Below are 144179 nucleotides of genomic sequence, written 5' to 3' on the forward strand. Positions count from 1 at the left end.
AGATCATGCTAATACCTTTGACTCCTCATTTTTCTTTTATTTCATCTTCCTGAAAAATAAGAACACTTGGTCAACAACACAGGGTCTTGGAGTGATAACAAATATGCACAAGGAATACAAAACCTTGAGAGGGAAAAGAGACAGTTGAACAGCATTTTCTCATCTTACAGCAAATAGTTCTGTTTCTTGCTCCCCTATTCAAATATTTTACAGTCAAAATCTTTGAAGTGAAAGGATTTTGTTAATTTGTTTTATTTCATCAAAGAAGAATAAAGATACATCTGAAAAGCACTAAGACCACTGAGGAAAGGGATAGCCGTTGACATCCCAGTTAGGATGCTGCTGTTGTTTTTGTGCTCCTTGTAAGACAGGGCCATAGGCTGAATAGGCACCTCCTGGGTGTATTGGGCCACTCGATGACTGCATTGTACACACTCCTTTTGTAACTAGCCATGCTCTAAGCCAAAGTAGGTCAGCGTTCCACCTATTTCTCCTGACTACAAGACTGTTCGAGACCCTGTACTTCAGCTTCTTCTGAAAGCTTCATCTGTTCATGAATTGTTCAAGCTCATTTGTTCATGGGCCAAGAGTATTCTTTAGTTTAAGTAATTCTTTCCTTTCCCCTTAATCCCCATGACTGGCTCACATAGATCAGTCATCTTTCTCATTTTTCTGTGCTGAACAATGAAGGGTTTACCCTCCCTTCACAGGAGACACATGATTTGATTTAGTTAATCTTTGCAGAGCACAGATGAGCAGAACTGTGCAGTGCAGTTTTGATGCTGTCTCACCAGCACCCTTCACAATGGTCTTTTTCATTCTCTTATTGAAATCAAGTGAAGCAAGAAAGGTTGAAAGTTTCCCAAAGTAGTTTAAAAAAATATCAACCAGTTCCTGATCTTCTGTAATAAATGTGAAGTCTTACTTTATTGAAAACTATTTGTATAAAATGAAACAAACATTGTTCTAATCAGACCTATATTTAACCAACTAACTACTTCTATCCTAAGCAATTTGATACTTATTTTCGGTTTTACCCATCCTCTAGCTAGGGCCAGGATTTGGAGGGCAAATTTAGCTTACTGATTCTGCAATGCTCCAACAGCAGCATTGTTTGGAATAAGTTCAGGGATTCCTCTGGGTTAAGGTAGTTGCACAATACTAGTAAAAAATCCATTTTGCATCCAACTCTTTTCTTGAGTCAGTACTGAATCTAAGAAAAATAAAAGTTAAAAGGCAAACAGATTCTGAGGGAACATTAATATATTTCTTAAATTTGTTTAAATAAAAATAAAATTTAGAAAGATAATCCTAGTTCAACTGAGAACATTTTGTTCACACAAAAAGTAAGGTGCATTGCTTCATTCTTTGGCTAAGTTTTTAAGACATTATTTTCCTCCAAGAACTGAGGTAAATTTTGAAATGAAGCTTGATAATGAGTTAGTAATGAAAAGTGGCTAGCAACTTAAAAAGGAATGTAAAGATAATATGCACTTCAAAAGTGAAAGACAAACAAAGGCATTTCTGAAAGGAAACCCTAGATTTAAAAATTTTCAGAGTAAGGTAAGTACTTGAATGTCTTCTAAACCACTGCTCTCTTTGGGATTCTGGGATCAAAAGCATGTATAAAACAAAACAAATCCAAATGAAACAACAAAAAACCCAATTGTTCACCGATAACGAGGGCAGTGAAAAGCAACCAGACTTCAAGGTAATGGAATCCTGCACCTGACTTCAGGCACTTACTCCCCTTCTGTACCAAGATCTCTGCAGCTGGAGACGTTTGCAAACGTGGTTACAAAGCACCCGAGGCAGCTGCTTCTGCAAGCAGCATGCCCAGTGTGGGGATTACCCAGAGAGCGTGGGAAAAACAGTAATATTTTGATCAATGAACTGATTGCTCTGAGCCATGATATGGCTTTTCTTCAAAGACTGTAATTGTTAATGAGCCAACTCTATTCTGTGCTGAGAGAGCGAGTACAGTTTCTCTCAAGATTTGGTTAATTCTGGGTCTTTAACTACAAAAATATTTGAAGGGGTCTCATTAGAAATTAGCTAGAACATTATCTGGAAGATAATTTGTTCTGTTATTTCTTTTGAGGAAAAAAATTACATATTGTCTTAAATATATAGCCTCAAGTGCTGTAACAAATGCTTTTTTAACACTTTTCTAATGGTGTTAGGATAAAAAGTTCACTTGTGATTGCAGTTATTACTATTAAAAATAGATTTTTTTACATCTTTTTTGATCCTGGTTTATCTTCCTAATTTACTGCATCAAAGCTTGAGGAGTCATGGATTTCTACACTGCTGTTTAGACCTCCATTGTTTCCCTAGGGAGAGGCATTTCAACACAGGAAACTTCACTTTTAGTAAGCTTCAAAACACCACATCACCAATCACGACATTGAAGTACTTGTTAAAGATTCTTTTGTGACTTCCATTTGTCCTTGGAAAAGCACAAACTTTCCATCATAAACTTTAACACAAAACAGACTATCACAGACTGAAATGGAAGAGAAATGAAAGTCAAAATCAAACAAGTCTAAGCCCATGTCTGAACTTGCCCCTTGAGAAAATACGGAAGTAACAGGACACAGATGAAATTAAAGTAACCTTTTCTGTCCATTTTTAAAGTGCAAGCCTTAATCATCCCTGGAATGAGGGGAAACTAGTGAGATGTGCATTCAGTATGATGATCACCACCACCATATAATTTACAGTGATGCTTCTGTGGCTGTCAATGCTTTCTTTTAAATATATATGTTGCACTGTAACTTAATGATAGAAGCAAGTGTGACTACTTCACATGAAGATCCTGTTCTACAGACCTGACTGCTTTGAAGGTTTATCATAAGTGGATGAGTGTGTTTGGTTTTAAAATATTGTTCCCTGGTAAAACCGTTCAATAGGTCAAAATTAAAATTGGCTTTGGTCAAGCAATTAAGAAAACATCCAACTCTGAGAGTGATCCCACTAGTGCTGATAGTAATATATTTTAATATTGTAGATCTGTTGGTAATGTGGTGATTGCAATTAATTAGAATTAATTCTAATTACTTTTTGTTAGAGAAGCCCTACACTTAAGCCTTTCTAAGACTGATGACAAAGAGAACAAACAATTGCTTCATGCTGGCTCAAAGCTATAAAAGAGTGAGTTTCTGCAGGAAGCAAACAATGTAGCTAGAGAAAGCATACATAAATTTATGGTGCATTTATAGTGATTATTTTGTAAATAAACTAGAGGACTTTTTCTAAGGCTGTCAGTGCAATGCCTTCCTCTAAATGCCATATTAATTTTAATGCTTTCCCTCATTACACATTTTACTGTGCAAAATAAGCTTCATTTTTATGTCTTAATACATAAATAAAACCTGCAAACTAATGAATCCATTGCTATATATTACCTCACCCCATTTACTGATATGCACCAAAGAGCACTTTCACACCGCTGGGCTAACAGCTAGTGTTCCAGGGGCTGGCAGCACTTTGGAGGTTTCACTCTTTACTTGACAATCGGTTACTAAATATACAATACTCTTTCCCCCACCTCCCCTCCACCTCTTGCAAACTGAGAAAGCTAGCTGTCATCTGCAAGTGCCACATCTGCCACAGTATTCATAGGTGTTGCATGGCTTGACCTCTCACAGAATGCAGAATCAATCTTCATTGTTGCTCTTTGTCATTTCACCTCAAAGACCTCAAACACTGTGTAGCTCATTTTGGAAAATTGGGGCATTTATACTTTCTGCTTTTCTACCACCTTCAGAAAAACTGTAGTATGTCTGTGGTGACAGTTTCTAACTCTCTTATTAGAAATATTGTTTTGGTCAACTTATCCTTAAGATGCTACTTGGTAACTTGTATTTTTTACATGTCAATCTGTTTCAAAAAACTGACCCCTTAGCAATCCCATTATTTTTTTTGTACTGCCCTGTTGCAATTCATAATAATGCTGACAGTGCCATTAAGTGTCAGAAGAAGCTGACCATAGTTTAACAGCTGTGAGCTTATTATGCATTCATTTCCTGAAGCAATGAGAAAGCTAGAAACTACTTTTTTTCCTGCATCTTAGGTATCAAATAGTAATGGAAGATTTCCACTGTACCTTACCATACTAATTAATGTTTTTCAGGAAATGTGTGGGTTTGAAAGATAAACTTATTCAGGGCTTGGAAAGCAACGTGTGCAATCAGCTTGTTCCAAGGGCAACACGATCTTATTTAGTCTATAGGAAATATTTTTGATATTTCAGAAAAACAAAATTAAGGTGACTGATTTCTATTGTCAGCTGAGAGATCCACTCAGACTTGTTGAAATCCTGGGAGGTTCTGGTTCTCTTGGAGAAAGTAATGGAAGCTGCATCAAGCATACAAATAACTGTCTATTACATCCAGGCTTTTCAAGAAGAATTAAAATTAAGTCAAAGCTACCAAACATTAACCTAAGAAGTATTCAGAACAAATGACAGAGATTAAGGAGCTGATGGGCATGTCAGCATTCTCTGAAGTGTTACAGGATATCTAACCAGCCAGCAGAGGGAGGGCTAAGTTTATCAGTTAATTCTCCAAAGACCCACTTCTGGGGCTTGTTTTGTGGTTTCTTCTCTTGTTCTTTGCTCCCTATGGTCAAGTATGACTACTCAAGCTCAGATGCCATGGTTCCCCTTCACTGGCCTTTGTGGTAATTCATCTTAGATTTCTTATTTTTCTACACTATCAAAACTGAACTACTAATTTGTTCTTAACCTTCATACTGTAACTGAGGGCTCCACTGGCTACTCCATTATGCAGAATCTCAGCCCATGAGACCAGATTTTTTTTCTTTTTCTTTTTTTTCCTATGCAGTGCATCTACCTTTATTGTAATGAAATTTAAAATCTGTTCCTTTTCATCTTTAGATCATAAACTTTGACCCTCTTCTATCAAACTGACATTTGGCTTTTTGCTACCCCAGTTCATTCCTGTCTCAATGAATTGAATACCAATGCTTATTGGGAATAACTAGTGTAAGTATAAATAACTAACTGATATCCCAGTCTGGGTCATCAAAATGTGAGATGACAAAAAGATAAGTCTTGTCTGATGGAGACCAAGAGTTTGGCAAATGAAATAAGGTAGTAGAAATTGCAGAGTAGGTGGAAGCACAGAAGCTATTAGACTGTGATGCTTCATTAGAAGCAGTAATTTTAGAATCAACATTTCTGACATGCAAAGACAAATCTTGATCTTATAGTTCAAACCTATCCAGAGACCAATGAACTAGGAAACTTTCACAGGAAATTCTGTGGAAGAAGGTACTGAAGTGCCCCAGAGAAAGCTGGAAATGTCAGCATAGAAACTGCAATCATCAGTTTGCATCAGAAAAGGGAGATTATGACTCTAAACCTTATAAAATAAGGAACCCTAGGCACAGACCAACATTGTTCTTTTTGGTCCTGAATAAATACAACAATCATCAAAAAAACAGGGGGGTTGTTTTAAAGTATACTGCTGCTACATCAGCATGCCAAAAAGTAAATTACTTTAAAGCCACAAGGTCATGCTTTGGAGAGCATAAAGGCAATAAAAGAGAGAAAACTCTGCCACTCTGTCCCACTGGTGTCTTAAGCTGTCAACAGGTATGCTACAGATACACACAAATCATATGGATACCACATTTTATATATTGCCTTTTGCTGCCTAACGGAAAAGTGAAATCACAATGAGGCTCCTCATTATGAATGAAGAGTATTGAAGTAGCCTGCCTGCACATGCCCCGGCAGTGCCACATGACATCATAGGATAGCTCAAGATGGATTTCATGTTGATGTAAACCACTGTTTAATTTCAGGAGTCTAGGTATCAAACAGCTCTAAGACTTGCTTCATGGACGTTAAAAGAAATGTTTACTTTTTTCAAGCAATTACTTAACTTTCCCAATTATCCAGAAAAATTACCTCATTGTAGCACATATATGTGCATTGGAGAGGCTGTATGTAAGTTTTTTATATATATATATATATATGTATGTATGTATGTATGTATGTATGTATAAAACCTTTTAAAAATAGGTATATAAAAGGATTGAGATATTCAAGCCCTAGACCTATGCAGTATGTATGCAGTGAGAGTAAAGGGTTCTTTTCTACTGTCATTACCACCCAAAGTGCCATCTGATATTTACAAAAATATCTTCCAAAGTGTTTATAATGGTATTTACCTTATTTGCAGGTAACCAGCCAGATGGGATGATAAAAATCAAGATTTCATATTGTGTTAAAAAGAAACCTTCCAACCTCCTCCTACAACCCTTAGGGGTAGCTCTCACTATCTACTTTATGCTGGCTCTTTGCTCCATTGTTACCTTAACATGATACATATAAGGTATGGGACATTAGTAGATCAAAAAAATTTGAGCTATTGCATCTCTCAGCCTCTAAAATGAACATAAAGAAAGACTCTGGAGCTTCCATTAGTTCCATTTACCTTTAGAAAGTAATTTAGTTATTCCTTGCTGCAAGTTTAGTAGCAAGATGGCAGCTGTAATATTCTCTAGTAAAAAGGTATTCTGGTGTCTCATACATGGTTTGAAAGGTTTGACAGAACTTCTGCATTTACCATCAACACAAGCCTCATTTGGAAGTATCTTTCTTGGACAAGAGGCTTGTGATAGAAACTACTATAAAGCTAAGTAAATGCCTGCCTAAAATAAAAAGAACCTATTTTTGTGTGAATTGCTGTACGGGCAGGAAGGTGGCAGACATTTCCTAAAAAATTTGATGCAACCCTCTATCTTCCATTCAGCTGTGTTTTTCCTAGTAAATCCTGCAGGTTTAATCACTGCAAATTAGGAAGAGCAGGCAAAGGCTGGAAGATAACCAGTGATGCCAGCTACAAATTGCTTCTCACATTCTATGGCAGCCTAAAAGAGCCACGTAGGAACATGCATGTGCAACATGTGTGAAAAAAATGGATTATGTGTCAGCTTACTTAGTTTCTCTAGGATTCAGATCAGTCCTGTAGGTATTAATTCTTCCATGAGACATTGCATATATTTTCCCAAATAAAATAATGCAGTGGCAACCAAAGGAATAAACTCATGGGTGGCACTGAAACCTATAATGCAAACACAAGTTTTCCCTGCTCTCACCTTCTAATACTTCTCTGTAAAATACTTAAAGGAAAAATTATCATCAAAGGAAGTTTGCATCCAAGGTTTTGGGAGAGTTGGTTAATATGCACAGTTGTCTCAATAAATCGTTAAATGTGTTTGCAGTGAATTAATAAATAACTGTGTGAGGCATTGAAATAACTGGCACTACTGTTTTGGCTCCATTACCAGTTTTACATCAGGGACTTATTTTCCAGTTTTTTCTTCTAAGTTGCTGTAATCATGTGCTATAGTTGAATCTAAATTGAAGGCCACGCACAATAAATATGCTCCCTCACTGAGATCATGCAAGCACTATAAAATGTAAAAGAAAACAGTGGAAAGCATTGAAGTGGTTCACACTGTGACCTTTTATAAACCAAGAAGAGAAAAACAGGAGAAAAGCAAAATCTGTTAGATTTATCTGCTCCTTTTGGCTTAATAACAGAGACTATGTTTGCTTGTCTTGTGAGAACATCTATGGCACAGGAAGAAGCCTACCTGGACAGAAAAGAAATCTTAGCTCAGAGCCTTCTTTCATCCACTCACAGATGCAACATGTGTATTTTTTTTTTCAGACTCTTACATCTGAAGTGATGACCCTTCTGCAAAAGGAGTCACTGGAGTGAGCAGACATAGACTTGCAAAGTAAGAACCATGTTTGGAGTAAAAAACTCCTTCTTTACCTCAACAGCAATCCTGCCTGTCACAGCCTTGTTACTGCTTGATCTTTTGCCACCTAAAACCTACAAATCTTCAGAAAACAAAATAACTGCAAATGCATGAAGGGGCATTAGCACCTCTCAGTCTCTTCCAAATGTAAACAGCTACAAATCAAAAGCTGATCTTACAAAGTGCCCTTATTAGTGTTTAAAAACAATTGGGATGCTAAACACAAAGTTATCTGCTTTTGGTTGATTTTGGTTCTTGTATTATAAACAAATACCCTGAGCAGGACAGAGAAATGTGAGCTGGATTAGCCTAGACTACAGAAGACCTGGTTTCTGCTCCCAAATCTGTCTCCCGGCTTTCTGTACAACAGAGGTTCTACAATGAGCACCATGGAGCACAGATTACTGTAGCTCTGCTTGTTTATTCATCTGGTCACATTAAATTGTTTTACAGGGCAGGAGATCTTTCTGGTAAGTATTAAAGTAAAGCTAATGCAAAGTGACAAGACTTTAACTGCTATACAGGTGATATATTAGCAAAACGCCATTTCTTCACATTTTTTGCCTTCCACAATTGTGCTTCAGTTGAAGGAAACAAAAAAAAGTCAGTAATTGTCACGGGCCGACAATTGTTTAGTCTTATGTGGGGGGAAAGAAGATGGACCGTTCCCCACAGCAGTAAGTGTAATTGACCTCAGCTTTTCATAACACTATATAATCTTTTGAGTATGCTGTTTTCCAAAACATCCTATATGACAAGTCCATGCTCACAATTTTTAGAATGCAAAATTATGTACATTGAGTGACTGAAAACATATATATCTAAGTGACTGAAAACATATACATCAGAGTTTATATTTAGTATACACACACATGCACAAAGAAAGGGAGAATATGACTTTTATACTTTTCAATGCATATTAAGAAACATTGCAGTCGCTCTCTGCTTTGCAATGGAAAGATACTCTTTTTAAATGATGTTTTACCTTGGAAAAACAGGAGCTAAAAATATTAATCTCTTCAGATTGTAACCCGATTTCTCACTTTCAGACTCTAGACTATTCTTGATTTTGTTGGGGTTTGTTAGCATTTTACTGAAAGTAAATAGCTGGATATCTATTTCTCTGTTTGTATTATAGATATATACCTGTTTCTCGACTCCTCAATTCTACTACTTTTTTTATTTTACTTTTTTTTTTTCACTTTTTTTTTTCCCTTCATATTGACACTACCTGTGGTAAAACTAATTCAAATTAATAGAAAAAATTGGGTTTGAAGGGACTTCAAAAGGTTACATGCTCCAACTTCCTCAGAGTATTGCCAGCTTCAAAGTGTTCAAAGTGAGATCAGGTTCAGATGAGGTTCAAAAACCTAAAGGGAGGGACTTTTAATGGTGCTTTGCCACTGTCATGATGAAGAACACATTCCTCACATTCAAATAAAATTGTTACAACTTGTTACCATCACCTGCCTCTTTCCCGTGGTGTCCTCCAGAGTCTAACCCCATATGCTTCAAAAACGCCCTCTGGAGAGTGGAAAATGGCAAGAGGATCCCCTCAACCACCCACAGCCTTCTTTAGACTAAGCAAACTCCATTCTCTCAGCAAATTGTAGCACCCCTAATTCTTTAGCTTCCAACCATCATGGTGGCTCTCCTATGGACTTGCTCCAGTTTGTCACTTTCTTTAACGGGGGCTCAATGTTATACAGGGTTTTTTAGACACAGCTACTTTAATTCACTTACAAAGTCAACTGGAATAGCTCAGCTCCTCAGTCAAAGCTAAAGAACAAACTTTTTCTGCAGCAGGTTATGGGGCTCACATATACCTCAATTCAGTAATGAGCCACAGGTACTGCTAACTTCTGGCAGAGGACAGGTACAACCTTCAGACACATCTGGGTGTGTTTATCTCCTGTCTTAATCTAAAATCGTTTTAAAAAGGTCTATGTTCTGGAGATGCTTTGTGCTGAAATCTATTTATTTTGTAGTAGAGAAAAGAGGAAAATAGCAAAAGCAGAGTTGCCCAGTTTCTTAGTTGTTCAGTGTCATTACTGTAATTCCCTCACAAAAGCACAAGGTTTTCCAGTTGATTGGGAAACAAAAATTGGGTCTTTCACTACAATGGACTGCAGGTTTTGTTCCTACATCCTACAACAGGAACAGGCAAGTGCAAAAATAGTATGGACAGAGAGATAAAACCTTCAGAGGGAATGCTAATCCAACCTAGGGTAATTCACTATTTGTAAATTGTTCTTTGTTACCAAGGGGACACAGACTATTAGCTATGACCTTTAGGCTAATTTTCAGGCACCTGTCTACCATGTCTTGTGTTAGAATAATTCCCATTATGACCCCAAGAAATTTAGCTGCTGCCCATGGAGGACTCCAGAAACAGCCTGCACATCCACACAACACAGTCCCAGCTGCCTTGACAGCCTGGGGAGTTGTGACAGGGCTGAAGGCAAAACTGCCTGGACAAGGCACCTAAATTCTAACCAGTTAGCAATATGTCATAGCCCTCAATTGCTCATACCAGGAACTGCCACAGATCCATTGGGATACAATAAACACATGAATAATGAAAAAATTCATCTTTGATGAGGGACCTAAAATAGAAAAGCAAGAGTATGTTATTTGCTTAGTCCTGGTTTCACAATTTGTAGGAGGAATACCATGGGGGCCAAATGAGTGGTGTTACAACTCTTGCCCAAAGGACTGAAGTAACCAAACAGATCATTTGCACTGAAGTAATTTAGAAAATGACTATAAATAACCCACATGTTGATCTTTGGCTTCCTGCAACCTGTGCCAGTACAATAAATTACTCCAGGAATAATTCCAGAAAAAAGCCCTGTCCATTTGCTGACTTCCATTCTGACTTTTGCTTTCACATCCACTTTCAGATAAAATTGCTCCTGTTGGAATACCCTCTCATATTGAAAAATTGCATTGCTACTCTATTTCTCCTGCCTTGGGTAAGGAAAGCAGTCTTGATATTCTCTTCTGAGAGTGTCTTTGCTTCCACTTTATCAGTGGATTTGGATGAAGTCTTCAAGTACATTTCTATCCTTCAGAACATTGTGGGGACCATTATCATTTCACGTTTTGTGAGTCCCATAAAATTTGTTCCAGCCCCATTTGCTGTAAATTTCTTCCATAAATCTGCACTGTAACTTTCCTCAAGCCAGCATTACAGTTCTCAGCACCCTCTACCCCAGTAAACAACACTTGGAGTATCTCCACTGGTGAATCTACTGATTGAATGAAAAGAACTGCCTAATTGATGGGAAAAAGTCTAAAGGCAACATAGGAAGTCAGGAAACACTGGACAGATCCAGCTGAAAGTACTGGGGGGAAAATCAAATGCCTGTATGGAAAGTGTTGTAATTTGGTTTTATTCCAGGTCTAAAAGTGGAAAAACTTAAAGCTTCATACTGCTTTAGAGCAGTGCTGTTTAGGGTCCACCAATGTTTCCATTATGAACTGCAATTTTCAGGGGTTTATAACTCAGCCAAAAAAATCTGATTTGGGATGAAACTAGAAATAAAAGCTCCCCACCCAAAACCTAATTCTCCTCCCCCTCTTTTTTTTTTTCTTTTTTTTTTTTCCTTTTTTTTTTTTTAAAGGAGAGAGTTAAATTTAATTTTCTTATTTTTAAGACAGTTCAGTTAAAAACAAGGGAGATGTTTCTCCGTGTGTGTGTGTGTCAGTTTTTGTACTATTACAAAACACAGATTAACTCAGAAGGATCTCAGGCTATAGCAAATGACAAACAAAATACATGTCAACATCCTTACGCTGCAAGAAGGCAAAGGTCTTTTTGGTTTGCCTTAAAAATGTGAGCATCATTCCCAAAAGACAGGCAGGAGTCATTCTGTGAAATTTTGCAATTGCAAAGTTCCACCCAGAGCTGAGCATAACATGTAAAAGGAGTAAACCACAGAACAATAAAAATTACACAAACCTACAAAACATGAAATATATGGAAAGCCTGAAGAACTTAAGATTTAATTTAGGAACAGAATTTCAAGGAATAAGTGGCAATGGTTTCCCAATTAAAAAAAATAAATAAATTGTAAGGAGGATGGTGATCTGGTGCTTTCCAGGTTCACTCCATAAATAGTAAAACAGAAAAAAGTGTTTCTGCAAGAATGAAGTTCTAAGTTACATGCTTGCAAATTCACATGGCAGTGAAGCCATGTAGTAGAATCACCCTCATCTTGACCTGGTCGTATTACTTAGCAAATATTTCTCTTGAGGTTGGTTAATAATTCTGAAGTTGGTGGTGAAACATAGCACTCAAATACAGTTTACTCAAATATAGCACTCAGATATATACTCTGAAGTTGTATGACCAGCTTAAAAAATCCATATTATCTTTTTAAACAAAGATAACTTGGAGGGTTTCTTCCCTTTGCTTTGTATTTCTGGAGGTTTTGGAGCATGTTTTTATGTCCCTGCAAATCAGACTAAAAACTTCAGATGTTAAAAAAGCAAAAATACTCACATAATCATCACTCTATATGACTTACAGCTTTATGAAACACATCACAAAATAATGAAATTTCAACAAAATTACAAGAGTTTTTAATTCTGCATTTATTCTATCATACAGTTGGTTTACTTTCCTCCTTTTATTTGACAGAATGGTTTGGGTTGGAAGGGACCTTAAACATCAGCTATAGTTCGAATCCCCCTGTCACTGGCAGGGACACCTTCCACTAGACCAGGTTGCTCAAAACCCCATCCAACCTGGCCCTGAACACTTTAAAGCACTCCCCTTCATCCTATTGCTACTTGTTCTTGTAACAAGTCCCTTCCAGCTTTCCTATAGCCCCTTCATGTACTGGAAGGCTGCCTGGAGGTCCTTCCAGAGCTTTCTCTTCTGCAAGCTGAATAGCTCCAACTCTCTCAGCCTGTCTTCATAGGAGAGGTGCTCCAGCCCTCTGATCATCTTCATGGCCCTTCTCTGGACTTCCTCCAACAGCTCCTTCTTGTGTAGGGTGTTCCAGAAATTTGGAACAGAGTAATTAAACTAGCAGTTTCTCTTTTTTGTGTGACTTTTGTTTCACTTTGCTAAACTAATGTAATTTTGAGTGTCTTTTAACTAGTCATCTTCTAACCTTTACCTAAAGAGCTATTCCCTGCATAACCAAAATGCCAGAACTATCTGCATCAGTTGGTACAGAATTTGGGGAATCAATTTTTTCAGCCTTTTGGGAAAGAATCCGTTTCTTCTGAGATTATTATCAAGAAATGTTTGCTGGCATCTAGTCCTTCCTGTGGTAGCTTATCACAAAGGCTGGGACTTTATAGTAATTTTAATACAGTGTAAAAACACTGATTTATAATTTAAAAGATTACAAGCTTTGAAAGGCTTTTGACTCTGTTTTACATTTGGCTGAGGTATCAGCTGACAAAGCATTTTATTTTATCCACAACGCATAAATTTTAAATATCGCTGATTCTTTCCTAAAGAAAAGCTTATCTCCAAGTGGTGCCTGGGGAACCGATCATAAACTTCTGCCTCTCTCAAAGGCTTCTGACATTTTCTACTCCCTCTTTGGCCTCTGTAAGTATTACATCTTCTCTGAACTGTGGTCATGGCCCCCAGGGTCTTTCCTCTGAAGGTTATTCAGCATCTCTGCTGTCCTCCCTCATCCTCTCCAAACATGTCTCATTGGATTGCATCATGCTTAGACCTCTGATAGCTTCTTTCCAAGTATTGACTGTCAACTTGAAACACTATCCTGGCTCACCATATTATACACTGCCTTTGATCATTAAATAAATAAATAGAAATTCAACAAAACAGTAGTTTTTTCTTCCTAGAAGATCAAATCCTCCAGGACTGTGTTTCTCATCCATGCATACCTTACTCAGCACAGCTCAAGCTGCAACACCAAATCCAAGGACTTTTAAGATCTAGATGTTTCGTCTCTGCATCTGGCTTGTGCAAACCCAGCTTACTGCTGACTGAACAGGCAAGATCAAAACCTACTCAGAGCCAAGCAAGCTAACAGCACATTGACAGGCTGACGTTACTTTGATGCTGACAGGACACACAATACCCTTGTCATCCACCTGGCAAACATGTTCCTGCAGACAGAAAAAACTTCCTGAGAATTTGGCCCCTTCTATACTTCTGCTCTGAGACAAACCCACTGCTCTCATCAAGTGGACACACAGAGGAGCTGGGCTCAAATCTGAAAACACCTTGGGAAGGGACAAGGTATCTCTTCCCAGATAAGATCAGACAGAGCTCAGGGCAAGCACCTCAAAACCATTTCAGGTAAGCTGACAAATCAGCGCAAATTATCAATAATGGTACAGACTACACTACAAGTTTGGTTTTGACTTGAAGCAGTTCTGGAGTTGATTGCCACTAGAGATGGCCTGAGACACAAGCCACATTTTTCTTGTAGAAACATGGGCCTGAGTATAAAGTCACAGATGGACTTGGTGCACCCACCTAGTAATACAGTACACAAAGTCTGTGTGTCAGCAAATGTGATGACTGAGCTTGGATTAACATGGTGAAGTCATATAAGTGCAGGGATGGTCCCCCTGTTCTTGGTCCTGCTCTGGATGGCGTTCCACAAAGCACACTGCTACTGCACACACACACTGCTCCAAGCTGCACTGTAGGAAAACAACACAAAAGACTCAATCCCCACAAACTGCTTCCCTTCCTCTGCAGCAGATTGTATTAGTTGCATAAAACTCCCTTTTCAGTCTGGTACCTGAGCTTCCCTCAAACCCACCTCAGCTTCAGTCAAGACATTTTCAAGAGAAGTAACAAAATGAAGCAATACAATTATAAGCACTCCTTGGGTGGGTTGCAAGTCAAGCTGCTGCTGAGCGACTAAGTTTAATCACCTTCAAAACCCTGTAGCCTCCCTGAAATAGCTCAAAGTATTATGAAATGGAATTTGTATGCAGAAAGCAGGGAAAACAGACCTCTTCATTTACCAGACTGACAACTATGATTATGACAATAATGGTGGGTCAGAATGTTCCCATTGCATCAGCAGATCTATAATTAGCCCCTAACTTTGTTTTTGAGGGAGTAAGAACATCTTCCTGCTTGCCATCAGTTGCTGTATTAATTGCAACCCAAGTGCCCCTTTTCCAGCTGTTAGCATCATGTCACCACTTCACCTTCTCAAGGCTTTAAAAAACCAAAGCAAAACAAATTTGTACTGCTGAATTGCCTCTTCAATATCGTCTTCTACTTGATATACTATCCAGGAGAAGCAGCTCCTCAACTGGCACAGGGTCAAGCCCCCAGTAACTTCACTCATGTCAGGTCCTTGGCTGATGTATATTGGCACAGTTCGACTGGTCCCACCGGAGCTATACCAGTTTACAGAAGGAACTGGCACAGGCAACTCCACTCTACTCTGTATAGCATTAACAGGTCCTCCTAATTATTTACTGAAAGAACTTTTTATTTTCCTGCTGCTCTCTAAAGCCAAGTCCCTCCAAGGTGGTCTCAATCCAGTGCCTGGAGCTGGATGTGAAGATATTTTTGAATACCTGCAAGTTTTGTGTGCCACCATCAGGTAATCTTACCGGGTTTGGCTGGCCAGCAATAAGCTAAACATGTTCAAAGCTCTGAATATAACTCTGGGCACAAATCTGGGAACACAATTTGCACCATTTAATTGTCTCTGTAAGCCAAAATACAATTTCAGCTACAAAAGACATCACAGATGTTAACCATGTAAATCATTATACCACACTCGCTTGTGGTTACAACACTGGAGGGAATCTGACAAAACAAAATGAGGCTCATCCTTAGCAGCACTTCAGCGCTTGATTAAGTACAAAGGGAATATTTTAAGGAAATTGCAGAGAGCTGAATATGAATGACTTGAGATAATGACAGCACAATAATTTTTAAAGCCCACCTTAATGCAATTAAAGCTATGGAGGAACACAGTACTACACTTTGTCACACTTACGTATCTGTTTCAATAGAAAAAGAGAATTACACTGATTTCAAGTGCTACTACTCAGAGCAATCAATGTAAGCATATGCACAGAAGAATTTGGTAGGCAAGGATCTATGCTATTACTTCTGCTGCAAGTGTAAGGTAACCATTGTGTTAGCCCATTAAAGTTCTGTGGTTAAAAATGCGATGGCTGCTGCTTCCTGTTGAAGTACACAGACTGTGACAACTAAAGAGAGGAAAAAAAGGCAGTGTTTTCTAAATATATATTTTTTTCAGAAAGATATATTCCTATAGTAATAATGTTAATATCGTAAAATGGCAAGGAGAAAAACATTGACCATTATTTCCCTGTTTTCCATTTACCTCCTCTTACTCCCTTTTATCAATTTCCAATGGTAAAAAAGAAAGAAGTAGAAGAGAAATGGAGACAAAAATACCCTCAAAGGAATGAAGGAGCTTTATGGCCTTTGAAAAGAAAATAAAACTCTTTTGCAGGCTGAGGAATGAAAAGCTTTAGTCAAGCTATTTTATTTTTTTTTAATAACTAACAAAACAGACATTGTTGCACTGTATTTCGCCCTCCTCACCAATACTATTTGTTGCATTTCAAAACCTCTTACAATAAGGGCAGCCAGCCTGCAAGTCTGGAAGATAATTCAGCACGTTATTGGTGGATGATTTCAACATAGTCACAAGGGGAATGCATTTAAAGATCCATATGTTTGGTTGGCACCAAATCAAGTTCCATTAAATAACACTGTGTTCAGCTACACAACAAATTTACTTACCATACATTTCACATGCGAACTAATTTGTTTGATAGGAATATTGCTGATGTTTATATTGGTTTACTGTAATGAAAACAGTATTTTCCAAACTATGAACAAATGCATACCAGTAGTTCTACAGTGGCTTAACCAGAGTACTGTTAGTGCCTCAAGAAGGGAATTTATACAATACGTATGTTTCTCAGCAGCGCTACTGCCAAGCATAGTAAGGAGGTTCCGCTACGAAGACGGAACTTGTTTCTAACACTGGGAGAGCAGACCTAAGTCTCCACATGGGCCGTGGGGAGACCTGTTGAGGCCAGCACGACTACAGGCAATTCCAGGCTTGACAGCTTGCTGTGTTTGAAAACGCCTTCAGGAAAACCACACACATATGTTCAGTTGTGGTGGAGTAGAACACGACACGAGTCTCTCCTTTCTCATGACACTCTACAGAAATTATGAAGGTAATAATTTACATGCTGCTTTAGCTGAATGTCAAACACCTAAATTTTAGATCTGAAACCAAGAGCCTTTAGGTAGAATGCAAAATTCACATACCATTGCCTATCTGGTCAACAAAGCTGCCAAATACTTTCACATACAAAAAAACACTGGCAACTGAGTTGTGCTATAAAAACAACAGAACATCTTGAGGATTTCACTTAGTAATTCCATGTGGTCTGCCATTAATCAATTGGACATCTTTAGAAAAAAAATATATTTTCTTAGTGAGGATAAAAAGTTATTCCAAGAAAGTCACCTTCAGTGTTTCACTTGTTTATATTTTTGCTTAGAAAAGCACTGTTTTAAAAAAATAATTGAGAAGGAGCCAAGGATGATTTAATGATGCATTTACTGAAACCTCTGGAAATTGTCTTTTTTGTCAGCTTTTGATATACAAAATCTGCCTTGGCACTTGTAATCTTAATATCTATTCTTTTCACCAGGACAGTTCTGACTTCTGGTTATGAGTCATGCTAAATTATAAATACAAACAGAAGCATGGGCCATGTTTCCAAAAAATATGTCAACATATTATTGAAAGTACTGGCAACACCATCCTTCACTTTTTATCCAGTTCATTACTGAGAAAATTATTTTAAATTAGTCTATGGCATTCCACATCACCTTTGTGCATGCTGCAGGTGTCCATAGTACAAAAATCTCTTCCTGTAAAGAAAAATCTGCACATTTATGTAAATCTGACGTGATGCATCATGTAATCAAACACTTCTCCACAGGCTGACTGCCCAACTAGAGAGGGAATGTTACTTCTAAACAAGCTTTCTCTCCCTTCCCAAACCACTGGGGAAGGAAAGTTGGGAGTCAGACAGGCACCAATAAGTCCTAACTGCAAAATACTCTGATACATACCAAGGAAAGGGTTCATCTCATTTCCAAACCCTGAACTCCTCATTGGGTATTTATTTAGCAGATTTAGACTCTAATCTGAACAGTGGAAACACTGAAAAACATTCATTTCTCTGAAAGGTGCAGGATCAAGGCTTAAGCCAACATGGGTCTATGGATAAACCTGATTTAAATAATTGCATATTTGGAAAAAAAACTTTTGATGCTAACAGAACAGTTCTTGCCCAGAAGTCATCAGTCAGATATCACTATTTCTGCAGTGCAAAGAGAATGAAGGGAAGCTCCATTTTGTTTTAAGCATAAATGAAGTTTGCTGCCAGAATGACATCTCCTATTAACCTGCAAACTTACACTTCATAAAAAAAGTAAACCCAAAAGAGAGACCTTCCTCAGATACAGGCATACCTTAACTGGGCTAGAAATTAGCAATCAAAAATCACAGGCATGAAATGGAAGGATGGCTCAGCATTCAAACATTCTTATTACTCTGGAAGTATTAAATCACTGCCTTTACATTTTTGGCACATTGCTGTGACTAAGGTTCATAATTACTTTGGTTGCCTCCTATAAGACTTTATTTGTAAAGTTGTAAGTATACTCTCTGGTCTATTGTGACCATCTTCACTGTTTTAAGGCCCAGGTTACAAAGTCCCCTTGACTTTTTCTTAGGAGTCTAACTTCCTTGTCACTAGTGATTGAAAATCCAAGAATAATCATTAACACTTATTACACAACTGTTTTTGAGAGCTTAATTTAACAATTAGGAACCAACTTTTGCTTGCATTTTCAAAGGAGCCTATAGATTTACACAGGGAACCCACAAAAATTCACAGGTGCCTCCTCACCAAAGCAGCACCTACCACCCTCCCACGCTTAACCATCCTTCAAATCAAACTCACAAAGCCCACCTCAATGATCGCAGGTTAGCCAAGGTACGCAGGCTCACCACTGTGTCCTGGGGAATCAGAGGCATTACCAGATCCATGCCACTGGCTGTTCTAAAATTAATTTTTTTAATCTAGCTGTTCTGTAGACACAGAGAACAAGCTCATTTCCCATCTCTGCCTGAGAAGCTGCAGGTCTGTATCCCACACATGCAGGAAATGACTCAAAACAGTAATCAGCAGACTGATCCAGAATGCTCTGTCTTCTCTACTTCAACTGCAACAGTTAAACACACCTTAAGAGACAGATGGAGAACAAACATAACCCTTTTGCAAATACCCATCTAAGCAAAGGAAAATCTGAAACACTTTCTCATTCTAGTGAATGCTGATATTAAAATCTGTTAGGTAAATTGTCTATATAGGTAACATTTTAAGGCCTGGCACACAGGTGAACATGCTCAGACAGGGAGAGGAATTAAATTCAGGTGTCTCATATCTTTAGCTAACACTAGCCACTGAAGTACTGAATGGGGGTGGGGAAACCACTGCACTTTCCTTCTGGCTCTCATTTGTAAAGACAAATATTCTCACTCACAGCTCTGTACAGGAAAAGCATTTGTCTGCCACATTCTGGGTGAGTGCTACTGATCAGTCAGTAACTAAGACATGAACGAGATGCTGTTAAGATCCTTTGTAGTGTATTCAGAAACATTTGAGGTGACAATCTAATACTGAAAATAGAACTGCCAGCTGCTGTTTTTGAGTAGTGATATCAGGTTCCCACTACAGAGTGAGGTCTGGAAAACAACCAACAAAAGGTAGGAAACTATATTAACTGGTAATTGTGTTATTTTTTTTCTCTAGAGCACCTTTAATCAGCTGCATCAGAAATGAAGGTTGACTCAAGTTGAAAAACTCATGGAATTTGTTCTTCTAAGATGTCCCAACTTCGAAACTTCTTAGCTGTCCTAGAATGTGCATCAACTGGAAAGTCTGTTCTTGTGCTTTCCTCTATCTGTGCCTTAACAACTTTCATTCTAGCAGGTTGCCATTTCTATGTTTTGCCATCTGAATCCCATCTTCATAAATACAGGTTACATTCACCCACTTGGCCCACTTCAGCTGTAGAGAATTGTTAAATGGCTTTAAAGATGATTTAGTGAAAAAACCTAAAGATTTTACATGAGAATCATGGAATCATTAGGGTTGAAAAAGACCTTCAAGATCAACAAGTCCAACCGTCCACCCTACAACCATTAAACTATCTCCTGAAGTACCATGTCCACCCATTTTTTGAACACCTCTAGGGATGTTGCCTCCACCACCTCTCTAGGCAGCCTGTTCCAATGCCTCATGACTCCTTCTGTGAAGAATTTTTTTCTAATATCCAATCTGAACCCGTTTCCTCTTGTCCTATCACCAGTCACTAGGGAGAAGAGGCCAACACCCACCTCACCACAACCTCCTCTCAAGTAGTTGTAGAGAGCAAGCAAGTCCCCCCTCAGCCTCCTCTTCTCCAGGCTGAACAGCCCCAGCTCCCTCAGCCTCTCCTCATAAGACCTGTTCCCCAAAACACTAATAGCCTTGTTGCCCTTCTCTGTACCCTCTCAAGCACCTCTATGTCCTTCCTACACTGTGATGCCCAAAACTGCACACAGTGCTTGAGGTGCAGCCTCATCAAGGCCGAGTAGAGGGGGAGGATCACCTCCCTGATCCTGCTGGTCACACTATTCCTGATGCAGGCCAGGATGCTGTTGGCCTTCTTGGCCACCTGGGCACACTGCTGGCTCATGTTCAGCTGCCTGTCAATCAGCACCCCCAGGTCCCTCTCTGCTGGGCAGCTCTCCAGCCACTCCTTCCCAAGCCTGTAGCGCTGCTGGGGGTTGTTGTGGCCAAAGTGCAGGACTCGACATTTGGCCTCATTGAAACTCATGCCATTGGCCTTGGCCCATTGGTCAAGCCTGTCCAGATCCCTCTGCAGAACATCCCTGCCCTCAAGCAGATCGCCACTCCCACCCACCTTAGTGTCAACAGGAAACTTACTGAGGGTGCACTCTATCCCCTCATCCAAGTCATCAGTAACGATGTTAAAGACATTAATTTAATTTTTCATTTTAAAAAATGATTATTTTAAATAGAACTTCCTACTTTAATGTCAAAATTATGTTACCAATGACTTCTGGCTTCCCACATTGATCAGCTGATTTCAGCCTTATTCGCACTTGTTCTCCTGCTCTATATGTCTGCACTAGCACATTAATCACTCTGAAGACACCCAAGTTCACAGCAATGATCTAATCACAACTTTCAAACATCTGGATGTGTAATGTTAGAAAATTAGAAAGAAAAGAGAGGCCAATCATTAGTGCTTTGTTTCTGAAGCAGTACAGAACACACCAAGTGAGCCCAAGAGATTTAAAGTTTCATTTAAACTGTTTTTTTTTGTTTACTTAACTATGTTTTTCACCAAAACAATACCAAGCTCCAACAAAGTACCATCAATCTGAATGGATTTATTAATTCATTTCAGTTATATTTTTAAATGGTATTAGAAGTTTGGCCTTAAATGGCAAACTATCTTCTAAGTTTATAAAAAAATAAAAACTCTTCACAAGAATTATAGTAGCAAGATAAACTGTATGCCAACTAATTGGTCCTGCCTCGTCTGGGTAAGCACAGCACAGAGTCACCATCTTTCTAGTTTATGTTCTTGTATCTTCAGCAGCCTAAGTGATACAGATCCATGTTGGCACTGAAATGTTGTTATTAATGCCTCAAAATTATGTACAGGGCTGTATCTTTAAACATGTTTTTCTCCTTCAATCTGTAAGAAACAAACCAGAGAAAGCCTATGTACAAGAAAAAAAACAAACCCCAAAATTACACAGTCCCCAGTTTGCTCCTCCTAAGAGCATGTAACATCTCTCTCCCCAACATCTTCATATGGTTTGTAAACACCCTTAGAGATAGCAGGAGTGAAAGATTAGGGATGAATGAAAACAGTCGCATTCTTTTCCATTCTCTTAATCTAAATCTAGATAAAACTGACAAAACATAGACGTTCAGGGCTCTGTATGCCCCAGCACCTGCTACTGTAACTCTGTCCCAAACACACTGCAACCAGTTAGCCAACAGAGAGCTCATTTTGGTCCTTAAATGTTCTATGAAGTACTTCAGACTTCTCCCAGCTATCAACAGGTTGTTCATGGAGCTGTAGTGCCATAAGCACTGTTGAGTTGCCCTTTTGGCAAAGGAACCCTGCCCTGTGTTCCAGTATCGATTTGAAAATGTATTTTTTTAACTGTAGTAAAAAGGGGCAAAGTCAAAAAAGTCCTGTCAGGCAAGACCCTATCTGGATTACCTCTGAAACATGCTGTCAAGCAGCTGGGCTAATTTTGTCTATTAAAGTTTTCATTTGACTAGAGATCTAACAGCAGGATCACTCTCTTTAAGGACTAATATTGCTTCTGGCTGCTTCTCAATACCAACCAGCAGCCCAACTTCTCCTGGGCTAAACTTAATCTATTTGTCCAACCTGAGTTAGGTACCATCTGGGACACAGAGCCACATCACCCCATCAAATGCACTAGGCAAGTCCCACTGTCCTCACTGTAGGCACTCGCTGACTGAAAGAAAATGTTATTGAGTTCTCTAACATCCCAAAAGTGACCTCAGAACTCTTGAGATCTGGGAGCCCTTTAGAGTATATACCTAACTGGTTTCCAGTCTTATGTCACAATGCATTCCCTGATGAGTTAGCATTTCACTCGCAAGATGAGGAAGAGGAAAGAAAATAGATGCAAACTGGGGACTTAACTGTTTTTTAATAATGTCATGAAATGTAGACCTCTGTAATTGCTTCTCAGCCTACATCAAGGCAACAAAACCCAACTCCATACCCACTGTATTTGCAATTATTGAGACTGCAAAAACAATCAAAAGATCTGGGTTTGGATTGGTAATAATTTCTACTCCTCCATGATCTTATTTCAAATGTTTTGTGCTGTTCTCTGATCTTGTTAAAAGCCCCCTTGCCAGGAGCCCATCATTTTCCCATCTGAATGCATCTGTCACCAAAATTAATTACCACCTCGTGTTACTGGTTCAAATAGCCCCTAATAGAAACTGCAGGAAGAGCAGAAAATGGTGCAAAACTCAAAATGATGCATTATGGATAAAATGCTACAACTTCACTTGTCAAGGATTGTAATTAGAGTTGGGTCAAGGCAATGTTAGCTCAGCTGCCTCTGAGCACACCTGTTTCAATTTAATTTGTAGTAATTAGGAAGCCTAAGGCACCAGGAAAAAACACTTTCCAGTTACTGTTTCAAATAGCTGAGTTTTCATGTGCCATTTAAAATCCTGTTTTTCAGAACAGACTGCTGACTTGCTAATGCTAGCAAAATGAAATAAAGCAAAATATTTTTAGCAGCAGGAAGTTGTTACTTGCTACTGCCAATTACATGCCTTGTACTTGAACAGTGACATTTTTTCCCCTTTGCTTATTCTTCAAGATAGGTAAAAGCTGGCTTAGGTCTTGGTGCACAAGGATTCAAACAAAACTTCCAGTCCCGAGGAGTTGGCCGACACTTCTGGACTTCTGGAGTCATAGCCAATACTGGCAGCAATCTCCTGTGACAGAGCAAACAACAGTGTCCTAGATCCACTCTTCAGAAAACGGGGAAAGAGAAGATTAAGCAAGAGACTAGGGTCTATTGACTTTGGCAAAAGCCTGAATACTTTGTCACGCTAATAAAACTATTGAATTTGGGGAGAAGAAAATGGGGCAGGGGAGGGGGGGAAAGAAAAGAATTATTAAAATTACATGAGAATAGATATTTATACTCTGAGTTAATTTATCAAACTGACACAGAGATTAATCATCCACCATTAAAATAATGGGATATTAATTTTCCTTATATCACAATCATTATTTACAACTCCTAAATATTCACAGAGGAGTCAAGTATCCTCATCTTTTAATTTACAATGTGATCTTGCAGACCAAAAGAAAACTGTTGGCAAAAATAAATTTCTACAGGAACGCTGCTGAAAGAATGATTTCTTCAGAAACTGGACAGAACTTAACAATCATGAGGCACTTTTTTTTTTTTTTAAACCTACACAATACAGTTAGATCGGAGTAAAAAACCAATGAGAATGGCAATAATGAGAGCCTGTGTATAGCTAGACACTGCTACTTAAAACTTCTAAAAATATAAAACAAACCTCAGTCATTTTTCTGATGTGACATACAAGTCTGCTTTGATGAAGGTTCAATCCCACATGCTGAGAATCCAACTGAAGCCAATATGGTTCCTCTCAGAGAACCAACTTGAACATATGCATGTATTTCTACAGGTAAAACCCCAATATTTTTATAATCGGCCTTTTTCTGCTGTAATGCCATTAGAAAAAACAACCATACCACTGTAATTTTTTCTGTCTTAGAACACAAACCAGAGGAAAATTAAGGAAAAAAAAAAAAAAAAAAAAGGTATCTGGGAAATTCAGAGCAATGTTTTCTGAATACTGTTTTGATTATTTAGAAATTGTTTTAATATTATCAGTCATTACTTCCCATAGACTGATGTGGATGTGTATTTAAAAGCTGGACAAGAAAAGAGAAAAGAGAGACCCATAAGATAACATGAGTTCAACCATCATTTCACCACTGAATTGAACTTTTTGGGATGTGCCTACCTGAAGCTGTGCTTATGTAATGTAGATGGGATACCCTATATACATGCACTGTACGATCTTATAAGCAGAACAATCAGGCAGTATATGAAAGGCACACCTTCTTTTATTTAGTATTCTTTGCTGCTTCAACAGGCAATTTCTTAACAATCCAGGTTTTTAGTTTTTCTATTTCAGTTCTGTTTAACTCATGATGAAGGTTTGGAAAAGTATGAAGCGATGTTGCTACTCCCAGCGTCTTTAACATTGTGTTGGTCTCTTCACCCCATGAGTAGAGAACTAGTTCATCAGCAGTTCCATGACACTGAAATAATTCTGGAAGAACACTTTCATTTCCTTTCAAAGCCTAGATGAAGAAACAACACTGTCAGCCACATCACTAAAAATTTTAGAAGAATTCTTACAATTACATGGTGACAATTTACACAGCATTTAATTTATCAGCCTCCCTTTTAATGGTCATATTGTACTAGCTCTGCAAAAGCAAGCAAAGAAATATAATTGGGGAAAAAATTGCTCTTCAAATTCCAGTGTGCTAAATCTTGACAAACAATACACTTTATGTTAAGGTCTACATCCCTCTCCAAGTAAGAGAAACAGAAAAAAATTCATGACAGCAGATGGAGCCCATGAGTATTATAATTCACCACAAATTTTCAAAGACTATTTACACTTACATGGACTCTTAACAGGTACGGACAACTCGCAATGCATTTCATTTGTTAATCTGCCTTCTACACTGACTTACTTTAAATAAAGTAATTGTGCTGTCTGTGCAAAACAGCATCAAATCATCATGTAATGACAGCTTTAAAGCTTCACTTCTCTAATTCTCTGCTTATTTATTTCCAGGAAAAGTCATAAGTTTAGAATATTTATCAATTGCCTCAGATAAATAAACATGTTACATTGAATTACAATGTTTTTCTTCTAGCTAAGCATTTTTTCTGCCACACACTCACCTGATAAACAGCAGAGTCTTTATTGAGAAAACTAGACAAAGCAAAGACTCCTGCCACATCCTGATGAAACCTATATGCTAAATGCATTGCCATTCCACCTCCCATCGAAAAGCCTCCTAGGATGCAACAAAGAAACAAAGATTGGATTTTGCTATGTACCTTTGTAACCCAGTGCCCAATTTATATTTTCATACTTACTTTATACATTATACAATCAAAAAAGACCTTGAGCAACATACAGGTTACAGGGATCTTAAATGAAAGCATGATTCAATTAAGCAGTTAAATAGCTAAAGTACTGATGAAGAACCATTGCTGAGAAAGGAAGGGAAAAAAACCAAGTGAGCCAAAATGCCATTACTTTAAAAGCTATTTGTGCATGGTCCCTAGCTGGGAGCTGAGCACTGTGGCCATATATTCCAATGCAAAAAACTCTATGAACAGATACTCTTACTGCTTTTTTAAATTCAATTTATTTTTCCACTAGGTTAATAGCACTCACACGTAAAAGACAGGTATCACTATGGTACATAATCAATGAACATTCACCACATGAGGCTAGTACACAGAGGGCTTTGTTGTTGTTACACCTTAGGATATATAACAAATAGTGAAAAACTGTCATGTACCCCACCTGAGCTCTAAAAGGATCTCTGAATTAATGGCCTTCTGTGTTCCATGTCTGTTCAGCTGCACTTATTCCTTATGCAAAACAATTCCTCAGGGATTATTTTTGTATGACAATGCTTATTCATTAGGATAGAAAACCAGACTACTGCACCACTTCACAAAGACACAGTGCATAGGCTGTTATAGTGACTGAACCCAAATAATGACTAGAGTGAAAAATAGCTGCTGAAATATCTTCTAGCACAGAGACAGCAATCAGCAGAAAGGTTATGACTGCAGTCCTACTTAGAGCAGAATTAGCCTCTGCACTACTGGTAATTACTCTCTACAACTACCTGAAAGGAGGTTGTAGTGAGATGTGTGTTGACCTCTTCTCAAAAGTGAATAATGATAAAGACTAGAGGAAACGGCCTGAAATTGCACTGGGGGAGGTTTAGACTAGATATTAGGAATAATTTATTTACTGAAAGAGTAGAAGGCATTGGAACAGGCTGCCCAGGAATGTAGTGGAGTCACTACCCCTGAAGGCAATCAAGAAACATGTAGATGTGGAACTTGAGGGAATGCTCTACAGGGCTGTTTGGGGGTTGTGTGGTGTTGTCGGTTTTGAGGGGAGTGTGGTTGTGTTTTGTTTTTTTTGTTGTTGTTTTGTGGGTTTTTTTCTTTCCCCTGGGTGGATGGCTGGACCTGGTGATCTTAGGAGTCTTTTCCAACCATGACCGTTCTCTGCACTACTATTGGTTTGTGCCAGGTAGTTAACATGGAAATAAGGATTGAAGAAGAAATGCAAAAATACTAGGGAAAAAACAAAGCCATTTCAGCTTGATATCTTTTCAAAGCCATTAAAAAATGGGAATGGCTCTTCTGCAAGTGATACATGAGCCCTCCGTGTTGACTTCTGTGCAACACAGAAGTTTGACATGAGTGCTAAACAAAACCTAGCTGGGAAGCAATGCCCTTGCAGCGCTGGAACTGAGCCAAATGACACCCTGCAACTTTGGTAATGCACTGGATCCTGGGACCACACAGGAAATCCCTGGTCCACACAAGCTCAGAGGCAGAAAATGCTGCACTTCATAAAATTAGTTTTGTCAGGATGAGACTGTTCCTAGCGGGGAATCCTCTTCCAGGATGCTTATCTGCAAATCCCAGCAGGTCCAAGGCCCTTCTAGCTCACACTCTTTCCATGTTATCAAGGATTCGTTTGGATTTGTGTGGAAAATTTTCCTGAAAACACTAGACTAATCTAGACATTGTTTTCATTCTTTCCTTCTACACAACGTTTTTCTTTTCTTATTAATTTCTGATCAGAATTTCTACCGCATATTCTTTCTACTTTCTGTCACCTTATAGTCTTAAGAGACTACTATGGCCACAAGCTGTAACTGCAGGTTCCTGACGTGGAGAATTTGCATTTGTGAGAGAGAGCAAGACCACACAATGTGGAAGATTAGAATCTTGCTTTCAGTTTTCAAACACAATCCTTTATAAAATTAGGAGAGCTGAATCAAAAAAATTGAAGATATACCTAGGATCCCCTAGCTATGTACCCAGGGGGCTGATAATACTCTGATGTTTATCTTTGGTAAATAAAGCCAGGACCTGCTATCAATCAATCTTTAACCAGTTCAAAGTTAAACACAGTATGTCTAAGTGCTTACTGGCAGTTCAGAAACAAAGGTAGTCACAGAAAAGTAGGAATGAAAAACACACAGACCACATCACCTGAAATGTTGAATAAACTTGTATTCACAAAAAAAAAAAAAAAAATTGAAAATAGTATTGCAAGCCTTTAATCTGTATCACTAATCACTACTTCCTACCAGACCTCTTCTTCTCACATGTAATAGAATTCTAAAATGGAAAAAAAAATAAAATAGGTATTGCACAAGCATCACAGTAACCAAAAAAATTCAACAACATTGACCCCACACTCATAGGCAAGAGAAAAATACAGCCTTCTGAGAAAGTATATAAAATACAACAGTCACACAAAGTTATTATGTATACAACATCATCTTTTGTTGAAGCTTCCTTTACTCTCTTCTGTAGAATCTGATAATGGACTTCTTCATTTTCTTTTAGTCATTTTGAATGATGCTGTTATCACCCATCCCAAAAAGTAGCACTTGAAGAGATCATTTTGTACTTGTTTACCAATAAGTACAGATATACCTTGTCCACATATAAAGTCCATTTAAAGTATTTTAGAATACATGAAAAAAAAAAAAAAAGCTGCATTGAAAACTCATTACTAGTTTGTAAATGATTTAATCTGAAATTTTGTACCCACTTAGTCACAATCTGGCAACACTATCTGCAATTACTCACCAGCAGTCTTTGACAATGCAGTCACCTTCTGTTTAGATGAATATTAGGTAATGCTTCTTTCTTGTGGCTCATACTACTATGAGAAAATGTAATATAAAGGACAAGTTCTTTTAACTTGGTTTTCCAGGGGAAAACCTGAAGTTTATAACTTGATAGCAGAACAATCTCTGAGTCAATGCTGCACAGTAAATACTTCAGATACAAAAATTTGCATAACCATTTCTATTTGGAAAGAATTTTTTTTTTTTAATTACAATAAATACTTCAGTGTAAGTGTAAATTTGACATAACACATAAAAGACATCGTCAGACAAGAACTTTTATAGGAATACAAATTTCAGAAAAAGAGGCAGTTACAGATACTACACAGAAGAGATCCATGAAGTGACTGTCAAAATGTAAGCAAAACACAGAAGTATGCTTATGTATACCAATGATCTCAGCATAAAAATATGTAAACCTCACAGCATTGCTAAGCAGATATTATGAATGTTAATGAAGATCAAAAATGACATGGCAACAGTTCAGTCTTAGATGGGTAGAACATAACAAGCCCTTTGCAAGAAGTATAAAGGGTGTGCACAGCAATTCAGAATTTCCCAAGAAGTTTCATACTAGAAGTACATTAATTTTCAATTTTCCCCCTTCTATGTATTTTTAAAGAGATCTGTGATTAAGGCTCCACAACATTAAAAAGTGGTGGCTCAGGATATTCAGGAAGGCATCTAACTATTTGCATTAGCTTTCGTGCCTTACAAAGCAAGTTTCTGTACAGGCTAAAAGGTAAGCACACACAAAAGAACACTCAGTTAAGTAAAACTTTTTTTTTTTTTTCAGTTGCAAAGCAACTTAATTCAAGTACAGATTTATGACCTTAAATTTGCTTCTGTGTAGTGCTCGTTTCCAGGGAAGACCCCTCTACAGTAAGAAAAAAGCTGCTTGTAACTTGCTTTGCTGAAAGATGTGCTGAAATCACGATTGTCAAACTTCCAAATTACAGAATTTGAACCAGAAGGAAACTCCCATGCAATCCTTTACTAAATCCTTGCTGGAATATCATCTATAACTATACTAAGGTAACCGCAGGCATATGATGATGTATCACAGTGAATAGACTGAATTTCTCACATGTGATTTATTCCTGTTTGAATAAAATAGAAACTGGCAGTACAGCTGCCCTTTCCCAGTGATAAAACCTTGTTTCCAGAACTTGTAAATGGCCTTAGGAGCCTTTTAAGCATCAAAGTGTTTGTATAAAACCTTTTGCTCACTTCCACTAAAGATCTTGATTTATACTAATTTGCTCCTCATTTGCATCTGTCTGAAATGATAATCTGGTCCATGATGACACTTCCACAATATACTGAGTTCAGGAGATTAAATATTTACCTATTGTCATACTTCAGCTTTATTAATTTCCTTATATTTAGTCTAACAATGCTTGGGTTTGTATCTAAGAAAATAACTAACTTTATTATCTAGCATAGAGATTTCTTTACTCAGTCTCTCTTTGCTGTGTCCTGTACACATGAAAGGTGTTAAAAACTCTCTTCTCCCCCATGCTGCACTTTAGTGCCTGCAATGACCTATTTCTGAGTTCAGAAAGTTCTTTAGGTTTTCATTACACTTTATAGAAAAAAACCCACCTCTCTAACCACAGGTTCAACATTGCTGATTGCTTCCTGAGTCAGACAGAACTGACTGTAAAATGCCTTAGTCAATTTGTTATAATAGCAATGGACTTAAGAAGCAACAAACCAGCTCATATTTTTGGTCTTTCCAGTATAATTTTAAAAAGTGATCAAAGTAATTTTCCACACTTAAAATCACAGCCCCAAGTAACAAATTCTAGATCATATTTAGTGTATGAATTCTGCCATCTGTATTAAGTACAGATCTCCTTGCACAGACGTACCTTGAGCATTTCTCGCACAAGTTTGGGTGGCAAGGGTAAAAACTACTGCATTACAGCACAGAATCAAAAGAGGAAGAGGAAAAGCTAAGCCCCAGACTTTGATAAGGATTCAGATTTGTGTGTAGGGGTGGTTTTGCAGCATTTCTTTTAAGCGGTATTTCTCCACTAGTTTCTCTTTAGTAGTTGTTCTTCATCTTTCCAGTATTTCTCCATGTGTCAGTACAGCTTTGGTAACAAAGTCACAAGAGATGAATGCTACAGACTGCATTCCAGTGCCAGCACAGTGCAAGCAGAGAAAAATACTCTTCTGCTGTATAAGGTTACATCAGCACAGTTAGAAATTGTCTTTGCCTGTTCTGTTATCACCACAAAACATTACATACTCTTGCCTCATTTTCTTTCCATTCTCCTGGCATTTTTGATTTTCTATTTCTCCTCTCTTTAGCTATTTCAACCTGTTATCACGAATTTTTCCCTAAAGTTACATTTCAGTTTACTTTTCACTTCTCCCTACAGACCTTCTGTGATTTACCTTCTATTAACTAAAACAGCAAAACTTTGTTCTACACATCATCTGCAGAGAAGCTGACTTTTTCTTTTGACCTTCCTTTTTTGTACATGAATGGAAGCATTATATACATTTAACAGAGCTCATATATGAATATCAGCAGAGTTACAAATACCTATGGAACAGCAAATTCCCTTCTCCACAGAACTCCCATAATGCTGCTGCTGTGTAAGTGCTCAAACAAGTACTTTGTCTCAAGGAAATTTCCTCACAACAGCAATTTTCTCCTTTTAAACTATTAATGAAACTTCACTACATGCTAACCTTATACATGAGCAGAGATGCTAGGAATGGTTTCTATCCCTGATAGCCTTTTTATTTTATTTGTTACTCAGTAGCTAAGAGTTTTTACAAAAACAAAGGCAACTTCTCCTGAATGGCTTAGCCACTTTCTCTTGTTAGGAATATGAATCAATTTGCTGTAAAACTTTCTCACCAGCCAAAACACATTCTGAAATGCATATTTAAATAATACAAGTTTTACTGCTTTCTTGCAAGTACAAATATGCAATAGTTTCTAATGTATCAACTCGCAGTAAAACCAGAACCAGTTACAGTTTTATTTTCATTTGGGTAGTAGATGGGAATCCAACTTGTGTACCTAAGGAATCATAATTTTTAACACTGGAATGAAATAAAATCCATAAGCCACCAAAAATAATTTACTAAGGTGCTACTCTATCAAATCCATGGGCTGCTTTATTTACTTGCTGTTTTCTTGGTTGTTTCTGAGGATGACATCCCAGCCCTGCTGTAACACTTACCCGTCATTTTTACAGTCAGCATAACATGGAAGAGAATGAACTATTCTTAATGCTAACTGAATCATAGAAAAGAAACTAGAAAATAGGCTTTTGAATGCAAATAATAGTGAAGTACTGAAGTACAGGAACACATTCCTTGGGAAAGCTGTGAACCTTTCATTAATGGAGATCTTTTAGAACAAGTCAGAAATGCAGTGTTAAGTATTTGGCCAAATAGAGCTGAACCTGCACTGATACATGAAGATGGTTTAGAGAAGAATGCTGTTAAGTCTCACTCCTCTACAATCCTGTAGGCATGACTATGAAGAAAACACAAGTTAATGTGCACCCTGCGGCATGTCTACACCACTCTCAAGCATTCTAAAAGCTCATCTACCTGTTTCATTTTGCACTAAATTCAGGCATCTCTTAAAGACAAATAAGTGTATGTTTCCAGTAGAATTTCTACTAAGGCTGAAAAGATCAAAATTATATTTACTTTGTCTTCTTCCCAAACCCATTCTCTGATGATATGAGATGTCAATATCGTGATTGAATTATTTTTGGTTTTACTTTGATTTGAGATAGAGGTGCTGGAGCAAGCACAGAGGAGGGCAATGAAGCTGGTGAAGGGCCTAGAGAACAAATCTTATGAAGAATGCCTGAAGGAGCTGGGAATGTTTAGTTTGAGGAAAAGGAGGCTGAGAGGAGACCTCATCAGTCTCTACAACTACCTGAAAGTACATTATAGAGAGGTTGGTGCTGGTGTCTTTTCACAGCTAATTAGCAATAGAACAAGAGGGAATGGTTTCATGATGCAACAGAGTAGGTTTAGACTGGACATTAGGAAAAAATTTTTCACAGAAAGAGTGGTTAGACACTGGAATAGGCTGCCCAGGGAGGTGGTTGAGTCACCATCCCTATATGTGTTTAAAGGTCGTTTGGATGTGGTGTTGGCGGATATGGTTTAGGGGAGAAGTTTGTAGAGTAGGGATGATGGTTGGATGTGGTGATCCCAAGGGTCTTTTCCAACCTGAATGGTTCTATGATTCTATGATACTGCTGTCAGCCTGATTTACCCCTAATCTTCACTATCATTTGCTAATCTTGTCATTCACCATGCAGACTGCAACTGAGAATATGCCACCTTTCTAAGACCCTCATTTCTACATAAATCAGTATAGGGTTAGGAAACAAAGAGACAAGACATGGATCCTACTCTCTGGCCAAAATTATTAGCATTGTACCTCCTATTGAATGATTTATGAAGAAAACAGCAACTTTAATTTGTTAATGTCTCTTGCTTGCGCATCAGGAATCAAAAAGAGTAGTAGAAATCCAAAAGAAAAAAAATGGCCAGTGCAAACAAAGGTGCAAACAAACAAGAGAAGAAAATGTATTCCCTGAAGTACAGATACAATGCAAATTTACATTGAAGCATTTAAAATTAATGAGAGGTCTGCTGGTATTATGGGGAAGATGGAGTAACAGTACTGCTTTTCCCAGCATCTCATAGGCCTAATTTAGATAAACCACAAAGCCAGATAATGGATCGTACAGAAAGATAATTTCCATTTCAACTGCAGTGACAAATGGCAATATAAAACCATGAAATTACTCTGATAGTAAGATAGTAAGTGCCTCTAAATGAAAGGCAACGTACTCCTAATGACAGAAGATGCAAGATAGGATGAGTGACAGCAAAAGGCTCCAGAAGCTAGAGACATAAAATACCAAGATTGCAGGTAAAGTAGTTTGCTCAATGTTTTAATGATTTATTGTTGATTTTTTCCTCTTCCCATATATACAGAATCCTCTTTCTCTGGGATGTCAAAGACAAGGTATTTCCTCCCCATTCTATTCTCAAACATACTGAGAGAAATGGAAATGCTAATATTTACAAGAAGCACAGAGCTTTCATGTTATTTCCACCATGGTTCAGTAGCTATGTAAGAAGTCTAGCAATAAACAAAAAGTGGTTGTGTGTCTTGTGTTATTGTTACAGTGCAAGGGGTCAGGAATCATGCATGTGTTTTTTGGCATACAGTCAAATCTACAGGACTGTTATGGAAAGTTTATTTTCACTGGCCGCTTACACAAGTGACTACAGGTGGCAGAGACTAACACGTTTGGATCAGCATTTCTGCACTACACAAAAAGTGACCTGTAAAAGTAGGCAAGTAGCACTAAATTAAGAACAAAAATAGATATAAAAGACTGCCTTTCACTGAAGCCTAGCTGACTAAAGCGAGCACTATCAGAATCCTCTATATGTGAGATGGCCATTTCTTTCAAGAGCTTCTAACATATTCCTGAATAAGGTTGTTGAAATCTTTGACAATTTCCAGTTATTTTACAGTGCACTATCACTATGGAAGCAGTTAAATAAAAGAAATAATAAAAAACCAAACCAAACAAAAAACCAAACCAAACAAAAAAACAAAACCTAAAAAACAACCACAAGAAAACAAAACAAAGCAAAACCACTACCACTTGAAAAACTGACTCATCTTTAAATAGAAAAATAAATTATTGTTCCATGTTTCAAAATGCGGTTGTTTGCTTGTTTGGCTAATTTAGCAATGAGTGCAGGCATTTATAAAGAAGGAATACATCCCTTTTTTAAGAAACGGACATCAAAGCACCAAGTGTCAGATTTTGACTAGTTTTATCACGCTCTTTTATCTCTAAAGTAAATATAAACCTACTTACAGGACTATTAATAGTAAGTACTTTAGCCAGGAAGAAGAAGAAGTGTAACTCAACACAAATGTTTGGCTAAAAAAAATTAATTCCTTCATCCAATTCTGGGAATGATTCTATGATTTTTTGAGTAATTGTATATTGCATTCAGTCTCCCTTCCTTTCCTCCTGCAAGGTCAGGGGAAATAAACCTTAATTAACAAATCCACTTCCTTCAAGAGACTTCTATATTAGTAATAAAGCAACTCATGAAACTGTCCGGAAACAGTAATGGGTAGAAGAGCCATGTACTACTGTGTGCTGTGTGCTGGTTATTACACCTAACTGGTACGGAGGTTTTAATGACAGACTTTACCTCCAGCGAATTAAGTAATTCTTTAGTAAATTCATAGAGCAGCTGATAAAAACAAGGATGCACCAATATTTTTCTTGATACAAAAAAAGAGGACTGGCATTGCACAAACTGGACTCCATCCTCAGCTTTAGAGTTCTACCCTACAATCAGTTAGTTGTGGATTTCATAACTAACTGTACTAGTGAAACAAATAGGCTATAATTTCTGTCAGAACAAATGATCTTACTGTATCCACAATCTTCACCTTTATGGAAAGTTTGAACAGCTCCAGAAGGAGAATCATCCCACAGAACACCAGGTGCTGGACTTCTCATTTTCCACTGCTTGAGAGCCTGCTCCTGCTTCCCCTCTCTTCCCACTCACTCTCCTTCGCACAGCGCTCCCTCAGATCTTGCTTTCTTATCCCACACCTCTAAGCTGTCAGCAGCTACCCACCTTCCTGCTTGCCTAACACCTAGCTTGCACCCACCTAACAGTATCTGACACTACTCCTCAGCCTGTAATTTCTAGTCCACTCTTGCTATAAAACCATAACCTTCAATCTTGTTACACTCCTCATACTAATTTTGTTTTCTTTCCACTCATTAAAACTCCCACTCATTACAAAACAGACAGTCCCACAACCCATTTCTTCTTAACCCTATAACAACCATTTAATTTCCAACAACTACATCTTCATGCAACTGCTCTGCTCTCTTGGCTTCTGTGACCTACCTGAAAAGGCCACCATTGCCCTTCACAGACTACAGAGTCTTCCAGTCTCCTCTCTCAACTATTTTGTCTCTATATTCCACAATAAGATAGGTACCAGCAAGTCCAGAGGAAGGCTGGAGCACTTCTCAATTGAAGAAAGGCTGAGAGTTGGAATTGGCCAGCCTGGAGAAGGCCCCAGGGAGACCTTATAGTGGCCTTCCAGTACCTGAAGGGGCTACAGGAAAGCTGGGGAAGGACTTTTTAGAAAAGAATATAGTGATAGGATGAGGGGGAACAGTTCCAATCTCAGAGGGTAGACTTAGATTGGATATTAAGAAGAAATTTTTTACTGTGAAGGTGGTGAGACACTGGCACAGGTTACCCAGGGAGGTTGTGGATGCCCGCTCTCTGGAAGTGTGCAAGGACAGGTTTGATGGGGTTTTGACCCAGCTGGTCTAGTGGGAGACGTCCCTGCACATGGCAGACGGGTTGGAACTAGATGATCTTCAAGGTCCCTTCACACCCAAACTTTGGAGATTATGGATCTCCAAAGTGACTCAACATCAACATGCAACATTAATTGCATGAATGACGAAATTTTCATAGCAAAATCTCCCCATGGCTTCCCCTGCTTTAATCATCTTTTTTTTTCCTTAACCTCAAGAAGGCTGACTCCTCCAACTCTTATCATAGCAGCACTCACAAATTCAGTCTGCTTCCCAAATATTATTTTAAGCCTCCTCTTCTTGTTCCAGATGGATATTTCTGACTCACAGTACTCAGTTTTTTGATGTTTTAAACCTCTTCTATTATCTCCTCTCCACCAATCTTTCCCAAACTCAGAGAAATTTCAGGACACCTTCCTTTTCCAGTGGACATTACAGTTTGTTACAGATATACTGACAGTATCTTAATAACAAAACCTCAGCCTCATATTGTCTTTTCATAAAAAAAAAAAAAAAGCTAAAAAGCTGCCAGGTGCCTTTACAGAATTCCTGATTTCCTGTAAGAAATACCACCAGAAGATGGGCAATTTTTTGCAAAGTCCCATCTATAACAACTAAGAATGTCACATGAGTGAGGTTCAGACTGATACTAAACCCAACCTTTACTCACCGAAACCTCACAGGATCCTGCTCTCTGCTGCATCACATTTCGGTTAATCATCAAAACCAGTGCAGAGAAGGCACAAAGTTCTTGTGGAACAACAATCTTGTGCAGCCCTAAGTGATTCAATACATTTGCTACTACATTTCTTATGCATTCACATGGCTCTCCTTCTGCACTTTGGATGCAGCTAATTCAAGGCTGCCTTATTTTGCCTGTTGCACAAACATTTGAGTCAACTGTGAGTCTGTGTCATAGAAGCAAGGAAACAGTGCTTTTCTCTAGAACCTTGAAAATAAAGCTCTCAAGAGTGAGAATGTACATCTAATTATTTCTGATTTACAGATGAAGAATGCAAACACACAGAGAAGGGGACTTCCAAAGAATCTATGGGCTGAAACAATCAGTGCATACCAACTTCCTTACTCTGCTTACGACTTGCAAAACAACTTTTACACTCTGCAATCTCACTAGTGGTAATTTTGATGGTTACAGAGAAAGGAAAAAAGCCTAGTAGCAAATTGTATCTGTACACAGAACACCTCCCAGCTCACTCTACAGAAAAGCACCTGTGCTTCTTCAGCTGTTTCCAAGCCTGCAGGTATAACACGGGAAAAACAGATCAAAGAGGCTCTGCAGACAGCCATCCAAAAACAATGCCTTCTGCAGCCAGGACAATGAGCCAGACAGGGAAAGTAAACAGAAGGCTTCAAAGAGCAACATGGGGCTGGACCAAGAAAACATGTAGGCTGAATGATAGTGGCTCCACCACGCAGGATTTTGATGGCATGACTCAGTTGGTCATATATTTAAAACATCCCACATTAAGAGGTTTTTTCCCCAACCCGAAACAGTTTGTGGTGTAGGGATAGGACAGGGAGCCAAGAATTCATGAATTCTCATTCCCTCTCCTGACACAGGCTACTCAACTGCTGTGTCTCAATATCTCACTACCTATTTCACAAATGTACTCTGAATGTTACTGGAAATTAATAAAAATTAAGAGGGATGGGAAGACACACATAGAATCATAGAAGCAGCAAGGCTGAAAAAGACCTTCAAGATCATCCAAGTCCAACCGTCCACCCTATAACCCTTAACTACTAAACCATCTTATGAAACACCATGTCTACCCCTTTTCTGAACATCTCCAGGGATGGAGCCTCCACCACCTCCCTAGGAAGCCTGTTCCAATGCCTCACAACACTTTCTGTGAAGAAATTTTTTTTAATATCCAGCCTGAACTTCCACTGGTGCAGCTTGACCCCATTTCTTCTTGTCCTATCACCAGTCACCAGGGAGGCTAACAGCCACCTCACTACAACCTTCCAGGTAGTTGTAGAGGACAATAAGGTCTCCCCTCAAACTCCTCCAGGCTGAACAGCCCCAGCTCCCTCAGCCTCTCCTCATAAGACCTGTTCTCCAGACCCTTAATCAGCCTAGTTGCCGTTCTCTGCATTTTCTCAAGCACCTCTATGTCCTTCCTACACTGTGATGCCCAAAACTGCACACAGTGCTCGAGGTGCAGCCTCACCAAGGCCGAGTAGAGGGTAAGGATCACCTCCCTGATCCTGCTGGTCACACTACTCCTGATGCAGGCCAGGATGCTGTTGGACTTCTTGGCCAGCTGGGCACACTTCCAGCTCATGTTCAGCTGCCTGTTAATCAGCACCCCCAGGTCCCTCTCTGCTGGGCAGCTCTCAGCCATTCCTTTCCAAACCTGTAGCACTGCTGGTGGTTGTTTTGGCCAAAGTGCAGGACGTTTGGCCTCAGTGAAACTCATACCATTGGCCTTGGCCCATTGGTCAAACCTGTCCAGATCCCTCTGCATAGCCTCCCTGCCCTCAAGCAGATCAACACTCCCACCAAACTTAGTGTCAACGGTAAACTTACTGAGGGTCCACTCTATCCAAGTCATCAATAAAGATGTGAAACAGGAGCAGCCCCAGCACTGAGCCCTGGGGAACACCACTCATGACTGGCCAACAACTGGATTGAACTCCATTGAACACAACTCTTTGGACCTGGCTGTCCAACCAGTCATTTATCCAGCAAAGCGTGTGCACATCCAAGCCACAGGCAGCCAGCTTCTCTAGGAGAATGCTATGGGAAACCTTGTCAAAGGCCTTGCTGAAGTCAAGGTAGACAACATCCACAGCCCTACCCTCATCCCATAAGCATGTCACCCATTTGTAGAAGGAGATGAGGTTAGTCAAACAGGACCTGCCCTTCATGAACCCATGCTGACTGGGTCTGATCACTTGGTTGTTCTGCATGTTGTGCCTAACAGTACTCAGGATGATCTGCTCCATCAGCTTCACTGGTACTGAACTACAACAGCTAATGCTTCATTTGTTAGCAAGTGTTAAACTTTAGTGATGTGTAACATTCAAATTTTTCTCCATGAATTATCCAAAATTATTAGAACAGTAACGGAAAGCTCATGATTATTTATATGATATCTCTCTACTCTCCAAAATACAAGCTGTTTTGGGAAAGTATGCTGAAAAGGGATAAAAAGGAATAGTAAAAATATGTACTTTTTGAAGTAAGTCACTGCACACTGCATTTTAAATAACAATTACAAATTAATATTTATAATAAAAACAGTTTTAAGTTTTTAGAGGACACTGCTTACAGTTAGCCACATTCCTCACTTGATTCAGGTCTAAATGATTCAGTATTCTTGAGGACTGGCTGCTGAACACGCTTATCAGCAGTTGCAAGGCATGCTCATGAGCTTTCAGGATGGAGTAAATTCAAAGTAGATGATCTCTTAACAATTAAAAACCATTAAAACAAACATATTAAAAGTAAGTGTAGCTTACCTATTAGTATCCTGTTCTTTGCAATGCCATTTTTAATCTCATCGTTGAGCAAATCTGTAAGTCTCTGGCACATAGAATCAATACTTTCAATGTGTTCTGGACAGTCATTGGAGATCTTATACCTGTCAAACCACACTGTGGATAAGGCCCCTTTCATAGGTGTATATGGCCTGCAGTGATGGAAGGAAAGAAAACAAATTATTAACCAAGCATAAGATCAAAAGCCTTCAGCATACCTGATAAATAAAAACTATTCAGCTTCTCTCCAGCAAAGAAGAGAAGAAACTTCTTTTGGGACTAAATTAATTTACATTCAGTCACATTGCATTTCCTTGCACTCAAAACTTGGTCTTTCAAGAATGAAGACAGCATTTGGGAGCTATGTAAAGCACAAGGTTCAGTCAGTTCAATGTCAAGGTTGATCAGATCTGCCAAACATTTTAAATCTTAACACCCTTGAGAGGTTCTCAATCCAAAACAGTTAGTGTGAAATCCACCTTGGAACAGGACAAACTGAAGTAAGTAACTGCTAAACAAGACAGCTGTGCAGGAGCTAGCTTTCTGGAATTCGGTTGTCTTATTCTTGTTGAAATTGACAGGAGACAGGTATTATGAACCTATACGTATTTACAAAAACAACTTGTCTCTGTCCATTTTTCTTTTTCTTAAACAGTCATCCTCAATGGGTCAGGTATTTCATAACAGAAAAGAAATGCCACGTATTTACTGAACTAGTGCACAGACACAAATTAGAGACGTGATACTCTCCCATAATACCTTGTTGTCAGGTTAGTATTTAAGTGCTTTAACATGCTGTCCAAACCTCAGATAATCATGGAAGATACAATTCAAAGTAGCCTTCCTTTGTTGTTAAATAAAGATGTAGAGAGTCCTGAAATCCCAAGAAAGATGATCTAATTGCCTTGCAATGGCTCTACAATTTAATACCAAACATACTGCTATGAGATCAATGCTTCATTTCAAAACCAAGCCCTCTAAAATCCTTAATTGCAACATTTTTCATTTTTACTGAAGCTCAGATCAGATTACAATCATTGCCTACAAACAGACAGTCTTTGATAAACTTTTCTGGATAGGAACCCATAGAAAATGCTAACGCTGACTTCCATGCTGTCTCTGATTTTTTTTTTCAGTACTACAATTAAACAAAAACACAATTAACGTAAAATGAGAAAGCCACCGCTTCAATTATTCTTAATGAAGGAACAAATTCTCCCTTTATTAACACCAGAGAGACTTCACACATGTAAATGGCTATTTCTTAACCAGAAATACTGCCACTAGTAGAAGCATACAAGAGGCACTATAATATTAGGATTACTTGGTCACTCAAGTCAAAAATAAGAGAACACCAATTTTCTTCTACCTGTTGCCATGAACATGAAGTAAATACAGTCCATGACTCAAAAGCTTTAAATCTAAATATAAAGAAAGAGCCAACAAACAGCAACAGACAGGTACAGACAACTACACTGTTTCATCTGTTAGAGTACAGCTTCAGAAATGAGCACCTAAAAACTGCAACAATCTACTGTTATTCAAATGGCATGTAAGTACGTGGTCAACTTTAGAACAGTGTATGCTTTAAGTAATCCCTCATTTGTACAACTGAAAACAAACCATATTCTTAAGCACCAGAATTAACATATTTTTTTTTAAGTTAGTGTCCTTACATGTCTGTTTAAAAAAGGTAAATACTAAATTAAAGGAAATTCAGTGGAAATATTGGAGGTTGACCCATGATTTCCATGGAATTGAGATACATATTTATATTACATTACAGAAATTTACATTACAGAAAAATTAAAGCAAGTTTCCCCACAACTGAAAGACAGAATCATAAAATTTATAAACAGGAGAAAATTCATTATAAGATTATAATACTTGACCAGAAGTCAAAACTCAGCACTTTTACCTGCTGTCTTTGTAAATTCTTCAATGAGACACATGAAAGACTAATGTATCTTAAGCCCACAGGAAAAGACCCCCCCAAGAAAACAGATAAGGTGCTTTCAGCTGTCTCAAAACATCTTTGCAACCCCTCTTGATTTCTCAGAAATGCATTAAATATAATCCTTATGTAATCCTTATGTAAAGAAGAGAAGTAAGATTCTTTTAATGGTTCACCCAACTGGCACATCTGTTTTAGTCATTCACCTTGTTCCTTAAATAAATCCCTTTATTAGCTGGCACACTACAACTCAGACATTACTACGGTAAACAAATATGTTTGGCATGGAACCATCTGTGCAGCTCCAAGAATACAGCACAAACTTTTTTTGTACAATTAAACCACAAAAGAAAAAAAAATCCCTATGTTGCAGTGACAGAAGAGGCTAGACTGGAAAACACAAAAAGAAAGAAATATAGAGTGGAGTGAAAACTCCATCCAGTAGGAACAGCATGGTCAGGTAAGGGCAGTGTCAAAACAAATGGTCATCTTTAAGTTTGGATTTTTTTGCTTTCCTAAGCTTAATCAAAACTCACAACTTTAGTCCTGATGATTTTTTTCCTTAGTGCCTCACTTTCTTTATTCTACTTTTAAATGATAGTAAAAAGAGAGCTCCATGTCTCTAAAACATGTGTTGTTGAAACCTGGAATGAAAATACATAGCTCCCCAAGTTGTGTGGTTTAATTTTAAGGGTGTACGTGTCTTTGTTTTGCTTGCTCTGGCGCACACAAAAGATTCAAATCCATACAAGAAAACAAGGATGTCCTGGTTTGCACCAGGATGAAGCCAATTTTCCTCTTACTAATTTTTTTTCCTTCAGTGAGCTTTCTTTTAACTAGCAACAGTGTGTTCTTCTAAAGCTGATAAGACAGTGGAATGTTTTTCTAACTGCTGGGTCTTCAAGGTCGCACCTTCACTCTGCCGGCTCAGACACTATGGGGAGATCTATGACCTCCCCATAGGAGGCTGAGTTAGACAGACAGCAAAATTGGCCAGAGATATTCCATTCCATATATCTATGTAAGCTCAGAGGAAGGTCAGAGATCACAGAAGACAACTTCCTTCTTCTTCCCTTCTCCTCCGTCCACAGCCGGCGTCCAGGGACGACTCCGTCCATCCAGCACCATTGACCCTTAGGCTCGAGCTCTCCTGACCCTCATCACTCTCTGCTCTCTCCAGCAGCAGCTCCAGGATTTCTTGGAACTGTTCCAGCTCAGGGGAGTGTGGTGGGAGTTGCTGAGGGTGGGGGGAGGCGAGAGATTCTTGCACATACCGGAACATATCTGTATATAATTGTATGTATTTTCTTATATCATTAGTGTTTAATTAAAGCTGTGTAGTTTAGTTTTCAATCCAGCCAAGTCTCTCTCTTTCTCTCTCTCTCCTTCCCTATCTGGGTGGGAGGAGGAGGGGATTGACAGCATTGTTGTCGGACCTGAGTCAAATGGTGACAAAGGATCAAGTACGCTCTCTCTGGGTATATCCTACTTCCAAACTTACAACCATTTTTAAGAGACATTTGAAACATAATTTCCTACAAACTGAATTAACACTTAATGTTTCAAATTAAGAGAAAGGAAGACATGAAAGAAACGTGGCTAATACCAAACAGTATTTAAGAAACTTCAGGCACCCTGAGAAAAGTAATCTTTAATATACTTCTCAACATCCTCAAATCACTCTGGATTATGTCTTCTGATTACTTTATAGGTCTTAATTTTTAAGGCTTTGCATTGCTCTACAATTGCTTTCTCACAAATACACTTGCATGAGACTGAAGTTTCAAGAACCTACGCACCCAGTATCAGAATGTCTTAAAATCTGTACTATGTCTGTAAGTATCATTATTTCAAGCTTTTAAACACGTATTAAAGTAGAAGTAATTTACACTGTTGATTTCACTGTGAAGTTTCAAAGTAATACAGATAACTCAAGTTCTCATAAACTGAAGATAGGTTAGCTTCTGCTAATGTGAGTTATGTACTAATGATGAAATTGTAATGAAAGCAGGGAGCAAAACCACCATTTTTTTCCACCTTCCTAGAGCATGGATTATATAGTCTAGACCTTCATCATCACATTTAGAACCATGCTAATAGTATAGATATCTTAGGTTAAAAAGATTGGAGAGCAACTGAATGGTGCTACAAAGGTTCAAATTCAGACCTAAAAACATGCCAAATCCTATCCCCCAAACTATGCTACTAGCATAGCGATTTACATAGAACTGCAAGTGTTTTTGTTTGTTATCCAATAAATCACCGTCTCTGTCCAACGTTATACGTTAAAAGACAAGCCAGCACTACTGGCTGATTGAAATTAGAAACGGAAGAGTAGCAGACAGCACATTGATAAATAGTAAAGATTCTTCCCCCAACTTTTCCTCCTGATGTACAGTTGTATCCCTGCCTTCTTGCTCAGTGCTATGATCACCCTGCTAATGCAGTCACATAAAACCCAAACCACAGATGCTGGCTTACAGCTTTCTTGAAGTTCCAGACAGAACTTCCTGCCATGTCAGACAGAACAGGGAACATACAGTGAAGTAAGGCTTCAAGACTCAAAGAAAGAAAGTGAAAGATCAAAATTTTTCAAATCCTCACTTTTGCTTCCCTCCCAAACCCATCGCCTCTCAGTTAGGAGGCACAGAGTCGCAGAAGATATTTTAATATTGTATTTTGGAAGTCCATGCATCCCTTAGAGACAATCTACAAACCACACCACCGAGCTGCTTAAGTTCTAGAAGCAAGTCTTGACTCTCAAAGCTGATGGCAGGTTTTTCAAGTCCCAAATTCTCTGGTAGCATAATCTCACTGCTGATACTAGTACACTACAATGGAACATCTCTTTCATAATTCTGCTTTTTAATTTCTACTGTCTGCTTGAACCAGAAAGTGAATTTAAAAAGAAACAGGGGGGAAGGCAGAGAATCCACCTACTTAAATTATAAGTTAAACTCAAAGCTCTAGCCCAAGGCACATCTTATACTAAACCTGAGGTTCAACAACAATGAAGCTTTGTAATACGGTAAAACAGCATAAGATGTATCAGAGGTTCAAACAGCTTAAACATGGAAATATACTAGAAAAACTGGTGCTGTTTAACATCTCTGTTGGAGACACGGTCAGTAAAATTGAGTGCACACTCACCATGTTTGCTGACAATGCCAAGCTGCGTGGTGTAGTTGACACGCTATAAGGAAGGGATGCCATCCAGAAGGATCATGAAAGGCTTGAGAGGTGGGCCCATGCCAACCTCATGAACTTCAAAAAGGCCAAGTGCAAGTTTCTGCTCCTGGGTTGGGACAAATTACAGATTGGGCAGATAATGGATTGAGAAGAGCCTTAAGGAGAAGGACGTGGCGGTGCTGGTTGATGAAAAACTCAACATGAGCTGGCAATGTGCACTTGCATCCCAGAAAGCCAACCATGTCCTGGGCTTCATCAAAAGAAGCCTGGCCTACAGGTTGAGAGAGGTGATTCTGCCCCTCTTCTCCACACTTGTGATACACCACCTGGAGTACTGTGTCCAGTTCTGGAGTCCTCAACTCAAGAAGGACACAAGAGCTCCTGGAGCGAGTCCAGAGGAGGGCCATGAAGATGATCAGAGGGCTGGAGCACCTCTCCTAAAAAGACAGGCTGAGAGAGTTCAGTCTGATAGAGTGAGGTTGTTCAGCCTGCAGAAGAGAAGGATCCCAGGAGACCTTATAGGACCCTCCCAGTACCTGAAGGGGGCATGCAGGAAAGCTGGGGACGGACCTTTTACCAGGAGGTGTGATGATACAACAAGAGGTAACAGTGTTCAGCTGGAAGAGAGTAATTTTAGGTTAGACATTAAGAAGAAATGCCTTTGACAGTGTTGTTTCAGATGTAACATGCCTGAAAAAGGAGCTAGCTGAGCCAGTACAGCACTTCTTATTACGTGAAAAAATACTATGTTGACAGCTTTGATTACTTGGGACAAATCATATTCACTGAAAACAAAGGAAGCTGCAATAGAACTTACATAAAACTCAACAGGTTGAATTTTGAGTTTATTTCTGTTTCTTTGTTTCTGTTTGTTTGTTTGGCTACTTTTGGGGGTTGGGGGTGGCCAAGTGGTGTAAATTGTAAGGATTTGTACCGATCAGAGAAATGACAGTAATGTTACACTTGAGAAGACTTTTCTAGACACTTCCAGTTCCTCAGTAACCAGCTAAGAGTTGCTGAATTGACTGAAAGAAAGTGGCAAGAGGCAAACCAGGATACAATCTGAATCAATTCTCCATTACAGAGTTTGAAAGACACTCATGGATCTTTCACAAACTGGTGGAAAACAACACTGAGATGGATGAATGACACTAGCTATGCACAGAAACCCCTGAAAAGACTGTAAAGCAAAAGCACAGAACGACATATAACTGTGGAGAGGAGCCATGTAAAAACCAGAGTTTCCAGTTCTTCTGTACTGGAAAACAGCTGAGAGCTGAAAAAGCAAGGAGAAAGACCCTGATGTAGTTAAAGGGATTAGAAATCCAAGATTATTGTCATCATGTTCTACTTTGTTTTCCTGAAGCATGACTAAACTATCTGACAAGTGCTTATTGCATTCCACATGGTATTTAGTATATGATGTAAGCACTCTATGTATGCATTTGCATGTTTTCCTCATTTCATGCTAGAGAAATAAAAGCAAAAAAATGAAGTTTATCCAAACATGCTTCCATCATTATTACGCAGAATGTTAAATTTCTACTTATAGAAGGAGATGAAAGAACCACCCCATGATACCAACCAAAACCCTTTCCATTTGTCCCTCAAAATTCCACCTCTAAAAAGCCTGCTTTGTGTAAAATTTATGAATGAGGTTAGGGCTGACAAAAGTGAAGGATTAGTAACATTTGCTTGAGCCAAACATAGTATGATAGGCACTGTGCATGCTCCCCTACAAAGCTCCACCAGGCCATCTCAAGTTTGACCTGCAGTGCCCCTGCTGCTTTTCCAATCCTAGGCCTCTCACAAGTAGAGACTGCCAATGTAGCTGAATGGTGCCAAACTGTCTGGTGGTTTTGCAATACAGCCAAAGAGGGACTACGATGAGATGAAATTCATTTCCACCCATTAGCCAAGCAAAGATGTGAACTTATGTGGAAGGACTGAGTACCAGGCCATATAACACAGAGCAGTCCTTACCAGCCACATGCTTAGAGATAAGGGAAATTAGAATAAATGGGGGGGGCGGGAAACATACAACAAGCTCTGCATGGAGATTACTGGCCACAGAAAGATACATTGAGTGAACCTCAAAAAGATTCACAAAATAGCCCAAGTGTTTATAGCTTACTTTCTGACTTGCAGAAGAGGACTGTCAGAATGGAATGCTAGACAACGCAATGAATCTTTGACCTAGATTTTTGAAGGGAATTATAGAAGGTAAGGTATACTTATTAAAACAAGTGCAGCCTGAATGGTTTTAACTTTACCACGTTAGCTCCTGCAATGCCAATTTAAACTATCACTTTCTATTAGAAAAAAAAAAAAAAAAAGAAAAAAAAAGCACAAACCAAAAAAAATAAATAAATTGGGTGGTATTCAGTTCTGATTTAGAAATTGAATAGAAACCTAATGTTTAAGTCACAGTTGTAGCAGCTGACACAGTATTTAAAGCTGTAGCCATTCTGGCCAAAATAAGAAAGGAAAAAGAAAACCCTTTCTTTTAAAACTATTACTGTATACGTGGCTTTACGGATTGCATCAGCTGCTAGGGCTACAATTTCAGCTTCTTTTTTTTTTAAAAAAAGATATACATTAGTAAGACAAGGGAGAAGAAATAGAATACTGTTGTGTTTAAAAAGTTTGATGTATGTACAGAAGCCCTGATACTGAAAGAAAGCTGAAGTTAAAAGAACAACCTATTAAAAGAATTTCTCTATTTTTAAGTATCCCAGTTGCCTACATTACACAGAAAAAAAAAGCCTCTCTAGAAATGTCTAAAATTTTTTATTTGTAAAGCAGAATTTGCATGCCCCAACTACATGTATTTAGTTTCTAGAAATAATTCAAATTCAGGTGCCATAATTCTCACTACATCACACTGAGACTTGAAATCCACGTTTTTCCTTTTTTGTGTCCAAGCATGTTTTTACCACAAGCATTTTATCTAGAAATTTTGAAATGTTTTCTTTTTTAATAGTAGATGGCACTGTCTACATTCTGTTATTTCCACTCATGAAACAAACGAGATGGTGGATGACTGTGACAAAACACTGCAAACTCTTTACCTATCCAGGGGACATCTCGTGATCATTCTCTACACAGACCCTGCAAATTACAAAAAATTAAGAAAAAGTAATTTACTTTCTTTTCACATGGTTCTACAGAGATTAGCAAAAAACAGTTTTTATAAAATGTCATTAAGTAACATTCTATTGCTTTTGCCCACAAATTGGAAGCATCCTCTCTAGTGTTTGCTGAAATCAATGCTAATGGAGCCAGAGAATATATTTTAAAATTATTCTAGATTAAATGCTTGGCTGGTTTTCCAAAATAATTTTAAAACATACTGAACGTACCTGAACCTCTGATGTTGTAGTAAATGAAAAACACCTATGATTCAGTGTCTGGGATAAAGACTAAATAAACAAACATAAATTCCATCTGTCATCCACAAAGAAAAAAAAAATATCAGTTCTTTGTTGAAAAATTTGAATTCCACTGCTTTTCAGACCTCTATTTAAGAGGTGAAGAACGTAAGGCCAACTCTATAGATCTATCAATCAGCAGAATTATACCCATCTAAAATGTGAAGAGATTTCCTGACCTGCAGCTTATCCTGCCAAAGCCTTTAGCATTGCAGTTATATCATCAAACCTGCTTTTACTGGCATAACTACTTTGACCGAGAATGTTCGTGTATATATGGTAAGTTATGCTGGAAAAGACAGAAGTTTATGGGGTATGGACTACATCCACATTAGCAGTATTTTGCCAAAAGAGCGCGCTAGCCAAGCAATCCTAGTATGGTCTTGCCTAACTTCAAGCTTTTCTTTGATTTCAACATCAACGTACAAACCTGCTGGCAGGCTTTGTACTCTGCTCCTACACTTGGCTAATGCAGTGACAGCTCGCGGCACCAACAGAGACTCTCTTCACATCAGCGTAGCTTTCCACCAACATGTCACTCTGTCTCTACACGATCAGACTGGATCAGAATCTTCTCCAGCATATCTACACCCATAACCTTTAGGTCTCATTATCAAGGATGCTGAATGCCCCTGTCACTGTCAGAAGTATTCTGAATTCTTACTGAAACATAAGTACAGACACACATAAAATCAGACCAGTTCCTAATAATTATTTCAACATCTGCCACTCAGCTTTGTATGTTCTAGGTCTTGTTTTTCCTTTCTGTGGAAGAAAGGAGAGCAAGCATTACAAATGTTGCAAAAAGCAGTGTGTTTTGGATGTGAATACCAAAACAACATGAAATGGGTCTGTAAAGGCTTCTGTAACTGCTGTTTCAAACACTTAGGACATATCTTCATAAACTTCACTTCAGCATTGCTGCAAACAATGGCAAACATTATTGTACTTAAGGGCATCTGTTTTATTTCAGTACATCAGCTAATAGTACTTATCAGCAACAGAAGGCTGTGCACTAATATTCCCAAGTGTACTTCATAATGGCAGTCAAACAGTGTAGGTGTTTTTTATTCTTTGAATATACAACTTTTCACAGTTTTGCTAAAACCCACTTCTGAATCAACTCATGCGTGAACTCTATCTGCTATGAAGTCAAACAAGAGTAACCTCGACTTCAGAAAGAGAGTTGACTGTTTACTCACATATTTTAATTATACAAGTATTTTTCTTTCCATCTGCTCACCAAACTACTGAGATTCAGAGTCTTAAGATAAAAAACAAATTCCCCATAAATGCCACTCATTTGAGTCAGGAGATCTTGCTGGTTATTTATACATACTTAACATCTGCAGTTATTCAAAGAAAACAAAACAAATGAGAAAAGGACTGAACCCCAGAAGAGCAGTGAGCCTAACAGATCTGAGGTGCTCCGGCTACATATTGCTTGTGAAGAAAGATTGCTTCATAAGGAAGCAAAACCTCCTGCATTTCTCCAGCACGTACTGTATTGATAGGGAAGAAATTGAGCCCATCAGTATATGTTATGTGCCACCCTAGCCATCACTTTAGCCTGTCATCAATGAAATAATGAGCAGGTTTGTTGTGGTTTGGGCCTAACACAACAACAAAGAAACAGCGCCATGGCTGTTCACTCAGTTCAACCCCCCCCCCAAGTGTGGGATGGGGAGGACAGAGGCCAACTAGAAGCTCATGGGTTGAGACAAAGGACAAGGAGGATTCTTCACCGATTCAAGTCACGGGCAAAACAGACTCAACTTCGGGAAAAATAATAATTCAATTTCACACTAAGCAAACACACACAGGACACACACAACACAAAGAGCAGGGCTTGCATATGTTACCCCACCCCACCCTTCTTCCCAGGACTAAATTACTTTGTTCCCGGTTTCTCTCCCTCCTTCCCTCCAGCAGCACAGGGGGACAGGGGATGATGGGGTTTAGAGTCAGTTCACAGGCTGGTGGTTCCTGCCACTCCCTCACCCTCAGGAAGAAGAATTATTTATAGTTCTCCCCTGCTTCCCCACAGGCTCTCTTCCATGGGAGAGAGTCCTCCACGAACCTCTCCTTCATGAGTCCTTCCCACGAGGTCCAGAGCTGCTCTAGCGTGGGCTTCCCACAGAGTCACTGGCTGCTTTGGCAACAGTCACCTCCCCTGGCACTGAGGTCTTCCACAGCTTCATAATCCGAGTCCACCAGCAGCAAGACCGAGTCCACTGGCCAAGTTCACCCCTCTTGGTGCCTTCAGGGAACCTTCCACTGCATTCCTCCATGGATGCAGGGGGCCAGCCTGCCATCTTGCCACGGGTTGCAGGGAAACTTCTGCTTGGGCACCTTCTTCCCCCTCTTTCACACCTGCCATCTGGGATCTTCACCCCAGCACTACCTTTCACCTCTCCAGCACAGCTCTTCTCGCTGAAGTGTTTCTCTGCTCAGGTGTAATCTCAGTTCTTTCATGTATTAACTGCAGAGGCATGTCTATTGTCCCTCTAATGGCTCCCTGGCTGGTTTCGGAGCAGGGGGAGCTTCTCAGCTTCTTACCAGAGCCACCCCTGGGAGCCTTCCACCACTACCAAAACCCCCACCAAATCAAACCAGCACAAGGTTATTTACAGAAAAATCATATTCACTACCTATTAACCCAAAATATGCTACTTCAACAGACTTCCACTCACAGGCTGGATTTTTCTGTAACATGGTGAGTACACTCACACCACAATCTCTCAATTGCTTTTCCTGTCTAAGTAAATCATAAAAATACATGGAAAGGTGGGGGTTTTTTTCACATATTAGTGAGTGTCAGACAAAATCTGCTATTACACTTGTTTATACCCTCCAATAAAATTTTTTCTGACTTTCAAACATCTGTCCCTTGAAAGTCACAATGTGTAGAATGTCAATTTCCTTTTCCTTTCAGCATTCATGCACATTTATGCATGAATTCAAAAAGAAACTGAAGCCCTACTACCTTTCAAGGAAACATCTTTCTAACTCAGAGCCACTATCACCTTAAAAATGAATGTAAGAAAAATCAAACTTCTCTAAAATATAAGGCTATGCCTTTAGATAGCTAAATATGGAGGTAGGTGTCCAATTTTTAGCCTTTAGTTTTGACTTCATTAACTTTCAAATTCCTAGGTGAAAATATTAGCTGCAGTTTCCGTGACACTGAACACAGTGTTATTTAGTAACGAGATTTGTGCTACAGTTGTAGCAAACGTAGACTATCCTCAAACTAGAAGAAATGTGTGATTTTAAATTACCAGTCTTTTACCCAGAAGGAAGAACTTTCACATCATACTTGCCAAACAGACTGAACACTTTCAGAACTGAAACCTGGCACCAGATAGAACAGAATATTTTAGTGGTTAATTTTTGAGAGTTAATATAGGTAGGACTGTGATCCAGAACATGGCTCTGTAATGCCATTCCAACACACACCGGAGCATCACCTTTGTATTAAGGAAAGATACTATGAGAATAAGACCTGAATTTATATTACAGACTATGACGTCTGTGAAGTCTTAACCACGTAGAGTCTTAACTACTTAAAATAACAGTCCCTGGGCAGCTGTGCACTGTTGAGCTCCATTTTTTCAAAAAGGAAGTGTTATGACTGTCCGTACCAATATTCACAAGTGTATTTTACACTACTGAAATAGAGTAATTTCATCCCACAGTTAAAATACATTAAACAATACCTGGCAGGAGCTGTTGGGTAAATTACTTTTATATGTTGGAAAGCCATGTCTTGATTCAAAATTTGTTTTATCCATGCTCTTGCTCCTTGTCCAGTATCACCTGTATCACACAGAAGAGTACAAGAATTATTCTGAGCATTTAGAAAGAAAACTATAAAATGTCAAACATATTTATACCAAATCACCCTAATTTATAAATCACAAAGTTGATCCTCCAAAATGCTAAAAAAGAACCTTCTACAATAACCTCAATCCCCTTTCCAAGGAAGATGGGACTCAAAACTTCCTAGAAAGAGATCTTTAGAGGTCTGACAGCCTAAGTTTAATGAATACTGCATCCAATAATGAATACTGTATGCTTCAAGCTTGAGGAAACTGGGCCATCAAGGAATATGGCTTATAGTATGCAGAAATATACAGCGTAATGTTCAGTCTAAAAATTTGGTGGGGATTCAGCAAACTGGAATTTCACTACTGCCACTTATGCCACAAGACTTTAGTCTTGTTTTAAGTCAATGCTTCCACGTATTATCAACTCACTAAGTTAATAATATGTGGGATTAACACTGGTCTCTCAAATTGGTCAGTTTGATTTTAGAACTCACTCTACTCTTCTCAAAAAAATGGCCAAGCCACAAGAAAAAAGATTACTGCCAAAAGCCAGGGTTACTGCCAAATTACATCGGTTCACCTGAAAAATGTCACAGAAATATATTCATTTATTGCTACAATTATTATAATTCCCCAATGGAGAAGAATTGCTTGTGCTTGAGCACTCAAACAAAATTCAGTCATCTTTACTTACACATACAACTAATGCATCATCAGAATTAAAATGGAAGGCAAAAGCATCCAAACTCAGCATTTTTTTCTGTTGAGCTCAAGTGGCACTGCCATGAAGTTCTCTTTGTTCAAACTAAATAGCCCAAGTGACAAATAAGCAACAGAGTAACAAAACTAGCACAACTCTTACTCTGTCCTATGCTGAACAGTAAAATCACAGTTACATCTTTAAATGGATGCTTCAGAACACATTTTCACCAGCACTTGGCTTAAGTGAGCAGTATGGTCTGTAGTGCAAACACACATCTGATTCCTAGTAGACACTCCTGACATGCAAGGGTTTCCTCAGGGCTCCTGTCACCTAATTTGTGAACATACCTAAAGGAGGCTCAAATAAATATTTGTTTTTCTATATGTCTCTATTTTCAACTAGAAAGCAAAATTCCAGGCTTGGCAAATACTCACACAGGGCTGACTAATCCTCAGGTAGGTCAACCTCTCAACTATCTAAATGCTTACAGAACTGGGACTTACTTGCATCTTTAAAAACTCCTTAATACTGCAGGACACATCTTTTATTATTTATTCACATTTCTTAAGCTTTGCCAAGATCAGCAGAAGCATTTACAGTTAATGAAGCTAGTTTGTCCATGAAAAGTTAATAGAAAAATCATTAAGTAAGAGAAAAAATAACTATGACCTTCTGTGTGTCAAGGGTCCCCACAATGTGAATGCTCTGTGAGCACTTGGATGCAGAGATAATGCAATGCAATTTGGTACAAATAGAATCTGGATGAGGGAAAAAGGGAGGAGACTGTGACACCAAACAAAACCAAACAACCTTCTGAAAGGTCTGCCTTCAGGCTGTTCCTGGATTTTAGTATTACATGTCCTTCCGAACACTGCTAAAATGAAGCAAACAGTGAAACTACAGTTCTGCTTTGAGTCTGTTTCCAAGCCTGAAACAGACTCATGGCAGCAATATTATCTTTCCCTTCCCTGAAAAGTAAAATATGAATGATATTTCTTGATATGGCTTGAATTTTCAAGTTTTTTTTTCTATGCAAAGTTTTAACTTCACAGCAAGTAACATGTATGTTGCAACAAGCAAAGTTGTAAACATAAGTCAACAAATGTATAATATTTTTTTAATGTCCATTTCCCTTCCCCGTTGAGCTACCAAACAGACCCTCTAACTAAATCTACTGTGCAGTACTGGAAATTTTTTCAGTATTTTTCTCCATCTCTTTGTATTTCCATTCTCCATTTGTTATTATTTGTCTGGAGCAAACATTATAAACAAAGTGAATTAATGCCATTTGACTGTCACTTTCCATCACAAGCTCTATACAAAAGGCACCAATTCAGGTTTACAGGCCAGCCCACAGCAACAGCACTGCGGCTACCTCTGTTTTAAATTCTGTTCTGTGGAACTGCTGCACAAAACCAAATAAAAGTACTCTTGTACTTCCCCACTGCAAACATTAGGATTGAAATTATATAAAAAATGAAAAATTGCAGAGTGCTTTAACCACATGTGGGATCAACCACTAACCATAATATTCCCTTACTCCTCCAACACAAGAGAAAATTATTTCCTTAAGCATTAAAGCATTACCATTAACAAGAGGGCTGAGCACATCCTAAGAACTCTCCTTCACTTCCATTTTTTAATTCACAGAATTTGATAAAAGCAAAATTAAACTAGATTATAAACATGAAACTAATTTCATAAGCACATACATCTTTGTTAAACTACGCAGAAGCATCAGGCAAAGGGAAAACTGAGAGAAAGACCCTGAAAGAGTTGAGAACATCACCACATGCACATTGACAGCTCAGCAGAGGCGATTCCCAAGGCCATGACATTGTTGTGTTTTTTTTTTCCTAAAGTACTGTGTACTTTGCTTAGACTAGAAATGACCTTTAGGAAAAATCCCAACAAGGCACACACTGTCCTCAGACTGGTCAGTGATGCAGGTATCTACTTCCTGCAGATGGTGGCCATGAAGCCAGTTTGGACAAAACCGTTAAGACTCTTCCAAAGGGAAAAGTCACCTTTTTAAAGGGTGACACCACTAGTCTCAACCTGATCCTGAACATACCAAGAACCATTCTAATTATTAAAATAACCCTTTGCGTGGGGCTACCCTTACAGGAGAGGAAGGAAGGCAGGATCTTCTGGAGGACACCTGTTCTCCAGGCAAAGCCAGCCAGGCTGCTGTGTCACAGCATCACCCCAAAACACACCCCACGACCCCACCTCAGGCCCGGGTAGGCCCAGACGCGTCCCCGCACGCCGCTCTGCCCATGGAGGCTCCTCCACCGTCCCCCGGGGGTAAAGCTAAAGCCGCACGGGCAGGGACACTTCACGCCCCGTTTCCTCGCCTTCCCGTGGCGGGGCGCCCAGCCCGCAGGTCCCCTCACACGGCCATCCCGCCCTCAGGCGCCCTTCCCCAGCGGGAGGCGAGGCCCACCGAGCTCCCACCCCGCGCCCCGGCCCCGCCGCGGGGTAGCAGGGGAGAGGGGTGGGGGAAAGCAGCCACCTGAGCCGTGCAGGAAGATGAGGGAGGCGGTGTGCCTGCCCGCAGGGGACACTACGCTCCTCTGCAGCGCTGCGGGCGCCGCCATGCCCGCTGCTCCCCTTCTCCTCCGCCTGGCCCGGCCCAGCCCGGCCCGGCCCGGCCCGGCCGCCAGCGAGGCCCAGCGCGCCGGCGCAGAGCGGCCCGGCGCCCGTAGCGCTGCGCCGCCGGCCGGGCGGCCTGGCGGGGAGCGCGGGCCTCTCCCAGCGCCCCGGGCCGGGACCTGGGGAGCGTACCGCCCAGCTCTCCCTCTCCTTGTGCTCCGCTGCCCCCGGGAGCAGCTCTCCTGGCCCCGAGGCGGAGGCATTCCCGCTCGCAACGCCATGTCCCCGTTACCAAAATCTGCTCAGGGCAACTCCCGTGTCTCTGCAGGCCCCACACTTAGAAATGCCACGTGGTAACGCGAACCGGGGATCCAAGAGTAAAAGGGAGCCGGCACTTTTACGCTGCTGCAGGTATTCGGGAAGGCGGCTGGGCTCCAGCTTCCCCAGGTGCGGGCGCTCAGGAGCCCAGGCCTGGCTGGCAGGCGAGCGGAGGGGAGCGGGGGGCTGCGGGGGCTCCCCCGGGGCGCCGCAGAGCATGAAGTGCCTGCAAGGACCGGTGGCACAAAGGCCCAGGAGGCATTGGGGAGCTTCTTCGACCTTCATCCGTACCTGAGCACAGCTGCGCTGATGCTTTTGGTCGTTTCTACTGAACTGCTGTAGGGGGATAAGAACTAGGAGCTTTCTTTTGTGCTCTTAGGTAACCTATACTCAATCAAGGTCATAAGAATTTTTTTTATTTTTTTTTTTTCTTGACTTGTAATGTGTCGATTAACCACCTGCCTTGGTGCTTTGAGGTCTGCGGCAGTAGAGCAAGGATGACCAGGCATAAACTCTGCTGTTGCTGTTTCACTAGCCAGGTGCAGTGCAAGCCAGGGGGTGAGCTGCACGTTTACAGATTATTTTTGCAGTTCATCATGAAGTATTTTGGCAAGCTGTAGGGGCACACCTGTTAGCCCTTAAAATTGTAATGAAACCTTAGCCTCTTGAGGTAGCATGTTATTACCTTCAGAATGGCCTGTGGGTTAAGTAGATGAAACATCAGTGTGTGTGTAATATGAAGAGCATGCTGTGCTTGTATTTCTGTTCGAATTACTGTCCTGACTACTATTTTCCTATGTATTTGGTATGGGCACCACTTAAATGTAGACTTAAAAATGACATGTTATGATATCCCCTTCAAAATGTATGCAGCTGTCTTTTTAATATATCTAGAAGCATTCTGCACTGGGTCCCATAAGTAAATAGAAGGAAAAAAAAATCTGATAGCTGGGGAATGAGAAAATTATATGGTGGGGAGGGATGAAAGAGATATCTAAAATTTTCTACAGTCTCAGTTGTCCAAGAGTACAAAATCTCACCAAATTAGTGCTACCATAAATAAGTCAGTATTGCTAGTGCCTCATGACCTGAGACACACCTTACTTTTCATGTCATAGTATACAAAAATAATTACGGAATATGAGATATCTGTGCTTTGTTTTGTTGTTGTGGGTTTTTTTAAATATTAGATTAGCAGGAAAGCTTAATTATGATTATAGGACATATTCACTTATTTAATTATACTTGTAATATTTTAATTTATCTTGCCATGTTTCATAAGCATTGCTCTTTTCGAGGGCTATTACATGTGTGGCCTTGGACAAACTTTTCTGCACAGTTACAAGAACAAGCCATGACCAAGTCTTTTTAAATCTTACGGTTTAGCATTCCCTGCCTCTCAGTTACAAGCTTGGTGGTACAAGATTTCTTTGTGCAACAAATAAAGCTTGATGCCAGGAACAAAACACAGGATAAAATAGCAGATCATGCAAATATAGTACTGTAGGTTTGGAGGAATTTGTGTTCTGTTTTGGTTGGTTTGTTTTTTTTAAGGGAAATAATCAAGGCATAGGATTTATTCTTTCTTTTCCATTAGCAAACAAGCAAAAGGCTATCTTTATCTTCCACTGAAGGGAGAGGGAATTATTATTAGAGGGGTAGTAGAGTCCTCTCCCCTGCCAGCTTTGTCTTCTACCCAAAGAAGGAAGGGAAGTAAGAACTAGAAAAGGTTTTTAACTATTTCTATGGGACAAACCTGTGAAGCAGGCAGATGTAATCCATGAAAATCATGGCTGCTGCTAAAACCTAGCCCTACTAACTGAAAGGACTATCCTGAATGAATTAACAGTATGTCAATAACTGGAGAAAATTAACAGTATGTCAATAACTGGAGAAAATTAAAAGCAATTTGAAGATAGCTTGTGAATTTTGTTCAACTAACATATCCTTAAGTTCTGGGTTTTATGGTGTCTTAGAAATCTTTCACTGCTGACATGTAACATCTCCAGAAGGAATTTATTACATTTATAGAATCATAGAATCATAGGGGTTGGAAGGGACCTCGAAAGATCATCTAGTCCAACCCCCCTGCCAGAGCAGGGTCACCTAGAGTACATCACACAGGAAGGCGTCCAGGCGGGTTTTGAATGTCTTCAGTGAAGAAGACTTCACAACCTCTCTGGGCAGCCTGTTCCAGTGCTCTGTCACTCTCACAGTAAAAAAAAAATTTCTGATATTCACCTTAAACCTCCTATGCTCCAATTTGTATCCATTACTCCTTGTCCTATCACTGGGCATCACTGAAAAAAGCTTAACTCCATCTTCTTGACACTCACCCTTTACGTATTTGTAAACATTGATGAGGTCACCCCTCAGTCGCCTTTTCTCCAAACTAAAGAGACCCAGCTCCCTCAACCTTTCCTCATAAGGGAGATGTTCCACTCCCTTAATCATCTTTGTGGCTCGGCGTTGGACTCTTTCCAGCAGTTCCCTGTCGTTCCTGAACTGAGGGGCCCAGAACTGGACACAATACTCCAGATGCAGCCTCACCAATGCAGAATAGAGGGGGAGGAGAACCTCTCTTGACCTACTAACCACACCCTTTCTAATGCACCCCAGGATGCCATTGGCCTTCTTAGCCACAAGGGCACACTGCTGGCTCAGCATCAATAAAATGTCCTCCCACACCTTAAAAACATCTTATGTTGCAATTGCTTTTCTTTCTAATTTTTTTTCTGGGTTTAATGAAGTTATTGGATTAAATTTTGACTGAAATGCTAAATACGGATTGAAATCTAAATATGTGTCCTTATTTAAGTTTTCTAAAGAATGTATATGTTAAGCATGTGCAGCATTTTGTCCCTTAGGATAGGCTCTTGCACACAGTGCTCTCTGTTCTAACTCTGTTCTCTCACAGACTCTATTCAGAAGAAACCAGAAAAGTTTACTTGCAATCATTTTGTTATTTTTCTCATTTAAAATGGCTTTGCACTTTAAAATTAACTTTATCTAAAACCAGTATGTTGCAGAGTATTTTTAATGTCCAGCACGTGTACATATATAACATCCAGAAACACTATTATAACTGAATATGCAGAACTAAGGCTTTTGCATCCCATATTGTAAAATAGTTTGTAGGTATTGTACAGTTACTGTAGGATTTTTTTAGTAGGTGAGTTAGTCCACAGATGCTTCACTGATTATTACAAAGAAGCATATCTGATTTCTGTTTTATTATATTCATCTAGGTGATTTTCACAGAAGCAGGAACTTTGGTATAGAAATAAAAATACCAAGTATTTGGGTCTTTCGACACACCTCCTTTATTTCTTTCTCAGTATCATGAAATTGCCATCGATGTATCATAAGGTCACATCATTAACATTGAGTCTTTATTGCTTGGGTGATAGCTGTCCTATATTTGTTTTCTTCATTATTAGGTCATTAAAATGAAGTGCTGAATTTCTTTGACTCTTGTGCATTCCTTCCCTCTCCTATTCTTCTCCCACTTTTTTACAGGTTGAAGACTCCGTCTGCTATTTTTAAGACCATCATTCCAGTTACTGTGATCTGATAAATATAAGCAGCTATCCTTCAATTTGCGAGTGGTTTCATTCACTGGAAATCAGAGGCAGCACTTTGCCATAAAATTTATATGGCATGCTTGGATTTTTTTAGATCTCCTCTTTCAGTGTACATCTTGACATAGTTTATTCTAGAAAGTTCTTGTAAACAGTTCTCTGCACAACTGCCACAGTAGAGGTAGGACCTGCTATTTAGCATAGTGGTCCATGTATCATGCTACTCTAGTTACACCTTTACTGAGCCAAATGGAAAATGAATTTTCATTTATATTTTGTTTTTTAAAAAAAATGTGAGAACTTTAGCAAAATATCAACATTCAAAATAGGTAGATTTTGAAAAAGTTGTTTTCCCATTCGGTGGGAAGTATATGCTTTGATGATGAGTTCTTGTCTCTTACATTAAAAAAAACCCAACATGCTCCCTGGCTGAGCTACAGCCTTAATATTGTATATCACAGATATGATTTCCCATGGAGTTTGTTGGAGGAAATCAGTCCACAAAGAGTAAAGCAAGTTATGTTCTGCATCTGAATACTGTCTGGCATAACGTGACCTCAACCCAATTTTTCTAGTTGCCACAGCAAGGTAAACAAGTAATAAATGAACAAATCATGTTATTTTTGGCCCAAGAGATAATTGGTATTTAGGGTCTTGTGAGATAATTTTGCTAGCAGGAGCCAGATATTTACTGCACGCCCTCCAGTTTGTCTAAAAACAAGGGAGGGCACAGTCCCAGGGACAACAGGAGGTGGTACCCTTCTTCAGAAATCTGAGCCTGCAGCTAGCCAACAGCCTGCCAAAACAAATCCAGGGTTGGCTACATTACTGGTGCCTGTGTGTTTCTTCTGCTTATTCTTTGCAGGGGGTTTGCTGCTTCTGAGTCATTTGGACATCCACTCAGCTGCTGCACTTGCAGGCATCTCCCAGTCAAGCTTCTTGGCCCATCTTGCTCAGCTTACAGTCTTCTGGAGTCTTTGAGGGATGTTCCTCAACCAGAATTCCCCAAGGAATCTTACAGACATGCTTGGGGCTTACCAGAAACACATTACCAGTATTCTCAGAAAATAGCAAAACTGCTTTCTATTAATACATTAACTGGTGATGTCTACCTTTTATTTAGCTGTGTTGGAGATTACAGCTCTGACTACTAACTGGTATGGCTGGTTTTACATTGACTTGACAGTTGCTGGCAGAGCTGCCTTTTGTATCAAGCAGTATTTCAAAGATTCTCACCCTAAGTAGTGAACTCACCTTGGCCTTGGGAGACTGAGTTCAGGACTTTATGGGGAAGTTTGAAGTGCTGTGGGATTACACACTTGTGATTTCATTGTGTTTCTGTATTTCTCTTGAGGACCAGTGTTCTTGCATATATGTTATTGAGAACAAATCTCAGGTTCTGTTTGCTTTAAAAGGACATAAGTGCTCTGAATTGAAGAAAAAGCTGTGAAAACATGAATCTTAAATCCATACATACAAGAAAAAAAAACACCCAAGATTCCTATTTTTTAACTCTCATAATTTTGGCTATTTTTTTTTTAAGTTCTGATTTACGAAGTAGGAATTCTTGACATTAATAGGAATCCTCTAGTGAAATTACTGCACTGGAGTTCATAAATGAGTGTGCTCAGATCTGTACTGTCCCATTCTGCATTCATGTGTATGTGAATTGGGCATGATAAACATATCACACTCTCAAAACCAAAAAAAAACCCAACAAAACTGCTAGCAAACTGTCTTGTTTTCTCCATAGAAATACATTCTATCCAATCAAAGTATTCCGTGTTGATTTGGAATACTTATGCCAGTATAAACTGGAAGTCTGAAAGAGGGTTTTGCTCATATAAATTTGTTGGCAAGACTTTATACAGTCTCAACAAAATCTATATTTGCTTTCTCAATCTGTTTTTGGTTACATTACAGTCAGTTTATAGTAACTCCTCTGGTTGACCCAAAGATAAGTTGAATACAACAGAAGAGGCTTTTGGACTCACACCCTGTAATGACATTAGAACACTGAAGTGGTAGAACTTGCTTTTTAAATCTGTGAGTAGAAAGTATTGGTGTTCACATTGGTTTTGGTTAATTTACCCCTTCTGAGCCTGAGCAGATAAAATGTAGAAATTTATGTCAACACTGGAGTTATATAATACAGAACTCCCTGACAGACCTATTTGTTGCTTGCCTCCTGCTTTCATACCAGTGCAACTTGTTAGTATGGCTTCCACGTTTTGGTATTTAATTGTCAAAACTGGGGTTTAGGTGCAAGCATTTTTTTTTCTTTGTGCCAATAAAGAAAAGTTTTTTGTTTTTCAACATTATTAGCTCATCTTCTCAGCTGTGCAGCACCACACCCTAGTGTGAAACTTCTAGAGGGATAATTCTGACAGGTTTATATGGGCCTATATTTATAGCATTTCATTTGGGAAAATTAATATCTTGTTCATATTTCCAGTACAATGTTGTGACTATTTGACAAGATGAACCACCAAGACCTTTGGAAGACTGGAAATCAGAGGGTGTCCTAAAGCTGTGTAGTTCTACTTTCAGACAGTAGATTAATGGAAACCCCATTTCTTTAAATTGGTTGTGCTATGTTCTAAATTATTTTAGTATCAGTGCACCAAATATTTACAAAACAGAGCATCCAACATGTATATACTTACATATATTAAAAATATTAATATTGAGGTAAGATGAATTGTGCAATACTGTACTGCAGGCTTTTAAGATAACATTTGTGATGTGGTGTATCTTTTTCATCATACCCCAGATGTGCTATAAGGACATATAATATACATCAATACATTTTTCGTACATATATATATTTATGATTGAATATAAAACCAATATGCAGGGTGACTATCACATATACAGTTGTTATGTTAATTTATTTTTCTAAAATTACTTATGTCCCAAAAAAGTAGGTCTATAATCTCTGATAGTAAGTTCTGGATGTACTGTTTTTTCTGTGTGCTAAGGATAAAATCTATGGTTTGTACTTATTATTTTGTTTAATTGGACTTTAAGAGCACAGGTATCTTTTTTGTGGGTAACACTGGTGCTTTTCTGTAGTCAATAGAGACAGTGGGTCTTCTCTATGGTCTGTAAAGGGTACCTATGGCCATGAGCTCAGCTATATCCATCTAAAGTTTGGACATCTCAAATTAGGCAAGATTAAGCACATCCTGAGTTTCTACTAAGGTTTCATGTTGTTGGATTCCAGGTCATGGCCATACCATTATTAGGAGGCCATGGAAAATGCTGTCTCTCAGAAGTCTAATTGAGTCCCAGTTTGGATCTCTAAACTCTCATAGTTGGAATGTGGTGGTTGAGTGACAGCAAAATAGTTATGACCCAGTTCTGTCATATCTGATATGTACCTAAATTTTTACAATCAGCACCATCGAGCTAGCAATAACAAGGATTTATATATTTATATATTTATTTTAAATTTCATTTTTTTTTATTTCAGCAGAGGACCTATGGAATTAGAGTATGAAAAATATGAACAGGTCACTGTAGAAAGGTTAACCACTAGGGTGTTGGATCTGCTCTAAGCTTAGCTGTAGAGCTGTTTTTCCATTACATATGTGAATTAATTCTCATGCGTGTGAAAACTGCAAAACTGGGCCACCTGTGGATACTGGAACGACTCCATTCTAAGTCAATTAATACAGAGAGGATTATGTAGAAAGTTAAATAATTAGGATTTCAGACAATGTGAAACACGTAAGTTACCATTGTGTAACATAATCAGGGTTCTTTGCAGAAACAATTGCAAAGGAACCTAGGCATGGACTGTGTGAACAAAACCAGCATGAAGTGTTATGTATTATATAGGTGCAGATTGCTCACTGTTGTCTTGTGATGTAGCCTTTACTGGATACCTGTGAATTACAGTAAAATTTCATACATTAATGACATTAAAACCATATTGCTTTAAAAGAACTGACACCAAACCACTTAAGTGTTTGAAATAAGATCTTGGTCTGGATTTCTGTTTTTTATGTTATGCAAAAGTTAGCCAATATTTTCAAGTGAATTGTATATTCTTTCCAATTGAAAGGGAATTCCTCAGTTGGATAAACCCTGTTATAAGTTGGTCCTGTCCAAATGAAAACCAGTATTACGTGAGAGCAATTACTTTTCATGGCCCTTAGCATAAACCATGTGATGTTGGGATATTCTGAATGTTTGAATATGCTAATTATTCTTCCCTTTGCTCTGTGGTAGATGCTGTTTTGCTATATAAATTGGCTCAGGAATCTGCATGTTTTTGTGATGTGCTAGTTGCCATCTGCTTTGGAGATATTCCCATGCACTTTTGTTGATGCAACAGCTATAGTGTTTTCAAGTGTTGATACTATGAAAATGTAATGTGATTGGGCTTGGACAGGTGCCTTAAACAGACCACCCATCATATTTATTTTGCTGCCAGTCAGAGCAGGCAAACTCTTGGGTAAAACGTTGAAAGACTTTGCACTTCCCAGATAGATAGTGAATAATTTGTGGTTCATTTTAGAAGAGATATTGACAATCCTGGAAAAAGTCCTGCTTAACTAAAAGCCAACACTGTGATCCCATTTTTCAAAGCTTGCTATTTAATTTGATTTTATTTTTCACTTTTGTAATTATTTTCACAAAACAATTTCATTCAAATGCCTTTTTTTAGACAGTGGAGGAAAAAAAATTGTGTAAGAGTGTGGTGGAACAGTATAAATTCATTAATATTATTACTCTTAAGTCAAATGTTGATCAAGAAGCTGTATTTGCTTATATTTATAGAATTACTGGATTTGGTGCACAAGGTACATCAAAGATTTTGTGTATACATGTAGACAAGAATGTTTAATATGGACACAGATGCTTAGATGTGGTATGAACACTGAAGGTTAAATATGCTTATGTCATGAGCACACTTGGAAATCACTGGCTTTAAATCCATTAAGAAACTTTTATTGCTGCCAGTTCTAGAAAAATAACAAAGTCAGGGTTCAGATCACTAATGCAAACTATATTCACAGTGATATACACTCATGCATGTGTTGTTAACCTATTTTATGGCTTGGTTTAACCTTAATGGTAAGCAGAGGCAAAAAAATTGACTCAAAGTCTTAACCTTTTCAAGCATTAAGAACTAGAGGTGAGTGATACAAAATTCCTGGGTAGAAAACTGGTGGTTAAAATAGGTTGAAATGTAAGCGATCACAGTGAAATAGAGTGTAATCGCCCCAAGTCTGGGAAATTATCTATTATTGCATCAAGAAAACGTATTTCAGAACAGAAATGCTTCTTGGGATAGCTGATACTACAGTTAACAGAAACAGAACAGCACACAGGGAAAAGATGGATTGAGTGAAAAGTAACAAAGCAGACAGTCAGGATGTTGTTCTCTGAAAGGTTAAATGCAATTAAGAATAATTCACTTAAATTATGGCACTGGAAGATTGGCATAAATGAGAACAGAATTTTGTGTGTCATCACTCCAGCAAAAATATGGGACTTGGAGTTTAATTTTGAGGTGTCCTTAAAAAAAAAAAATCTTGTTCTCACATAAATGTCCAATAATTATTCTTTAAAAGTGTGCTATAGAAAAGGGATTGTCTGTAAAGATTTTCATAAGGAGCAAGTGAATCTTGAAAGATCTGCAGAACCATAGCCATATTTTGGACTTAATATTGGCTGGTGGTGTGCCAGAGGAAGAGGTGACTTAGGCATGGTTGGTTATTTCTGAAAAAGAGATAGTGTTGACAATTATTAATAAGAAAAATTAAGTCTTGAGAGAGGATGGCCTAATGGCAGAGCTATTAGCTTCATCCAAAAAGATGGTCTTACATCCCTGCTGAAATGATCAAATTACATGACAACACTGTGTGTTTTCCCAGATGGGTGAAAGAGAAACATAATAATCTCTGCCTTTAAAAATGATGACAGAAATAGCTGGGAAAATTATACCTCAATTATCCTGATCAATCTTGTAATAAACTCTGCACACAATCTATTTGTCTTTGCTCGAAAAGAGGTCAGAAAGAAAAAAAACATCTCTTTTTTTTTATTATTTTTTTTTAAAAAGAGAACCAAGATGAAATTGGGATGAAATTTTTCCAAATTAGTGTATTTATTTTTTATGAGTACTGCAGGGGCAAAAGTGGCTGCTATCTATTTTTTTTAAGTTAAGCAAAAGTTCTGTACAGGATCAGGTAAGAGATTTCTGTCGTGGTCTTGCTTTATAATGGACAAAATCAGTATTTTATACTGAAGAGTCTTATCCAAAATCTTGTAGTAACATCTTGAACAAGCAAATACTAATTTACCAGTGCTTTGGTTACTAATCACAATATGACTTTTATATCACACGTTTTGGTATTTAGATAGAGAAATGTAAAGAAGCACTGGATTTTGAACCCTTGTATTTTTATCAACGATCATAGAATCATAGAAAGGTTAGGGTTGGAAGGGGCCTTAAAATTAATCTAGATCCAACCCCCGTAAGTGGGCAGGGAAACCTCCCACTAGAGCCCCATCCTACCTGGCCTTGAGTACAGCCAGGGATGGGGTTTCTGTGACCTCCCTGGACAACCTGTTCCAGTGTCTCACTACCCCCATAGTAAAGAATTTCCTCCTAATATCTAAATCTCCCCTCTTCAAGTTTTAAACCATTGCCCCTTGTCCTCTCGCTACATGCTCATGCAAAAAGTCCTGCCCCAGCTTTCTTGTGGGCCCCCTTCAGATATTGGAAAGCTGCAGTAAGGTCACCTCTGAGACTCCTCTTCTCCAGGCTGAACAACCCCAACTTCCTCAGCCTGTCTTCATAGGGGAGTTGCTCCACTCCTCTGATCATTTTTGTCAGCCTCTTCTGGACTTGCTGAAAGAGCTCTGTGTCCTTCTTATGTTGGGGGCTCCAGAACTGGACATAGTATTCCAGGTGGGGTCTCACAAGAGCAGAGTAGAGGGGGAGAATAACCTCCCTTGAGTGGCTGGCCAAACATCTTTTGATGCAGCCTAGGGTACAGTTGGCTTTCTGGGCTGCGAGCACACATTGCTGGCTCATGTTGAGCTTCTCATACACCATCATCCCCAAGTCCTTTTCACAGGGCTGCCCTCAATCCTTTCTCCTCCCAACCTGTATTCGTGCATAAGATTGCCTCGACCCAGGTGCAGAACCTCGCACTTGGCCTGGTTGAACTTCATGCATTTTGCACAAGCCCATTTCTCAAGCCTGTCAAGGGCCCTCTGGATGGCATCCTTTCCCTCCAACACAGTTTGGTGGAACTGTGTTGTGAGCAAACTTGCTGAGAGTGCGCTCAATTCCACTGTCTGTGTTGACAATAAGGGTGTTAAACAGTACTGGTCTGAGTACCAACCCTTGAGGAACACCACTCATCACACGTCTTCATTTGGACATTGAGCCATTGATCACAACTCTTTGAGTGCGACCATCCAGCCAGTTCCTTTTCCAATGAGTGGTCCATCCATCAAAACTGTAACATTCGAGTTTTGAGACCAGAATGTCATGTGGGACTGTCAAAAGGTTTGCACAGGTCCAGGCAGATGACATCTGTTGTTCTTCCTTTGTACACCAAGGCTGTGACCTCATCATAAAAGGCCACCAAACTAGTCAGACAGGACTTGCCCTTAGTGAAGCCATGTTGGCTGTCTCCAATCACCCATTAGTTATCTGCTTCCCTTAGCAGACCCTTCAGGAGGATCTGCTCCATGATCTTGCCAGGCACAGAGGTGAGACTGACTGGCCTGTAGTTTCCTGAGTCTTCTTTTTTTCCCTTCCTGAAAATGGGGGTTATATTTCCCCTTTTCCAGTCAGCAGGAACTTCACCAGACTGGTATGACTTTCGAAATATGATGGCCAGTGGTTTTGCAACTTCATCCACCAGTTCTTTCAGGAGTCGTGGGTGAATCTCATCAGGTTCCATGGGCTTGTTCACCTTCAGGTCCTTCAGGTGGTAATGCACCTGCTCTTCATCTGCAGTGAGGGGATCTTCCTTTTCCCAGTCCCTGTCTTGCCTCCGTAACTTGGTGGGTGTGGCCAAAGTCCTTGCCATTGAAGACTGAGGCAAAGTAGTCATTGAGTACCTCAGACTTCTCTACATCTTGGATAACCAGCTCTCCAGTTTCCTTCTGGAATGAGTCCATGTTTTCGCTAGTCTTCCCCTTATCATTGATGAACCTGTGGAAACTTTTCTTATTATCTTTAACCTTCCTCACCAGATCCAATTCTCCCTGTGCTTTTGCTTTCCTAACCTTGCTTTTCTGACTGCTTCTCTGTACTTCTCCCAGGATGTCTGTCCTTGCTTCCATCCTCTGTAAGCTTTGTTTTTCCACCTAAATGTATCCAGAAGTTCCTTGCTCATCCATGCAGGCATCTTGGCACTCCTGCCTGCCTTCCTCTTCACTGGGACACATTGGTCCTGGGGGGAGGGGAGGAGATCCTTGAATATGGACCGGCTTTCCTGGACTCCCCTCCCATCCAGGGCTTTGTCCCATTTTAGCCTACCAAGAAGATCCTTGAAGAGACCAAAGCCTGCCTTTTTAAAATTGAGTGTGCTCATCTTACTTTGCACTTTTCTTGCTGCCCTAAGGATCTTAAATTCTACAGTGTTGTGGTCACTGCAGCCCAGCCTCCCACTGAGTTTTACATCACTCACCGGTCTGGCTCTGTTGGTGAGAATAAGGTGCAGCAAAGCACTTTTTCATGTTGGTTCTTCTATGATTTGGAGAAGGAAGTTGTCATCAGTGTACTCCTGGAACTTCCTGAAGTTCACAGCTTTTACTGTGTTGTCCTCCCAGCAGATATCAGGGTGGTTAAAGTCTCCCATGAGGACCATGGCTTGTGAGCGTGTGGTTGATCCTAATTAATTTCTGAATGTAGAGAAAAGGTCTAAAGACCATTGGTGTGAAGAAGATGCCCTTCTCATCACACCAGTGAACAGAAATATAGTTCAGAAAAGTAAATACAGAATTTTAAGCACTGAAAGTATTTTGCAAGCCAGGTGAAAGCTGCAGAATGAGAATGAATTGTCTTGCTATATCTCATTTAAATTGATATTACAGACAGTGAGCTTGAGAAGATAGGACTTCATAGCAATGAAACACGTAAAATACTTTTGTCACATCATATTCCCTTTCTTTTGTTTTATGAGGTCATCATATATGAACTTAGTGCTACTGACGGAATACAGAAATTACTGATTTAAAAGGTATTTCCCCTTTTTTTTTTAATAGAGCAGGGCCCAAGAGATTTCCATAGAAAAGTACTGGAAAGACTCACCACTCTCACCTTGTTCAGAGTACTGAACAGAGTACTGTTCTGTCCTCATATGGGTAACTGAGAGATATGTAGTAGGAATCTCAGAGTACCTGCAATTTCTATGTATCTGGTGCCAATGCCTAGGAATGCAGTTTTATTTTTTTAAATTAAAACAACAAATTAAATTCTGTTGAGTAGATTTTGGGGTGAAGTTATCTTCTACTCTGTCCTGCTCGCTGCCATTCTGTACAGCAGCTATTTGAAATACTAAATGGCACTCATTCTAGAATTGTATGAACATTTGTAATTCTGAACTTCGATTTAGAAGGGCTCCTAAAATCTGGGCCACAGTGACACTTTTGGACACCAGCTGAGGCCGTTTATTGTTAGAGGCTAGTGATGTAGAAGAGTTACTGGTTTAGACACCCTGACTTCTTAGTTTTACCAACACTTGATACATGAGGATAGGATGTGTTTCAATTTACTAAATCTTTCAATTTTGCTGTATTTTATTAAGGGAGAAGCAAGAAAACTAAGTGATACTCAAATTCTTCAGTGCCTTCTCTTTTCCAAAAACTGGGAGAGGAAGGAGGAGAGAGGCATTACTGACTGTGAGTCAAAATTGTAGATTTTGTTCCACTTCATTGGTCACAAAAGTATAACTCTTTTTGGTATGGTTTTATTTCATAGTGGCATAGAAAACACCTATCAAAGTTGTTAACATTAAAGCAAAAAACCTTTAATGCATGAAGTCGTGCAGTCCTGCTCTAATATTTTTGCAGAACAAGAAACCTGCCGTTTGCATGTCAGCCATGTGCCAGAGCATTTGATAACACTACAGAAGGATCTGTTTTACCAAGCTGGTTCTGGTACATAAAAGCTGTGACTTGAAGATATTTCCACCTTTTAAAATTCTTAGTGATTCTTTTTTCTCAATACTGGTGTTGTTATATTTGTTTCCTAAGGGTATCCAGGTGTTTTCACTGGAATAATGCAATTTCAAGGCCTTTCTTTTCTGCATGCCAAATTCATTGAATTAATCACCATACACAAATATGGCTCAGGACTGTCCAGCAGCAGTAATGAGAAGCAGCTTCTCAATGGCTGGTTTCCAAGCTGGTGGAGAGCAATGGGGAGTGACAGCCATCCCCATCTTCTGCTGGTTTGGCTGTGGGACATGGGCAAGAGCTGCAGTACTCTTGGGCCAAAACACAGCACAAACCCCCACGTCCATGGTGGGCGGTAATCAGCAATCATCCAAGCAAAGCAATAACGAAACCATGTTTCTTTTTGCCTTGAGACACAGTCTGTTGAGAACAACATGAAAACGTCTTCTGAAGATTGAGAAGGGAAACTTGGACTGCGAGTTGCCCTGTGTGTAAACAGAAGGTTGTCGTCCACCATGTTTGGGCAGTATTTGAACCTGTGAGCATTGTGCCTCAGGGCAAAAGTTAGCAGAACTGGGAGAGTAGAGCTGATGAAGAAGAAATCAAACATACTTCCATGTTTTTAGTGATATGAAGGATTTAACACTAATTTCAAAGGCAGTATAAAACCATGTATTTTTGGCACAGGGTATATGTACTTTTTGAGCTCTTCTTGGTCACAGTGGTCTTACTTCTGAAAAGTTAATGTCCTGCATGAGTGGTCAGGCATAAGATGTCAGTGTCAAAGTCTTCAACAGTGATAGCTCAAAATAAGAAATCAGGATTTGTTCTTGCAATACTTGTAAGCATGTGTTTACTTGTAATTCCACTGTAAGTATCTGGCTTTAGCTTCATATGCGTTTGGTGTCAGAAGAATGAATAAATTAATGATAACTAATAATAAAAAACAATTGCTCATTTGCAGTTGATTTTATTCCATATGCAGCCTGCACATGGACATATCCAAGTGTCTTCATTTTATTTTCTTCTTACATTTACCTCATACCTTCTTTACAGTGTTTTATATTTTTATTTGTAATATGAAAATGCTTAAATTACTGTTGCAGTTTTTTTTTTTTATTGCCCAGTGTAACCACTTATTCCAGGTGTTTATTTATTTCCATGAAAATATTCTTACTGGATTTTGTTTGTATTTGTGTTTACAGTACTTCTGCCACATTTCATGGCTTTTGGGCCTCTTGGATGGGAGGGTGTTTTAACATGTGCATCATTATAATTTTCTTCATTATTTTGTACACATCTATTAGATCATCCTAAATGTTTTTCATCATCACTGAAAATAAGCTTAACACATAACAGGTGTGGAGCCAGATGGTGAGAGAGAGCTTGAAAGAAAAATGCTAGTTTATCCACCACAGAGCAGTGCCTCTGTCCATCAAACAGCATGAGCATATGTTGATACAAAGGGGAGTGTAGCCTTCCTAGCCCCTCTGTAAATCCTCCTTTGCATAAATGCCTTACTTTGAAGAACTGTATGATAGAAGAGAGCCATGTAAAGCAAGTAAATCTTTCAGGTCCAAGAACTGTAGGTTACTGACTATCTGTCTGTCATTCATAACTCTTCACAGCATGTTGTGTTATACAGAGCTTTAATATTGTCTTAACACTTAGCATCCATTTTTTCTTTCATGGACACAAGATATAAACTAAATTGGTAGGGAGTTACCCAAATGTTGCTGAGCTGCCTTGGGATTTCTCTGGAGTAATGAATGTTAAAGCATTGTTAAAATGGCATTATAGCACCCTGCTACCTGCAATTAAGTTGACCAGAATGTAGTAAGTGATCGGAGAACAGCTGACCTCCAGTGATTCACAAATACCAGAAAGGAGCCTTTAGGATCACTGCAGCCAGGCAATACTTGCAGGAGTTTCACACCTCCTCTTACAAGCACAGCAGCCTGAACCAGCCCCATAGTCACAATTGGGAGACAAAGTAGACAAAGTGTCACACTTTGTCACACACTTTGCCACTGCCTTTTCCATCTTGGCCTCCACTTAGAGCAGATGAAGATCTGCTCCTAAATTAGTAAAGAGATGCATTTCAATTCCTGTAGGACTCGGCTCTAAATCAGGAACAGTAATATAATACTTATTTTTTTTCCCTCTCTTCACAATACTATTATTAGACCATTTCCTTTGTTCCTGCTTCTCATTTTTTGTGCAGTTTTAGGAGACCACTATTATATTTTCCATTTTCTTTAATGTGAATATATCTAAAAGAGCCATTGTTGTCAGCTGAAATATTTATGTAGTTTAGCATTCAGTAATTCCATTTTCTCCGTTAATTTGATCCTTTAACTTATTTCTGCTTATTTTTACATACAGTGCCTCCAAATCCTCTGCACCAGATTTGTTTATCTTTTATAAAAGCTTTCAGCTCTCTGCTTGTAAAACTCTTTGCATTTCATTCCTTACCTAACCACAATGGCCCATGTTGCACTTTTCCCTGTATAGATTGAAGTGGGAAGAATTTCAACTGCACTCTTTCCAACAGTTGCTTAAACATTTCCCACTTTTCCCCTAGTAGCTTTCCCACAGTTAGTAGAAATCCAATCAAAAGTACTTTCCACTCGTTTCCAAATCAGCTACTTTATTTCTTTTATACTTTCTGGTTATAATATTTTGTGCTTTCTCTTGAAATTTCTCAACCATCCAATATATTTTGAGGTACTTTTATATATGTAGCATGAGTGTGTGAATAAACACATACCTGAGTGCACACACAACTATATTTAGCCTTTTGTTTCTTTTTTTCCTCACCTTGGCTTCCAAACGGCTTATATATATTTGTTGCTGTTGGTTTTGTTTTGGTTTGTTTGTTTTTTTAAACCATAACTATTTTCTCAGTGTAGCAAAACCATTAGTGGGATGGAGAGACATCTGATAGGAAGCATTTGTCCTGTCCTTGGGGACATCTGACCAATTGGACATCTTGGTGTGAGTTCTGGCACAGGCCACCACCCCAGATGTTTTGGTGGTATGTGTGACAGTGAGAAAGAAGTGATGTTAGTCTAAGGAGGGAGAGACTGTAAACAGAGAAAGCTGGATTCATTTTTCATAAGCTGATGAGTTCAGTACTGAAGCTGCCTTCCGGAGCAGAATCTCAGAGTTACAGCAGGCTTCCTGGTGGATAGGCTATCTCAAAACCCATTCCCTGATTATCTGTCACTGTCACACTGCTGCTCTTCCCCAGCCTCACATCCTAAGTTTCTTGAAGTAAAAAAAATCTCTGGAAAAAAAAAAGTCTCTTGATACTAGCAAGGACAGAAAAAGCATTAGCTAATCAGTCCTTTCAAAATCCTTGGGCTTTATTGAGCCTTGTGTGGCTCCAGTTTTATGCTGGTTTGAATCCAACAATTTCACTGGCATAAAAGAGGATGAATCAGGCACTTGAAATATTATTTAATTAGCTTGTCGTATAGAAAGGCCAACTGGAGCAGAGGCATGAGGTGGCTTGAGTCAAGATTTTCTGCTCTTGTGCTCATTCTTCAAGGCCGTGCTTCCACATCAAGGGCACATAGTGGGATGTGCAGTTTGGTCAAAGCCAAAAGCTGTGGGCTGTGGGCTAGCTTTTCAGCTGGCTTTAACTGGCACAGCTTTTAATTCACGGAGTGGTTCCAGTTTTATACTTGCCGGAGGAAACCTGGCCACTGGTTGTAGCTCCCGAACTCATATAATTTTTGTTATTTTCTCCACCCAGATAATTCCTCCAACTCAGTTTTATTTCCATGTGACTACTTTGCTGCACATTTCTCTTTGAAATCCAGCCTCTTACAGTACTTCTCTACAATGAATTCTTCCTCTCTAATTTTGAAGTGTTGACCTGAGATCTATCTGGGTGTAAGTGTAGCAACTCCAAACTCCCTATGGAAACCTGAGCAGCAAGTGAATACACCTGCAGTATTACTTGGAAAGAAACACTATAATAAAAGTGGAATAGAAAGATGCTAGGACCAAGTAGATAAAAAAACATGGTGGAGAGAAGAGAGGCAGGATTCACTCAATGTGAAGTAATTCACCTGCTGGCATAAAACCAAATTATGCATATTTTATTTTGGGACTTTTCTGTTAAAGCAAATAGTCAACATATGGTGATGAAATAGTGTGTATCCAAGGAGTAAACATATGTGTGGCACTTTTTATTTCTCATGTTGCTTTTATTGCTAAGTGTTAAATGTGTGGTCCTGCAACCAGACAGGGACTAGAGCTTTCTAAGCAAGAGACGTTTTGAAAGAGCTACTTTGTGAAAAGTAGAATAACAACTACAGCATCCAGGCTGATCAGGGTTGTTTTCTAATATTATCAGCAGGTATTCAAAACCCCAATGATTTGTTTGTCTATTTGAAATTTGGGGATTTATTTTTCCTTTTATTTTTTTAAAAGCAGTGTGGCAGTAACACTTCTTTTATAAGAGAATGTCAACAGAAGGCTAAAGAATACGTGTCTGCAGAACATCTGCTCTTGAGAAGCCACTTGAAAAATAACCACTCAAGCAGCATGGTAAGAAAACAGCTGTGATGCAGTGGGAGGAACATTAGCAGTGGGAGGAGACACAGAAGGACAAGTGAGGTTGGACCTGGATCATGGACAGACATCTGCCAACTGCCAGTGACAGCACCTCTCTTATTTCTTTCATGAGTACGTCTATATTAAACACTAAGATTTTGTTAGAAGCAGGGAGGGAAGTGGCAAGGGGGAAACTGAGTAGAGTGGCCATCATCTTACCAGGTGCAAGGCTGAAGCCCCAGCAAGGTGCTGGTGTGGGAAGGAGGGAGGGAAGGAACTCTTCACTGGCCAGGCTTGGGGCAGGTGCTGGAATACTTCTCATAATCAGATCCTGGTATGTGTGTGCCTGTATAGCTCACTCCTTGTTTTCCTTTTTTGTGCTTTACATGTTGAATGAATCACACAAGAGTTTATAAGAAAAATACTGTTCTTATTAAAACTGTATATAAACAAGCCATCTGCCTTCACACATCTATCTGAAGACCTTTTTTTAAGACTGGCAGTTTGATTTCAAGGCACTTAAGGAACACTTTTTTTGCTGAATATTGGGAGGATGACACATAGCAGTGTCTTAACTATTAAGCAGACATTTGGCTTTAATTGATGTGCCGATTATGCTCCCTTTTAAAAGCAGGATAGTTAGTGTTTATTCAATTATACCAACGCAGCTACTCAGCAACTTTTAACAAAGAACACACACTACCAAGACATTTTGCACAACATACCATGGCCTCAAAATCCGATTGGTTTGCTATAAAATAAACAGTCAAGAATTCCCGGAAATTAAAAAACAAAAACCACATGGACGGTAGGAAAAAATTAAATTAGTGACTCTAGGTAGAAACAAGTAAGATTTTCAGGCATCCACTCTGTTTCCAATCTTATTTATTTCTTTTCTGGTATTAATCAACCTCTTAGATTTCCCTCTGGATCTGGCTTTTTCCACTACAGATTTAAGGATACTGTAGGGTGACAACTTCAATATACTATAGGTTGTATGTTATTCTTCTGAATAACGCATGCAGAAATTAATACATATTTGTAAAGAGTACATGTGTGAGAAAGAGCTAAGAATAGCTGGAAGTGGATGTCTCTATATGTAGAGAGGGGGTGCATTGGTTCTTTATGAGATGCTGAGTTCATAGAAGAAAACAACCCAATCTTTTATTGCTGGTTGCAGATCCTATTTCATGTAATATAGACCATGAAATGGAAGAAAGGAAAAACTATGACTAAGAGCCAGGCATAGGAGTCAGGATGTTTTGTCACCCTGAACAAATCAAATTTGCTCATAATCCAAAAAATGGAACAAGTAATTCCAGTTTATTCAAGATGCTTTAGGTGGTCAGGAATCTTTTGTCAGGAAAATGTGAAACATGTCTTAATGAGCATGATGTTTGAATACCTCCATATTTCAGTGGACTTAATTATGATCCATTCTAACAAGGCCTGTGAATCACAACCTAAGCACTGCATTGTAATCTAGAAGGGTGATGGCTGCGGTATTTTACAAAGAAGGGCAGATACTCACCATTTATTGAAAATTTGACCTTTTTCAGGTGTCTCCAGCTGCAAGAGCAAATGGTAAGACAAAACCATGAGATTCTTTGGGTAAAAAATCCTGTTGTTCTGTGGAAAGCAAGCTGTATTGATCATTTGTTGTTTGGTTAGGTTGAAGTTCACAATGTTGTGGCTAAATTTTCTGGCTCTGACATACACAACACAGCAAGCACATGTTAAAGCCTCAGTTTGCAACCTGATCTGCCCAGGCAGACCTTTCTGTTCCTGGAAACTACTGATCTGTGTGCCTGTGTTACGGGAGGAGGTTGCCAGCAAGGCAAGCCTTCACCTAAACTGAAGATGTAGAGTCCCATAATCTAGGTAAAAACATGTAAGATGTTTTTTCTTGTCCACTTCCAGATGTTTGAATCTCTGATTGTCTGGTGAGTGATGAAGATGGTGTTTTGGAGGTAGGTTGTGAGAACTTCACTGGTTTGGAGGCACAACATGGCTAGAATAGTAGGCACCTTTACAGTCTTAAAGCGATGTTGGTTTAACTGAATTTTGAAATAGACATAACTAAGCTCTGTTTAAGCTCTTCACTTGCTTCATACATTTTGGTCCGTATAGGCTCTTAAGGAAGTTAAAAAAAGATTTAAGAGTGTCCAAGCAATGATATGTGCCAGTTTAAATAAGTTGTTTTTTGAAAATATATATAGTTCAGCTGAGTAAGGTTTTGTTTAGAGTTAGGAACACGAACAGTAAAATATAATATGGATATCATGACCTTATTCCTACTTTCAGCATTTCCGCTGCTTCTTTCCATTCATTTATCTAAAATGTTGTGTACAGTACTGTGTACAGCTCCTGACACAGTGAGGGGCAGATGTTCGTTCAGCTTCTTGGTATGACTATAATGTATATATATTTAGGTAATAAAGAGTTAAAAAAAAAATCTCCAAAAATATAATTTTTGTGACATTTTGACCTTAACTGTTAGAAAAGAGTTATTCAGAAATTAAAATTATCCCAAATTTTACTATACATTTTGACATGTAAAGAACACTTGATCAGGTTTGATTTTCTTCAGACTTGTTTGCCTGTCCTCTGCTGATGACAAAAACAGTCTTCCTCACCTGCAGCATTCCTTATTCTTCCCAGGTATACAGAGGGGAGAAAAAAAATGTTCTAATGATAATAAACATGCAAGTCATTTATTTCAATAGTAATCACTGAATAACGATTTACAAAAATTGCACATCCTCTGTTTAACTAAGGTTTTGCCTGTGATCATCATAATCAGTTCTGCCTGTTTGAAGAAACGCATGCTTGCACAGCTTGAAACATTTAAAACCTTTCAAGTCGGTCTTTGGCACCTCTGATGGTATGTACTGTGCTTATGACAGTTAATCATGTGAACTGAACTTTTTTCTCTTCCTTTTAAGCTTGCTAGATTTAAGATTATCTTTCTCCTTTTTTTTTTTTTTTTTTTTCCCCTCATATTATTTCTTCAAAGTTAAATTTCCAGTGTGTGAAGCTACTTGACCTGGAAAATAAACACAGCACCGCATGTAGCACTGTGGGATAGCAGAAGAAATCTGACCTGTGTATCTAAAAAAAGAGACAAAACTACGAGGGCCTGATTTTCTGTGGTGTTTTAGTAATAATTTTATGGTATGTAAACAGATAGATGTGTCTGCTGTTGTCCTCAATGTTCAGTACCTTTCATGTAGGAGTTTTAAAACTGTGGTCCTTGAATCTTCAGTGACCTACCTTGAGTTTCCTCAAAGTAATAAAGGTTAATGTATATTACAGACTTCGGTGGAAACAGCTGATGTTTCCTCTGCAGACCAGAATCTCTGCTGGTGAATCGTGACTGGGCTCCTCTCACAACAGAGAAATTGTCTGATTTTATAGTTGTGGACTCCTCCAGGGCTGCACTACCTTCACTGTGTTTGTTTGGGTTTTTTTATAACGTCCAGATGGATTTTTATTTTTTTTTCCTATGACCTGTCACTGTTCCTCTTTTCCTTTTGCTCTGTGCCTTGAGAAGAGTCTAGCTCCTCTGTGATCCCCTGTTCATAATGGAGTGGCAGACAGGAGTTAAATCCACCCTCAGCCTCTTTTTCTCCAGCCTGAACAAACTTGCCCCTCAGTTTCAACTCTTCCTTCTTGTGCTTCAGTCTTGGTGACTGGACTCCACTGCACTCCAGTCTGTCAATATCTTTCTTGAATGGAGGAAAGAGCAAAATTAGACATAGTACTCCAAATGCAGCAAAATAGAAGGGAATTATTAGCATAAGTATATTCAGTTTGTGTTACGGTACTTATAGCAGTATTCCTGGCATGTGATATTTAGCTGATGTTCTCAAACAACTCTAGACATCCGCACTCGACACAGGGGATCATCACTTTGCTGTTAAACTCTGTATCCCATATTTGAGCAGGCTGAATCTTATACATGGAAACAGATCTCTTGTAGCCTGCATTCCATTTGTGATCAGTATTGCCATTATGAGTGCTTTGAAGAGTATCTGTCAGACTCTCAATTGGCATTATGTTTTCAATATCAGTCAGGATCTGCCTGGACTAGATATAGATGGGGGAGTGATCTCAAGGAGGAAGTTCCCATGAGCTCTGAGTAATATAGTCCCTGTCAGTTCTTCTCAAGTACATAAAATAACCATTTCAAGGATGGAGGAGCCATTAGTCATATTAAGATAGCACTAAGAAGGTCGTCTTGTCTTATTAACATAGTGGATCATGATACTCTTATGTTAAAGAAGGCTGGAGAGAAACTAAAGAGCAAATAGGCCCTTTGTAAATGTTTGGATAAAGTTTGCATATGCCTTCTCATTGTGATTGCAGGCCATAATTCTATGGAGTAATTTCAATTCTATGGGATGAATAAGTTATGCAAGAGTTAATCAGTCGTTTAAGCTCAAGGTTAGTTTCTTAGAGGACTGTAAGGCAATCTTCTATTCCTTAGACTGTCTCAAAGTGTACTCTACCATTCTGATTCACAATCTAAATGCCCATGGAAGTTTTGCATCACCGATATATCTTATTTTGTCAGAGACAAAAAATAATATGATGGAATACATAAGTCACTGGTTTATAGGATAACTTTATTTCAAAGAACAGCTGTCTATCTCCCTTTCATCTCAAGCTCTAGTACGATGATGTAGCAGCAGAGGATGGTATAGAGTGCCCTTCTTTACTTACAGACATTCAGCGATTCCATAAAAGCAGACTCTCATACTACTTCTGTCATCTTGGCTGCATAATTCCCTTCATGTTCTTGTGGTATCTTGTGTTAGTTTGATTATTTTTTTTAATTTCTGCTTTGAATAATGTCTTGTACAGGATCTAACTTTGATGGGCACTTCCAGATTTCACGTCAATGCAGCTGCTGTTATGAACATGCCTGAGTGTTGCTAATACATGATAATGTTGTGTATTTGTAACGTATTTCACTGTTTTAATAGAGAAGGCGGGTTGGAAATGCTGACTGTTTAAGCATGTGGATTGTGTTGCTCAAGAAAATGGTAACACCTCTGATGTCTCCAGTACTTCTGATATCACCAGATGAAATTTTGCTTTTCCATTCTGTTTCTATTGCAAATCTGGCATTTCAAAGCAGCATCAAAAGGTAACACTAAGTAGTGAATATATGTTTATTTATAGTTGTTCCTTGTCATGTGCAGGATCTTAAAAGATTATGCTGAAGAGATCTCTGTACATAGGGCTTGTCACTGCATTTTTATATGGAATATATATTATTTTTTCACTTTATTTTGGAGTAGTAAATAAGGATCACAAGAAGCTTTTCTTTGCCTCAAAGGGTTGTATGTTTTGCATTATTGGTTACTCACACAGTTCAAACATTTTATATACTGAATTTCTGTCTTTAAATATGATTTACAGTACAACTCATGATGCTGACATAAAATAATTTTGGCTATAAGCTGTGAGAATAGGAAGGAAAGACAGTAAGCTCATATTACAGTATCACAGTATCATTCTGTGTGGAAAACACCTTCAAGATCATCAAGTCCAACCACCATGTCCCCAACTCCGCCACGTCCACTAAACCCTGTTCTCTGGCACCACATCTGTCTTTTTAGATATCTCTAGGGATGGTGGCTCAACCACCTCCTCGGACAGCCTGGATCACCAAGTCCAAGTCACGCCCCAGAATAGGACAACCCGAAAGTTCACACCATGTCACTAAGGGCATTGTCCAAATGCTTCTTGAATATTGTCAGGCTCAGTGCCATTACTGCTTCCCTGGGGAGCCTATTCCAGTGCTCCACCTCTGGGTGAAGAATATCTTCCTAATGTCCAACCTAAACCTCCCCCTGCACATCTTTCTACTATTCTCTTGGGTCCTATTGTTGGTCACCAGAGAGAAAAGGTCAGCTCCTACTCCTCCTTCTTCCCTAATGAGGAAGCAGTAAGTTGCGATGAGGTCTCCCCTCAGTCTCTTCTCCAGGCTGAACAGACTAAGTGCCTTTAGCCACTCCTCATATGGCTTCCCCTCTGAACCCTTCACCAACCTATTTTTAAAATATAAGGAAGTATAAGGCTCCTGATAAGGTAGTTTTGGCAAGCTGAAGTTCTTTCACTTCTAGTTATCCTGGGGGCACTGATAGTTGCATCTTGTTTTATCACTGTAAGCATACAGAGGCTTTTGCATTTTGTTTTGTGTGTGCCATTAAAATAGCAGATTTTATCTATTACAGACATGTAATATGGGTTGTATGATTTTTAGGGAGATACTTGGAATTACAGCAGAAGCAACCCAATCAGGCGGATGGGTTGATGTGCATAAAAGGGGGCATTTTGCAACAGAATGTTCATCTGACCAAAACAATGATAGCATATTAATTGAAGTCAAGTTTGTTGTAGCCTTTCTGTTGGGGGGCTGTGTTTCCAGATGATCAGAATAATGTTTTTGGCAACCAAGATCAAGTGCTTGCAAAAGTCCTTACTAGTAGTTCAGCAGCAGAGTTATCATAAAGTAGGCTTGTCAGCTTAGATGCCTTTTTTTTTTTACACTGTCTTTTGAAAAATGAAGGGGAGCAGGAAGACCATAACAGCTACTTTGCAGTGAGATATCCTGGAGGAGAATTTTATAGGGAAGCGTGGGTGTGTTTTCAGAAGGGTGCTTACAGAACAATGACTTGTTTCCAGGTCTGTACACTGTCATAGCGACTAAGTACTGTGGCACATCCAAGGCATCTGTCAATTTCTAAAGGTAAATTAACATGACTTATGGGAATTCATAAGAAAATGCATAAATTAAGTTATGTTTCATCTTGTAACAAATTTGTGATTTTACCTCATTTTCATTTTGGTAAATGAATGTTTGATGGTTCTTGATAGGAGCTGAAAAACAGCAATATGCCTTCAACCCTACCTTTATGGTATTGCCTGGAGCCCTGCAACTCTGTTTATTACAACATTATTCCACGTTATTTGTCACATATACTTGGACACACATAGAGCACTTTTGTTAAAGAGAGATTAATGATAGGGCTAACTTGCTGATTTAATGATCTCTGGGACCTAAAAGGGTGTATTTCAGGGACAAAATTTCCCTCTTTAGTTTTGTTTACAGTTTATGTTGTTCACACGTATTAAGTAATTTATAGCAATTTTGGCTGAAAATTTAGCTAAGAGTTTGAACTCATATGTAGTCAGCATTTCTTCATCACACAGACATGCACTATTCATAACGTAAGTGACATTTGACTCACACTTAACCTAATTATTTTCTTGCAAAGATGTGTATTAAACTAAGCCTGGAGTTGAAAGATGTTGGCTGCCTATGTACAGCAAAACAAGGCCTCCTTAGTTTTCTGTGGTCAGCATTAGCCTACATTTTGAAGGGAAGTCTTTATTTTACCATGCTTTACAATCCTGTGAACTCAAGAAAGTTCTTAGCATTTTTTTAATGCATGCCTATAAGTAAAAATGTGGGCTACCTCCATGCTAGCTTGTGATGGCTTTGGGGTCTGAGCTGGCTTCTGTTGTGAAAAGTAGATAGCCTCACTGGTGAAAAAATCTCACTTATTCCAGGAGGCCAGGGTGTGCACTTTGGTGGAGCACTCACTTGGGGAGCATTCACTCCCTCAATCTCCCAAGGGGGTTGCAGCTCCAGTCTTGGTCAGTGTCTATGATTTTTCAGGTAACCGGTGGTTCAAATAATCTTGAGCTCAAAAACCTAATCCCAGGGTGTATTGTCTGGTGTGAAACTCCACAAACCACCTCTGCCTCTTAAGCAGCTTTCTACTAGTAGTTAGAGCTGAGTAATTGGCCAGGTTACCTACTGAGTTTTCAGTCTTCTCCAAGGAATCTTCTTGGTGATAGGATTTTTCCTAGTGAGTGAAGCAGAATCCCTCTGCACACAAAGATCTATAACAATGTTTTATACCTGAAAAATATTTCAATTGGGAAATGTCCTTAAACCTTCTGCTTTTGGATAAATATGTTATTAATCCTCAGTTTGGCTACATAGCAATGATAGTTGGCCATTGTCAGGATTTTCTTGGCTACTGCTGCTTCAGAAATAAAGCAAACACCAGGCCACATCTGAAAGGAGAAAATGTCAGCACAGGCAAAGTACTTGATATTTTTTGACCATGTTATTGCTACACATGATGGATAGGTGTTTTTCTATGAGCTGGATTCATCCCTTTCAAAGTCTGGCACATCTCCCTCCCATAGTTCACATACAGTTTAGATTTAGAGACAATTGGTAATGTAAAAAGCAACTGGTTTCTCTGTAGGTAGCATTAAATGGATATAAATCTGAATGATCACCATGGAAGGTCATCTGAAACTCTGTAGCATTGAGGATGAAGGATTCTGGTGCTTTTCTTTTCCTTGTTCTGTACTTTAATTCTCAGAAGGCTGTCCCAAGAAGAAGGCTTGGAGAGAGATGAGGCTTGACACAGTCCCCACTGATTACTGAGATAAATTATCCAAATTACTTACTGACAGTAGCGACACTTTGCTGCATCTTCTCTTCTCTGATACACTGAGAAAAAGACCTCATATTGTTCCAGGGCTTTTAGACAAGAGGGCAAGGTAATACTTTTAAAACTATTGCAGATAATGATTCTTCCTTAACTTTTTGTTTTGTTTTGTCTTAAGATTATATCTTAGAAATTCAAGGGGAGTCCTGGACTACACAGCACTGTAGCCTGTTGTTTCTGCAAATCCCTTTTGTCACCTTTATTTGCTAATGTATATGTTATATGTGTTCTGTAGGCCTGAGTCAGTAGTCTGAATTCAAATTCAAGAATGTTTGCAGTCAGTCCCTTCCTATCCAGCCTGTGACTTCCCTATGGTATAGAGAAGGGCTTTATATTTCTTGTGAGCGTTATTGTATGTTATGACAGAACAAAAATCTAGTTGTGTTAAAAAAGGGAGTAGGCTGAAATTACAGATCACCACCCTGCAAAATCACAAAGGACAGCTGAGGAAGACAGGTTTGACTTGAGTGGTTTTCTGAGGAAAACCAGTATATGCAAGTATTTGCTGAAGGATTGTTATTGTACATATGTAAGTGAAAGTTGTCCGTGCACCACTGATTCAGTTTTTAATTTCTTGCCTTATAGTTAGATTATAATTTCACTGGGACACAGGTTGTTAGTTTATTTCATGCTGTACAAGGGTTCTGCCATATAAGTAGGATTCTTACACACTGAAGCAAGGGGAAAAAGACAACTCTTATACTAGTAAATTTGTTAATTATGTAGAAAAGGAGATCCAAGCTTCTGTCTGATTCTTATACTAATAGCATTCTATTGTCCTTTCTTTCCCTGTTCAAATGTTTACATTTTTCTGTTTTTCTTTGTTTGTTTGTTTTTATTATTTTAAAACATTTTAAATATATAAAATATAAGCCCTATTCTTATATGTACTTTTCTTTTTTTGGGGGAGGGGGGTTAAAATAGAGAAGATTGTAGCACTGCATCAGCTGTTTCAAAGGTGATCATGGACCGATACTGTCTCTGTTTCTTCTATCTGAAAATTTCCTGTGCTTAAATACTTGTATTTCTTACTTGTTCTCCCTGAGATGTATTTTCTTATGTAGAAATCTGAATGTAAAGGTCTGGAACAATAATTCTGATATCCTTAATTAAAAGGCACTTCTGAAGTAAGATATTGTCACATGATTTTCATTTTCCCCTGTAGTATCATCTAACATCAGAAATACATTATTTGTTGCCAATGTCATAATGCTGTACTGGCAGGACAAATAGCAGATTAAAAAAAAAGAAGCAAAAAGGTGAAAATGAAGTGCATTCCCAGCCAACCCTGACAGAAATTTTTAGATTTTCTCATCTCTTTGAAGAGGTAGCAAAATCTGAAGATGATAATTGAAATCAGTTTTGGCTGAGGAGCATTCATGTGTCCTAGAAGTTTTGCAATTTTCTTGGAAAATTAAGGAGACTTAAAGCTAATATTCAGTTACCTAACTTTTGACCCATGACTAATGCCTAGAGAGAAGCCTAGTCACTCTAAGCTTCATTTCCAGGCAATAGGAAGAGATGTAGGGTGAATTTGGCTGAGGGGAGCGACTGTAGTTTCATTTCAGATATGCCACAATGTTTTGTAAATGGCCAGCTGGGATATTTGGAACTGAACCTTCCAGTCCTACTGTAATAGGTGCTTAGCCAGAGTGTTCACTATATCTTCAGATCCTTCTATGTTTCAATCTCCTACTTGGTAACAGCAGTGTGTCACTGTGGTCTTCAGAAAAATAGTAATGTTGTTTAAAAATGTTGAACTGTCTGAATCCCAGCAGTAATCTGCCATCACATTTATATGTGTGCATCTCTTCTCTAAATGCCTCAGACCTCATCTCCATGACTTACTTATAGGCTCTGGATAGTGTTTCTGAAAATATGTGTGGAATATAATTCCTTATAAAAGTACTTCATGCTAAAGCTGCTGGGAGATCTGTCTTCCAAGAATCAACTTCAGAGGATTTTCAATCTGCAACCACAAATTTTCAGTTGTTTGCTATAAGAAATACAGTACTTCATTGTTGCCACAGGGGGTACTGTTGGCTTAATTTTGTGTTTCAGTCACTGCTGCTGAAATTATTAAGTTAATGATTTATGCTCCTATGATACAGCAATCTTTAGTGTTTAAATTGGTTACTATGTTTTGTGTACTGTTTCTAACTGCCGCAGTTGTTTTAAATGCCACTAAAACTACTTGCCAGCTTGTATGCTTTATTTGTCCCTGCAGATTCTTACAAACCACTGATTGATATAGGGGGGAAAAAACTAAACCTGTAGTGATTTATGGATGAAAAAAAATTCCAAGAGCTATGAATTAACCACTGTTCTGCTATATAAAAAAATAACACTCTAGTGATACCGAACAATGGATGTCAAAACCAACTTATTCTAGCACTTGCTTCTGGTTTTATCATAGTGGAAAATTTGAGTGCTTTTTTCTTTCTTTTTCTTTGAGTACTATGACTGCATCAGTTTTGGACTATGAGCTCACTAATTTTTCCCAAGGGTTCCTCCTCATCATGCCATGTTAAGTACTTGATTCACTTAAACAGACTCATGTTAGCAAAAGTGGAATAAACATCCCAGAATTTGCTGGTTTACAGAAGGTTAGCTCATTTTAGCTGCTGGTGCACAAAGAAAATTTGTGAGGCTGATCTACAGCTTCAGGGAAATCATCTGATAACAGAACTGGGTAGATTCTGTGGCTGTCTATTGCTTTGAAGAGAAGAAACATGTACTGGTTTCTTCTGGAGAAAGCACAGAGCAGTGAAAACATAGCTGAAATGGGTAGAGCAGAACGAGGATATTTCACCAGTGTGTTACAGCAATTGCAAGACAGTGTGACAACAGGCACTTCTCTCTGCTGGGTGAAATCATAGTCACAGTAAAGCATAAAAAACTGCTTCTGATACCACACCTTAGACCTCTTTTTCTGCAGCTTTAATGCCCCTTGTGGATTGTCTCCATGAGCCACCACTTCCACATATGCTTAGCCAGTTTCTTACTGAGGAGTTTGTGATTCAAAACTAAAAGTACAAGATAAATCAGTTTGTGACAGTATGTAAAACATATAGGACAACTCTTATGGATAGTTAAACCCACAGTTTCCACCGACTAACTCCATCTCCAAACATACACAGACTCTGGATCAACATCTGAACTGCTTTTCATTGAGCAGAGAGGTCAGGAGTGCATGATGCTGATCCACCCCTCATCCTTCAGTGGTTCAGCCTCTGGCCTGGTTCCCAGCAACTTCAGGCTCTTCAGATGGCTGAAAATTGATGGAGTTGATTAGGTGGTGCTGTAGGAGGCATCCCAGCAGCAACATGCTACCAGAACCTCCTTACACCCCTATACATGGTCTGGGATTTTCCCACTGTTGAGATCTCCTAAATCTAATAGTTACCCTCAGACTAACCTCAAATGTCTGTTGCAGAGGGGACCAATGACCCTGATAGTTTCATGTGGAAGGGAGGTGCTCTCAATGGAGAAAATCAGACACAAGTATTTTAAGAAGAAAAAGTACAGAATGCTACTTCTGTACTACAGTGTAATGTAAGCACAGTGCATTTTGTGAGGTGTCATTGCCCATGGCAGTGGGGTTGGAACTAGATGATTTTTAAAGTCCCTTCCAACATAAACCAGTCTGTGATTCTGTGAATTTTAGCTAGCAGGGTTCCCCTATTTTTGTCTCAGATTTCCCAAGGGAAGTATGGCACATATACTCTACACCACAGGATCAATGCGTTTGAGGTCCATCTGATGTACTACACAAAGCAATACATCCACCTGGTGAACTGCACATACACTTACCTGGGACTGCTGTACATCTGGCAGCCAGAGAGCTACCTTTTCTCTGGGCTGACTTATCCAGACAAGTGGGAAAAATTATCTTTTACTACCCAGAGAACATTTCCAGGCAGAAAGAGAGTATATAGTCTGGGAATCCCAAAACATGTGTGACACACCCTGCTGCATGTGACCTTTCAGAAATTTATGCTATAGTTTCACTGACTGCATGCGAGCAAGTAAAGTCCAAAAAGCCACAACACAAAAGCCTTGAGCTCTACTGTGAATGTAGGCTTAAGTTAAGTTTTAGGTATGTTTTCACATGCCTACCATGATCTTTCTGTGTATCCAATCCATTCTTCTCAACAAAAACTTTGGAGAGAACAAACGCATTTTGTGTGGTGTGAGAGAACTCCTCTGATATAAAGAAAACCTCAGATGTGTGAGTGAGAAGAGCATGAATTCAGAGATGTGAGGGGACAAAGGAAGGCTTGGCTGTCCAGAGCACTGAGGAACGGCACCCAGTCCTGCAAATACTTCCTAGTAAGGGCTGAGAGAAGATACAGATGTCAGCAATTCCTGCAGAGATTCCTTTTAAATGCAAGCATGAATTTTGCCTAGATGTGCTTCAGCAGCTGGTGGTATGCCTGGAGTGACCAGAGGTTGGGATTCACTGTCTGTTCAGCTCTTTTGTCAGAAGACCTGCAGACAGACAGCCCAAAGTGCCCAGCTCTAGGGTGATTGCACAGAACCTCAGCTGATGTGGCTTACACACATACCCGAGTGCCTTTGTGGGAGGTTAAAACTGTCATCCAGTGACAGAAGTCTGAGCTGCTGTCCAGCCTCCCATCAGTGAATGCATTAGACACAGAAAAAGCTGGCAAAGGAGGATGAACGTAATCCTTCTTGCTTCAGCAGGTATCTTTTTAAGCTTAAGGAGCACCTAGTGAAAGATGAGCTCTCTAGTGATCACCTCTCTAGTGAGAGGTGAGCTACGCTTTTTACATGTACTTTCAGAGACATTCCTTGTGAATTTTTCCAGGGCTAGAATACTGTGTATGTAATATTTCCCCTAATAGAGCATTCAGGAGGTCTTTCAAGGAGGTATATACGTGTGGGAGTCCACTGTGTAAGGGAGTTCAGGCTGAGAAGATGTAAGAACCTACTGGCAGAATTACCCTACAACTTTATTTTATATGACTTGAAGCTATTTTTTTTTTCCTTCCAGATTATAAAATAACACTAATCTGAGTGTTAATGTGTGGCCTGTGAAAGGTGTGTGAAAAGGCCTACTTGGCCTTCAGCAAGGAAAAGGCTTGTCTCCTCTGATTTAGGTGACTCAAAAGGTTCTCTAGGTGAAAATTGACTCATCTAGGAAAGTATCTGTGGCAAGAAAAACATGAAAAATTTCTTTTTGGGCATAAGGAAAACTTCTGCTTTAGTACGTTGTGGTACTACAACTGTGAGAAAATAATGGAAGGTATAAACCTAAACTCCAAGCTATCTGGAAACAACTCCCCCAGGCACAATATACACTTTCAAACACACCCCTCTGAATGTTTTTTAGAGGACTGAGTGGAAGATCTCAAACAAACCAAGTAAGAAAGGAGACTCTTAATTTTCTTTTATTTAAGGTCTAGGATGAAATGTTTATAGAAAAATGTAAAGGATTATTTCTCCCTGCGATGTGGAATCTTGAAGCGGAGATCTTGTGTTTCAGAAGTAAAAATTAATATTTAAGCACGAGTTATATCTCCATTGCTCTAGCAGAAAGATGTTACTTCCTGAAATACTGAGAGCATCTAAGCAGGCAAGAGAAACTGCAAGCTCCTCAGGTCAACTTTATGCTCCTAACACAAGTGGGAAAAGTCGGTTTTCAGAAAATAATTGTAATTTTTCAGTATGTTTTAATAATCACTGCTGATCAGCCATAAAAGAGCCTCTAGTGAGATATGAGGTGTTTCACTGTTTTTACCAAGCAATAAAACAGTGTAGTAAGAGGGCAATATAAAACTGTACATTTTTAATAATTCAAACCCACTTAAAAAAAAATACTATCTATTTACTCATGGATGTAAAATCTGCCGTGTTAGATCAATGACTATATAATTATGTCTCCAGCTTTTAACTGTTATAGCAGAGGTCTGTGTTCTTTGCAGTTTTTGCTTTATCATGAAATACAAATACTAGATTTGCAAACATTGGGTCGGAAGTGGATTGGGAAGAGAAGATGGAGGGCAGAAGCTCCTACACTCAGTCCTCAGACAAGGAGTACAAAGACTTCACACTGAAGCACAAAAAGCGAGTTTATTTTAACCTCCCTAATAAGAAATGAAAAGTTAATGATATGTCAAGAACAGCGTGACAACTATCAGTAAACAGTTAAAACTTCTGTGCAGAAGAAACCAGGTTACATCAAGTTACCAAATGTTTTCTATAACACTATATTCCTCTCCTGTGGACAATTAGGAAGACTGTTCTGCATTGGAAGACTAGTGTTGACAGCACAGAGCACTGGACATTTCAGTGAAAAAGTTGCTGTTCTATTTCTCCTGAGATCGAATAAAAATTTTATGCATTGGATTTTGCCTTATTTAATTTCCATTGTGATGTTAAGTACAGATATTTATTTATGCTACACTGTCTGTTTGCATGAATACATAACTGTAAACAGGTATTTTCATTTTTGATGGAAGCCACATAACTAGTATTTTCCAGTGACCACTCACAACTGGTTTTAAATTAAGTGACTTTTCAAAAGTGACTAGCAATAACTGCATAGCATAGCACCATTTTTTAATTCCACGTTTGGTAATCTATCATGCACAAGAAAATCAATCTTAATTTCCTAAAGGAATGCTGATAGTGCTTTAATAGACTGTATAATCACTAAGTCAAGTTTTTCTGGCTTGCTCCCTGCTGGGTCCATATTCATGAAAATCATTTTCACTACAGACCATCTGCTTCTCTACTGGTCTTCCATATATTCTGTGTATTTTCAAAGCCTGACTACTGTCCTCAGTGACAGTCATGTGTGTGATCTCACCTTTAGGCCCTGGTAACAAGTGTTCCACCATTTCTCTGGCTTTGAGTTCCTGAGCTCAGTGTCTGTCATTGTCATCATGGCTAGGAAACACACTTTTTAGTTGGGTAGTTCTTTGTTTCCAGTTCCTGTCCACCCTGGCTTTCCCCAAATGTGCGCCACTCCAAGTAGTGATTCAGGTCCTAGTCAGCAAGAAGAGATGAAGCAGAAACGTGGTGGTTTTGCCACCCTGCTTAGGGGACCAAGGTTGATCACATACTTTGGATGATGTGCAGATACAGATCTGGGCCTTGAAGTAGTTGTCCAAATGGGACATGCAAACTTCTGGAGAGGCAGCTGTAATTAATTTAGTATTACAGCAAATCCATGCCTCCTTCCTGAGGGTGTGGATAGGCCAGGAAGCTGTAACAATGAGCCTGATATTCTCACAATACTGAGTGTTTTCCAGAAGGTGAGCTTTCCTTCATTGGGAAGGTTCCATCATGGGGCTCTGATCCAGGGTGATAGAGGGCAATGATGTGTACACCCAAGACAGGAGGTCAAAATCGGGCTTTTCTATTCTCCTGTATAGTCAAGTCAGTAAGGGATTAACATAGTAATTTTTAAAAAATCTATTTCTGTCTCTTTACCAAAAATTTTCCCTCTCCTCAGTGGAAAAAGGGCCACAGAAACATTGCGGACATTGATTTCCCCCTGGGATATAGGAATAGGAACAAATCATTAGGGGATAAGAAAGGAACCTTTGTGGATCATGGCAGATGTATACCCATTCTATTGCAGTCCTTTCATAAATCACACTCTAGGCACTATGCCATAGGACTATTAAGCCAAAAGACTATCAGCTTTCTAGGATCCTTTTCTAATGGTCCTCAAATAGACTATCATTCTGGGTTTTTTTGTTTGTTTTGTTTTGTTTTTTAATCGAGTGACTTAAAGGCTGTGCTATACTTTTCAGAGACCTATGGATCTAACCCAAGAAATATCTCTGCTAGAGAGAATCCTGGGAGTCTGATTTGCACGCCCACTGAATTGTCATCACAAAGCCAGGGTCCATGAGTCTTTCATCTCATCTGTGAACTAAACTGATCAGTGAAAGCAACCAGAAGTCAAAACTAAATCTGATCGCTAATTAGTACTGATTTGCAGTATAAGAAAAGAGAAGATCAAATTAAATTCTCCTGTGCTTAAATTACTGCAGTTTTAGGAAACTTGCAGATTTCCCACATCTGATGTAAGACAGAGGCCTGCTGACCTTTTCAGAGCACAGATAACAGAGAGAGAAAAGAACTGACTGAAATGTAGATAGCAAAAAACCCAAACCAAACCAAACAACAACAATGAAATAAAAAAGTCGTGTTTTATTGAATGTCCAACCTGAATTCTAAAGCCCATGGGAGAGTGCTTTTGTTTTAAAGATGTCTTTGCTACTTGGAAATCCTTCAAAGAATCAATTCTAAACTGTTCAGCAACAACCTTTATTTCCCAGTGAAAGAAATTAAAATGAATTGGGGCTGACATGTAGGAAGAGGTAGAGGAAGTAGGGAGAGAGAGAGGGAAGCTGGTTGGGGTTTTTTTATAGTGCTTTAGCAAAAAATTGATTTTTTTTTATACTGCCTTAGCAAAAATTCCATGTTAATTTGATTCAGAACAAAAGGTGTATTAAGAAGAAAACAAAAGAAAAAAAGATAAAATCAGTATTGTGTGAATTAACACATTTTGCAGTAATAAAATGAAAAAGAAGAAAACAATGGAGAAATTTATTTCATAACTAATTATTCTTTTGGAGCATTTATCAGGTGCTGCCATAAAAATTTATTTTTAAACGTCATTAGTGGAATAAATGGGAAAAGTGACAGAGCTTCAGAGACCAAATGAAAGGTTTTAAAGCATTGGAGATTTTATTTGTTACTCTTTGTGTTGAGTTTTTAAATACCTTACCGTGATGACAAGAAAAGTGGTGTTTGAACAGAGCTTCAGTTAGTGTTGCAGCTGTAATTCATCACAGAAAGGGTTTATTTGATTTTATTTATCATGCCTTCTTTGAGATTAAGCATCAGAGACTGAATAGTCTCTTAAGTATGTGAAATCACAGGTCGTGTGGGTATAACCTCTCACTCTTTGTTGGTGGGTGGGTGGGCAGGCACTCTGAAATCTGGGTGCTGTGGGATAAGCAGGGTCACACTCATCCAGTATCAACGTGCTGCATCAATTGAGTCTGCCAGGAGTAAACTCTGAGAAAAGTACATGTGTCAGGTAGTAATAACTTTTCTCCCTTAAATCCTGAGAGGCTCCTCTGAGTCATGTCAGTGACTCATGATCCTTAATAGCTGGGTCTGTCTCATCTGACTTCAGCAATGATAATTTAAACTCTGTCTGGAGGCAGTGGAGAGAGGTAGGCACCCTCACAAATCTGTCTTAGGATGGAAATAGCTGGGCCACGTAGACAGAATGACTAATTTAGACTGAATACCTAAAATTTTGGTGGCCAAGTTGGATGGGATGAATGTACAGTCACTTTTTGTGACTGTACTAGCAGAAGGATTACTGAAACAATGCTCAGTTTGCTCTCCTATCACTGGTGCTCACTGCTGTCCACTACAAGCATACTTTGAATATGGGAGCAGGATTTCTCAAAACAAGGCTTGCTGAGGCAATTGGAGCTTTTTAAATACCCTGTAAGCCTCAGTTGCAGGCAACTGAAAGTCTTGACTTTGCAACTATATGTGTAGAGCTCTGAATTTTTGGGTCTCAATGGTCAGCTGTCATTAGCTTTTCCTTAGAAAGCTGACAGAGCAACAGTGTACACCAAGCTTTCTGTAGAAAGCTGAGAAGAAACTCTGTATACTAATCAAAGCAAGTTTACCAGCAGTTGTGTAAGACCAGATCTTCATTTCGAGTTTGCTGTCTTTCCTTAGTTCTGTAACACAAATGGACTTGTCAGTTGCAGCAGTGGGAATCTGACCTTCTTTGAGGTGCATTTTTGCAAAGAAAAGGAGATCTGTTCACCAGGCTCTGAAGATGTTCAGACTATGTTCTTCCTTTGATCTCCAGAGCCAGCTGGGCTCACAGCCTAAGCCTCTATTGCCAAAAATTCCGAGACCCCACAACTCCTACTGCTAGTAAGATACCATCTGATTTATGAGAGTGAGAGTAAATTCAAATTCAAAGTGAAAGGCATACCTCATAATATGGGTGAATAAATACGTAGTGACATAGTGCCATTAGTGCTCTATGTATGTGAGATGTCCAATCACATGGGCCAGGCAGAGTTGGCCATACTTTAGAAGAGAGGTCAGTCACCTTGCAGTTTATCTGGAGGATCACTATATTAATAAGAATCAGCCATAGCAGAAAGCAGAGCTTTAAGTGTAGCATTCACTTATTATTATTATTATTATTATTATTATTATTATTATTATTATTATTATTATTATTATTATTATTATTATCATCATCATCATCATTATCATTATCATTATCATTATTATTTTGTTCTTTTTATGATGTTTCAAATACTGCTCATTCCTCAGTAACTTCTGTCATCTGGAGTTGTGTGCATTTTTCAGCTATCAGTTTGTGAAGGAAAAAATGCTGGGAGCTACTAGCATGATTTTAATTGGGAAAACCACCCAAGAGCTTGCATGTGCAGCCAATGCTGACCTAGATTATCTGACACCCATGAGTCAAACATATCCCAGTATAACTGCACTGGAAATGAGAGGCCAGTTCCTCTCTCACAGCCTGTGGTATGAATCAGAAGTAATTTTTTTGAATGAAGAGTAATGATGGCTGTGTAAGAGCAGCAAAAAGCCCAGGAGAAAACTCAGCAGAGTTTCTGGGTAAGAATCAGCCCTCTGCAGAACTGAATGCTGGGAAGTCCAAGCGTTCTCACACATCCAGTCTTGTCAGGTTGGGAACAACACAGAATCACCTTCCTCAGCCCTGACTTGTGCTCCTGCATCTTTGCTAAAGACACAAAAAAAAAAAAAAAAGAAGAAATGAAAGACAATTAAACCAAGTACTTTGGAATCTCAGACGGTTCTGTTGCAGCTTTGATTTTCTAAAAAGCAGGTTACAGATTCAGAAAAAACAAGAATCTGTCCCTCTGCCTACCGAATAACTGGGGTATCATCTTGGTTCAAGCCTCAGAACTCAGTCTAGCAAAAACTCACAGACCTGCTTCCTTGCTCCCTTTCTCTCAGGCAAAGTGTCAGAAGCATTTACATTTCATTCAGTCCAACCAACTGCAGAGTGAGGATTTTCAATTAACAACTTATACACCAGATTCTCACAAAGCGAATGATACTTTTGCTGAGCTGCAGCCTGTGTTGTGTTGTGCCAAAATGTCAACTCCTAGAATACAATGTGTTGAAGTGAAATATGAATATTCTGCTTCTGTCTTAGTTGTCTAGTCATATACAGCATATTAACATGGGAAATTAAGGAAGTACACTAATGATAGGAGAACTGCAGCCAACATCTTGTTCATGGTTGGGCTAAATGTCAGTTTTGTGGTAGCGATGGCAAGGGAGCGTTAATCAAGTGTGAACTTTGTTTAATGAAAGCATCACTCTGAATGCAAAGCAATGAGGAAAACGTGCCATTTACTTTACAGGCAGCATAGGTAGGGAATAGATGATGCAATTAGAGAGGGAGAAGAGCTTGTTTACAAATACACTTGTATTATGATTACCTGTTACAGAATGAAGTGTTATAATTACATTCAAGATTGCAAAATAATGTTTTCTGCGTGTGAAAACAGTAGATTATTCACTCAGCAGGTAATGTTCGTCTACCCCTTTTTCAGCTTCCTCCAGCATTTGTGTCTATTATCGGTACAGTCTTTCAAGATACTCACAGACACAATACTGTTGTTGCCAACCTCTAATCCAGCTAAGAGGAGCCAAATTCAGGGAGGTGGCTATGTTGCTTCACCGTGCTATTTTTCACCCTTCTTATAAGCCTTACGTATGTTTGTGGATAAAGGAGGAGAGGAAATGTGTTGCAGATGCCCTCCCAGGCTGCAGAGTCTGTGGCTCAAGCACCTCTGGCTCCTGCAGCAGAGCTAGAACAAAGTGGCAATGGCAGTCGGGCAGTCTCCAGTCATCTTCCCAAAAGTCCACAGTGGTAGATAGAGATGTGGCCAGAGTAGGCTCCAGGGTTGGGAACAGCCACTTAACATTCAAAATCTTAATGCAATACTAGTAGAAAGTGCAGGAAAAAACAGCAACTATAATCCAGCTTCCTAAATTCATTTTCCCAAAGCCAACCTCAGATGCTTCCACCACAAAGACCAGTAATAGGCTTTGTTGCCTATTTGTATCCAAAGAAAAGCACAGAAGAATAAGAGGCACACAGAACTGCGACTAGATTTTTCCATTAATCTCCTCACTGAACGTAGTGGGAAGACCACATGAAAACCTTTATTGCAAAACTTTCTCTGAGGGATTAATGTTTTAGCAATTCCAGAAAAGCTCCTATAATTAGTTGTACTATATGTAATCCCTCAGGAGATTTTGCTTGTGTGGGGACATTTTATTTCCTAATTAGACAGTCTGCTCTGCCTTAGATTCTTAATGAAACTCATTTCTATGCTGAAGGCCTCATTCAGGATTACCTGAAGGATTTTAGTGATGCATAAGACCTTACTGGAGGCAACTGTCAGCTGAAGCCCTTGAGGGATGAGTTCCTTCATACCCACTACAATTATTCTTCTTCACATGCTGTGAGATGCATCTGTAGAGTCTGAAAACAAGAATCTGTCATCTGGTTTTATTTTGTTGTTCTTGAGAATGCCAAGTTGATTCAGCAAGGTCATGCATATTCTAAATTTATGCCAATAATTTTTGTTGTTGTTGTGAAAATCAGCTTTAGATTTATGACTATGAACAATAATCTATCTTAAGCTCAGTTTTCTAGTTCTGCATGCTATTTTGCAAATAAAAGCAGTTACAAATTTGAGCTTTTAGACAAACCTAAAAATTGGCAAGTAAATTTACACAGTGAGCTATCAGAGTCCTAGTGTTAGTACAGTGAAGGTCCTTATGTGCTAAAGCTTGAAAGACCACTCCCATACAAATGTAGCTCCTGGTAGCTGTATTGCAACTTGACATTTTTCAAAGCTCCTTGAAAGCCTTGAGCAAACATGTAAAAGTTAGTGTGTAGAAGTTAATGGTTTTGATCTAAGTTTCAGTAGGATAAATCTGGAACAACTTCAGGGACCACATGTCTGAATATGCATAGTTGTCTCCATGACTTGGTTGTAGTTCAATGTATCAATGCCCCATATACCCAAAGGAAAGCTTTTATAGTGAGGTGTGGCAGCTCTTTAATGCTGTGCAGGAAAACACAATTTTGGAGAGTTCTGCACAAAACTCTGCTCTCAAACTAGTTTTGCAAGAGTGCAAATGCATTGATTTATATGGAATTACAGCTTATAAACTAAGGGTTATTGGAGAATCAGAAAAATTACAACCAGTTGAAATCAAAGAAGGACTTTTATAGATGCATATACATAATTATTAAGAACTGCACTTTTCATGCTCAGCAGGTTTAACAGCAATACTGTTCAGAAAGTGTCAGGGACTGTTTCATGATCTCAGTCTTTGGGATGCAGAAATATGTTGCTTCCAAAATGTGACACTTCCCCAAATAGCAAAACCTCCAATTCATCATTACTTCAAGAACCAGCTCATAGAGATAGACTAACAGAATAGTCCTAAATCTAGTTTAAATAATTTCTATAAGGGGAATACATAATGACAGCTGGTAAAATGGCAAGATTACAGTGCACTCACAATGAAATATAAATTAGTCTATTGTGTTGTTTTAAAATGTGTCAGCTTGTAAAAAATTCGGTATGATAATGCTCTAAAGTTATTAAAAAACACGGGAAGATTTTTTTTCCCTGAATTAATGTGATGAACTGGTGTTTTATATTTTGACCAGAAAAAAATAGCACAGAATCACAAAACTGAAGAATGGCTACGGTTGGAAGGCACCTCTGGGGTTATTCCTCCCTGGGTGCAGGATTTTCCCTTTCCCTTTCTTGATGTTCATAGGTGTTCTGTTGCCCATTTCTCCAGCCTGTTGAGATCTTTCTGAATGGCAGCACAATCATCCGGTGTACCAGCCAGTCCTTCCCGTTTTGCTATGTCTGCAAACTTGCTGAGGTTGCACTCTGTCCTGTTGGCCAGGTCACTACTAAAGATGTTAAGCATTTTTGGAGCCGGTATCAACCTCTGTGTGTGCAACCAGTGACCAGCATCCCGCTGAATTTCTAGCTGCTGATTACAGCCCTCTAAGGCCAACACTTCAGCCAGTTTTCAGCCCACCTCACTGTCCATTTATCTAGGCTGTACCTTATAATTTCCTCTGTGATGAATATATCATTGAAAGCTTTGCCAAAGTGCAGACAGACATCAGCTGCCCTCCCCCAACCCACTGATAATCATGTGTGATTTCTCATTCATATATCTATGCTGGCTACTCCAAATCATCTTGTCCTTCATATGCTTGAAAACGGTTTCTGGGAGGATTAGCTCCATCACGTTCTTGGGGATCAGGGTGAGGCAGACCCACCTGTAGTTCCCCAGATATTCCTTATCGTCCTTTGTGACGACACGGACGTTTGTTTTCTTCCAGTCTTCAGTAAACTCCTCCAATCACCATGACCTTTCAAGAATTATAGGGACTAGCTTTGCAGTGACATTGATCAACTCCCTCAGCACTCATGGATGGATCCCCTCAGGTGTCATGGGTGTTCCACTTACTTAAATTCTCCTAATGTGATCCTTTTCCATTCTCCAGTCTTCTCTATATTACTCCAGGGTCACTTGTGCCTGTTTCACTTATTGTACACTTCCTTTTTTTTTTTTCCATTTTGTCAGGAGTTCCTTGTTCATCCATGCAGGCCTCCTGACACCTTTGCTTGATTTCTTGCACATTGGGATGTACCAGTCTTGAGTCTGGAGGAGGTGATCCTTAAATATCAAGCAGTTCTCCTGGACCACTCTTTTCTCCAAGGGCTGTCTCCCATAGGGTTGTTCCAAGCAGGCCTCTGAACAGCAAAGTCTGCCCTCATGAAGACCAGCATTGTGGTCCTAATTTTGCTTTTTTCCTGTCTTCTCAAGATCCGTGGTTCTATCATTTCAAAGTCAGTGCAGCCAAGGCTGCCCTTGATCTTCACATCCCTGAGAAATTTGTCTTAATTGTAAATATGAGATCCAGCAGAGCACTTCCCCTCATCTACCCTCTGATCACGCTTGTCAGGAAGTTGTCATCAGTGTACTCCAGAAACCTCCTGGATTGCTTCTCTCCTGCTGTGGTGCCCCTCCAATGGATATCAGAGTCCTCGAAGTCCCCATGAGGACAAAGGCCTGCAAGCATGAGGTTTTTTTCCAGTTACATGAAGACGGCCACATCTGCTTCTTCTTGGTCAGGCAATCTTCAGCAGTCACCCACCACAATGTTGCCAACATTGGTCTGTCCACTAATCCTGGCCCATAAGCTCTGACTTGTCAGGCCTCCCTAGGCAGAGCTGCATTCTTTCTCCCTGTCTGTCACACGCAGGGTGATGTCACCTCCTCTCCATCCTGTCTGTTCCCCCTGAAGGGCCTGTGTTGGTCCATGGCAGCCCTCCAGTCGTGTGAGCTGTCCTGCAACATCACTGTGACCCCGGTGAGGGTGCACCTCTGTAGCTGCCCAGAGGCTCCTAAATCCTCCTCTTTGGTCTCTCTAATTGGATTTTAAGATATATCTAATTCAAATGCCACAAAGTTGCAAGTGAGACTGATTTGGGTTTTGAAAGAGTAATATTTTTTATTAGTCCACAAATACATATGATGTACTGGGAGCTGGTATTTTAATAATTAACATGTCTAAAGGATAAAGAGCGCAAGTGGTTTTCTAAATTTAAATGTTCCCTGCTCTGCTTGCAAGGCCACGATGGCTTCTTGTTTTTATCAGAGGGAATCTGTCGCATTTTACACCTGTTGTATCGTGAGCAGACTCTGTAAAACTACTGTGACTCTCGTCCTTCCCCTCACATACATTCTGAGCCAGGTATTTTAATGTGGTTTTTATTCTTACTATAAATTATTACTATTGTTATTGTTATTTCTATCTTGATTATTATTTTACAATAGCAATTTTCTCTGACTCAGATGTGCACAGACCTCTGTGTCACCACTATAGTTCATGGCTAGTCAACAGCATTTGGAAAGTTGTTTCCATCTGGAAACTCTTTGCTGTCATATGGGAAACGCATTGGTGATGTCAGCCTTGTACTTAATGGAAAGAGATCCACAGCACTTGAACTGTCACTCCTCAGCCAAAAGTGGCCAAGAACTGAATGTGCATGAAGCTCGAAATATTTTCTCAGCCACTGAGGAGATCACTTCTTCCAAGGATTGAAGCTCATTGGCAGCAAAGGGCACTGCTCACCTTATTCTTGATCTAGGGATAAGTAAAGTGTTTCTGTTTCCAGGCTCCCCTTCTAAGACATTTCCTGAGCACTAAAAATGTTTCAAAAATGTAAAAGAAAACAGTTTCAGAAAAACGATATTAAAAGAAAATTCCAAACTGCAGTGAATGCCTCCAGCCAAATTTCTAAACTGGGCAGCAGAGTGAGAGGAAATGGTAACATATTTCTGCAGCATTTACACTTTTTATGCTATTGCTGGCACACACAGTTTTGTGCCTGTAGAGAGAGCAAAATATTGGAGTCAAAATCTACCCTGTAGATCTGAGAGCAGAATAATATTGAAGTTCAGGTCTGCAGCATAGGTCTGAAGGTACAATTGTGCCCTGGGGTCGAACTGCCTAAATGAAGTTGTGAGGGGTTTTTGGGAAAACCGGCAGCAGAGCTGGGATGAGTGAGTGGGGCTGGTGGCCCCATCAAGGGGACAAGCAGGTCCCTGACCATCCACAGCTGATAGCCCTGCCGTGGCAGGAGTGGCTGCCAGCCCAGCTGAGTCTTTTGGAAACGCGAAAAGGGAGTGTGAAACTCCTGCCAGGAGGATGCTGGCTTCGTTTGTGTCTTGGGGAAGAAGAGGCAGAGCAGGTTGGATGGGAAGCCTCAGGAAACCAGGCATTGTTGCTTAGCAGGACGCATAGGAAACACTTTTGTTTGTTTGCTCATCTGAAACTTTCACATAAGAACCCTTAGTCCCTTTGAAACTTGTTTAGAAATGAATGAAACACGGCAATAAGTGGCTGATGCATAAATCAAACCATTACTGTAACTGTGGAATGATCAGTAGAGAAAAATAGTCTCTCTTTAGTTTGTTACTAGCCTGGAAAAAGCATTAATTAACACTAATGAATCACCAGAGCTAAGACTGAGCCAGGTTTCCAGCATTGCCAAAACACAAGAATGATTCAATTAATGCTGAAGGTTTTAGTACATGTGTTTTTATGGAACAGTCTTTTGACACTAGTGTCTTTTTAATAATGCTTTGCAAATCTCTTCCAATATTATTGCGTGCAGACTGAACTTCCCAATTTACTGCAAACAATAAAGAGTCAGAAATGCATCTGTGATCTCCTTCTGGAAGAGAACCTCATCTGGGTAATGTAATTATTATGTAAATTGCTTAAAGTTAATGGTATTTTCTATGTATGCTGGATTTACTGCTGTCAGAGTTGATAATCGACTAGCACTGGAGCTTAGATATTGGCAGAGAAGTTAATGTGTTCTTTAATTCAATTTAATGATTCCGAGAAACTGCTCCTAATGTGTAAACAAAATCTTATCAAGCACCCTCCACAACCATTTCTGTTTTCTTTGGTAATCTTTGCCAGTCAGAGACAGGGGCCAAACTGTGCAATCTGACTCAATAGGGGATAATGTGGAATCCCACCAAGGAGTTGTGAGAGATGATATATTATGCTTGCCTAATGTCCTCAGAGTAGGGGGAAAGTTCATACAGCCTCTGCCTTTGCTGTGCCAACAGCTCTGTCCTCCTCAGTCAACATCTGAGCAGAAACCATGAGGTGGTAGAAAATACTGTACCTGAACCATCTAGTGACACACTCTGCAGCTCCTGCTTCACTGCTGTCCTGGTCTGGCTTATTCCAGATATTATCACCTTCAGGGACAAGGTGACTTTCTAGACCCTGAAATGCTCAAGTTTTCAAGGCAGATGAAAGCCTTCCTAGTTAAAGGTGACCAAGGAAGAAAGCAGAGCATAATACCTAAGCTCTGTTTTCCTGCTGGGTGTCAGGAGCAGACCTAATGCCTCCCTATGTAATAGGAGACTCACTCTTCTCTAACAATGTCTGCCTTTCAAAGGAGATTCAGAATTCCTTGTTTTGACAGAATAAGCCAGTTCATGACCCTGAACCATCCATACTGTTCGCAGTGGAGACATTTCACAGGTTCTCAAAGTATACATAAACTCGAGCTTACACCAATCCAGTATTCACCCCATGTGAATATTTTGTCCTGCCACTCTTTCTTGTCACACTTACCAGCTCCTCCACACCTTAGCTGAAAATGTGTTGCTGCAGGTTCCTCCAAGAGGAGCCTGGAAGGCCACCCATAGTACCACGGGGGCAAAGAGAGCTTGCTGGCCAGGGGGAAAGTAGCAGCTCTGGTAACACAGTAGTTTTGCATTTTCCCTTAGCTAGTAACCTGAATGTACTGCTGAGGAAAAGACCTTTTGCATTTTCTCTGGAAACCCTTGACATGACCATTAAGACCATGAACTGATGATACCACTGCTAAGAGGACATAGAAGCAGGATTCCCTTGTGCAGAGGTAGTATATATCAGAAATATATATTTAAATTTCTCCATCCTTTGTCTATTTGAATTCTAAAGAGTTTAGTAAAGCAGTTTAGCTGTAAGAAAAATCAGCAAAGTTTCTCATCCTAGGTGACCATCAATTTTGGCCATTTCCAGTATATCTTGGGCTTGCAGTCATCTACTTGTCTTCTTTCCTGCCAAGACTGTTTGCTGAAAGAATCATTTTATCATTTTTTTTAAGGAAAGGCCCAGAAGTCACTCAATGGGAGAGTACACGAGGCTGTTGGCTCCTCCTAATACTACTAACACTGAGCTTGTTGTAATCTTTTCCACTATAAGCCAGAATTTCTCAGCACTTGTGACCCACATGAACACATTCATTTTGGTCTAAGACCTAAACCAGAAGTAATTAGGCCACCCAGCTCTGAACTAAGGACAAACTTCCCGATCTATGTGTTGTCCCTATGAGAAAAGTATAGGTCTCAGTTCCAGCTGGGAACATTTATGACATTTGGTATGTCTGCACATTCTCACTGCAAGGGACAGATTGTCAAATTCTGCTTTTAGTTATATGCATGCAGCCTGAGTGAAATGAGTACATGATCACATCACCAGCCTCTCCAGTGAAGTCTAGGTTCTTTATAAGCTTCAATAACATTTTTTTTTCCCTGTCTACTGTCACATAAATAAAATAGGAAATTAAATTTTTAAAATAGCAAAATAAATTTATAAACTCAATACAAACCAAGAAAACATCAGAGTATTAAAACAGCAAACTGTACGCCTTCCCGTAAAACCTGTTGGCATTGGTGCGGTGCATTTGTGTCGTAACTTTAATTGCATTTATATGTTGAATTTGAGATACTTCATGTGAGGCTGAAACATGAGAGGAGACCAAACTTCGTAAACAGAATAAACTTTATTAAAGCAGTGATTTACAGAGTAACTTCAAGTCTAGCTAAAGTTCCCTGCACAGTAATTTCACAGAGCCTACTCTTTGCTCCAAGTTAATCTTCTCTCTAACCTATAACCTACTTACCATAGCCTATGCAGATACCTGCAAGTTGGGTTGTTACCATTTTCCATTTGGATCACAGCACTGTCTCTTAAAACAGATTTATCTCAATCTACTGCTGAGGTTCAAAGCCCTTCTGTTCAGCTTATGGGGCACCATGTAGAGCTACCAGAAGTGATGGTGTTTTGTTTTTGTTATTTTTGTGCTAAAATCCAAATTCCTGTTATGTCCTTAGGTGCAGCTAACAGCTCTTCAGAACAAATGGTGCTCTTAATATTAGGAAAATACACACAGCAGTCATCATGTACATCCAGTACAACTCCTCTTATCTGCAGTTCCTGTGTGCTACATTTATGACTCCTTTTCTCCAAACGCTCAGGTGATTATTTTGTTCATTAGAGCAATTCCCTAAGACAATCCCTGTGTGATTGCAGTATGTTAGTAATCAACAATTTGCCCAATTACATCTAACTTTTCTGAACTTATCCCTAAATCCTTCCCAATAAGAAAATGGCAACAGCATGATGTTAAGAGACTAAACTATTTTTTAAGACCCTGATACACAAGACAGAAAAAAGTTGACTTGAAAATGTGCAGGACTGGTTATAAACAGGGAACTGGAACTGCCACAGTAAAAGCAAAGATGATTTCATGTTTTATTTATAGTTTAAAGGCTTTCTGACTGATCAGCATTACCTGTTATAAGACCTGATAAAGTTTGATATGTCTTAAATTTAATGCCATTTCATTTTTATTAAGAATCAAGCAAGTAACTTCTTTACTGATTTACACAGCTTCTTTGGTTTTCCTAGGTATGATATCAAAACAAAACTGTCTGATTTTTTTTTCCAAGGCTGTCTCGCCTTTATAGCAATCTTCAGAAAAGACCACCAAGTCAGCAGCTGCCTCTGAAAGATTCTGCTCAGTGGCTATCTCTGTTGGAAGAAAATAACTACAGAAAAATAAGAAGTAGAAAGATTCTTTCATCTTCTATGTTTGGGGTTTTGTTTTGTTTTTCTTAAAAATGGGCAAGAATCTGAAAAACAGAAACTTGTTGGTGGAGGGTGTTCTTGGAAAAAGGGAGAAAATATGTGTTGGTTTGAGCTTTGTGAGTATTGCTGGCTAACAAGTTATCTGAACTTAATCATTCTTCTGAGATGTCTTTTTCATACAGTAAAAATGCAGTTGGTAAGAAGTTGGGATGTGTGTGTGGATCTGAGGTGTTTTGTGGTGCAATTAACCATCAGTATTTCACTTCCAGCAGGAGTGAGGAACATACCTAGAGAAATGCTTTAGTCTGATTAGGGCTTTATCTATAAACAGAAGTGTGCTGAATATCACCTGGCAAACATCACCAGTGCTGACTCTCATGGGTGATGTTATTATACCTTTCCAAATCCAAATACAGCAAGCGCAGCTTGTCAAGAAATTTCCCCTTAGGTGCCACATCTTTATTTCCTCTTGCATTTCCTAGGGGATTTACTGAGCTTTAGCAGGGTTTGCAGACGCATGTAAGTGAAACATCGCCGTGGTCACAAAAAGGTAAGGCAACAAAATGGGGAAGATTTCTGTAATGAGATACCTTTATCCTCATTGTACATTTTTACTGCAAGAAAGATGAGATGGAAAGCAAAACTCCAGAAGCCCAAAGCAATAGAATATCTCAGCAATCTCATCTTTAATCTGAAGGTGTAGCTGGCTTTGCAGAGCCCATATGCAGAGGTTCAAAGGGTAAATTTAGATCCAAGAGCTGCTTAAATCAAAGGATGAGTTGTAATCTCTCTCCAAAATGAATGTAAGACCATACTGTGATCTTGGTTACAAAACGTGTATACAATAACTACACCAAAATCCATGGAGTTGCTCTATGTTTGCAAGCAGTTTTGGCCACAACAACTCCCAGTAGCACTATAGGTTAGGGGAAGAGTGCCAGAGAGGGACCTGGGGGTGTTGATGGCTGAACATAAGCCCACAGTGTGCCCAGGTGGTCAAGAAGCAACAGCATCCTGGCCTGCATCAGGAATAGCGTGACCAGCAGGACCAAGCAGAAGATCCAGCCCCTCTACTCAGCCTTAGTGAGGCCACACCTCAAGCACTGTATGCAGTTTTGGGCACCACAAGTTAGGAAGGACACTTAGCTGCTGGAAAGGGTGCAGAGAAGGGAAACAAGGCTATTAGGGATCTGGAGAACAGATTTTATGAGCAGAGGCTGAGGGAGCTGGGGCTCCCTGGCAGCCTGGAGAAGAGAAGGCTGAGGGGAGACCTCATTGCTCTCTACAACTACCTGAGAGGAGGTTGTAGTGAGGTGGGTGTTGGCCTCTTCTCCCTAGTGACTGGTGATAGGACAAGAGGAAATGGAGTCAAGTTGCACCGGGGGATGTTTAGATTGGATATTAGGAAGAATTTCTTCACAGAAAGAGTGGTGAGGCATTGGAACAGGCTGCCCAAGGAGATGGTAGAGGCACCATTCCTGGAGGTGTTCAAAAAACCGGTAGACGTGGCGCTTCAGGAGATGATTTAGTGGTTAGAGGTTGTAGGATGGATAGTTGGACTTGATGATCTTGAACATCTTTTCCAACCTTGATGATTCTGTGATTCTGTAACAAGCATCTGAACACAGAACACAAAGTTTATTGTCTTTAAAAAAAAAAAAAAAAAGACCACTGGAACATATCAAAAAATTTGTGCATAAAATGCATTAAAGCTTCTACAGAAAACACTACCTTGCTTGTAAGGGAACTGTTATATTGCATGTGTCTGTCTGTCTGGAAGGACTGTATACTTCCTTACTTACATATTTAGCAAGTAATGATTTTCTAGTTATTTATGCAAACTACAAAATTTGGCTAACAAATCTTTATATAGGCCTAGGAAATGGTGATTTGCCAGCTCTTAAAATCTTCACTGATCACAGCAGTTACCTTAGCAGAAATTTGAGGTTTATAGAGACTGTTTAAAATAATTCTGGAAAGGCAGGATCATTCCAGGAAAAGCAATATGTTAACAGGCCTTCCCATCACAGCTTTTAGTTTCATATTGTGAGAAGAATTTTCAAACCAAGACATTCTGCGTCCTATATCCAGGTACCATCGCACTCAGAGAAATAACATCTGAAAGACAAAGCTCTTCCTGACCGTATGTGTAATACATAAAGCCACTAAGTATCTTGTATTTCATAGCTCAATTACATTCTAGAAAGGCCAAAAGTTGTGTCCATGTTTTGATAAGCACAGGTTATGACAAAATGGCGAAAGCCAGTATTCCACATTTTTCCATCTGTCTTGTTGATGCTTGCCAATGCACTGAAACTGTGTGTCACAGTCAAGTCTACTGAAGGGCATACTTGGTGAGTTTCAAAATTCAGAAAAATGGACCATTAAATTTTTACATATGCAAACTGACTTTCAAGGTAATTGAGTATGTGGGACTTCCTCCAGCTTTTTTCTTTGGTGGATTGCTATTAGCTTACATTTGAAATCTCTGTTGGCCACACATTTCACATTGTTCTTCCAAATGTAATAATTTCTTTCTTTTATCTGATCTCTGACAGTCTCTTTGTTTTCATCAATATTTTACAGCAATTCCCGAAGATACAATGTAGTCCACTCTAATATCCTTGTGCATAATCTCTTCTCCCTTTGAAATCCAATACCTAAGCACTGAAATAATTTACTCTGCCTTATTTAGAATTTTATTTTTCGCATGTATTTTGATACTGTCCCTTTGAATAAAAAAATATTTGGAAATTTAAACCAACTGTTCTCAAAAAATAGGTATGAAATATCATTCAGTCTCCTGCTTTTCAAAGATGCAGCATTTATCTTGTTTTCTCTTCATACATTGCTTAAATATTTATTTTCATATATTGCACCCCAAACTGCAATGTTATCAGAGTTCACAAAACCCAATTTACCTGAAAACAAAGTATAAGAAAAATCAGTACTGCACATTCCACTGCCATCCAGAAATAAATGGACCTTTTAGAGTAAAGGGCCAAACACATTACTAGATTTGGTTCATGTGGCATTTTCTGGCAACGAGAAAACACACCAAGTGAAAAAGAAAAATGAATTTTCTGAATAAGCATTAACAACACTATTATTCCTGAATGCACAAATTTAGCAGTGAAGATGACAGCCCTTCAAGCAACCTATAGAGAAGTGCTGGATTTTCCATGTCAGCCTGGAAGACAGACATTACTTAATGCAATTTAACCCGTTCTCTACAAGGATAAAATGGTGAAAATACCTGTTTAAAAAGTACAATAAGTAGTTTAGAAATGTATTGATATTTCTTAAAATAAAAATAAAAGATTCTGGATCATATTTGTTGTAATGAATGTGAAGAGGCATTTATATTTACGACAATGCTAATTGTAAATGTGTTGTATTTTAATTCCTAATAGCAGCTTATAAATTCACAGAAGTTGAGATAATGGTACATTATATATCTTATAACATTGAAGTGGGACAATGTGCAAAATTAGTGACTAGGTGCTATAACTGGTGATTAAAAAAATACACTTTTCAATTCTGAGGCAAGACAAAGAATGAAATATTTCTAATACTCTAGTCAGCTCCATCAAAATTAAAATAACATTAATATACTATCCAGCTTATAAAATAAGCCAATGTAATTCCAGAAATACAGAAACTAACCCCAGTGGAGCTGAATACATTAACTCTTTGCTCAAGGAAAACCAGGCCTAGCTATTGGAAATTAACCTTAGTAAGAATTTTAAACAAAATAAATTTTCAAAGAGGAATGTGATTTCCACTTAAAGCTAATATGTTAAAACATAAATTTTAACAAATACGTGTTGTAAAAAAGAATTAAAACAAAACCTTTCAAGAATGGCTAAGACATCTCTTGATGAAAAAAATTACCATTTTTAGTATTAAAAACCAGAAAGTTGAAAGTGATCAACTTTTAACCAAAATAAATCCTTTTTTTATCCAGATAAGAAGTTGCAACTGATTCAAAGCATTTTTTAAAATTTGTATTTCCTGGGAGTTTTGAAGCCTTTTTTTTTCAAAATATCAGAATTTCCTCTCAAATGACAAGCCAGTTCCTGCCTACTCAATTATGTTATTATATTGTTTCTGGGTTTAATATTAGTCCTTCCCTTCAGAAAAGAGCTACACCCTTTGAAAGCAACTAAAAATTGCCTTTAATTTCTGCAAAAACATTGAGGTAATGGTGAGAAATGTCTTGCTGCACTGCAAAAAGTGTTAAATTGTGAGGGGGTTTTTCCAGGTTTGTGGAGTTTTTCACAGAGCTCCTATCCTGAGTGATTCTTTTGGTCACAAGCACCTAAAAGCAGGACTGCTCTGCAGTGGGTATGCTGGTTGCTTGGGATAGGAAGGATGATTTTGATTTTCTACAAAGAAACTTACAGGTAATGCATTCAAGCTCTGTCCTGGCTCTAAGTGCAGTTCTTCCCCATATGCCCCCTCACCAAACTGTAAGTACTCTGCTTTGAAGCAGATTAACCTATTTCATCTGTCCACATGTGCACTGTCCCTTCAGGGCCCACCAATCAACAGAGCTGGAATTGGATGAAAAGAGTTCTTCCTGAAAGGCAAAAAACTACTGCATATGTAGTTCTGCACATTTAAGGAGAAATGAGATTATATCTGTGGAGTTGCCCATCACCCATTGGAACTGCAAGGGGTACCAGTAGCTTGAGCTGTGGTATTCTCTATGCATTTTCTTCCTATGAATGTACGAAATGTATTCCCACATTATTCCCTAAACTACATGACCACTACCTCAGTGTTTGTCTGGCTCTGCTACTGAGAAGGAGTTTCCTTCACTGTGGATGCCCTGGAAGCTGTGGATGCCCCCTCCCTGGAAGTGTTCAAGGCCAGGTTGGATGAGGTTTTGAGCAAGCTGGTCCAGTGGGAGGTGTCTCTGCCCATGGCAGAGGGTTTGGAACTAGATGAGCTTCAATGTACTTTTCAACCCAAACCATTCTATGATTCTGTGAAAGTTACTGTATGGGGTTTGGGTTTAGAGTTATGCAGAAGAGTTCAGCATTTTGCAAGGAAGCAAAGAAATATGTGTAATTCCTAAAAGGATGGGTCTCAAGATGTTGTAAATTAAGCAAGTTTGGAGACTGATTGTGTGTAATCAAGGATAATGGAAAACAAGTCTAAGTGGGAGAAGAAATTAATACTAGACTGACACTGGCACTGCTGGCAGGACCAGTGGTATTGGTCATGAAAAGAAACAAATAGAAAGAGTAAATTTTAAGAATACATGTGTTGCAATGTTTATTCACTTATACTAGTGGCCTATTCAAATGAAGAAAAATAAAAGTTATTGAAAATGAAAGAATAAACATTCCAAATCTGAAAGCACATTTTTGAGTAAATTCTCATTTGAGGTTCAAGTTTGTTCATCCTGTTTGTGTCTGAATGGGTTTGCCTACCCTTAATTTGCATCACATGTTACTGGTTGTGTACAGTGGAAATTCTGATCTGAATTACATATTGTATAACCTGATTACCATAAAACAAAGTCTGAAAAAAATGTAGATTTTTTTCTTTGTTTGTTTGAATTGAACCAGGATTTTAATGCTAACTGTTCAATATTTGAGAAATTACCATTAGCACAGCATAGTTTGGTTTGGTGTTTGATAGGCACATTCAGTTAGTGATGCCTTTCCTCCTGGAATAGAAGGCTCCTATGGTACTAAATAAATTTGAAACCTTGAGTTTATATTTTGGCATCTTTTTAAAAAATTCAACACCCAGCAAGTTTCAAAGGTCAAGATAAAGACTGACCAATTTGGTGGCCTTCTACAACAAGGCTACAGAGATGATGGGAGAGCAACAGCAGAGCAACTGCTGTTATCTACCTAGATTTATGCAAGGCATTTGACGCTGTCCTACACGATATCCTGGTCTCCAAACTGAGAAGACATGGATTTGACAGATGGACCACTTGGTGGATTGGCTGGATGGGTGCACCCAGAGAGTCAAGGTCAATGGTTCAGTGTTCTGTGGAGGCAAATGACGAGTGATGTCCCTCAGGGGTCAGTATTTTGACCAGTGCTGTTCAACATCTTTGTTACAGACATAGACAGTGGGACTGAGTGTATCATCTGCAAGTCTGCTGATGATACCAAGCTGTGTGGTGTGGTTGACACCCAAGAGAGAAGGGAGGCCATCCAGAGGGACCTTGACAGGCTGGAGAGGTAGGCCAATGCAAACCTCATGAAGTTCAACAAGGCCAAGTGCAAGGTCCTGCACCTGGGTTGGTGCAACCCCAGGAACAAATACAGGCTGGGGGGAGAATGGCTGGACAACAGTCCTGAGGAGAAGGACTTGGGGGTGGTAGTTGATGAGAAGCTCAACATGAGCTGCCAGTGTGCGCTGGAGCCCAGAGAGCCAACTGCATCCTGGGCTGCATCAAAAGAAGTGTGGCCAGCAGGGCCAGGGAGGTGATTCTGCCCCTCTACTCTGCTCTGGTGAGACCCCACCTGGAGTACTGTGTACAGTTCTGGAGCCAGCAACACAGGAAAGACGTGGAGCTGTTGGAGAGGGTCCAGAGAAGGGCCACAAAAACGATCAAAGGCCTGGAGCACCTCTCATATGAAGACAGGCTGAGAGAGTTGGAGCTATTCAGCCTGGAGAAAGAAGGCTCCAGGGAGACCTAATAGTGGCCTTCCAGTACCTGAAGGGGCTACAGAAAAGCTGGGCAGGGGCTTTTCATCAGAAAAAGCAGTGATAGGACAGGGGTTAATGATTTTAAAGTGAAAGAGGGTTGCTTTAGGTTAGACATCAAGAAGAAATTCTTCACCATGAGGGTAGTAAGTTACTGGAATAGGTTGCCTAGGGAGGTTGTGGAAGTCTCCTACCTGGAGGTGTTTTAGGCCATGTTGGATGAGGCTTTGTCCAGCCTGGTCTAGTGGGAGGTGTCCATGCTGGAGGTTGGAACCTGATAATCTTTAAGGTCCCTTCCAACCTTAACCATTCTATGATTCTAGGATTTTAAGATCAAAAACTTCAAAACTAAGTTCTTTTGTTATTTCTTAAGATCATAATCTGACACTAAACTATTTTTTTGGAAGCAAAATGTTGCACATTTGTATAAAACTATTGTGTTTTTTAAAATTAAATTCCGAAAGGTAGAAGAGGACCGTGTGTGAGGATATACAAACCCAGAAGTAAAAGTTGTTCCAAAGATACTAAAACAATTTCTTTGAACATGGCAATGGTGTTTAGCAGTAAAGCACTGCGTATGGACTTTCTATTTTGTTTGCATAAAAGTGAATTAAAGAGACACAAAGTATTCTGTAATTCAATAAGTGCAGTTCTGTGTGTGCTTGTCTATGTGTATATGAATTTATAAGACTATAAGCCCTCACTTCCTTGGCTTATAATACCTAACATGGAGAAGATTCAGCTTCACACTACACCATGAATGAATTGTTTGTCATGTGGGCTTCTGTTGTGCTATACTTGAAGCTCCCTCATTTTCTCGTGGAGGTTCAAAGAATGCTAACATGAAGTAATGTTGTGGAGCCATTCAAGGTGTCTCATTTTTTTCTCTATTAATTGGGATATAAATTCATGCCAAATATCTGTTCCTAAGGTCTATCAGAAATCTTCAGTGCATAAGAAATATTTTCACCCACTTAGTAAAAGCAAGATTTTGGTTCTTCTGTTTCCTTCCCACCTTTATCCTACAGTAAACAGAACAGTAACTGTTTCAAGTTCCATGTAGACCTTAAAAATGTCTAAAATACATTAAAATGTAGGGAAATAATTTTTTTTAATAGTTGACAATTAAAAAAAAAAAAGTAGATAAACTTACAGGACTGCTCTATGTATATCATGGCAAGTAAAGAGATAAAAAAAGGAAAATGTGCATCTGCAGAAAACTTCCATAGGAGAAGAATGTTTCTTACAGAGAAGATTTTCATTCAGCTTTAGTTACTTATGAAGAATTAGTTCACTGCCAAACCAGTTTACATATGTTTCCCAGACGTTACAAAAGGCATACTCTTACCCTGTGTCAGTTTCTCAGGAAATAAAGCATTGAAGGTCTGCTTCTAGAGATTATCAGTGCTCTATAGCTGAGGTGTCAAAGATAAATGTGTTCAAGTCAACTGCAAACACTTCAGAAGAATTTACACGGTCCAGTACAAACCTTGAGCCCAGATAACTAGCATAAACTGACACAGCTTCCCTGACTTTATGGACATCAGTAGGATACTCTTGATTTACACCAGATGGACGTTTGACCTCTTGCAGTCTGCTGACCAGACTTGTTAGACATAATCTTTGACAAAAACTAACAATAGGCACCATGATCTAAATACTTAGGGAAATAATGTGTTAAAATAATCCAAATGTGTTAAAGATCTCAGTACACTGAACCAGCTCCATGTGAAGGTGTGTCAAATACCATGCCAGTCCTTCCCTCAGCCTCAGCAAAATGTGAGAGAGCAAATCAAAGCAAAATCAATTCCACAGCCAGGTCTGCTCTAGCAGCCTTTACTTCTGGGTTCTCACGAATCAAAGGACAATACCATATAGTCACCATTCCTCAGAACATGATGTGTTTCCTTTTAATGGATTGAGAAATTAAACTTATAATGTATCTGTCTAACACATAAAGTGGAGCTTCCTGACCTGTCTATTGCAAAGTACCTGTCTTGCACACATCATCCGTCTTTATGTGGAGAATCTGACTCCAGTTTCTGAGCGGTCTGGATAACTGACTTCAACATTTTGTAGAGTGAAATCTTGGCTTCTTATGCACAACAGGAATTGGCATTACTATGAAACACTGTAGTGGCAACATTTTTGTCATATAACCTTATGGGTCACCAGCCCTGGCAATATGGTGTGTGAGCACTGCTGTACCGAGCTGAGGACCTGAGCAAGTATCTCTGCATGATGACTCAATCCAGGGTAGCTTGGTGATTCAGCATCATTTTGTCCTCTGCAATGTGGACAATCCTTTTGGGTGCATAAGAGTTATCTCCATGACTTCCAGCTTCATGAGAGTGTTAGAGAAAGACCACAGCTCCGCTCAATAGACAGCTTAAAAATAATGAAATGGACTGACAGCTGTCTGCCCAGCTCTCCAAAATCCTGCCAGGAGCAGCTCAGCAAGAGCCTGGTCCTTCCTGTTGCAGGCTCTGATGATGCAGGAACATATTGGTATTGAGCAGGGTTGGGTCTTAGGAGAAAATCAGAAAGGAAAGCAGAAAATTAAGTGTCTGAACTGCAAGGCTCCTCACCAGCTTGCTCAGCTTTTGCCCTGCATGACCAGGGCTATAACAATGCCTCAGGAAACCAAGAACTGGACTGACTTTTTTTAAAGTAAATAGCACAGGACATTTTAGTGATATATAACCTTTCCTAGCTGCTCACAGAGGAAATTATTCCTAAGTATCCCTTATCTTAAAATTAAGTAGGTGACGATGGGAGAGAAACAGAACAGCTGTTTAGAAGCTGTCTTGAAAGAAAACAGGAATGATTGTGCCCTGCTGCTTTAAAAAACTTTTATAGGCAATTAAAAAGTGAAGTAATGATAATAGTCTGACAAAATCCTTCCTTATCTTTGCTCCCTGACTTTACCTATCATTGCAGGAAGACCATTTCACAGCTTGACTGTATCTTTGGTTACAGCATATGAATCACTATTCTCCAAAGAGGTATTATTTACTTATAAGTGATTAACAGGGATAAGAAGGGTCAGGGTGTTCCACTTTGTGCTTTTAGATGAACTAACTTCATGATAGGCATAATGCAATGGGTCTGGGAGAGCTGTACTATGTGCCAAAATGATCCCATGCATTATCAGATCTTACCTACCCTTGTGTAAACTAAACAAAACTGTCAGCTACTCCACTACATTTTCCATATGGTGCAGTATCTTCTGAGCAGGAACTTAAATCAATCTTTTTGAAGTAATATTTTGAGTTATTTTCTTGCTATTCACATTTCTCTCAACAGTGCATGCTGAGAGCAAAAATAAAAAAAACATAATGAGAGCATGTGCTCTAATTAGTCTGTTCTTGTAGCTATTGTTCTTAGTAATGGAATGTGATATCCAGTGGAAAAAAGGCAGCCTTTGAAAGACCATTTCATTTTAAGAAGGCAAACAAATTACATCATTTCATTTGAAAAGAAGAAAATGGATGGACCTGATTCTCTGCTCACCCATGTCATTTTTCTACCATAGTAACATAGCTGATGCTAGTAGAACTTTTCCTAATTCACACCAGGATGAAGAACAGAGCAGGCGAACAGACACAGGGTGTGTATTTATGCAAGTCTTTCAACATCAATTCTGAGCTGGGAGGGTGATCAGGGTTTGGAATCCAACTCTGGAAGCCTTTCTAAGGACACTCAGTGTGAGTGCATTTGCTCAGCCCATGTAGGGTGGCTATTTGCTGGAAGAAAGACAGGGTATAAAGAAATAGAAGAAGGGTGAAAAAAAGTTTAACTCTGGAAGGGACGGGATGTGAAACACATGTCACAGGATGACACAGTGTGATGATAGACTGGATGAACAATGAAGGAAGGAACATAGGAAATAATGAGTTGGGGGCCCAAGTTTTTGGTTGGCGCGAGCTTACCCTTTATTCTCTTCCTTCCAGACTCCTTCCCAAACTCTGCAGGACAATATCCTGATTTCAATACAACTCCTCAAAAACCTGGAAGCATCACTGGAAAACCAGATCATTTTATCCTCTCACATGGGAACTGGCTGAAATAAAATGTACAGCAAGCCACTCTCCAATGACTTGTGATGTGAGAACAGGGAGTATGGGGAATGGGCAATAGTGATGGATTCATTCCTTGGCAGATCTTCCTGGCCATTTTCTTCCACACTCTACAACCCTGGGGAATTTGACAGCTCAGCTACTCCAAGCCTCTGGAAGTTTTGTTGGAGCAGAAAAAGTTACGCCAATTTCTGTTCTTTGCTACACCAAAAGCTGTATGTATTTTCATCTAGAGTTACTTTTGATCCAGAGCATCTTCTCCTTTTAGATTATCTTCTAATAATGCTTTTATTCTCCTCAGGGATTTGAAAGATCTTGCATGCTAATTCCATGCTGATTCCCATTCACAAACATGCTTTAGGATATTTTCCCTCTTTATCCATATTTTAATATCAGGACCAATTCAGCATTTCTGCAGGTCTCTCCTCATCTCTGCCAGGTTACTGAGGAAATCCTGCTCATTATGGTTTGTCGCCTGTAGCATAAGAACTCCACCTCAGAAGCATCTCTACAGCCCATTTCCCTGTCGCTCCAAGGGACATGGACTTCATTTCCTGACCCCACTCAGTTAATAATTAGGCCAGAAATGTTAAAGCTCTTTGAATAGATAGTTTCCTTTAAATGGAAAAAGTTTCTCTTGTGCGATTAGCAGAACAGGAAACAGTTTTGCATTGATACAGTTATTTATTATTTCCTATTAGTGAGCAGCATATCCTGCAATAACTTTCATAATTGGTAGGTCAAGTGTAAATTTCATCACAATGTACGTCATAGCCTTCAGGGTTGGATTGAAAAGCGAAGTACAAAAATAGTTTGAACTTGAATGTTCTTGCCTCCAAAGCACCTTTGGAACTGTGTTTTCTTGTGCCTTAACAGTCTTTACTTAGCTATAAAATAGCAGAAATACATTTTTCTTGTGTTTCTGCTAGAGTCCTCCTAAGCTGGGTTATACAGTAATGGATATAGCCCTGTGCCACTTTTTGTTGCCAGAGGGATACCCCAAGGAAAGAGCCCAGGACATGTAATCCTTCCTTCAAACACAAGACTGATTACCAGCCGTATTACTTATGCTAATACTGGATTATATTTAAATATCTACACTAATTAAACCTATAGGTCAAGTGAGGACAGGATTCATGTCAAAGTCGAGTTGGACATTTTGGCCTTTCTGCAGAGGAGCGCTATGTACTTGTGAATTACCCACTTCATTGGGAGGGAGAGATGGCTACAGAAGGAGCAGGGAAAAGTGCAGTGATACAATACTGTGGTAGGGAGAAACACAGAAAGAAATTGAGCTATGGGCTCTGTTTAAAAGTGATAAAAGAGAAAAGAAAAAGTTGTTTTCCTGGAATTTTCAGGCACTTCTTTTATTTTGGAAAGCTGTAATTAAAGTTGCACACATCAAATGATTGTGGTCAATGAATTCAGCACTCTATCTTCAGAGCAAATCTCTGGATCCCTGTTCTATACAAAGGAGGCTGGAATGCAACTCTAAAATAGCTCTGTTTTCTCAATATTTTCTGCTGAAAAGCCTCATTTTTTTCAACCAGCTCTAGCCCTGTTCAGTATTGTGGAGGGGGAGTCCCCAAACTTGGATTCATTTCCCTTTGGGATTGCAAATGTGTCCATTTTGGTGGGCCTAGTTACCAAAGCCTGGGTTTTGTTGGACCCTCTCTGGGCTCTGCTCTGGGGCTGATGTGTGAATTGCCTTTGTCCTTTTCCTGCACACACGCTGTCACTTAACACTTTTTATAGACCTCTTCTTCCAGCCTTTGTTCATCTCTGTTAATTTTCTCTGAACTCTTTGAACACAATAATTTCAAGAGCTGACTGCAGCATTCTAGGTATTATGCCATTGTTGGTACTTTGCCATTTAAAGAAAGTTTCCTTTTTATTGGCCTGTGACATGAATTGTCTGTAAATGCATCCCACATTTGCATGAGGCTTTGTGCCATTTTAGCAGATGGAATTTACATATTTAATTTAATGTCCATTAGGTCTCTTTCAATACAGTTGCTTTCCAAGCAAATCTATCTCCTATGAAATTATTATTAACTCCCTCCCACACACAGACACCACCATATAATTATCTATCCCTTCCCCCACTTAATGACCCTCAAAAAAACCTTGGAATTAAATATGTGAAACCCAAATATGTACATTTAGTACTGTGGACTCCTGATGCTTGTGCTGGATCCACTGATGACTAGTGAGAGCAAGCCGTGCTGGGAACAATGGATGAGCAAGAGATCTTCTGCAGTCTGATTTCGTACTGGCAAAAAGAAGAGGAAGGATCATGCCAGGCCTGACACCAGCGTTTCTCAGAGTAGAGAGCAGCAGGGATGCAGTTTTGCTTACAACAGTGACAAAAAAAACCATGTAAAGCTGCTCCAGGCTTTACTGCTCTGGCCAAGGTGGAAACACATTTTTTCCACTTCCATGCATAGCATAACTACTCCATTAAATTAATAATCCAGCCCTTAATACAGCGGATGACAGAGGAGGCCTTTGAAACTCAACTGAACAGATTATTTCAGCATACAGTGAACTCTCGGCACACACAGACTCCTCTCTCCTCATTGGTGCAACCTTTAGTTTGCCTCTGCTTAAGTATCCTGCTGAATGGGAGACTGTGCTGCTGGAAGGAGCTTGATGGGGACAGCTGTGATTTGCGCAGATGCATTTTTAATTCCCTCCTGCCTGCCCCTTCATTAAGCTGCTGTTTCTCAGAGACGGGCTCAGAGCTTCACAGGAGTGCCAAGGGGGGACCCAACTTGCTGCCCGCCCAGGGCACAGCTGGAAGTGGGACGCATGCTCACCATGGGCTGAGGTTTCATCTATGGAATCGGAGAGGAAAAATCTGATACCGTGGGATCAAAAAAAAATGTGTTTTCTCTGAAGACCTGATCATGAAAGATCTGAATCAGCAATCCAAACTAACATCCCACTTTAGAGGGGCCTGATGACAAACCTGGGTGAAAAGAGATCCCAAGGGCCCCAGAGGGCCTGTCTCTAGGGAAAGCTGCAGCACAAGTTGTGGTGCCAGGCAGCTGCAGAGCTGCACCAAGCACCTCCAGCACATGGTCCCGCAGTTCTGCTGCTTGCACAGGGCACCAGCAATGACTAACTCCAGAGGATGTCCCTACCCTAGTTTTCACAGGATAGGTGAAAAATAAAGTTCCTTTAAAGATGCCTAAAAGGCATTGCTGTAATGCAAGCAGTATATGACAGATTTCAGCCCTGGATTTTAAACATGTAGTTGTTGTATTAAATAATTGTCATTGAACATATCTCCCTTAATTTATCATTAGGGAAGGTCTTGATTCGTCATTACTAGAGCATACATGCTGTAAGATCACACAGTTTAACAGAAGGACAAGGAACCTGATGAGTGATGAAGTTTACTTACACATTTCTAATACAGCCTGGATGTAAACTTCTTCAGCATCCAAGGACTGTTTGATCCAGAGCTTTACTCCAGGCCCATCTCTCCTTTTTTTTTCAAATGACTGTTATTTTTTTAAATACAACACTGTGCAAATAAAAGTGAAGCCATACTTGAATGTCAAGAAATGCATGGAGAACATCAGTAATATAGGGAATATATACTCAGGGAATAAGCTTCAGCAGGAATATTAATTTGGTTATAGTTTTTAAAGCTGACTGCAAACAGCTGGGTAGCATTAACTGTATTAGGGAAACAAGAAAGGTGGAGCAAAATCTAGGGGACTGAGGTATGATAGTGCCAAATGTATGGAAAAGATTTGGAATATGTGAAATGTACTGCTGTTGGACCCACACTATGTAATAATGATGATGTGGTGTGCAACTATCTCTGGGACTTTCCAGCACACTCAAAGATTTGTAGAGCAATGTCTGTGACTTGTGACAGGCCACTTTTTTGATAACATGGCAGGAAAACACAAACACAAGTTAAAATAGCATGTGTTGTGTTCTTTTAGTGAGGCTTCGGTCCTACTAGAGGAGATCCTGACAGTTCCTTATTCTGTTTTCACACAGACATGCTGCTCATGGAGCAGATGTAGTTTAAACCTAATCTCCCAGCATGGCACTTACTTCACACTTTACATTTTCCAAGAGCTGTACAAACATTAGCTAATTAGACAGAATTCAAGCAATGCCATTCTCAGGGTGGTAGGAGCCTTTATCTGCCTTTTAAGGTTAGAGGGAGACAACGAGTGCTCCTGCAGCAGATTGCAAAGCCTGTCCTCGCACAAGTAGACGCATGTTCAGGCTGTTTCCATAGTTCAAGTACTAGTTTCATAGACTGCGGTGTTAAGCAGAATTGCTCTGTAAGGAGCTGGTTACTAGTGTGAGTAAGATGTTCAAAATATGGCCCTTTGTGGCTTGCCCAAGACCACACAATGAGTTAGAAGCAGAGCTGGGATTTCACTTCCTTTAACTCCAATTTTTCTCACAGTTGTGGTTTCATTGCTACCCTCTCATGTTGCTCTAGCATTTTTTGTATTGCTTGATGTCTCTATACCTCATGGTAGATTAATTTTTCATCTTCTGTTAGAGATAGGCCTGAAGTGGAACAGAAGATATGATGCTTCCTGACTCTCTAAGGACAGTAAGGTGTGTGCAGATTTTCATTGATTGGCTGTTAATCTGCTTCTTGTGGAAATGGAGAACGGCTGAACAGTCCATGGGAGATGATTGAAGCAACTTTTCTTTAGAGATGGACAACAAATTAATAGCAATTTATACACTGGCATTGGTGCTTTTATGTTCTCATTTACCATTATCATGTTTCATATTCTTCATGTGTTTCTTTGCAAAAAAAACATCTTGGGTGCATTTGGAAAGCAGTGCACTAGAGAAAAACTCATTTGGGGCAGTACCATACACTTAATTTGATTATTTCAGCTGTGCTCCCCAATGAGATGTCTTATACAAGTCACCAAGAACTTTGTATTCCTAAGTATGCAAAGTCAAACCAAGTGCTGCTGACCTGTGCTAACTACTAGCACTCCCAGGCCATTCCTGACTGCTTGTCCCTTCCCCTCTGCCAGAAGTTACTGTCCTGCCAGATCTGCTAGGTTAAATAATTAATCAGGAATTTCTTTTTTCTCTGGTCTTGTCCTGTGCATTAGGTTCACATTATTCTTTAACCCATGATCATTTCACAGAGCCAAGCAAAAGGAGGCAGACCTGCCAGGGCTTGGAGCTCAGAAGTTTCCTTAAGTGGCAACAGTAGCAGGGAGCAGGGATGGGGAGGAGGCTGGGGATGGCACTTGCTGTAGGTGGGTCAACAGTAGCTGTCTTAGGTGGGCCAAGTGTGTCCAGATTGTATCACCAAGTGTAAAATTCTTATTAAAGTTTGGTTTAGAGCTTGCTTTAGGAGAACGGTTGAAAATTCAGTCTCTAGAATTAGCTTTTAGCAAGTATTCCTGTTTATAAAGTTCATTCACTAGCATGTTTATGGAAAGTGAGCCCAGAAAGGAAGGAATGCAGTAAAAGTACATTCATTTGAAAATTCAAATAAAAATATTTGCTTTGAATCAGAGGCTTTTTTAAAAATCCTGCTGGGCTCTTTGTCCACTTTGTTAGTACTTTTGTTGTCCCACAAACAGAGTCACTGTCCTGAACTTTCCTCTTCTGGTTACTGGGAAGTATGTGTTAGTGAAGGCTCGTGCCTGTTATGGGGGAAAGCTGCTGATCTTGTTAGTGAGCAAGGGAAATCATAGTTATTTTTTTTAAAAAAAACAAACAAGAAAACCCACTCCCCACCTAAATCACCCTCCATTTTGGGAAGCTGGGTGAAAAGAACAGCTGGGAGCTTTTACCTTTGTACTGACAGCATTGGTAACACCAAATGTGAAAAGAGTAATCAAGCTTTCACAAGAATTGCTAAAAATAATTAGGTTGCTAAATGGACACTTTTCATTTGTCTTCTGGATTCTGAGAAGGGCTCAGTAAGTAGTAATCAGTTTACAGGGTTACTTTTTTATTTTCCTTTAAAGTTTCTGTCCTCTGCTGCCAGCTGCTTGTTCCCGCATCCTGCGTCCCGGGCAGAGCTCAGCCATGTAGCCCTTCCCTGTTTGGTACAAGGAAGGATGGATAAAAAGGGTGTGGAAAGAAATTACTTGGGCAAGAGGGGACGGAAACTACTTAAAACAATAAGAAAGGAGCTTGGGAAGCAGATGGGCAGAGTAGTAGAAGTAAAATTGCTGTAGTTGCTTCCTCAGTTCCTCATGCATCTGCCAATGCTAATCAGATATGAAATCCTGTGAGCACTCACTTCAGATGTTTATATGCATGGGGCTTGATGGTAATGTACTTGGATAACTGGGAGGTCTGGAACGCTGCATCACTGTTACATGCAATCCTTTCACTCTCCAAGCCATCCCAGGTTAGGCAGGAGGGCATGGTGTGATAAAAGAGACCAAAACTGTGCATAGGTCACTTCCCTTAGAGAAAATGCAATTTTGCTGTCCTTATATTAACTTTCTGGATTGAAAAGTGCTTTGTTCCTATCGTATGTTATGGGCTGCAAAAATGCTAATGCAGAGCCATTCCTCTGACTTTATCAGTTCAGCATGAAGCCAGACTCCATGCAGTAAGAGTTAACCTTGTCATCTGTATTAATTACTTCTATTTGGTTACTTCCATTTAAATAAACGAAGTCTATCTAACTTCTTATCTCTATTAATTATAGAGGGAGACTGATTAAATCCATTCAGAAATTATATTAGAAACAAATGTTTTCCACCAGCTTTGATCATTTTATATTGGCAAACTTTTTGTTTTCATCCTTCTGAGCAAGTATGATCACTGTGTAAAGGGATGGACATGAACCAGAGCTGTTTGACTGAGCACAGGATTTTGGAGACCTTTGGGTCCAGAAATTAATATCTAAGAAAAAATAAATACACCAGGAGGCAAGGACATGCTTTAATTTGAGCTTGTTTCAAACTGCAGAGATTGAGATGTGAAGGTGAACATGGGTCACCTGGTTCCTCTTTGAATATTTTTATGAAATTAATTGAATCGATTTGGTTTACTTCTGCTAGCTAGGCAGATCTTCAAATTATGCAGGAAACAACGTGGGAAAAATGGGCTATAAGGATCCTTGCCATCTCCAGAGATGTCTAAATCCAGTACCTTTTACAAACACTAGAATCATGTCATTAAAAATTTTAAACAGTCAATCAAATACTTTCCCACATTCATGTATCTTTAGCTGTGTGTGGTAGGAAAAGGATCCAAAGAGTTTTCTCTCATGTGTTTGCTTTCGTGGCAACGAAATGAACTGTTCCCCAGAGCCTTCCTTTTAGAGTTTCATGGTACTGAAAATTTAGCGGGCTTTAATTTGGCCTTGCCTTCTCTTGTGTTGTAGTGTGTGCAACAGTTACTGTTCAAAGACATATTTAAAGTTCTCCTTGTTTAATATAGGCGCTGGTGAAAAAACAATTTCTGGTGGAAATAATTTTAATTTCCAAATCTTCTTCAGCATTTGTCTATTAGTTTGCCTTCAGAAGTGAAGCTACTTCAGAAGATGTCTGACTTGTGGATTGGTCATGGTTCACTTTTTTTTTTTTTTTAATTTAAAAATAAAACAAGACAAAACAAACAAACAAACAAACAAACACAAAACTCCCACTGTTCTCACATGGCTACCCAAGAAGAACAAAAAACATTTGTGTGTAAGTTCCTCTTTCTTCTCTAAATAATAATAGAAAAATAATAAAAATCTGAGTTAGAACACCTACCTTAGCAACTGCGAATTGCATAATTTAGGGTTTTTGCTGTTTTATAATATGTTATCTTTTTTACCATGCTTTATTCTAAAGATATTAAAATGCCTTAGAAAATCTGCTGTGCATCATGCAGTCTGTTTCGTAGACTGAGAAAGTGAGACTAAAGTGAGTTAATTTCTAGCAGTCAGGACTTCTGGACTACAAGCTTAGAGGCCTCCAATTGGACAAAACCAGCTCTTTGTTTATGTATCTTCTGTAATTCAGAACAAGCCCACAATCATTTTGTTACAGAGTTCTGGCCACCAGTGACCCTTGCTCTTAGGACACTCAGTACTCAGCATCCCATAGGGAGGGGAAGAAAAACTGTATTCCTTCTGTTGCTCTACCAAAAGTGACAGGTTATAGTTCTCTCTGGTGATGCCAATACAGAATTTTGGACTTGTAGTCTCTTGTCTGTCTTGATTGTATCCAGCAGATAACAGAAGGACGTATGTCCTTCACTGATACAGGTGGATTCTCTTAATGGATAAGATGTGTCAGCTACTTGTGTTCCCCTACTGTGCCTTCCCTTACAGCACTCTCCAAAAACCTTAGTGCAGTCATACCATATGATTCACAGTCTAGTGGAATACATGCCTTGATAGCTTCATTTAAAAAAAAAAGAAAAATCTGTGATTTCTCACTGGTCATATCAAAAAGATTTACTTCAGCTGGATGACTTTTAGGTTTCATCCTTTGATTTCAGCTTCAAGTTTCAAGTCTAAATGAACCCCAAATAACAAAAAGCCTCTGAGTTCCACCTGGTTTCAATACAAAATAATGTTTTCTGTTCTTTTCAAAATAGGCCCAGGTTGGTTCAAAAGATTCATGAGTCTTGGCAAACTTTTCAATGAGCATGATTTAGGTTTCTGTGTTTGTACTGTGTGGTTTTATTGTAAATGTTTTTCATGGTCTTAGTTAGGAACATAATATGGATTCACTGTAATATCAGGTATGTGATATCTTGCCTGCATTTGATGGTTGGTGCTTGCGTTTTGGTAAATATATACAAATATTCTTATATGCACAGCTGAGAATTTGCTTAACCTAAAAGATTACCTTTCCTTAGATAAATTAAGAATTTTGTTTCACTTGTAAAATACATTCAGAATTACAGAAGGAGAAAAAGAAGTCTAAGGAAAAGGAGCTTAGGAAGTTGGCAGATCCTCAGAGGAACTATATTAAAGAAATAAGCATAAAATCTCTAAACATGGGAGAAAGGCTAGTAATTTCAGTTAGAGATAAATTTGGTTAGATTGGAGCTTTTCAGAGCCTCTGAAACAAGGAAGAAGGGTACAGAAACATCCTTTCACTCCTTTTCCCTTGTCTCCTCAGTTTCTAGGGATGAGATGGAATGATGGGGGAGTACACAAAGGTAAATAATATTTTTCTGGTTTTAATATTGGCAAGATGGAGTTTACCCAGCTTCTTAGTGCATGATCTTGAATACTGGGCAGGAGTATGACACAGAACATATTTCTGTTACATATTACTCTGTCACCTGAGGGACCTATGTCCTGAAATTTAGACTCTGATCTGAATTTCCTCAATATTTGGGGAAGCTTTAGATTTTGCTTCATATTTGAGATATTAGGAGAGATGTACTGCTAAGGATTTGCATTGCTCTATTCCAGGTTGTTTCCTAAACTGAACCAGAACTCAACATAAAGAAGCATAGGATTGCTTTTCTTTCCAGTCAGAGGTTCTATCATTTAGGTACCACTTCAGGGAGAAAATATGAGAAATTAAATCACAGTGAAACAAATCTATCTTCATCTCATTTCTCTCTGTCATTCACAGATGCCAACTTCATACAATAGCTCTTTGAGATGATGGACTGGTGTGAGGCAGCAGCTCCAGTGACCCCAATGCTGCTGTGTGCAGTTCAGCAGAGACTCCACAGCAACTGCAGGGAAAAGAAATTGGTAAAAGCTGTCGCTTGGCACTAAGGTCTCTACTTTCAAAAGTACTCCTTTATTTATGTAAGCATGGTTGCACATTCCTCAAGATAGCTCAAAAGCAGGAGATACTGGGATTTGACAGATCTGCGTGTCAATTTTTGCTCAGTGTGGTGACACATTTGTGGCATTGCCTGTGACACCACATGTGCTGAAGGACAGAGTGTCACAGGCTTCATCAAAATGGTGAAGATAAAATCACGTCTTCCTGGCTCAGCTGGAAGCAGTTCTACTCTTTGCCTGGTTCAGCTTGCTGCTTATGGTTTCGGTTAGAGCTAGTTGAAAAGGATCTATTTTATACTTTTTTGCATCTGAAAATAGAGCTTCATCAACAATTATGTTTGTCAGAAGGAAATCTGGAGGTGGAGCTCTTCAAAAGAGGAACCTGTATCTTAAGCAATTTCCAAACAAAAGCTTTGAGCTCTGTTTTGGATATTTTATGGAAATTTCTCAGTCTTATACTATATGTCATTTCAACCCTAAGTGTGTAAAGGACGTAACAATAGTCCTCCAATGAAAAATGAAAGGAAAAGGTCTCTGAACCAAAACCTCTGTCATCTGGAGCATTTCTGGCAGCTGATGAAACCAGTGAGAAAATGTATAATATCAGCAGTTCATCTTCTTTTCTTAAAGATGAACTCAGGGCCACCTTGAAGTTTGGAAACAAAAAAGTTTGGATGCGTGTTTTGCTGGATGATCTTTGAAAATCCCAAACGTATAATTTTAAAATAATTTTTCCAGTGGAAGCCATGTCTCCAAAGAGTGTCACACCCTTTGGCAGAGGGGCTCAGAGGCTCAGCAGTGACCATCCTATTTCCTGGAAACCCATTTACTGGTACAAGTCACCAGAGGCGTAAAATCTTTCTAGAATGCCTGGAAAAATGCAAACCTATCCCTATTTTTTGTCATCCCTCAGTTGGTTGTGGTGGGAAGTTACTTGGCTGAACCAGCAAAGCTGCAGTTTTTTCTTTCAAGAAAGAAATCCAGGAGAAAAAAAAAGGTGGTGGGTTTACATAAAAGTGGATTAGAAGTACAGATCCATATTTTCATCAATGTAAATAAAAGCAAAATGTAGCCTGATACTTTATTACTTTTTCATTTCATTTCAAGCTGCTTAGTATTTTCTGTTCAAAGGTAGTTTCAAGCCAGTAAAGATTAACGAAAACATTTTAGGGGTGATTTAAGAGTACTTTATGAATTCAATTATTATTTATTTTGTATCAGTCACATGCTGCTGAACTGGGAATTGAAGAGGTCAAATACAGGTGGCATTTTAGAGCTGTTTCTCACTAAAAAAATCATCTCCTAAGCAGACTCAGTTTGTAATGAAAATTAATTTTTCAGGGTGTGCTGTTATCAGTTTGGGAACAGTTGACTCCTACACTTTTCAAAGCTGAGGAGGATACATAGAGGGAACACTGACAACAAGCTGAAATTCTTTATTGCCTTTCTATGTGATGTACATTTGCTCTCCCTAGGATAGCTAGTGTTACGCCTGTCAGCAGTACATAAAACAGACAAACCTTTTTTATCCCTTCCCCTACATGACCAGTCCCTCGCCAGTTCCTATCACCTCAGCATCCAACCTCCATGCTGGTAGCCTTTGTCATGGCTGCATTTCACACTTCTGTGGTCCGTGTCCTTTGGGCATCTCAAAGAATTTTATGTATGTTCATGATTAATTGCACTTTATAGTATTCACAGGAAGTAAAAAAAAAATAAAAAATAAAAAAGAAAAGTCTTTTCTATTGATTTGGAGAAGTGCTCTCCAGCCTCCTGTGTTAGCATTTAGTCTTCACAAATGCCTATGTGGCCTCTTTGCCAGTCCTCTGCACTAAATTACCTTCTTCATTTGCTATAAGATACCGGAGTGGATTTCCTCATGTAATTGTGGGTTTACATCTTTCAAGACAGGTTGCTTTCTTCATGTTCTATCTCTAAGTCCTTATCTCCTTCTCAGAGCAGTTTCTGAGATAATACTTTGATAAATTCACATTTTGTTAAGCCAGAGTCCTTCTAAAAGAAAACATGTATGAAGAGATAGAATACCAAAGGTGATCATCTCAAAGACAACAGAGAAGCACAATGAAAGAGACTGCATCTCTTTGAGAGAAATCCCCTAAAAGGCTTTAAAAGACTTCTTACCAAATTCATTCTGTCTGCATGTTTGCAAACATTTTTTTAGAGTAATTTCTAAAGTTACAGGTGCTAGGAAATCTTTATGAGTGCAGACAGAAACCAGGATCTAACCCTGTGTTTTGGTTTAGCCAAGCTCTCACATCTTTCTAGAAAGAAAGGAAGATATCCCCATGCTAGGCTGAGCAGTAGACTGCACGGCGTGGAAGGGACATCCATGCACTCAGCTTCCAGTCAACAGAGTGAACAATTTTTAGTGACATTGGTGAGAGGCACTCAGTTATGGGGCTGGCATGAAAGTGAGGGTCCTGAGATGAAGGTACGGCCTCATGACTGCCATGGTGTTGTGCAGCAGGGCCAGGCTGCATTAGAATTATGCAGGGTGTTTGCTGTCATGGCCTGTGAAGCTGCAGGTGTTCTGCACTACACAAAGCCTTCAAAGATCAGTCTCAAATGTTTCTGTTACTATAAAGAGGATTAAAAGGATTTTAAACATAGTGGGTCAGCCCGACTGCTGGTGAAATTGCCAACATCAAGCAAAAAGCGGGGGGAGGCTAAAGCATCAGGGTGGAGTTGGGGCTTGGGGAAACCATACGGTACCTTTCAGGGGGGTTTTATGATCCAAATGTGGATCAATATCACTTTCAACTGGAACTCGTTAAGAATTCATGGAGCAGAAAATGCAAGAGGTTCTGCAAATGAGGACTTTGAAAGGCCAAATGTGAGCTGTAAATAAAATAGAGTGGATATTCAACTTTGGCTATTAAATATCTCCAAATATTTTCTCAGATCAGCAGATCAGGCTTTCAATTAAAAACCTATGCCTAAAACAAATTAATGAGTAGGAGTTTTACAGACTCTTAAGGCAGAGAGCAGATAAAGACCATAATCAGATATGACGTGTCTCAAAAACAAGAGAGCTTATTGATTACAATTGCTGAGCAGCACCGTTCATTGTGGCTCTGATTGAGCAATCTACCAAAGCATGTGTTTATCTTTAAGTGTATTTTGAAATCCCATTGACTTCACTCATCATTGACCCCTGTTACTGAAATTGGACCCTTGGGAAGACACAGCTTTCCTAAATATTATTTGTATAAACAAGAGAATCAGGAACACCCACATTTGAGAAAGCCAGCAGCTTAAACAGAGTGTACCAGGACTGCTAAGAAACTGTCTCCTAAATTAATCCATCACGTACAGGTGGTGCTGGAGTTTGAAGTTCTTTGTCACTTTGTACCTTCACAAGAGAAAAAAAAAAAACGATCTGCTGCTTTATTCAAGGCCTTCTTTAGAGAAATGTTTCTTCTCCTTCTTTTCTCGTTGCTGCTGCTGGAGGTGGGCACAAAGTCATCTCAGGATTTTGGGGATAAGCATGTCTGTGTAAGTACAAGATTGAACTAGCTTTACAGGGAAATCCCTCCAATTACAAAGATATAACTTTGGTGTCAGCAGTTGAATGCCAGCTGAGGTAACATCACCCAGTTTGCAGCCTCTTTCTCTCCTTTTCCAGGTGCAATTCTGTACTAGTTTTTACATGAAGCTGCAACATTTACCCTAGCTATGGTATTTTTCCTTTGAAAACCTTCTAGAGATGATCTGTGCCTAGAGGGATTTTCTTATTTGCCTGCTGTTTTGAATTTGATGACTAATGGTGTTACTAGCATTTTTAAGTTACTCAGGACCCTTCAAGGATAACTGCCCAATCCATTATTTCAACAGTATAACAATAACAAATAAATAATTTATAGGAAGCTTCTGATCAAAGGTGGAGATCAAGTAAGGAAGAACAATTGCACCAGATCTCAAGGAACTACGACCTTTCAGTGTGTTAGGTCAGGCGGTGCACAACACAATTTAGTCTGAAGTAATGCAGAGTATTAAATGTGGGAATAATAAATCAGAACAGGGAAAAAAGTCCCTTCTGCTTGTTGGGAACACCTGTTAAAAGTAATCCCAAGTTAAATAAACAACTCTCAGAGGAACTGATTATTGCCCATAATTTTCTGTGGTGGTTTTTCCACTTTAAAAGATCATTTACCAGCTTGCTAGAACAAGGTAAAAATTTCACTTACAATTTTAGTACAAATGTTATCCTCTCCGATTAGTCTCTTCAGTTCCTTCAAGAGGTGTGGGTTATTAAACATATGAGAAAACCTGCCAAACCCTGAGGACTGGGCCAGATACAATGGAAACTGGCTGGAGTTTTACTGAGACTTCATCAGCACTTAGGTAGATCTATTACTCAGCACTGCCTGAAAAGAAAAATATCCTCAAGAGAAGAAGAATATAGGCAACTGATTCCCCAGTGAGCTAATGCCTCCTTGAAACCTGATGAAATTTTATTAATATGTGCAAAATATTTTAAAGTTCTTAGAACTATATGGAAAACTTACAGAAGGATTCAAATGTTACAAGTTGTATTATGACTTCAGGCAACTTCACAGTGCACACCAAATATGAAAATTGCTTTCCAGCTCAGGCAATTTAGCATAACATCTAATGACACATCTAGGGTGTGCTTTATTTCTGGCTTGTGTATCAGAAATTTGCTCTTAAGTCTAAGGAGTTGCAAATTTGGGTAACTGCAGTTACCAAAAGTTCACAACCAGTACAGTTGTCAAAACTGCCTGAAGTTCACTCCCATGGGCATACCTCCTATAGCTAAATGCTAATGTTTTACATTGTTGGGAGATTATGACTGCACTGAGTGAGAAAAGTTTATAGCTCAAGATTTTAAGCCTGTGTAAAGTCACTGAAAACGTGTGAGAGGCAGAATTTTAAAAAATAACTGGAAATCCCTTTCCAACTCACAGAAATTCAGTTTGATGCATGGCAATGTTATCGTTGCACCCCCCAAAAAAACACCTTAAAATAATTCTTTTCTAGTTACTGTGGGACTTTTGTAACTACACTAATTTTTGACAAGGACCCCTAATGAGGATTCTCTAACTGTCTTAATATTGTAAGATACTGTTTTCCCTTTCATTTTTTCCCCTTTCCCTTCAGAAGCTTGATTTTAACCCCAGCACAGAATCTTGTTAAATCTTGGAATATGTGAACTGGTAAGTTTCTGAAATAATAGTAATGCACTTGAAATATTTCAGCTTTGGGTTTTGTCTTGCTCTTTTAATAGAATTGCCCTTCGCAGATGAGCTCCTTTTATTGGCTTAACATTACACCACAACATTCAGAAACCCAAACTTTATCTTCAAAAGGCTGTGATTGTTATCTAACATCTGCCTATATCTTTTCTTTCCCCTCTTCCATATTCTGCTCTGTATTCTTCCAGGTAGACTAATCTCATTATTTATACCATTTTCTGCATCTTGAATTTGCTCTTTCTTTGTACTGTCCCATACTCTTCCAACAAACAGATGCTTCTAGTAACTCTTCCTAGCTCTTAGGTCATCTTTCTTTAAAATGAAGTGTAGATACAATTCCCACCTTGGGTTGCTCACTGGCAACACCATCAAATCTGGACTAGCTCAGCTGCAATCTTTTCTCTCTTCAACTCCTTGGGACATGTGACACATCTTATCAAACAGTTCGCAACACACAAACGTAGACTAAATTTCCTTTACTTCTCAATTCCCAGCAGAAGAAAAAATGCAATTAAAAGAATTATAAATAAAACATAAATATATTTCTTCTTTGGATAGTTATTTAACATGCCGAATTTTAACATGCTGCCTGTCTAACATAAGGTCTTATTTTGCCACACTTGTTGAATCTGGACATTGTAAGAAACACTAATGGGCTTCACAGAATAAAATGTTTGCTTTCCAGATGATCAGCCACTGGGTTCCTGCTGTGTGTTTTCCTGTGCCAAAAGCATTTTTAGCTCCGAACAAATATTCTTATGGTCTATGCACCAAAACCATTTACTCATTTTAAAAATTATCTTTGGGAGTCCTCCCAGTTTTCCTGGGACCTTTCCTGATATAGATTGTAGAAACAATAAGAAAATGCTTCTATCTCTTTTGGGTTCTCTTACCTGGAATGGCACTACGTGTGCTGGACGAATTGGTCACCAGATTGATCTCTTAAGAATTTTACTATCATCCTTTCTGCATGCTTCTCTTCTCACAGCCCTGCTCTTAGCTTCCTGCTAGAACAAGTCAAGAGGGGTATCTTTTCTATCAAAAAGAACATAATAGAATAATACTGCTTGTAATTCTGCTCACTTAGAAAATGTATTTTCCCATATTTTTCCAAATGTAATAGAAAAACGGTTACTTTTTCAAAATTTCTTCCTTTTATGCTAAGAAAACATGAAACTGGAGAGTGTTTGGTTGGCTAGAATGTCTTTTTCACTGTCTTCAACTTTCAAATAGAAGTAGTCTCCCATTTTGACTTTCAGCAACCTCATTCACACCAACACCCTCTTCCCGTTCCAGAACGATCCCAAAACTTGTTCAGAAGCCATGATATTTCAGAGCACTGATCGCAGGTGAAATTCCACCTTGCATCCTAAGATTGCTTAAATGGTTAAACACAAGCTGGATGTGCATAAGCCATAGCCTTGGTGTTCACCACAGTCCTGTTGCAGGGACTAAGTATTTTGCCAAAAGCAGATTATGCTCCCATTTTACATCCGTTAATTACATTCATCAAAGCCACTGCAACTTTCATCTGTGCTCAATGACAAGGACAGGCTTATACAATTTTCTTATTGAGGACCTGAATTACTTCTGTTTTCCCACTTAAACATAATTTTACCTCCTTGTGTCTTTTTCTGCATTCTGCAGAGATAAAGATTTGCTTTTTTTGTGCCCTGAATGCTTCAGTTGTTGCTGAATAAGTTTTTGCCTCACTAAAACTTTTCCTGGTGCTTGGGATCAACCTGGATGGGAGCACCCGGTACTGATTTCATGTGGCCACGCTGCAACTGGCAGAGCCTACGAGTGCTCCATGAATTCACCCCTGAGGCAGGACAACCAGCTGAGCAAACATAGCAGAGTTATGTCCCTTCTGACAGGTGAGTCAGAAGCATAACCATGGTGACAGCAGTAAGGTATCTGTATGTTCTTCCTTCTGCTGGGTTTTGAAAGAAAATTAAGATGATGTGAAAGCATAAATACAGTCTTCTGTTTTCCAAATAGACCAGAAATTTAGCTGGTGCAATGTTGTTGGAAAGGCTGCGAAGGCTGTAATAAGGTTTTGTAGGACCAGGGTGCTGTACATCATGCTTTTCTTTATCATTCAGAGCCAAAGAGAAATTTCTTACTTACAGGTAGAGCATCTGTAGAAACACAGATCTGCATCTACTGACACTGAATTATGGCTTAGAATTGTCCCATCACTTGCAACTTCAGTTGTGTTTGGTTTGCAGTGCAGGAGTTGTAAGCTTAAGAATTTCTGAATACTAGGGACAATGTCTCCTTTATTTTCCAGGAAATAAATCAGGGCAATTAGTGTATTTTTTGGAATATTTAGACCTAAGAGAGAAAGAATGAGAAAGGGAATTCTACTTGTTTTACTGTGGAAGGGTACAACACATACAGAGCCCTCTGCTCCCATTGCACCAGCAAACGTGTATACCAATGGTACACATATCCATGCAGACCTGAGGATGATTACATGAACAGTAAACAGGTGTACTCTTCTGAAATCTCATATGTTAATAGTAGAAGAGGTTCTTTCCATGGTCTTTGTGAATAAATATGCACTGGCATTTCCTTTCCCTTCTTTACTCCATGAATGAGAGGTCTCTTGTATAAGCTGCTCCACAGGAAGATTGCTGGGAAGGAAATATAACACATGCAAAATCATCCTGCAGATTGTTTCAATTAATGCCAGTTTGTGTGATCCTAAAGTCAGGAGTTGCCAGAGAAGAGACAGTTCTGACTCTACCCTAGCTTGTCTCAAAGACCAAATGCTACTAAGGAGTGGAGGATGTTTTCTATGGAGTCAGATGCAGACATACCTGGTGCCTCAGAGGGATCCTTTACCACAAAGGCTTTTCTGAGGAGAGCATCCTGCTACTCCATTTACACATCTAAAAATGGCCTAAGTGTTGAACTTAAAGCTAATCTTTTGTTAATAATTCTTCATTTTAAAATACCTTTGTGAAAACTTCCCAAGAAAAAAACACCTAGCAAGGTAGCAGGAATCCTCACAGCACCAAATTCTTCAGTAGCACCCTCAGATTTTTCTCCTGATTCCAACAGGTTACCTGAGAGTGCACACATGCAAGGGTGCACACAGCTAGCTGGGAGCTTTGCTATGATAACCCCAAAGTATCTGGGGTCCCACTGCTCAGCTGCTTGCTGGCTAGGGAGAATGGAAGCCATTGGAGTTCATGACCCATTGGGAGCTGTGACACCAGGCAAGGGGCACCATTTGAGAGCGCTGGAGGCTTTGCTGGTCTCCCTTAGCTAAGCCTGCCTGATGCCCTGGCAACTATCCACCACTGCTGGATCTGAGGTGCTGGCCTCGGGGATGGTCCCAGCTCTTTCCTGGCAGTCCTTCCAGGGTGTGCTGCTGGGGTGGGACACATGGGGCTGCCTGGGCCCCTTCCCAGTCACCAGCAAAACGTGGCTTTGAGTTCTTTCTTGAAAGCAATCAGTGCCCTTAGCAACTGGGTGCCTTAAAATGTGTTTATTGCAGCTCCAGAGAAAACAGTAGTTTGTTTTTATATATGGACACCACAGTGACATAACAGTAAACTTACAGGAATTTGTTGTGTTACTGCCATTTACAGTGGTTGCCTCAGGAACTGCAAATAAAGCAACATGTTTTATTTGAGTGTCTGAAAAGGGTCACTGTCTAATAACTCAGACCAAAAATTTAAGCTTTGGTAGGAAACAAGAGAAAGTCTACAAAAGGCTCCATAAATAGGAGTATTTTCAAGATTTTAAAAGACAAAGGTAAGTTAAAGCTATTTAAAAACATTTGCTACTTTACCCTTCAGCATTTACAGCCCATCACCAGGAATGTTGTATTAGTCAGACAGCCAGCAAGGGAAGAGATGGGAAGGGGAAGCACAAAGGATTATGCCTTTTAGTTTTCTTGATTGTTTAAAAACTTAAACAGCATTTCTGTACAAAAGTGAGTATGATTTGTTTAGTGCTTTACTTTTTCAAAATGTGAATGTCATTTATCCAAAGGGAAAAAAAAAAATAATAAAATAATGGAGCTTTGAGTTTAACCAAAACTTTTTTTACCCTAGATTTCACAAATATTTTGTGTTTACAACTCTTTTGTGATTAAGAGAGAAGGAAACCTATGACCTGCATTGAAGAACAATTAATTTTTCCATAATACAGACACTGTTCCTCTGACTTTGGAATACAGTGCAGATCAAATTCCACTTGGTTTGCTAGTCTAAATCCACAGCAAGTGTCCTAAGTAGCGAGTGTATGCGTATTAGTTTGGTCTGAAAGTAAACCTTAACAAAGAGATTTTAGGGAAGGTTTTAGATGGCAGACTCATTGTCATTTTATAGTCTTCAGACTGCAAAAGAAATCTGAGGGAACAAGGTCTAAGTTAACAACTCACACAAGGTATGAGTCTTAAATAAAAATTCTGATATTTTGAAGAAGTTAATTTATATTTTAGGTTGGATACATTCTATAGATAAAGGTTTACTTTTGAAAAATTCAGGCTGAAGGATGAATCACCTTGCAACCTTTAAGTGCAAAGATGTATAAAGTGGTGGTGGACAATGCACTAGGCTACATGCTAATTAAAAAAAAGCAATTACCGTAGAACAGATTCATAGAACATTCCAAGAAACACAGACACAAAAAAAGGTTCTGCTGTTGCCTTTTGCAGGCATGCTTTTTGTAGTGGGTGTTTTAATGCAGGTCTAAATGAAGGAAAATCCGTCCATTGTAGAGGCAGAAGTTTGCATCCTACAGTATGATTATAATTATCCTAATGCTTTACAATATCTATAGCATATCATTAAATAATATTGTGAAAAGCCGAATAAGAGACTAACTGGCCACCAACTTTTTCAAACCTCAAATTGCTAATTAAAAACAGTTAAGCATGTGAACTTAAGAAAAGCAAGGTTTAATGACCTTATCAGTCTAAACTGTCCCATAATTAACTGATCATCTGGCCACACATTAGTCTCTTCTGCAAGGACTTGATAATTTAATTTCCCTTCTGCTCTAAGAAGGAAAGAAAGAAGTTTCAGACCACCCATTGAGTTGTCTCACTGTGATGTTCAGGGCTGTTTCCACATTTGATGATAAAACCATAAGGTATGCGTGTTTCACTGTGAGGACATGTGGCACCATTTTAGAAAATGCTTGCATAAACTTGATCACAGAAATATATATAGAGTTAGAAGTAGACCAGCATTCCAGAAATGCCTTATTCCTTCATATCCACTATGGTTTTGTCATGCAAAATTTTGGCCAATTCTTGCAAGAAAATTAATTTCTTGTTTTTCTTTGAATGGAGAAGGAATAGATTGCTTGGGAGAAGGGAGACATTCAAAGATGCAGAACTAAACTGTCAGATATTGCACCTCCTTACCCAATTGTGAAAATTTTCTCGCAGAATAAACACTGAATGCAGGGGGAGTCAGCTATCAGATGATCCTTGGGAGATCAAAGGAAAAGTTAAAAATAACCAGCACAAAAGATGATCAAATAACTAGAGATACTCCAGTTAATATGCTTGTTAAAATCTACTGAAACTTTTAGGAGATCTGCTTGAGCTTTATTTCAATGTTTTTTGTTATCTCAATGAGGAAAAGAAAAGGAGTTGAAGAAATATCACAGAAAAGTGAAAAGCATTAAGCTCTCCTTTTGACACTTGTGTTATTTTTTATATTGGAATAAGGAAGGGAGAGGGGTTTTAGAAGTATATAAATGATAGTTTGTTTGTACCTTTTAAAATGAAACTGGTTTTGAAACTGTGCTTTCCTTTTTCTCTCTCAAGCTGTTCAAGCTTGACTACCCAAACAAGTCTGTCTCTGAGGAACTCCCTATTTCTTTTCCACACCTACATTCCTAAAGAAAGAAAGAAAGAAAAAAAAGCACTGATTTTCAATATATTTGTAAGTATGTGATTCAGTAAACCTGTAGGTTTTGAAAGTAAGTTAGGAACTGACCAGAACAGAAAAATAAAATAAGAAAAAAATGCAGACAGAAATCACAGTATGTCAAATGATGAGCAGAAATGACTTCTGAAAATACCATAGAATCATGGAATCATAGAATGTCATGCTGCAAGGGACCTCAAGGATGATCTGGTCCAACCTTTCTAGGTGGGAACATGGTTTAGATGCAATGGCCAGGCACCTTGTCAAGCTGGGTTTTAAAAATGTCGCTTGGGGAATCTACCAATTCCCTGGGGAGATTATTCTGAAGTCTGACATCTCATAGTGAAAAATTTTCTTCTGGTGTCCAATAGGGATCTCCCGAGGAGTAACTTGCAGCCATTACCCTCTTTTCCACATGACTCCTTGTAAAAAGGGAGTCTTCATCTTCTTGGTAACCCCCTTTAAGTACTGGAACAAGGCAATAAGGTCTCAATTTCTTTCTCTTCTCCAGGCTGAACCAAACCCAGCTCTATTAGCCTTTTCTTGTATGGCAGACTGTCCACCTTTGATCATAAGACCTGCTTGCTTCGAAGACAATAAGCTGGTGGCTTTCAGGATGTAGACAGAGTGATAGAAAGGTTCTTGTTCTTAGAGTACAGTAAGAAAAGGGAATAAAGTCAAGTCAAGTATTATGGTCATAAAGGAATATGGAAGCAAATCACTGTTTGCTTGGAGATTGAATAGGATGCAGATAAACACTAGGATTTTACAAACAAAGATAAGAAGTTTATTTTTGATACAGTAATGGGGAAAGAATTAATTCAAGAATGCAAAGGGAGAAGTGCAATCTGACTGCCAAGTCACGAATCTCATCCGACCAGCAGGGTTTTGAGTGGATGGAAAGAGGATGCAGCAATATGACAATGTTTAAACCCCTCCCCCACCCCATGAAGTTATACTGTAAGTGGAAACATGAGAAATGAGGATTTTCTGCTTTCTGGGCAGGCAGAAAAACCTAAACATTGGTGCAGAAACAGAAGTGGCAAGACAGGGAGGTGGCCTACTGTGGAGGCATCTTATTTTCTGGCTCCAGCAACTAATTGAAAATGCTGAGTGTAGACTCTTCACAACCAAGGAGTCCATTGTTCTCCATTGGGACCTTTCATTGGATTCACTGGCACAGAACTGAGTATCAGTTGTAGAATGAGAAAAGTAATACATACTGTTATGCTAAGCCAGTCCAACACCAGATCATTATTTCAACATAAATACATGGTTTTTTTACAGGAAACAGAAAAGGCTGACACTCTTTTAATGAACAAATCCAGCAAAATCAGGATGAATAAAAATTCTGGTTAGTCTGCTTTTACCTGCTTCTTAATTCAGCAGAAAACAGGTCTATCACAAAAATGTTTAATTGTGTAATACATTCTACTTTGCTGTTTTTATCCATTTATGTCACACACAGAGAAGTAAAGAACATCTAAAGGAAAATATTTGTTCTAGCAATACAGATACATGAAAAAGTATCAGCAGAGTTCTCCCATAATTTGCTTTAGAACAGAAGTGAGTAGAATCTTTCAAACTGTTTGTTGGAACTATGTTAGTGCTGTTGTGTTAGCACATATAAAACAACTTCCTGACACAGCCAGTGAGGGAGCCAACTAGGGAAAGTGCACTGCTGGACCTGCTGCTTGTTAACAGAGAAGTCCTTGTGGGGGATGTAAAGGTTGGTGGTTGTCTGGGGAAGAGTGATCATGAAATGACAGAGTTCTCAATTCTTGGAGTAGCAAGAGGGGGAGCCAGCAGAACTACCACCTCGGTCTTCCAAAGAGTGACTTTGGCCTGTTTCAGAGCATGGCTGAGAGTGTCCCTTGGGAGACAGTCCTGAAGGACAAAGGAGCCCAGGAAGGCTGGTTGTACTTCAAGGAGGACCTCTTGAAGGCACAGAAAAAGGCCATCTCTGGGACTCCAAAGATGAACTGACAGGTAAGAAGACCAGCCTGGCTAAATAGAGAGCTTTGGCTGGACCTCAGGAACAAAAGGAAAGTTTATGGCCTTTGGAAAAGGAGGTTGCCAACTTTTCAGTATTTCAGTAGAAAAAGGAAGACTATGAAGACTATGTAGGCCTGCTGATGAACAAGGTGGGCACGCTAGTGGTGGAAGATATAGAGAAGGCAGAGTTACTGAATGCCTTCTTTGCTTCAGTCTTTACTGCTGAAGCTGTCCCTTGGGAATCCCAAACCCTGGAGAAGAGGGGAAAGGTCTGGAGAGAGGAAGGTTTTTCTTCAGTAGAGGAGGACTGAGTTAGAGACCACTTGGCCAAACTGAACATTCCTAAGTCCTTGGGCCCTGATGGGACGCACCCGCGAGTGCTGAGAGAGCTGTCAGGTGTTATTGCTGGGCCACTCTTGTTGTGGTTTGGGCCTAACATGACAACAAAAAAACAGCCAAATGGCTGCTTGCTCAGCTCCCCCCCCCGCACATACACACTGGGGTGAGGAGGACAAAGGCCAACAGGGTTCTTCACCAGTTAAGGTGCTGGGCATAACAGAATCAACCTGGGGATAAATAAGAATTCAATTTCACACTAAGCAAACACACACAGGACACACACAACAGAAAGAGCAGGGCTTGCATATGTTACCCCACCCCTCCCTTCTTCCCGGAGCCCAAATTACTTTGTTCCTGGTTTCTCTCCCTCCTTCCCCCCAGTGGCACAGGGGGACAGGGGATGAGGTTTAGAGTCAGTTCACAGGCTGGTGGTTCCTGCTGCTCCTTCCTCCTCAGGACAAAACTGGAAAACTGGAAAATCTGTGTAAAAACTGCCCATGTAATAATTTTAGCTGCACTAATTGTCTATCCCAATGGGAAATACTGGTGAGTGTGTGGAGGCAATAATTTCCAGAGTATGGGCAAAGAAACTGAAGGCCTTAGAAATAAAGTGACGACACTAAATTGTAGGCTGTTGAAGACAGGATCCACCATAGTAAACCCAGATTTCAGCAGATGGTCTTGGAATACAACACAGGCAATTAGCACTCTTCACTGCACTCATACCACACCAGACAAGAGGAGAGAAAACATTCAGCTGGGAACCAGAACTGCAGTCAGTCATCTTGGTAGAGATAAATTGAAGCCTACTGCTTTTGTTAACAGAATAAGAGAAAACACCTCATTAAAGAACAAGGAAATATTAAGAAGTCCCTTTTGTTTACCCTCTGCAGGTGAAAGGATTATTAAAGTTAGTTTTACTTAAATCTCCAGCAGTGTCCAAATACACAAATTAGGAAGTTAACATAGGGAGCAGTGCTCATGAGATACAAGAACAGAAAAGCCTCCCTATGAGTACCTCCCTAAAAAAAAAAAAACACACACTTTTTTTCCTCTTTCACCTCCTGGGATTTGGAAACATTTGGGCAACAAACATTCTGCCTAAATGCCAGCCATCTAACAGGAGAGAATCTTTAGGAAGCAGGAAGGGGGAAAACATCAAGGTAACTGATGACAGAAAAGCTAGAAGTATTTTTTTTTTTTTAATTCCATGCCCCCCCTCCCCTCCCCCCCCCAAGTCTTTGGTTCTCACTCAGAGTAATGATACCAGAGACATTATTTTTCAAGATTATTTTTTTGTCTCAGGGTAAACTCTTCCAGCTGTTTGTGGTGACTGTCCAGGGGGATTAAAAATTATTTTCTACATGATAATGACTGGCCAACTTTCCACTTTTCTCAGGGCAAGGAAATGTCATTTAATTATTGCACACCAAATGGCTTCTGTTATGGACCTGCCAGTCACGGCACTTTTGATACCTCACATATTTTGTGAAGCCCTTCAGACTAATATCTTGATAGAGGAATGATGCTGGGGTGTGAAATAAGTTTCTATTACATCATATATAGCAAAAAACCTCGTGGTTATGAAACAAAAATTGCATTATTTTACAAGTCTTTGTCTGACCATGAGGAGACTTATTTGTAAAGAAGACCAAAGATAGCAGCAAAAGGACCAAGCTGCAAGACAAAGCAATTTGATTTGGTGTAGCTCGTATACATGCAGTCCAATGCTAGGTCTAGGATCACATCAGAAGATTCTGTGGAAAATAAAATATACCATTCTTCAGAAAACAAGTAGGTCCTTTTCTGGGTAATTACCAGAAACCTGAAAGCCGCTACTGCAAGGCCAGTGATTTTAGAGCTTGAGAGCTGTCATGGAAAGTGTCACAGCCTTTCCATGAGAGGGCAGGGAAAGGTACAACACAGCTTGCTGCACCCCAGTGAAGCTCCCACAGAGATGCTGAATAGTTCATTTGCTCTGTCCAAAACCATTACCCCAGTGTTTGGGCTTAGATGGATGGCACAGAAGGAATTTTTGCTACCTCTTCCCTGAAATTAATTTCTTGCCCAGACAAGTAAATCTTACAGATTGCAGCATCTCTTGAATTGTATTACCTTTCATTAGAATAAAAGTTCTTTACTTTTTTTTTTTTTTTTTTTTTTTTTTTTTTTTTTTTTTTTGCTTTGTACATGTCACTAAACTTTCATATATATTTGTCTGTGGATTACCTGGGCTACATCCAATATCTCTGTCACCTTCAGACAGCTCTTTCTTTTAATTCACATTTCCATCAACATTTCTGGCAGACCTACAGTGAAATATTCTGTAGCTTTTATGAATGTAAGGAATGTGGTGGTGAACCACAGGATTCCCCCACCTACAGCTCCTCCTTTCAGCTGCCAGCTGCTTGTCAGATTTTAATTAACGAGAAAGTTGCTAGCAGTTATTCATGCTGGTTCTTTCTGTTCCTCTCTGGAGAATTCCTAAATAATGTTCAGAGAGCTGAGCCTACACTTTCTCTGTTTTTAAATGCTCCTCTTCACAGCAGACAGTGCTAAATGTTAAAACTAGTGGGTTACTGCACCCAGAGGTGTGCTAACAGAGAATGATGTTTGCGAGTTACTGGTGTGGCACACAGGACCTCCCTTCCTTCCACTTCTTCCTCCTGTTTCCTATGCAAAGCAAATGGACAGGTCTTCTAGAAAATTATGTCTGCTGAACTGTAGGTGTGTTGTTGAAATTTTAATTTTTTTACAGTAGCAAGAGTATCATTTAGGTGAAAAAACTGAAGGGCTGCCTGCACTAGGGGGGTCAATACGAGCATGGACAAGTAAAGCTATCACCAGAGTGTAAGGAGGGCTCCTGAAGGCATCGTCTCTAGCAAAGACACAGCAGTTTGTGATGTGACTTTATGTCTCCTCCCTTTGAGCATACCCGTAAATCACTTAGTGTTTTTTGTCTGTCACCCCCCGGAAATCAGCAGTGTTTGGTCACCAAACATTCTGTTTAAATGCCACCAAATGTCTAGCATCATAGTAAAACATCTGCAAAGCTACACAGCAGAACAAGGAGGTGAAAAGTTATTCCAAAATACCAGCAGCCAGTGAATATCCTCAGCTTTAGCCTAGCCCTGAAATTGAACTGAAGACAGTGGTTCTGGTATTGCTAAAGGGGGAGGTTGTACTTTTCACTGTTGGCTAGCAGCCTTTGAAAATTATTAAAACACAGCAATATGCAGCAGTCATTCTGAGTGATCCAACACAGACTCAGAGAGCATTTCTGTACTTGGTCTTAAAAAGCAGTAGCAAATGGCAAACAGTTGGTTACAACAGGTAGCAATGTAACAGGCATAGCTTTTGATAAGTTGCAGATAAAATCTATGGAACCCCAAGTAGCTGTCCTATATTCTGCGTATAAGAGTTTCCATTAGAAGCCCTGTTTTGATGCCCTCAACCAACCCTTCATTCTAAGATTCTGCAAAGAGCTCCTTCTTGTGTAATATTTCTGCCCTATGGACTCCAGCCAGAAAAAAATCTGGGAAGGGGGAAGAGGAGAAAGAAGCTTGAGATTATTCTCACAGCCACGGTTAAAGGAAAGGACTATGTGAATGATGTTATTATTTTTTTGACACATTTCCTATCTTTTCTAAGGCAGTTTTTCCTCAGTCTTTCTGATTTGCATGTCACATTTGTTTGCTTTGTTTTGTTTTCTAGAAGTTTTTCATTAAGAACTATGATTCTATGAACTAGAGTGGGGAACACAGCATTGGTTCTGTATTTGTAAATGACAGCACGGCCCCTACTGCCCGGGTGCCTCCATAGCGCTGCTGTTGTATGCATTTCTACTCATGTGAGAAGGTAATGGTCCAATCTATGCTTCCTCTCCTTTCCAGATAAAAGAGTGTGTCCATGATGGGTGGAACTTATATCAAAAGAAAATGAAGCCTCTTAGCAATTCTTCAGTTCCTGGGACCTGTTATTGACAGTTATATTTATGTATTTTATGGAGGCAATAAATTCCCTTCCATCATCATTAAGATCTGGGCTACTTCCTATACAAGCACTGTTGTTAGACATTGAATGTACATGGATAGACATTACACAGCTTTGCAGAATAATCCTACAGAGCTTATAATGGTTGATATCATGAATGTTAGTTAGTCTATGAGAATAATCCATACTTTTATAGTGTATAATACTCAGTGACAGTTACCTCCTCTAGTCCTAACCCATTTATGTACTGGGTTCTTCTTTATTATTCTCTCTGTGCATGAGATAAAACAGCAGTAAGCCTTTAGGTGACAGTGTCTTCAGTCTACCCCTCTCTTACGTATTGTCTAGTAAAAAATGATATTTTGATTGATGAGTTTCATATGAAAACTGGGTGATGACCATTTTTCATGGTCAGGAGTTGATCTTCTACAAAGTTCTCATAAAGACACTATTGACCACAATCTAGCAGAAAAACTGTAGGCTTAAACTAATGGAAAACTAAAGCATATCAAGTATTATACAAACAACAGGGTCAGCTCCTAGACAAGATAACATAAACACATCTGTAAAGATGAGAAATAGCCTCCAGTTCTGTGGACTCACACTTGCAGCCACCTACAGTTTCCCAGCTGCCCACACATGCACATAATAGCAGAGGTTTCGAGAAATACACAGGGGATTTAGACACTGAGTTCCCAAAGCTGACCAGAGGTGTTATTCAGGTGGGCCTCACTGGAAGTCTGACTGTGGTTTTGTATGGCTGAATGTCCTGGTTAGATCTGAAATTTTTTATCTATGTAACTGTGCCTACATTTGTTTAAAGGACAGCAACTAAGCAAACTTCAGTCCATGCCCAACAAAATTCATACACACAGGAGGATTTCAAATATTCCAAATAAATTACTATTGGCCTGGCTTTACTTTGAGACTACAAGCTTCCATTCATCAGCAGGCTCTTTTCAAGCTTTGTTTCTTCCTTTGGAATGTTTCTGTAAATCAGCTTATAAACTTTTGGCTTTAAATAAAAAGATGCTAGGGGTTTTTTTCCTGTTGTTTGGATGGTTTTTTTAAAACCTATTGCAACAGCAACTGCAAGGTCTCTTCTTGCACCAGGGATCCCCCTGAGCGTTAAAACCATACTCAAACAAAAGAGAACAGAGAGGACAGAGAAATCCCCTGCAAGTTTCTGAGGAAGCCGACTCATGTCTTTATCAGCCTTTGGCTTTTATATATCCCAAAGATGATTCAGAAATGTTCTGAAGTCATCTCATGCAGGACGTGGTGGTTATAGTTGTTACAAAGGCTCTTCTGTCAACTCCACAGCTGCCTGAAAACTGGCTTTTATTCCATCAGCTGATGCAATTCTGAAGAGGGACTTCTCTTTTATCACTAAATTGCATGTGTATAGCCCAGCTGGTCCATACTATTCTGGCATTCCTTTTGTGCAATAATTAAGGTCTTTATTAAAAAAAAAAAAAAAATTAACACTTTGTATTCAAGATTCCTCAAGTGCTACTCAATTTACTGCACGTTTTCATTATTTAAATTGAATCCCAGCTATGCCATTTAAGTAGGAGTACAGGACTTGCCTTATCAGCTCAGACCATTGGTCCATGAAGTCTTGCATCAGGAATCCAACACCTGATCGGTGAGATGAGGGTAAAAACAAGCAACTCGTTATATCTCTTAGCTCATTCTGCAATGCAACCCTCCAGGAATAAAATTCCTTCTTTGCCACTGAAGTGATCAGATCACTATAGTCTAATTAAAGAGGGCTTCTTAGATCAAACTGTGCAAAGAAAAAATGTATGAAAATTGATAGAAGAAGGATAAAAAATAAGAAGATGCCAAGAAGTTTAGAGGGGATTTCCATTTACCAGACTTGTTTACAAATTGTTGCAGAGTTAGAGGCAACAGGAAGAAGTTTGAGCAGTGCAGGTACAAGAAAGAGATAATATTCACACTAACTGCTAGCACAGCAGCAGCAAAGAAACTCAGAATACTGTGTATGGAAGAGGCCACATGTCTATGACACGTACATATCATTCAGTTTTAGTGAAAACATTAACACAGTCTCTAAAGGTTGACTGACAGATGTGGTCATACTGCTTCAATTTTAATGACAGTTGATTAATACTTACTAGTATATGCCAAAAGAATCTGTAACTTAGTGGCCTCTTTAGGATGTTATCGTAAGTGGCCATTGCATAGGTGTAAGGTCACTGTAAAGGCTCATCTTTTGGGGGTAAGAAAATGTATATAAAACACTGTTCTCATGCGGATCATGATCACTTGAGATGTTTAAAAATCAGTCATCTTAGTTCCCCTTCAATTGTGAAATCTGGAATTAGTGTGCAGAAAATGTAAACTTATAGGGCCATGTCATGAGCTGAGTCCTCCAACATACGTACTAATTACTTGAATAAAAGAATGTCATTCTGTAAAAAAATAAATGAAGTCATCTTTTACTTGTGAGAACGACCAGCAGGATCTGCTCTGCAATGCCCTTATTTGTTAAACTTCTGGAACACAGTACTCTGTATAGAATTGTGTGGTCTCTCTTATCATTATTTTTTTTTACATCCCTTAAGTTCAGAAACATTAAGAGGGTGTGGTTTTTTTCCACTGAAGGCTGTTTTGGGTAAGCTGATCCAAGATCTATTTTGTTATGCTAACAGCTGAAGGCCTTGTAATGATAATTTCTGTTTGGCAGCATCACAGTCAATTTCACTGATGTTGCAGTTTTTTAATACTCTTTTCAGGGGTGATTTCTCCATACTTTTCATCTTTTACCACAAAAAGGATTACCTGGCAACTGTCCAAGGAAGAAATGTAGATGAGCATTACCACCATCAGGAGGAAGTGAAGGGGAATGTAGGGAGAGGAAGCAAGATCAGCTGTGAACTTTCAGAGAGGAAAAACTATACAAATCTGTAAATTTTCTAATAATGTATGGATGCAGAAGTGGTGATATGCCAGTTACCTGTGTTCAGATAACCAATTATAAATTTAAAAGTTTGTGATAATATTAACTGAAAGCGAGGTGTCTGGCAATAGTGAACTGAGCCATAAGCATGCACACACAATGCATGAATCAGTGATTATAGGAATGGTGATATGACTTTCCCCTTATACTCTTCAACATTTTTTTACCCTTAGCAGTCAGTGTGTCAGAGGGCAGAGGTCAGGTTTCAAGCTATAGTCAAGCACAAACCAGAAATTTTTTGGGACACCCTGGAAAAACCTGTCAAAGCCCACGTGAGAATCTGGTCTCTGCCTCTCCTGCCATAAAGGAAAGGATCCTGGAGTGGTTACCTGCTCTGTTTTGCTCCTCTCAGAATCCTTCTGTCAGTCCAGATACCTAATAGACAACTTCCAGGCTGGTCGCTGTCAGTGCTCAGTGCTGAGGCTCACAGGTGTGCTCTGCCTGCATCCCAGTC

The 144179-nt window shown here is 39.3% G+C and overlaps 1 protein-coding gene and 1 long non-coding RNA gene across 6 annotated transcripts; one reads left to right on the forward strand and one right to left on the reverse strand.

Moving 5' to 3' along the window:
- Nucleotides 1-16258: 16258 nt before the first annotated feature.
- Nucleotides 16259-55413, reverse strand: LYPLAL1 (lysophospholipase like 1). Of its 4 annotated transcripts, XM_051613328.1 has the most exons (6): nt 54965-55145; nt 51636-51735; nt 39325-39494; nt 25452-25567; nt 24590-24835; nt 16259-23421 (listed from the first exon to the last, which is right to left on the reverse strand). In XM_051613328.1, the coding sequence occupies exons 1-5, from the start codon at nt 55047-55049 to the stop codon at nt 24596-24598; spliced, it is 711 nt and encodes a 236-aa protein (XP_051469288.1). In that variant the 5' UTR covers nt 55050-55145; the 3' UTR covers nt 16259-23421; nt 24590-24595. The 4 variants fall into 4 exon arrangements, with proteins under 4 accessions (XP_051469288.1, XP_051469289.1, XP_051469287.1 ...); XM_051613329.1 differs by lacking the exons at nt 16259-23421; nt 54965-55145 and adding an exon at nt 55337-55413 and having other exon boundaries at nt 24578-24835; XM_051613327.1 differs by lacking the exon at nt 16259-23421 and having other exon boundaries at nt 24578-24835.
- On the forward strand, nt 55358-102893 carry LOC127382132 (uncharacterized). 2 transcript variants are annotated; one of them, XR_007888884.1, is made up of 4 exons: nt 55358-55455; nt 75585-75634; nt 76442-76548; nt 76681-76999. It is a non-coding gene; the product is annotated as an uncharacterized LOC127382132 (long non-coding RNA). The 2 variants fall into 2 exon arrangements; XR_007888885.1 differs by lacking the exons at nt 75585-75634; nt 76442-76548; nt 76681-76999 and adding exons at nt 99529-99609; nt 102038-102181; nt 102656-102893 and having other exon boundaries at nt 55398-55455.
- The last annotated feature ends 41286 nt before the right edge of the window (nt 102894-144179 follow it).

Source organism: Apus apus, chromosome 3 (genome assembly GCF_020740795.1).
Source record: "Apus apus isolate bApuApu2 chromosome 3, bApuApu2.pri.cur, whole genome shotgun sequence".
Classification (NCBI taxonomy): Eukaryota; Metazoa; Chordata; class Aves; order Apodiformes; family Apodidae; genus Apus; species Apus apus.

What these genes read in the sequence shown, in the direction of transcription:
- LYPLAL1 (XM_051613328.1), bottom strand. Translation starts at nt 55,049, where the DNA reads ATGGCGGCGCCCGCAGCGCTGCAGAGGAGCGTAGTGTCCCCTGCGGGC. An exon ending in CATCTTCCTGCACGGCTCAG is followed by an intron (nt 51,736 to 54,964) that starts GTGGCTGCTTTC and finishes TGTGTGATACAG; the next exon opens with GTGATACTGGACAAGGAGCA. An exon ending in AAGACTCTGCTGTTTATCAG is followed by an intron (nt 24,836 to 25,451) that starts GTGAGTGTGTGG and finishes TTCTTCATCTAG; the next exon opens with GCTTTGAAAGGAAATGAAAG.